This window comes from Magallana gigas, chromosome 2 (assembly GCF_963853765.1).
Source record: "Magallana gigas chromosome 2, xbMagGiga1.1, whole genome shotgun sequence".
NCBI lineage: Eukaryota > Metazoa > Mollusca > Bivalvia > Ostreida > Ostreidae > Magallana > Magallana gigas.
The window spans coordinates 27,201,407-27,314,833 of NC_088854.1; the positions used below are offsets into that span (position 1 = coordinate 27,201,407).

Consider the following 113,427-nt stretch of genomic DNA (forward strand, 5'->3'; position numbering starts at 1 on the left):
CATCCTTTTTAACCTTGATTTATCCCACGGAATACATTAAGGAGTGAGAATGAAAAACTTATCAGAAATTCAGTATTATTTGTCAAATAAGATTTATTTCAAAAGAAATTCATAATATCCCATGTTTCCTTAAATCTTCTATTTTTCTGTAGCACGGATTGATGAAAAAAATTAGATTTCATTTACAGAAAATGTTTTGTTTATTTTTCATAAAGAGATTAGACTAGCATTCATGGTCCTTGAAAATATAATAACAGGTGCTGAGGCATCACAGTGCGCGCTGATTACGTAATGGTATGGAAGCGTAACCCTTCTCATTCTGGTGAATATTTGATAGAAATGACGTAGGCCAGCAGAAAGATGAAATCAAAAACAAAACAAAAATCAAAAACAAAAAGAAAAACAAAAACAAAACCAAAATCAGGAAGAAAAAATATGATAACGATGAACAAATCAAAAATGTACTTATAAAATATAGGAAAACAATTTACTGTAAAATTGATATATACTCTTTAAAATTTGTTATATATTTTTCTTGCAATTGAATATGGTTTATTCTGTCTTTCAGACTACGTACTTCATGGGATCTTAATTGGTGAAGATACAAATTTAACATCATTTCATCTTATTTTTCCTGACGTGTGCGGTCATTATTATCTTTATGTAATACTATCAGTTTTAAACAAGTTGTGCTTATAGACCATGACATAAAGCATTATAGAGTTAAGTTTACATAGTAAAGCAGAAAAATATGGAAAGAATACAGTGTAGCAGCGAATAACAATAAACGAAGTATTATAATACATCTTCACTTGTCTTTATTTTTTTCTTGGTATCATGTTAATCATCATTTTGAAATTATAAAAAGTTATATACATAAACATGAAGATAAATATTTCACAACAAACTTTGAACATTACAATCTATACTACTATATTTAATAAAAATAAACTCGAATTTTTGGTCTTTAATGCTGATAAATGTTTCATATATATACTAAACGTCATTGGTACTTGAAGATTACCAATTTGTTTTTGTTTTTTCTCAGTTAAGCTTTGCTAATTAATAACCAACGAAAATTCCTAAAAAATCCCGGAAATCATCTGGATGTTTTGGATTTTACAATATTGCGCCTGCACAATACATTCACGCTAACGGGATCTTTAGTTTATGTTTCCACAATATTATATTTGCATGAATAAACTCAGAAAAGATAATACAAATACAGGTAAATTTTCATTGGAAATTTGCGTTATATTATGTTCATATATATTAATAATTTCTTATGAGAGAAAGTATAAAATAACAAATATACAAGTACTTACTTTTGTCTTCGTGATGACCAAAAATATTTGATTACATGCAAAAAAAAATCACATTATATTTCTTAGGAGAGTGAAGATGATAGAATATGTTTTATCGTAAAAATGAAAAATGTCCTACAGACCCAGTTTTACGATAGAATGCGTTCCGTGTATTGTCTCTGTACAAAAGAAAATACGTGTACGTTGGTGAAAAAGTGTTGAATTCTTCCATTATATGGATTAAAAATTTTAAATAAAGGTATTTACAGTCTCAAAAAGGTTTATTATGATGAATTTGACTGTTTTCAAGGCAACTTCATTAATATTCTCCAAAATCGTTCCGGAGCGATTCTGCAACTTTCTGCTACATTACGGGTATATGGAAGGCATTTTAACTGTGGTGAGGGCCTTTCTGATTCCCGTGACACGGTTAGATTATTCAGTTTAAGAAAAGTGTACAGTGAAATTAATAACATTATTGTATGCTTATAGCTTTGTTATGTAAATGTCAATAATACGGTGTGTCGATGTATCTATTTCGTAAATGTCCGATATGCAATGTCAACCCGTACACGCACGGGACAAAGTCAAGTGAACATCTAAATAAACTTTTCGTTAACAGAGATTTCAAAAGATAAGCGTTTGAAAATTATGTCTTGTGTTTAATTCTTGTTTCTCTTTTATAGATTTATGGGTTGGTAACAGTATAAAATTGTTTCGTATTATTAAAAAACGTACATACAACTGATTTCATTTTTAAACCTTGAGAATTTGGTTATGAAATTATGATTTTGTTATTGATACTACATAGATAGGTATTTTTCAATTCTTCAATTAAACATTCAAGTGCTTCAGCGCAATTTTTTTAAAAATAAAATCATTGTGACACCACATTATCACTAAAAATGCGTTTAAAATCTTGGTTAAATTATTTATTTATTAATTAGCTAAAAAAAAATAACAAGGTTACCTTTGCTAAATATATTTCGTTATATAAAGTATTACAAAATGTACAGTTTGATTGACAAGTCACTTAAATTCTGGTCATTACATTTTCACATCAATTACAAAAAAAAACTTTTTTGGATTTCGTCACAGGCAATAAACAGACGTTTTTTTTCTAGACTGTGCATAGTTTAATCTGGATTCGAAAATTGGTGCCTGCTGTATCATGCCTTAATTGACAGTTGTAATTGACTTCGATGGAACATGGCGTCACTTGAACAAGACTAAAAGCTTCATCTGTCAATTTCCTTTGTTTTTAAATGATTGATGATGTTTACGACGTGTTGTTTAAAGAAGTTCAAAATGTAATGTCATTAAGATTTAACTATCTTTATAGGAGACTATTTTGTAATTAAAAAATAAAGTTCCTGGAACACTTCGCAATTTAATGAGAAAATAAACAAAATAAATAGAGATGATTTATTCATATATTCAAAGAGATGAGAGATCATTTGGAATCAAAAATTGGTAATTAAAAAAAAATCTTCTAAGATGACAACAAAAAAAGAAATTTCCCCTCTAGCAGTTGGATGTACATATATATAAGGAAGCTAAATGTATTTTAATGAATTCTGACATCACAAATATTTATCAAAGAAGCACTTCATTACCATCACATATTTCACACTGTTTGAATCAAACGTCTTCATTAAAACCCCCATCACGTAAGAAGTTGGCGGCAGACGACATCAAACATTGCGCGGAATGAAGTTGCCTATATTTGAAGTCCCGTTTTATAAATAGTAACATTTAGTGACAAGTTCAGTAATACGTAGATATGTATATATGATGCTACCTGACCGATATATTCTAGATAAGTATAACCGAATCGCCTATTCCCCCCAGATGTCACCTCAATTTGCATATCCTTGATTGGATAGAAACAATTGAGTGACTAATAAACGATGTACCACGGTCGTGTACTTTTCTCCGGCTACATGTGTACTTGATTTACCACAACATTACACATAATAATTTTATTACAAATGAGAGCACATTTTATTAAGATTTTGACTTATTTTGGTGGTTTGTTATGCTAACACCGACCTCCAAAATATTAATGTGAAATAATAAATCACTCTGCATTAACAAAATATTGGCAGCAACATATTTTGTAAGTTACATGGTAAACAAAACATCACTAAGTTTCTACATTGTATTAAAAGATTATAATTTTTTTTATACATTTCTTTTCATACACATGTACATGTACATCGCTCAAAAAAAAAACTGTTACTGTTTGTGATGTGGTATCATTTTTTTTTTTGCAATTCTGCGTTGCCCTACATATATTATCTTTTTACTAATGAGATATTTAACCCTTGTTAATAGACTAGCATAAATTAACTTTACAGGTGAAACAAATGATACAGCCATGCACAACTCAGTTAATGCATGCACGGATCACTTCCGAGATTTATTTTTAAAAAATGCGTTATTTTTTTTTTCTTTAAACATTTTTTACTGTTCAACAGGTACCTTTTGTATAACGTCATAAAATATTGCAGCTAACAACAAACGTCTCAAGAAATAAAGAGAAAATTGTTATATTAAACTGCAGGCACTTGCATAAATACCATGTGTTACAGGACCCAAAAATCCCATAAAATTTTCATGTATAAGATTATTTGTTGATCTTTTGAAAAGTAAAAAAAAAAAAAGGCCATTTGCCAATCTATGATGAAATATAACATTAATATAAAATTATCGGTTCATAGCAATAAAAGAAAGTTCAATCCTTTCAAACATTTATGAAAATAATTTTTTATAACATGGAAAGAAAAAAAAAAGAAATTGACAATTGTTAGAAAGGCATTTCAAATATGTCAAAAATCATGGGGTCTGAAATAACGTCAATTGAAATTAATTACAAGTTACGAAAAAGTTAATTATTGAGCATATAGCAGGTGTACTTTTCTAACCTTGTGATTCACCTTTTTACCATAAAAATGTAAATATCCTCCTCTACTCAGCGGCAAAGCGTGTAATTGTGACCAATGCGTAACAAAAGCATGCCCGCTATAAATTGTTTACATCACCCATGTACACAATCGGTAAATCTAAACATCTACTCAACATCTTTTATCGATAACTTTACCTTAACTATCTTTTTTTTAATATCAAAATTGATTTTTTCAAACTTTAAAATGACTTTTTAATGGATGGACAGTTTTTACAACATTACCTGACAATTGACATATTGATAGTATTAAATAACTCAGATTGCTATCTCTTTTCTTTTTTTGTACAACCCTTATCAATTTTTAAATGGACGTTTTAACAGCCGCTATAAATTAATAAATGAATCACTATACTGTACTGACTAAACTCTTTTTAAAAAAATTGGCAAGTCAAAAATATTTACCCCGAGTACCTGAAGAGAGAGAGAGAGATGTAGAGACACGTCTCGGTAGCAATACCGCAGATGCCATTTTAGGAAAGGTGGCACATTCTACAATGGTTGATATCATTATCAGATCTCTTCACTTCGATGTAAATGACTCGGATTCCTCGCATTTTTATCAGTGCAAGTATTTCAAAAACAAATATTCAATGACACGTTTAAGCGAGCTGAAATGATTTCGTCCGTCTCAGCATTTCAGTGAAGGGCGCTGCTGGTGAGGCGATATTGTTGAGTAAAAGTACATGTAGGGTATACATTAACGATTTTTCGGTGCGTAGCATCGCATGCTTTTACTGGAAACACCCTTTGGGGGTACATTCTTGCTCTAAGTCAAAGCGGACAGGGTCGGGGATTTTTCAATTGATACTGTTTCTAATTTTATCAACAATACCAGACAACGAAGCATTTTCAATAAACCTTGATAAAAAATAACCACATTGTTGAATGTCATAACAATCTTATAATAACACAAAAAAAAACCAACAATATACATTCATCGACCACAGTAATTTGTACCTAGATGGGCACTTTGTGTTTATAATTTGCTTAAAACGTCTTTTGATAACAATCGCATCACACTGAATGCGAAAGAATTTACATATGATTTCACATCATATATATATATATATATATATATATATATATATATATATATATATATATATATATATATATATATATATATATATATATATATATATATATATATATATATAGATACATGTACTACATGTAACATCTTGATTTTATATATCAGAAAAAAGGCGTTAAATATAGACCCATATTTAATTATAAAACAATTGTTTTAAAGAAGAAATGGAACTTAAGTCACTATGATATGAATCAGGTACATTGTTTTGTAATGTTTACAAGTGGAACCTCTAAAAAAAAGTCCCACATAATTTCTATTCTTACGTACTAACATTTACGTAATATTACCTTGCCTTTACCTTATACTAACTTTTACGTAATTTTACCTTGCCTTTACCTTACCTTTATGATGTAAAACGTAATAGAGAAAAAAAGTGACTTTGATTTTTATATATTTGGTTTTTTTTTATATTTTGTTGAAAAGTACGGTCTTAAAGTATAAAAATTCATAAAGACTTAAATATATTCTCTCTCTCTCTCTCTCTCTCTCTCTCTCTCTCTCTCTCTCTCTCTCTCTCTGAAAATTAATCATGCTGGAGAACTTAAAAATTGATTCAAAACGATAAACATGTATATCACATTTCTAAGACTGTAAGTCTAGCTTCCACAATGGACCTTAAGTTTGTATCTCTGGGAGATAAAATCTATTTGTTTTCTAAACATACAAATGTATGACCACAACTACACTAAAAATCTGTTTTTGCAATATTCCAAAGAATAGGCTCGAGATTTGCAGTGCGGCGATGATAAAGCATATTCGGTATTGGGCCTTTTTGAGTCACCCTTCTTTAGGGCAGTTTCCATCATATAAAAAAATCACGAAGATGAGATGTTCTTGGTAATGAATCATGGTATATGTACTCACAGACCATAATGGAGAGTGATGAATAAGTTGTCTGCTTTCAATCAACTAACGTATAGCCTTCTTCTTTATCGACAGAGTGAATGTGTATGCCCCTGTGCCACAGTGATAGATACCATTAACGACACACACAGAACTTCAAATTTAATAGTCGACTGTTTTCAATTTTCTATCTTGCCCCAAAAGTTGTTTAACAATTAGTGCTTTGTTGGTTTGTGGGTGTTTGAGTGATCTGACCTTAATTGTTTCGTTATCTGTCAATATGTCTTCTTTTCCCTTTGAGCCTTTGATGAAAACCTGTGAACTTTGGCAGCAGTTTTTAAAGACATGTAAATCAGGACTTTTCCCCTTTATTTTCCTAATACCAGACACCGATCCTAATGTTCAATACTCTAACCCACAAAGATAGCTAAGTAAACGAAACGAAAATGGTCCGGATTATTGGTATCCACTTAATAACAAATAACTGGGACCGGCGTGAAATGTAAGCATTGCCGTACTCCTGTGTCAATAATAAACTTTGAGAAATATAATCTTTTCCCTCTCAAACAATGAAAGAACAAAGAAAATGTTCAATGGTTAAGCTTTCATTTATTTTTGTCATCATTTACAAAACATTGTAATAAACAACAAACATGGTAATATTCAAAAATGAAAAATACAACTCCAAAGCAGTGTTTCAAATCAAAGGGCATTTACATAAAATGAGTAAGCTTTCTCGTCTTTCGGGACAAGACAAAGAAAACGCAACACAGAAAGCAGAATGGAATTGCTCCTATAGGATTTCATTGTGGAAAAATAGATTAATGCACAGCACCATAGTAAGACTCGATCATGTATCCCAGCGCCAGCACCGAGACTTGAACAATCATAAATAAATACAAAAAACGAAATGCATCAAAGACAATGTACATATGTATTCTTGAGTAAAAATACAGGGATAGAAAGATTCAATGTGGATTAATTTTTATTTATGAAATCACATCGGTAGTTTGAGCAAACACGTAAGTCTCTAATGCTAAAGTCTATGAACAAATATTTACAGAAGTCTAAAAGGACTAAAAAGTCTAATAATAAGTACTCTAGTACCCTACCATAGGCACACACGTGGAATTTTGGGGCGATCGTTGGTAAGGGGAATATCTATAGTAATCTCGTCTCGATTTCATACAATTGTCTTCAAATGACCTTGAGTATCCATTGCTTTGGACACTACATGAGGTCTGGAAGGGCACCTGCTGTTTTTGGTGATCTTGAGAGTAAGTATTATCATTATATAGTCTCTGGTCAAACTGGCAGCTGGAATACATATTCTCGTTTATCTGACTAGAAGATGGATACTGTTTGTTTGAAGCAAAGCGACAACTGGATGGGAACTCTTCCTTGGTGCAGGGCACTGTGTAGTTTGGCGGTGGGGGAGTGGTGAAGTGGCGGGTCTGTCTGTATCTGGAGGGATGGCGGGAAGGGAAAGAACCAGGATACTGGTAAGGACACGTCACATTTGGCGTGAGGTTATTGATAAGTCCCATTAGAGAGGAATTGAAGTGGCTGGACGATGTAGAAGATTGCATAGAGTTGATGATGGCGTTGAAGTTAAACTTATACGTATGCCTCTTTCCAGACACTTTGTTGAGGATAAATTTGTCATAATAGAATCGAAGAGCACGACTCATGTTGTCATAATTCATGGAGGGCTTGTTTTTCCTCTGGCCCCACTTCCGAGCCACTGCATCAGGGTCCACCATTCGGAATTCTCCACTGGTTCCTTCCCAGCGAATGCAATCTTTATTTTCTTCCTCTGAGAGAAGTTCCAGAAGGAATTGCCACAATTTGATTTGACCACCGCCTAAAAAACAAAAAGATATGCTATTATATACTCGTATAAAAACATAATCGAGAAATGGAATTGTCTAGATATGTAAGAAAGATCGTGAATGATAACATTAAGTGTACTTACATGAAAGAAGTGATGCGATCCTTTTCAGGGTTTCTTCAAACTGTTTCGATTCCTGCGATTTTTCTTGTTTGTAGTTGGTTTCCTTTACTGGTACAGAAGGTGGTGGGGTTATGGGAGATAGGCGATCTGAAAAGAACGAGATCGTTATTAGTTTTTAAGTCTTTGATGAGAAAAAAAAACAGAAAAAAAAATGTAGAACTGAAACTTATTGAATGAGAAAAATTGTCAGGTCCCTACCTTCGGTAATGATACGATAATCCTTGTCTTCGTTAATACACTCAAGAATTTCACTCAGTCGTCTGCATGGTACAGCAGCAGCAGCGGCGGGTTTTATGGGTTCAGCGAGCAGGCTTTCCAAACTGTTATTGTTCTCGATCGTCTGAATGTGCTCTTCATACGAAGGAGGTAAAAACTGAGTCTGGGGTTGTTGCTGTTGTTGTGGTGGAGAAAGTTGAAGTTGTTTTTCTTTGGTATCCCAGTCCTGATAGAAATTTGGAACACAGTTCACGTCCAAAGTGGGAACGATGTTTTCTAAGTCAGGAACAGACTGATCGTGTCCAAAAACTTGAGTTATAATGTCTTCTTGGCCGAAGTCAGGAAAATCGGCGAAAAAACTGTCGGAGGTTTCACTGGTCAACATTTTTATTGTTTTGCGTAATGGTGTGCAGAGAATTCTGAAATGAATAAAAAGCCTACATTAACACAGGTAGGACAGAGGTACATAATAAACAAATCGCTTAGTAAGAGGTTTACATATAACCGTTCGCCCACCGACGTTTAAACGCTTTGTTGTCGCAAATAGGTGAATGAATTACCTATATGACGAATAAATGTACACTAGTCATGTATCGCGTTCAGGTGGAGTAAAGGTAAGCAGGTGTGTGTGCTAGCCGAAGATATATACAATCTAAATACAACATGCTTTTCCGCGCTCCATTTTAAGAATCCGCTATCTCTTAGGAATGTCATTCACGAAAACGAGGATCAATAAATGCCGGTATGCCGTTATCGAGCTATGACGTCCGAACTTAGAACGGGTATTCCCTCAATTTACTGCTATGTTATGAAAAGAGGTCCGAATTTCAAAGCACGCGGTTTCGTCACAACATGTAGCATCCAAAGAAAACTCCACTTCGGCATTTTGCTTTCCGCCAATTTTTTAAACGGAAACGACCTACCTTTAATATTAAAATTGATTTTTTTAAAAATATCTAAACTGAAATTAATGTGATCCGTAGAGTAGAAATTGTTTTAAATCCCTTGTAGTTGGCTAGTGTTATGTAACAACATTGGCCAAAAGCCTACCTTTGTTTCTTTTTTTTTCTGAGGCAAGTGTTACATCTAGAACATATTATGTGAATAAACCGTTAAAGCATTGCCACTCATATATATAGGCCCTGAGTCACACGTTATGCTTACACTACCTAATAGTATACAACGAATACACACACATTTTTTGTTGTTTTTCTTTCACACCTGACTGCATAAGCCAGTCATTTGGCGTTCCAGTGGTTGGCGCTCGCTTGGCGGGTTGGACTTAGTATTCATGTACCTCGTCACCTTATTTTGCCTATGCTCCATTTACTCCTCTCGTCCAGAGGCTAGTCCCTATAGTCTTCAGCGATCAAAGATAGCGCACCTGCTATTTTTACGCATTTTTGTCTATCTGAACGTGTTAGTTGACGCACTCAAAGTGATTTCATATTGTTTTTTCTAACATTGATTTTGGCGATTGCTACCACAGCCCATTTTCACTGTCACGATTAAGTACCTAGATGTGCATTATTTCTGAACCCATGGGCCAAACGTGGCGGGGGTGGGACCAATAAAAGCCATTATTCCCGCGGTTTGAGAGTGCGACAACTACCCCTCCCGCACTGGGTCGCCAGCGCTTCTTGCTCTGGGTTACTGGTACAGTATGATGAAAATCGTGATAATCTTTTAACCGAAGATGTACTATGTAGTCCGTATTGACAATATATGATAGCAAAAGTAAAACCTCTTAGCCTTGACTCACAATAATTGCATCATTCAGCCTTTACCATGTAATTTGGTACAAAAGTATAAAGGTTGCAAATAAAAAGAAGCTATATTTGAGTGAAAATGTGTTTTATTCTTTTATTACAGAAATAAATAGAGAAGTATGTAAGGTTACGAATAAGACTTTTAGAAGCATCAGTTGAATTTCAGGCTAGGGATCAAAATTGTTTTTAGAGCCCGTGCCAAAACTTTTGATACATATCTACCTGTATATATTCACATTCAGCTTAAATCAGCTGAAATAATTGACCGTTTTTGTAGAAAAATATAATTAGTCAAAATGATAAAGAATTATTAAATTGCACTTTAATTATAAAGGTGAATGTAAATATTAGTGCTGTAGGAGCATGGACTGGAATGTGCAATGGTGTCGCATCGGGAATAATATTATCAAGATTACTGAGATTAGCGTATTACAGATGTTTGTTAAGGGATACCCTATCAACATTTATAACTCTACTTCAGTGATAATAAATTGTGTGTCATTTTTTGTTTATATTTCGTGAGCCACAATAAGGGTGGTGTTGTTTTGGCCATTTCTTCTACAAATAAAGGCAGCCAAAGAATTCGGAATAGAAGGCCCGGATGAAAAAAAAATCACCGAATTCTTCCCATGTTTACTGCATACTAACGGAAAATGTGATCTTTCACTTCGAAGTTCCCTTTGGAGACAAGAACCCAATGACGTCAGAAACTCCCAATCTACCTGAATCTCGATTGACCTTTAGTCCAGCAGAAATATGCCTAGTTGCTCAAAATTTACATACGATGTACTTGCAAGAATGAAAGAACATCTAGCTGGGTCTTCAGAACTTTTACACGTTTTTCAATTAAAATATCAAAGATAGATCTCAATATATTTATACCTAATAAAGCATATATTTCCAATTTATCAATATTGAATGGTGTACCTGTTGTTTATTTTAAAGATCAAAATCTTTCGATTGAACGCCGATCGACATCGGTGCCAAGCAAAACAAGTTGAATCAAAGTAAATGGAATAATTCGTTAAAGTCCACAACGAAACTGTCAAGAGTAATTGTTCAAAGATTTCTTGTCTATGATACAACTGGCGATATGTCGGCCATGGCTTGGGTGGGGCTGGTCAGCTATTTACTATTGATCACGGCCCAGTTGGCAAATATTATGAAGTCGAAAACTGAGACGAATGTATTTAAAGGTACCTCAAGTACAGTTCTGCACCAAGTTCTCGGGTGTGGTTCTTTTTGTTAAGTTTAACCCAGTATTTGAATTCTGTAAAAAATTAGATTTTAATATAAAAAATTCAATAACTTGAAACATTATCACATTGTTTTTCTTACTCCGAGCAGATTATTATTTTCTTCTAGGCTCGATATGTAAATATAGAAACGGAAAATAAAGCTGATCTTTTTCTTCTGGAGGCCGTCATTTTTTTTGTATTGATCGACTTTTTTTCTCGATAGAGATTCGGTAATCAATATATGTAAATTCCCTTATCACTCCAATGCTTCTTGAGAGGCTTCTGCTCTCGGCGTAACATAGATGTAGGAAGTGTTATGACAGTTTATCATCTCTTTAACAATTGTCTTTTCATTATTTATACCTGCAAAATAAATAAAATTCCAACGCGCTAGTTAAAACGAGACGCCACAAACAAGGACATATAGAGCTCGAATTTCACTGCTCATTTGAATTCAAGATTTTGATTGATATTGGAATCAAATGACGTGTAGTGTTAATTTAGAAAACTTAATTGTCTTTCAACCGTATATTACCTGTATCGCAATCCAGCAATACGAACTTGTCAAAGTAAATTAAGATGATTCAATTGCAACGCTTTTTGACAGTTTAATGCATTTTATTTCGTTTTTTTAGTAAATCACAAATTGCGTTTTAACTCATATGAATACCAATGTCTATAGATATCCTTAATAGTTTAAAAATCATTGGCTGATCCTCAAAATTTTAAGAGAAGTTTCTTTCCTTTGTAATGCTATTTAATAAAAATAAGGAAAACTGATTTTAAGAAAATAGTCTCCAACTTGGCCTATATTTCCCCTATAACTACTGTTTGATAAACAGGTATATTTTTTTCGCTTGACAAGATTTCTTGGATGAGTCTATCCCCCTCCCTTCCAGTTTCAAAAATGAAGCTACGTGCCTGATAAAACAGAGAGAGAGAGAGAGAGAGAGAGAGAGAGAGAGAGAGAGAGAGAGAGAGAGAGAGAGAGAGAGAGAGAGAGAGAGGGAGAGAGAGAGAGAGAGGTGTATAAAGGAAGGAAAGAAAAGTACACCTGATACTTTATAGAATCTTTATACTGAAAGCCTTACAAATTCAAACAAACATCACATTATTGTTGTATGTTGAAAAGACTTCTGCTTTGGAAAATCCCCGTTTAATCTCCACCATATCATTCATAAAAGATAACGCCTTGAAGTAATGTTTATACTTGAAGGTTATTGAGTGGCGCGAATAGCTTAAAGTTTAAGCATGAGATTTAAAATTAAAATTCTCGTTTTGATAGTTGCCTAAACATTGCCTAATTTCTAGTTGGTTAACCATAATGGGCCTTTAAGTGCAGATTAACTCATTTTTTTAACACGTATATACAGATATCTAGGGCGAACTAACTTCTTACCAACATCCGGGTGTCGGTATCTTTATATAATAAGCAATATTCAAGTCATTTAACTAAACACTTAGTGTCTAAGTTTAGAAGCAAGAACTTGGCCTCTCAAATAAGATTAGCTGTAGTTGAAAAAAAATAGAAACATTGGAATCAACATGAAAACTAGTCAACAGGTAGCAACATTTGTGTTTTGAAAGTTAGTCCAAATAACGAAAAAAGCCAAATAACGATGACTAGGCGTAAGGCGTCTCTTTGAAAGTACACTCTCAAAAGAACTTATCTTTGGAATAATCTTCATTGAAAGTTAATTGTGACAGAAATAATGAACTGCGGTGACCCTTCAGACTTTTACATGGTCAAAGCAATTAAAACATCGTTTTTATCCATTCTTTAAGTGTGATCAAGATCGCAGGTACTATATTATACATGAAATCTGCATTGAAGACTTTTAGGAAATAGATAATTTAAAAGATTTCTATGCCTATTGCGTGCACGTATAATTTTTTTGTATGTCATTTTACCATTCTAAACAGGTGTGAAATATAAAAAAAAAAGAACAATTTTATTTCTTCTTGCGCCCGAATCTTGCACTAGCAACCATATGAATACGTAATAAACATTTTGCGAAATTGAAATGAATTTCTTCCTAAAATCTTTGAAAGAACATCGGCTGCAAGATGATGTAAACAATAAAATAACTTCACATCGATGCTACAAAAAGTTTCAAACGATTTTTAGAATTCAGCAAAGAGAAGTACATGTATGGGACTAATGATGTGCTAACGCATTTTGCAGGTAATGATTAAGTTGTACTTTTAAGATTTCATATTTTCAGAAAATAGACTCCTTCTGATCACGTTGATTATCTGCTGGCATAAAATGCATTGTCCTGGCTAAAATTTTGAAATTGTCGCTTTTAAAACGTTTAAAGTAAAGAGATTGTGCTTACACAAATATTTAATTAATCCAAAGTTTCAATAAATCTGAAGGCGAACATGTCCTAATGTTATATCCAGAAAATTGAAATTTTCAAAAAAGAGGAAATGGTTTTGATATTGCTGAAAATAGTTACAATTAATTTTATGTAAATCGAAAAAAAAAACACTTGAGTGTTTATCAATAAAAGTTTGATCATTGAATAGAAAATGGTAAGAAATGGAACAATTTTGAAGTGTTTTATTTTTCATTGAACACATAATTTTATTTTCAATTACAAAAATTGTTTATTTTGAATTAAAAAAAATATTTGAGATTTTAAAAAAACCCACACAAAGCGTTTTTATTCATTATCGTTAAGGTGCAGTGCCAGTTTTGCAAATATATTTTTAAAAATTTTGATCCTGATCGTGAAGTTAATTTAAGTTAAAAAAAAGTTTAAACGTTGATCTTATAAAAAAAATATTTCGATCAATTATATAAAGAGGAGAACGATAAAAAGTGATGATTAACTTAACACAATTTATCGCCAATGTATATGTCTTCGTATAATCAACAGCTGCTGATAATTTTTTGGTCGTTGGCATTCTCATTCATTAGCCAATTTATGATTTGAAGTAATTATCACTCTAGAAATTCCTATTATAATTACAATGTACTTCCGCAGCGACCAAATTTCAAAATGTAGCACAGTTTAAAGACATTCTGCTTGCATTTACATTAATAATCTTGAATTAAGTAGCAATGTGTAATGGTGAAATATAAGGATGTTATATGCGCGCCAAACAACTACATGCATCTATCAGAACGTCCAACGATCTTTCCAGCCATAAACTAAAAATCAGAATTTTTTTACCATTATGATACTGCTCTCATAATTCAATTAAAATGTTATTTTTATTCTTGGTTAAGGGTATGGTGATACATGATGCACATATATATAACACGTAACAATATTAATTAAAGTCGCTTATTTACCTGAATGTTTACTAACACTGATGAGTTGCACGAATTTTACACTTTGTCGTAAAAAGTACTAATTAATTTTGATAATTCTGCTTGCAACTTTACCTTTCATGATGAAAATGACTTTCACAAAGCGTTGAAATTTGCCAGAAGAAAGATTTCTGTTCTATGGAATATAAAGCAAACCAATTTTTGTACAGTATGATGTAACTTTGCTTCAATCAGAGTCTCTATATAGGTTATAATATAAATCAGAGCACTAAGTAAGCACCGATTCTTTCCTGTCTTAATGATACATGTTATAGTTTACAACTTAAAACAAAACACTGCCGACAGAAATTGCAGTTTATGTTGCTTAAATTCTAGCACACACTTTATTTCTTGTAGTTAAACAGTGTGTTGTCATAAACGTTATGAGTACTTCGTTGTGAAATACAAAGATATGAATATTTTTCGCTAGCTTTATTAGTTCTGACTATATATCCTTTATTATGTGGTATTTTTATTTTATTTCATAAAGAATATTCCAGACATTTCCCTGTACGTGACCTTGCTCAAGGACAGGGACAGGGCCCACATAACCAATATTTATATAGTGATTGTTTATAATATAGTATTTATATTTATATTGATTAGTCCTTGAGTTGTCCTTCGTGATAGGTCGCTAGTGTTCTTGAAAAAAAAAGAAACAACAAAGTATTGTGATAGCAAAGAAATTTATACATTACTCTGTACATGTATGTACAATAAATTAAACAATCATTTGGATTTCATTATAAAAAGACCATTATACCTCTACCATATTTAGCAAATGTATTATCGGTTATTAAAATATATCATTAAGAATAACAGTACCAGTAGTCAGCGCATCAGTGTCTCTCTCTCTTTTTTATCTATCGTTATCCACACACTCTTAGTCCTTATTCTGTTAATGATAGATATATCTGCTGCTCCTGAATCTTTTCTATAGACCAAATAAAATATGATGTTGGTATCAGGCAAATTAAAGGGAGTTGTGTTTTAGCTCATCTGTCATAAAGAAATATACATATATTCTTGAGAAGGCTATGGGGGTAGTTGCGATGTTACGACTTTATTGATATTCTTTTTTTTTTTAAAAAGGGGGGGGGGGCTCTGTATAAAAATATAAGAAAATACCTTAATTTGAAAAGTAAAATGTATGATTTTTTTTCTTTACGAAATAATAAGTTATAGCTTAAATCAGCAAATCAAATCTGAAAATTTTCGGTAGATCTGGCTCAACTGTCACCAACCTTCTTTAAGTCAATATTCAGCATCATTTCTAAGTTTTGACCTCAAATTCATGCACTTTGACTTGAGGATTTGAAAATGTTGGTGACGGCGGGGTCTCAGAGTTAATTTACTGAGCATCCAGCTTCCTTAAATAGAAAATACACCCAACAGAACAATTATGCTTCTCAGTGAATATACCGGTATGACGGAAAAAATTGATCATGGTGCTACATATAGGCCTACATGTATGTAATTGATTTGCCATTAGGAAAATTAAGGTATAATTGCCTGTATGTATCGAAGTAAAGATTTTAAATTGAATGATGTTGTTGTAAAAATACGTATATTCAAAAGCACACACTGGCACCGTGCTTGTGATTTCTATGGTTCAAACAAAATTTAAAAATAGAACATTACGTAAAGTGTCAGAATGCATTTCATCTTAAAAGAGAGATGGAAATTAAATAGAAAACAGTACATAATTAAAAGAATTAATTTATCAATTTATGCCAAAAGGTAGAGAAAACAAAAGTCGATTTATTTATAAAAAGAGAAATCCATCATCATCCTTCAAGAATACATATCTACTCTGCTTGTGCTTTCAAGGTAATTCCCCTATTACTTGGTTCAGTAAATGTGAAAATTCTTTAGTTTACATAAATCTTTGAATTTGATTTATCTGTCTCACCACGTTTACTTTACATGTACATGGGTTTAAAGTATCCCTAATATAATAATATACCCTTTGTTTTCTTTGGATTTTGGTGGGATTAAGATTAAGAAGAAACTATAATAGAAACTTTGATAAGCAAGAGGAATGTGATTAAAATACATCACACTAATGGCTTGTTATCTTCGTTGGTGACGTCACAACCAACACCTTGACCTCCACCTAAAAGCGCTGACCCGAATGTTAATTTCCTAACGTATTTTTTTTATTAAGTTTTAAATAGAACAGGGCATATCCTACTTTACACCATAAAAACTGCTTGATAAATTGATTCAGGGTCACGGCAGAAGCGCTTTCTTATTGTATAGGTTAAAATTTGATAAATATACAATTAGACAAAAAAGAATTGTTACAATTCTTGATATTTGATTGGGGGGAAGGTTACTATAAATAGGGAATAATATCGTTCTTTAAAATTAAAGTTGTCAGCAGCATCTTTTTTCCCGAGGCATTCGACGAAGTACTGGTAAAAAAATTCTGATAAATAATTAATCAAAACTTCTTAGTCTGTGCCTTTAAAATGAGTTAATGAAAACTAAGAAAAACTAAACACGTGCGTAAGTAGATCGGCGCCTTGCAGGTAAAAATTGTTTTTAACGGTTAATTACGTAAAAACTAATTCAATATTCTCATTCAATGAATTCGAAGGTCACCCCAGCATCTCTACATAGACATTTCTTCCTAGTTTACGATGCACTCAAACTTATATTTCAAGTAAAGGTAATGGTTATAACGTACATTCTAATTGAACTAATTAATTTCGATCAGTTTTTTGCTGTAATTTCTGCGTGAACGGTACTAGTAAGAGAGTGACACTAAGTAATAAAAGTAATGATCTTTCTCACTTCATTCGTTTTTTAAGTAGTTTTTGGCACCAGTGTTTCTGGAGCAGGAATTCTAAAGGACCATTATGTTAATTAGGAATTCAAAAACGATAATTTGTTAAAACGAACTATGTATGATGTTTTTTTTCTGAAGTTATATGCTGCACGCTTTAATCAAGATTCTTTTAGAAACTTAATCATTTCTATTGTTATACTCAAGTGCGACAAAAATACAATAGACGTACAGAACACCACCTATATTATTAAAAGATGTATATATGTCATTGTATTTTCTCGTTATATAAGAAATTGGTTCTTTAGCTCACACTCTAAAAAGCATTTCAATTGCCAGTTACATTTCTTTTCTTCATGAAAACTTGGAGAGTCTGTAAAAAAAAGTGCCTCAGTAGAATTTGTAAATTCAGACTGTTCGCCGAAAGTTACAATTTTTACAAAAAAAATTATATTCATGGTCACCTACTAGTAGTCAGCTGCTATTGAAGATTTATTTTTTTTCAGCTTATATAGTTAGTAGTTAATCTAAAATTTTTGTAAAGCAATTAAAAAATGAATCTTATCAAACATTTCAGTATTAATATTAATAATATTTGAAGGACATAACAATGAAAACAGCCAAGGAATGGAATATCTAATAATAAAAAAATCACTGAAATAGGGTTATAAAAGTGATATAAAACTAGTCTTACATTTCCGAATGAATAAAAAAAACTATAAAACGAACTTGTCATTTTTTCATTTTCAGAAAAGTGAAAGTCAGTAGTTTTCATACTGTGACCATTTGCCCTTCATCAATGGACTAACTTTTATGGCAATGCGTAGGAGTACATATTGTATGTTAATACAATTCAAGCATTCACACAATCACATTTTAGGAAAGCATGTCCTTGGAATATCAAGTTTTAACCACTCAAACAACCCAAAATCAGTAGGTAAAATATAATTGACGAATAAAACTACTACTCTTATATTCAAATAGGTTCCTACAACAAGGTTTCTGCAGCAACTCACAACTATACTCATTTTTACGAAATCAGATAGGTTAGAATAGGATTATTCCTCGTTTTTACTGAAACAGGAATAATTACGCCGCTCAAAATTTTTTATTTTTTAAATTTATTTTACTTTTTAGTATAAAAATTATCACAAGAGAAAAAAGATAAACAGAAAGGGAATGCTTTCTGGGGGGTTTTTAAGGTTGGAGTGGTGGGATGAAACATGTCTTTATTACTATCAACTAATAAAACTAACATATAAAATTCAATTTTTTGTTTTTAATAACCAATATATAAGAAAAAAAAAGGAATAAGAGGAAGGGAAAAGGAATTATGTTTTTGTGTAAGAGAGAGAGAGAGAGAGAGAGAGATGGAGAGAGAGAGAGAGAGAGAGAGAGATGGAGAGGAAAAAGAAAAAAACAGAAATTTAATTAAATTTTGTTAGTTTGCAAAATATAATGTATATTTAGATCGATTGTGTTGTCACAGACCGATTTATTGAAAGTTTTCTAAATTTAGAGTCATGCATTGTTATATATATTTTTTTTAATTAGCATATCTAAATCCTTGTCTGAAATTGTTCTATGATGGCTCCACACACCTGCCTTTTGTGTCACCAATTCTATCTAGATGTAAATTCATCCTCATGATGGACATTCTTTTTCATCTTTCTGCACTTTTGTTGTTATTTAAAGATTTTTTAAAAACTAATTACAGCAAATAGCTAAGGTGTTAAAGAACATATCAGAGGTTTATTAATTATTGTTTTTTATGCTCTTGTCTCCAAATTGACATATTTTTTTATAACCTATTTTTTTAACACAATTATTTTGTTCTGCATTTGGTAGGTCATTGTATGTTTTCTTTAAATACGCAAAAAGGGCTCACTTGATAATGTACTCTTAGTTTAATTACAAAACTATTGTTTTGTAACATGGTCTATAGAATTATTACGTGTTTACCGCTTTTTGGGGGTACCAGATTTAATTGGTAAAATACTACGTTCCAAAGATGCAAAATTGTAAGACAAAATAAACATATATTAGCATAAAATCAATTAGATTTATGATTGTGATAAATGATTTTTTAGTCGAACATGTAATCACCATAAACCATGCCAAACTCATTCGTCGATCACATGCTTACTGTTCCGCGTAAGGTAATATATATGAAATACTTCCGCTATAGAATCATGGCGAAAATGGCTGAATCAGATAATTTTAAAATTCTCTTATCCAGATGTTTGACATGGGTAGCAGTCCATCATAGGGATACAGAGCTTCAAAACAGTTTTCTGTTTTAGTAAGTTTTGTAAAAAAAAAAAAAAAAAAAAAAAAAAAAAAAAAAAAAATATACGCTGTGGATATGTTCTGACAGTAGCTATTCTTGGAATTTTGTGACGTCATGGTCACGGGGATGGTGCTGTCTTAAACTTCTGAAATCCGAGACCATTATTTGATCGTATATCATTGATTGATTATTAGCCAATAATACAATTGTAATTTGGTTATCAGAGACCGTGTCAAGTTAACGAATCTTTAAAAACACCTACATTTTTTTTTTACGTTTTGGCACATATAAAATTGTTGCTTTGATGTACCAGGAAGAGATAGTCTTTGATTTTAGAAAACAATTATCGTTACTTTCTATATGAAGTTAAAAAAAACCATAACTCACCACTGATTGCTTTTTAACACTTATTTGTGCAGCGCCAGATTGTAACCTGCCATGAATTATACTTTAATTTCTTCTTTTATCAACCTAAAGTTGCTATATAGTTGCCATCTTAATTTTTACCATTGATTCTCATTTGTTTTAAAATAACAAATCATATTTTGATGCTCTTCATATAATTTGTATTTATTTAGTTGTTTTATCGTTTAAAAATGACGAAGAGTTAGATTTATAAAAGTTTTTCAAATGTGAATTTAAGGCTTTTTACAGTTGCTCCTGGTTAAGATTCTCATTATGAAAAAATGAGCAAAATAGTTATGTTAGCATAAATTTAAAAAAAAATGTATTTTAAACAACTGAAATAATGAAATGGCTTAAGAATGACAAAAAAGGAATATATAACAATGGTTTTCATTCCTTACCACAATAACTAAAGAACAAAATTAAAATCTTCAAAGTTGTACTTTAATCATTTTTATCTAAATTTCAGTGCACTTGCAATGAACAATGGAACAAAACATTGAAAAGAAGTTTCCTGAAAATCTTAATTAATGGATTCATAGCTCAAAAGAGTATCAAAGTAATCATTTGAAGGGCATTTTTACATTGTTAATGTTAATGGATTTTGAAAGAAACTGAACGCAATTAGTAAAATTCAGTAAATAAAAATATAGAATTACATTTTTGGAAAAAATACAGGCCTAACTATTTATTAACTTTTAGAAGTATTTTAATCGGGTATATAAAAATGCAGTGAAAAGGATGAAACAGCAGGTAATATGCCTATTGCCATGTTGTAAATTTTGAATTTATCGGCTGGCAGTAAATTCAAAATTTACAACATGACAACTAAATTTTGTATTTACTGCCACCCGGTAAATTCAAAATATATAATACTTTTTACCCTTTACCCGGCCCTTTAGTATCAATATATTGGAGAGGTATGACTTGTAGTAAAGATTCTTTATATATCATTTTTAATGATTGTACTTTATGTTCAATAGAAGGTAGAAACAATTATACCAGACCAAAAATGCATCTGTATTTCTATATATTGTAATATTCATCGGCGGTCTTTTACAGAAAATAATACCGAATATTTTAGAAAAATTCAGCCTTGACAATTAATTGTTTACGATTTGTACTTTTCGATATGTTTCTTATAATTGATTGATAGTGTGTGGTTTGTTTATGATAGTTGTAAACTTGATATATTGCCTCATTTTCGGCAAATACTTGGAACTATTTACGATTGACTGAGTTGTCAATTTCCTTACAGATTTGTAATATATTTACTTTGGTTTGTCTCTGGCTGGCATTATCTCTGTAGATTCCTTTTTTTCCTCATCGTTGTAATTAATTCTGTATTGGTAAAGTACGAAAATCCTTTCATGTTGAAAAAGACTTATTACGCATACAATATTCATTAATGTTGAGCGAGGGCTTTTAATTAAAATTTTGTATGATTTTATCAAAGAAAAAAATGTAGTTTGTAATCAACTGAAAGAGCTTTTGACATGTTATTGGGAAAATATTTAAAGCACTTGATTGATTTTTTTTTCATAAGGAAGACAGCGTATTTGTTAGTTGCATTTGAATATTATTAAAAATGATTTAATTAATATTATCTAAATTGTTGATAGTTACATACATTTTTTTGCACTACATGCTTAATAGCTTCAATAATTCGGTGTAAGCAATACAAATATGTTAAGGTGGCTTTTTACATTTTAGCAATTAACAAAAAACAAAATTCAAAAAACAAAAAAATAAAATAAAATGGAAATACAAAATTTGAACTCATTATTAAACACTGATACAAATGATTATTACTTGCATAAAAAAATTGTGGATTTTTTTTTCTTGTGAAAATTGTTCAAAAACTGATATTATGATAGTCTGTACAGAAAACTTTCTCACTTGAGCCAAAGTTTCTTAAATCTTCTACACATACACATGCCATCATCGTTAATACATGGATTTTTACCTCTTGTCTTGGCTAATATTGTTCTTTATAAGAACTATTACACTTCTGGGCTACGTTTTACAAAAGAACTTATGACTTACGACTAAATTAATGAATACTAATTAATCCCCAACTAACCAAAGTTTTATTCTAATGGCTGTAAAATATAATAATGGAAATTAAAAAAGTTATAAATAAATGGTTTACATACATTTTTTTAAATTAATAACCATTTTATGAGACTGAAAATATTAACGAATCTCTCGTAAGTTCTTTTGTAATAAAATACAGTCCAGAAGTTCTCTTTAAAGTAAGTCGATCATTTCTGAGTTTGTTTTTATCCGGGTTTATTAGCACATATTTAATGTCATTCAAATGAATTTTCCATTGCAACTAAAATATTGCATGAATTCTAGTGTGTATTTTTCTTATAATTGTTTTCGGGGTGTGTGCGACCATCTTGTACAATATTGAGGATAAAAATGTAAACATTTCTTGAACTGGCTTGCTGTTCTAAGTAATTGAATAGGCATTATACTGTTCTCGTATGCATACTTTGCAAGCAAAATAACATGCAGGACTTCATATTTACTGCTTTTATATATTTTGGCATCGGTTTTGGTCAGTTTCGGCCAGAAACAAGCCAGTTCAAGAAATGTTCACATTCTTATCCTCAAATGTAAAAGATGGCCGCAGACCCCCCTTAAATATATATAAATGTCAATCCCACACACCATTCTTTTGAATATTGTTTGTAACTTACAAACGAAACTTTTGCCCTTAGTATAGAATACGGGTTACAAAAAAGCGCCTTTTGAAACGTTGAACAGTTTTCAATAAATAAACACAAATATTTTGGTTTACAACCATTTTTACAGAAATCTGCAAATGATATTTTTTAAATATTTGTCATCTGAAGTTTTGATATTTATGTATACGCGCTTATTTAGAAAGTTTTGCATTGACGTATAAAAGTTATGCGTAAGATCGCATAGAATTTAACGTTTTATTGCATGTTACTGATTTTGCGGAAATTTACCAAAGTTATGCATGTAAACACGGAAGTTGAGCATTCATTACGCAAAAGTTTCGCTCTTTTTTGCAAGATTGTCGCTTCGTATTCTTACGAAAAAGATGTCTTTTCGGCGAAAATGAGTTCAATGAGCTTTCGTTAAAAACCTGGAAATTCACCGTGGTTTCTAGCATATCATTGTCAGAGTCAGGTTTTGAATTAAAATCCTAGAGCCGATAAACTTCTAAAGATTTTCTTCTTCATATCACCAACTTCAATTCGGGTTTGTGGTTTTTAGGTCCTACCCGAAACACGGGTGAGTAACATATGAACACGTGTTCCGAGAATACAATCCTCTATCGCTGCGTGACCGGGTGCCGGAATTTCCTTTCGATCTAACCATGTCCACCATTTTAAAAAATAGTTGGTTGTTTTTTTTATGTACACGCGAAGAGACGTATTCATATCCTTATGGGAAATCTAAACATTGGTCTTTTTCATACTGAGTATATGTCACTTAGATTTAGGGAATGGCATTACTGTATTTAAATTGTAGATCAAAGTGTTGTAATTATCTATCGTCGAAGTCTCATTAATTGTTTCGTTATAAAGATAGTAAAATATCGATGCATTTTTAAATAAATTAAACATATGCAATGTTTAAAAAAAATGTTCCAGTCGTTAATAAATTTACACAATTTTAATTAATATCCAATACACAAAAAATGCTATTAAGAATCATCTTAAAATTAAAAAAAAAAAACCAATCTGAATATGCTTAAAAATGTCATAAACAATTGAACAAATATTTACTGGCTTAGATTCAAGGGGTCCATTTTTTAAACCAGGCCAATGATTTGCAAAACAAGGGAATGTACTCCATTTCGATAGCAGAGAAAGCAACAAAAGAAGCACAACTCAACACGACGAAAACAACCTTGCCAGGAAGTCTGACACTCTAAATGTATAACTTTACACCACGATATTGGTTTTGAATTCAATATCGTGATATTTCGTCTCACCCTCCGTATGATCAGGTCTGGTGCAACGGGCCAATGGCATTGCGTCCCTCCGATCCAAAAAAGGATATCGCATTTTTGGAATCTCGGTACGAGTAGGTGGTACAGTATCCTACTTTTAGTACTTTTAGTACCGGATATGGACCGGACACGTGTGTTTGTGGAGGAAAGATTACACGATTGCATAAGATAACAGATCGGACGATAAAACTTTGCTCACACCTTTGTTTTTCTTTTCTTTTATTGGGTCAACAGTAAAATACATCTATAAGTAAGACGCAAAACAAATGAACTTTCTTTCGTAAATATCAATGGGGGTCTATTGAAAAGAATAGTAATTTTATCTTATATGCCACACTCGGTGTAAATGGATAAAAATAAAATCAGGAAATATAATCTAATATTTAACATTACCCGGTATATGTATATGTATTTTTATGAATAATGTCTTTTTCATCAATGGAAAACTTAAAAATTGTCATTACAAGCATAAAGAAATAATTGTTTTGTTAGCAAAAAGTAGAGCATAGGTTTCAAGAGTTAAATTAGATGGATTTCAAAGTAAATAAAAACATTTAACTGTATGTATTAAGATAATCACATAGGCGGTTGTATGCATATAAATTAATATAATATAATTTGCAAAAGACTAATTGCGTTTTAGAACTGATGTTAGAACCATTTTAACAAAAGCTTGGACTTTGGGTAGTTGAGTCAAACGCCAGTGACGTAGGTATGTCCATTTCATTGCAGGCCACTCAGCCATGGCTCTCTGAAATCAACAGGATTTGTCTGGCTTTTGAGCGAAGACTACGCAATCGGTGTATATTTCGCTTGAAACCAGCGTCATTATTCACTTGTTTTGACGCAAGAAATAGATCGCTACATCCTACTGAAAGTCCGAGGTCTTGTTAAAATTGTTCTATTTGGCAATATCAATCGTTTTACCAACAAACATTTGTATGAACATACATGTAGATGATGTTAATTTCGAAGCTGTCACTTATTGCTTAAAATTCACTTACAACCATTTTAACAAGACCTTGGGCTTTCGGTTAGACGTAACTATCTATTTCTCGCATCAAAACAAGTGAATAATGACGCCGATTTCGCATGAAATAAGCACATATTGCATAGTCTTAGCTCAAAAGGCAGACAAATATTGTTGATTTCAAAGAACCATGGCCGAGTGGACAGCAACGAAATAGCCAGGCCTACGTCACATTGCTGTTTGACACAACTAACCACAGTCCAAGCTCTTGTTAAAATGGTTTTAAATGTTGCACACTCCTCTGCTTCCAAAAATACTACATCCTCTACAAACTTATGCATTTGTCGCTATCTTAAAAAATCATCATCTTTTTTATTCAATGAAAAGATGTTGATAATGATGTGGAGCTGAAAAGTTTGACGGTTGAAAAGATTAATGGACATTAAGTACCGACATGTCACCCCCCTGTGTCGGCGGTCGTAAAACATTGGAGGGTAAACAGACCTCCGAATAAGTTACCATGGGTTATTGATCTCCATTCTCCACCATCTTAGCGACACCAACACGCAAATAATCACTTTATGATTTGCTAGAAACGGCAACTAGGAGCTGTTCATTTGACAAATTCACAACACATGTCTCAAGCTGCAAAACATATTACACTTGCAATGAGTTTGGGATCTACTCCATCCTAAGGTCAATTTTTTCCGGGTTCTGCTTGCATGCACATTTATGCATGGCGCTTCTTCACGATTAGTAATATTTTCTTTCAGCAAATGTTACTTTTGATCGAAATACGTCTCCGTTTTTTTAATAACATTTTGTGGACACTTTTCTTCAGTAAAAAATAAGAAAAATACAAAAACACTGATTTTCAAATTAGTTCATTTTATTCTCATAATCAAATTAAATAATAAAGAAACATAAGTATTACGTTAATTGAATATTTGTGCTTGTGACATTTCATAGCAATGCAATTCCTCCTTATAAAGCACAAAATCGCATAGCATAGCTGTACAGAAATATTAGTAACACTGTACAAATTACAATAAGGGAAAATTGTCAAAATTAAACTTAATTAAGCAAATCTCTCTCTCTCTCTCTCTCTCTCTCTCTCTCTCTCTCTCTCTCTCTCTCTCTCTCTCTCTCTCTCTCTCTCTCTCTCCTTGTCAAATAATTTTCTCAACCAGCAAGTAAGCCTTAGCACTTTGTACAAAATGTAAATCAGAATCGACTGTTCATATTCCTGTATACATTGATATCGATTAATGGCCATGGAATAAGACATCATCAGACGTTTGTTATTCCTCTCTGATAAACTTCTATCTTTCTCTGCCTCACAAATCTTTAGAAGTCAGAGGTACTTGTAATCACCATACCTCTCCCTTCTCTGTTAATGCGGGTTAATCACATTTGGTGCGATTGCATTGTTTTACACGTTTGGTCTATTTGGAGTGAGCATCGCTGATAGGTAATGAAGTTACAGATGTATGACATCATCCTTGTTCGACCATGGATCCATACGTGCTGAGTTCAGAGGTCTGAGAGGGGTCCTGGACAAGCTTACATGAGACTGACCCCTCCTTCTTGTAACTGACCATCATGAAGTTTTGAGATGACACTGTGAGTCATTGTTCAAAGCAAAATTAGCGACAATAACACAGCATTGGGAATAACATTTAGAACAATTATTCTTTTCTAAAACACAAAACATCATTTGCTTTGCAGCTGCGTCAGTTCATTGACATTTTTTTTCAACGCTTCCATCATTTAAAAAAGAACATTTCATATTATTTTTTTGTTGGCACAATAAGATGGAATTAAAGAAAATTTACGAAAGTTACGTAAGTTTGCGAATGCAAGAAATGAAAATTTATCTCTTACCAGAATGCATGCTTTTCCGTCTTGCTCCCGGTAAAGAGGTTACTGGAGCCTTTATCTTCAGTTTGAAATCATAACAAGTTAAATGTCTGTAAACCTGTAAAGCATGAAAAGGATAGATAGATAGATAGATAGATAGATAGATAGATAGATAGATAGATAGATAGATAGATAGATAGATAGATAGATAGATAGATAGATAGATAGATAGATAGATAGACAGACGGACAGACATAAATCCATATTGTAAGTAAACATTTTTAATTAATTTCAACAGATAATGATTGCTAATTCTTTGATATAATATCTTTCAACGTCGTAAATCTTTTATTTCCACAGGGGGGAAACTACGCCCTTGCTTGCAATAGAAATCTATTAAGATACATGGATTCGTCAGATTGTCCAGATAAGTTCATAAAATGTCAATGTTCTTGTTTCTGAAGCTTTTCTCACATTGTTCCGAACTTCCAGACAACCCTTTGCAAGACTAATTTGTCCATAGAGAATGGAAACTATCATGATCGGTCATACTAAACTCACAAGTAAAATGCTAGGAAGAGCCTTAAAGGTAAAGCACTGACGGTTCCGACATCGATTTCACACGAAATAGGGAGAAACTAGTGCATTTTAGCGCTTTATTACAAATGTATAAAAATGTAGGAGAATGAAATATACATGAATTTTTTCTAGAAGTTTAGAGGTGGAAATGCCCTTGTCTACCATGTACCGTGGGTAACGGTTCGTACCACTGCATAAAACAAAGATAGCGATACTAAAAGACCAGAAATTAGATTGCCTTCTAGCATCTGTCTAGATTATTAATGTTAACGAACGAGATAGCAAAGTTCGTGTATACATACTATATAGAGTAAAGATCACAATTGCATGATCTTTTCAACTTCCCACAAAAAGGCCAGCCTCTGGAAAATTAACTACGGTGGACGTAAATTGTTTTCTTGATCACGATTCTTCAAAGACAAGACAGCCAAAAAGCTAATGATAAAAAAGTCAATTACGTTCGGCCATTGTGTTCTAGAAATATGCTATTAAGTATGAAATTGAACATAATTGTCTTGATCTAAAACCATTGCGGAAAAGAACATCCAAAGATTCGTTTCAATGTAGGCTTTGGTGATTAAGTAAAAAAAAAAGATAAATGAATTTTCACAGGCTTTGAATAAAACCTAAGTAACTATGTTTTAATTGTGATTTCTGTGTGTTGGTTTTTGTCATTATACAAATTACTCGAGGAAATTGTGAAAACATTTTATAACAGCTAAGGACACTGCTATAATATATACAAATGCCTGATTATACAGACACACGTCATCGTATATGGTCTTACTAAAGACCTTCAAAAGTATCATTCGAAGGAGAACCAACGGAAAATAGTCCTTAAAAATTATCTGAAATGAAATACTGAGTAAATCACTACTTTAAACGAAAATAACAAGAACACTGAGTTATAGATTTTTGGAAATAAAATTCTAAGTTGTTCTGTCCAAATTGGTACGTTCATTTTCCAAGATTGCGTCTGAAATACAAAAGAATTAATGATGCTAATTTTGTCCACAATGCCAAATTTTAAACATGACTTCATCCCCTATATTAGATCCATTAAATCGTATGTTTAATGGCTGTGCCACGCAAGTTTGTTTCTCGATTGATTATTTTCTCTGATAAAGGATATTTCGAAATAGTTTTGTTTTCTACAAGTATTTCAATTGGTTACCATGCATCTACTTTAAATTTCTTAGCATGTATTGCAAATTTAAATGTACATATTGAAAATAATATAGAATTAACCTTTCCGACAAACAGGTCTGAGGTCTTGGAAACTAATCTTTACTGATTCGTATTTTGCTAGGGATAAATGTATGCTAATACTCGCTAAATTATTTTGAAAAACGACAATCAATGATAACGACTAATTGCTCCATTAACGACAAACAATTTTGCTCCAGTCTGAATTCAAAAATCAAATAGTCAAACAAAATTAATAACAGTGGTATTTATCGTTCGACGCTTGTGATGAATTCATTTGATTAATTGTTGGGCAGTCGGAAATAATTTAAAATAGCACTCGTAAGCTTAAGTAACATTATCTCATTAACAAAGCAAGGGGATATGTCACGTTTGTTGTTGTTGTTTTTTTTTGTTTTTTTTGGTTTTCTGTTTTTGTTTTTTGTCTTTGTGAATGGACAATAGAAATGATATAAATAGTAAATATCAATCAATAAAATCATAGATTTAGAGGCACATTGGAACTGTGATAAATCTCAACTGGTATTAGGTACCATTAAGTGAACAAGTTGCATTACGAAAATGACACGGAAAGGGAGTGACTTTTAAGTTATATATAATTTGGAAATGCAAATTTGTGTATAAAGTTAATTTATTATATCTTGGTTACGATAAAATACAATGAAATATATATATATGAAGTAAAGAATATGTGTCGTTTTAAAAGAGATGTCCTGAACGCATTTCCACCATAATGGTTTTGCAGTGACTGAACTTCACAAATAAAATAAAATATCTAATTTATGGGGCCATTATTTACCATGCATCCTTTTCATGTAAAACTGTCTCTTTTGGTTATAGTGATACAATGTAGTTGTGTTGTTGGTGGTAGTTTGAGAGATGTTGGTTGTAGTGATTTTAGGGGTTGTGACAATGTTTAGTGGTTATGGTTGTGTTGGTAGTGACGTTGTTTGCTATTGGTTGTTGTGGTGGTTTTATGGTTGAAGTGTTGTTGCTGGTTGTTGGTAGCTGCGGTGTTGTTAGTAGTTTTAGTGTTGTTGGTTGTTGTAAGTTGGTTGTTGTGATATTGTTGGTAGTTGCGGTGTTGTTTGTGGTTGTGGTGTTGTTGGTTGTTGTGGTGCTGTTGGTTGTTGTGGTGTTGGATGTTGTGTTGTTGTTGGTAGTTGTGGTGTTGTTGGTTGTTGTAAGTTGGTTGATGTAATGTTGTTGGTAGTAGCGGTGTTGTTTGTAGTTGTGTTGTTGTTGGTTGTTGTGGTGCTGTTGGTTGTTGTGGTAGTTGTGTTGTTGGTTGTCGTGGTGTTGTTGGTTGTTGTGGTGTTGGATGTTGTGTTGTTGTTGGTAGTTGTGGTTTTGTTGGTTGTTGTAAGTTGGTTGTTGTGATGTTGTTGGTAGTTGCGGTGTTGTTTCTAATTGTGTTGTTGTTGGTTGTTGTGGTGCTGTTGGTTGTTGTGGTAGTTGTGTTGTTGGTTGTCGTGGTTTTAATTGTTGTGTTGTTAATGGCTGTAATGTTGGTGGTTGGTATGGTGTTGTTATTGGTTGTTGTTGGTAGTGGTGTTGTAAGTGGTGGTGGTGATGTTGTTGGTGTTGTAAGTGGGTGTGGTGTTGTTGGTTGTTGTGGTGTTATTGTTAGTTGCGATGTTGTAGGTAGTTGTGTTGTTGGTTGGGTTTGTGTCGGTTGTGTGTTGTTGTTGTGGTGTTTTAAGTGGAAGTTGTGTTGTTGGTAGCTGTGGTGTTGTTGTTAATGGTGTTTTTGGTAGTTGTATTTTTGTTGGTAGTTGTGGTGTTGTTAGTAGGTCCGGTGTTGTTCGTAGTTGTGGTGTTGTTGGTTGCTTTGGTGTGGTTGTCGGTGGTGGTGTTGTTAGTTGTTTTGGTTTTGTTCATAGTTGTAGTGTTGATGAAAGTTGTGGTATTGTTAGTGGTTGCAGTGTTGTTGGTAATTGTGGTGGTGGTGGTGGTGTTGATAGTTGTAGTGTTGTTGTTAGTTGCGGTGTTGTTGGTAGTTGTGGTGTTGTTGGTTGTTGTGTAGTTGTTGATAGCTGTGGTGTTGTTAGTAGGTCTGGTGTTGTTGGTAATCGTGGAGTTGTTGGTTGTTGTAGTGTTGTTGTTGATGGTGTTGTTGTAGTATTGTTGAAAGTTGTGGTATTGTTTGTGGTTGCAGTGTTGTTGGTAATTGTGGTGGTGTTTTTAGTAGTTGTGGTGTTATTGGTAATTGTTGTGTGGTTGTTAATGGTGGTGTTGTTAGTGGTTGTAATGATGTTTTGTAGTTGTGATTTTGTTGTTTGTTGTGTTGATGATTGTAGTGACATTAATAGTTGTGATGATGTTTACTGGTTGGAGTAATGTTGGTGATTGTGTTGGTGGCGGTTGTAGTGATGTTGGTGGTTGTGGTGTACGTGATTGAAATGATGTTAGTGGTTGTGTTGGTGTTGTTAGTTGTTGTGTTGTTGGTGATTGTGGTGGTGTAAGTGGTTGTAGTCTTAGGGGTGGTTTAGGTGGTGTTTTTAGTTGTGGTGGTGATTATGTGGTGGTGTTGCTGGTTGTGGTGGTTTGGGGGAATTAGCTTGTTGTAGTGATGTTGGTTGTAATCGTATAAGTGTTTGGGGAAGGGGTATCATTACTTGGTCTGTACTTACATAATACACAGGTGCCGCCAAGAGCCAACAGGGTCCAAGGCACAGCCACCACTTGGGGCGACAGTCAAAACAGTGATTGTACGGCGTGTGGTTGGTCAGGATTAGGCGGGAATTCCTGGTCTTTGTAGAGTGGAAATCGTCACAGCCGGAAAAAAGGTCGAGACTTTGTAGATACCATCCCTCTACCACATCCCCCAGTTCTATCTATTCAATAAAAATGCGTACTCTACATTCTTACATGTACATATGTAATACATAATGTGTACGAGGATGAAATATAAGTTGATTTTACTAATTTGGTCTAATCAAAGCAGAACAAGGAACTTCTGAACGTGATGTAACACCTATGCATTGCATAATAGCACTTTGCCCATTTCGTATACATGTGTCTGTTTTCTGTCATCATTAAAGCAAAACATATAAAATTAATCCCGACTTAAGATATTCATTTCGAAGTTTTACATGAATTAAGATGAATTAAGTTGTACATTTTACAAACTGTTCACAATTACATATACAACACAGACAAGACTATAAAAGTGACTTATGTCGGCAAACTATAATGTCATTGTCATGTACTTGTGACTTAATTAGCAACACAACGTTGAAAGGATGAGAGTATTGAATTTGAATGTGTATATTTGTCGGGACTATACACCCTAATAGAAAGTCAAGCCTGATAAAAAAAGATTTGGGTATTTTTGTAAAAAAAAAAAAGGTATAGAAAAATCATAATCATTTGCGACCTGATTTCTGTAATGAGTTCGAATAGAATTACGTGGTGAGAATGTATAAATAGCAGGGGCATGCGCTTTGCGTGCTCGCTAGCAATTTTAAGAGAACATAGATTTTTATGAGGACAGAAAAGAATTGCATTAAAATTTGGATTATAAAAGTAGAGAGATGTGTACAAATGTGTAATATGATAAACATGTAAATGTATGTTGTATATGTTGTATCTGACCAGTACGAAAAGAAGCGCTGACGAACAGCGTACCTACGTACATGTAATACTTGATGAGGTGATTTTTTTTTCATTTTAGCTCTTAGTTATGTATTTGGACGAACAAAGTGAGGGAGGAAAAAGTAGCTTTTCTATATTTTTTCTAAGTAAAGGACTCTCACAAGAGCTTTTGACAATCTATATCCGTTATTATAGAGCTTCTATATACCAGACGTTAGGACTTTATCGGGATTTTTTTATACTAAAACGCTAACAAACGATACATTATATGCCAGCCTTTCATATTGGCAAACGTTATGCAATGGTTTTTTGTACAAAGTTTTAAAAAAAGTTCGTTCAAAAAATCAATTCGAATTGAAAGCTTTTTAGAATTTATGCTGCAAGTTTCAAAGATGTGTTATTTTAGATAATTCTCTCCCTGAGGGGCAATATCATCGCATAATTATGTCAGCATTTGTAAAAATCTAGATCTATGTTAATTAATGTTACATCAAAGCAAAGCGGTTCCAAAAGAAAATTATCAAATCAATAAATGATGAAGGATTATGTTCATGAGATCTGCTGGGCGCGATGTATTTTACACTAATCCCATCTGCCTTTTGGAATAAGGTTCTTAATGAATTCATGAGCATTCTCGGTTTCATTACCTCTATACAAAATTTATTTCCTTTATTCAAATGAGTCTCGGCTTGTTTCAGTGCCCATTCCAGCTGAGAGGATACTTGCCGATGACTCGTGTTGACCACACAAGCAAAATCACCTACAAAGAAACAGAAAAGGGGAAAACCACAATTAAATCCAATCCTCTGATTGCAACTCACCAAAAAGACACTTCTAACTGGCTTATCCTTTGACATTGGATCGATTGTTTCAATCGTGCATTTATACCAAACGACAAGATAGCAAACAAAGCAGTGAATAATAATAATAATAATAATAAAAACAATAATCCCGCACCTTCCCAGATAGTAATTTTGTCGGCGCTGTATTTGCTGGAGACCTCGGTATGAACGAGATTAATCCTCATTAGGAGGGGTTTCCCGTACAGCAATACGGCCAGATCGTTCAGGTCCTTTATCGTATGGACGCGTAAAATGTGTCCATTTCTGTAAAGAGTGAATAGGAAACCTGATTCATAGATGATTCAAAATCAATTAATATTCTCTCTCTCTCTCTCTCTCTCTCTCTCTCTCTCTCTCTCTCTCTCTCTCACCGAGTCTTAATTCATAGAGGTATATACACCGTCCATCTATTAACTGTTGTTACATGTTATGAATTGGTTAACTAAGCGTACTTCTCTCTTAAAATCTAGGTCAAAGCTTTCCTGGTGGTAAAAAATATGGCTTAATATAATTATATACTATGTCTTGTTCAAGCGCCAAATCATACGCCATTAAATCTCCATGAAAATGTTGTTGTATCTGTGTTCTGTTTTACACAATCATTGACAAAGTCCCCCTAGAATGTTAACCTTAATCCCGTATACTTCACCCCATGTTTGTCACATCTGAAACAACAGATGATATCTGTATATCAATGGAAAGTAAAAATAACTTTCCCAGCGGCAAGTGTAATCAAATTTCTGCGATCTCGCATCCGTCAAATGTGTAATTATGTTTTATCTTGGGAAATGTGCTGACGAATTTAATGCATTACAATAAAGAAGAATCAACACATAAAAAATCCCCAAGACGACGGAACACAATGTGCCTGTCTTTCGCCGACAAGTTGGCATTGTCAAGAGAATGGCCGCTGGAAAAAAGAAATGAGTTTCTACAAATTTAGATGGATTTTAAGAGCAGTCGTTCTCTGAAGCCGTAATTTCGATGATGGCCGCGATACATGTGATATATAGAAGAAGGATCATGATGAACCAAAGTCTCTTGATCTGATTAATTTCGTGTTGGGGAAACATTTTTGGAGAAGGTCTTCCAGATAAAGAGATTGTTGGCTCAATTGCTTCTACGGATTGCTTTAGAGAGTGCTATTAACACTAATGTTACTAAAAAGCACATCTGCAGAAATTTAATAGTTATACATGTAGAAAACTTTATGTAAAACTTGACGATTATCTGTATTAGAACTTGTAGAATAAAATCAATTAAACTTATGCCGTAAAAAGATTAAAGCTAAAGCAAAAAAAAGTTAATGAAAGTCCACCGAAATGTCGCTTATGACATGTCGCTTATGACATACATGTATCCATCATTGAAAAATTCAGACACCTATATTTATGTGATATAAACGTCAATATTAGCCCTAGATTGTTTTAAAAAAAAGAAAGAATCAAATTACCTACCGATGATGAAAAAATCCAAAACTGAAATCTTCAAAGTACATACCAGTATACAATATAAGAAATTGAATCAAAACAACAGAAATGGCATTTTTACTTACTCGTGAGTACTCAGTATATGTTTAAGCTCCTCGGTCTCCGGGGACAGGAATAACACTTTGTCCAAGTCAATCCCTGTACTGGTCAGAATTTTCTGGGACTGGTCCGTAACTGTCCCACAATTCCTGTTCGTGACCATATATTCCGCCCAGGGAAACACAGTCACTCCTGCATTGGTCATATTACCCTCTGATTAAGAAAGCCAACCAAAACACGAGGTAACGACAAAGCACACAATGTTTGTATTTGTGTGAGAACTAAGTCTTATATACAAATGTGTTCAATGTATTGACGATTGGGGAGGATATACACATCAATGGCAATCCAATGTGTCGCCGACAAATAAAAAGCCAGAGTCTTTAAGCGTCGATTTTTCCATACTCGATGCAAACAGTTACAAAAGGTATTAATCCTCAATAAAATCAATCAATTAATCTGAAGTCTTATAACTGTTACTCAAGTTTAAGTCAGCTGGAAGAGCTCTCGCGTCAAGCATCAAGTTCCAATAGGTTTAACAACGAGTTTGGTCTCGTCTCAAATAAGCAATACACACTACAAAACGATCATTCAGAAAAACCGAGCCGCTGAGAGCCAATGATACTTTTCGAATCCCTTTTATACTAAAAATATGTGAATAAATGCTTTTTACAATTTGGCGTGGGTTTAAACTACAGATAATCACTCCATCACGATTTAGTAAAAGAACATTTCAGAATCCTTTTTTATTTGAGAGCAGTATTTTAAATTTTAAATTATTATTAAATGGATTGACAACGATTCTCTTTGTCTTCTTTGTTCTATAAAAGACTTTTTTTGGAAACTTTATCTTTTCCAAGATTAATAAAACAATTATTAAAATACGGTATTTGTTAATATAATATTCAGTTTACATGAAACTGTTACAAATATGTACATTGCAAATAACAGATTTACTCTTGTAAAGCTAAATCCGTACGAATTTCACTTCGAGTTTCTTATAAAGGTCTTTGCTATTTCTGGGACCAGTTAGTAAATTGTACATGTTCTTGCATCTAATACAAATGGAAGCAACAAAACGCACTTCACTTTCGTTTCAATGTTTAATATCTCTCGATCTATCACTGCGGCACGAATCGTCTTGTTTTTAAAGCTTCCTCTTCGTACTTGATTCTACTTAATCAGCGCTGATCTCGTGTTTTATGATGAAACACCCTGTATACATATCTTAGGTTGCTGATTACAAAGCAGCAAGACGCGTACTTAAGAGCAGTAAACATTGCAACCAAGTCCGTCGTGGAATCCGTCCAAGTCTAATTGGTTCTTGCTGAGCAAAAATGTTCCTTTTGCTTGCTCCTGTAATGGATTCCTGTTGGAGACTTCTGTCTTGAACTAGATACGTTCTCCGTTGTATCAAATCACGAAGTAAAAAGAATGCCGATATCTTTTCGGTTTCTTGTAAATGCTGATGTGATATATCGGGAAATCCCCCCCCCCCCCAAAAAAAATCATAATTCGGCCATTTAATTTGAGTAATGCACTTTTATGCCAAGGTCATCATGTAAATGATGCTTCAATAATTTATCTTTCTTCTTTTTTTTTTAGCAAGAAGAAGGCTAAGATCTTCACCAAAAAATCAAATGATCAATATACATGTAAATGTTTGTTAACTGAAACCGTCCTAGTTTAGGATGTGCATTAAACAAAAGAACTCCATGTTGCTTCTGCCGTTGCTTTATGATATTAACTTGCAATAAATTAATCTAGAACGCTCAAGATTTGATAGTTCAATTACACCATTGTGTGATTTTCTTCCTAGAATGAGAAAAATTTATAGGAGATGCATGAAATTCAAATTTACTTCGATTTTTCAGATGAGACTCACATCATTTACCACTCCTACACTCTTTAAAAGTGACATCATTATGATGATCTTTCCAACAAATTCTGCATTGAGAAATTTTCACAAACACAAAGGTTTGTACATGTAACAATTCCTATCATACTTTGACCTAAAAAAAACCAACTCGATGATAGAAAACATGATTTTATACATAATCTAAGTCTTAAGAATATGAACAAGTAAACAATGACTTTAAACCAAATGCTCTTAGATAAATGGTATTCGAACAATTGCAAATTATCGTTTTTAGAAATGCTCTTCGACGAAATCAGTTTTCTGCAAATACATGTATATTGCTTTGAATTAGTAATAAAATATGAAACTCTGGAGCTCAAAGAAAAAATGGATGCATCCACCCACAACAAGATAGTTATGAATTATCATTCAGGTGCATATTGCGATATTGCCCTCATCCGCCTTTGGTTTTCCCCTTGATCATCTGTATTTATGACTCGCTTTACCTCACGATTTCCTGTAATTACAAGTGTTTCTCTTCATTATGATTCTCAGTCGACAAGTTTATTTGTGGTATGAAGCTAAAAATTATATTTTTTGGCCCTTGAAAATGCAAGGTTATTTTTCCAGAGTACTGACTTTCTTCCCCACTCTCCGATGGGAAAGTGCAAGTCGTGTGTAAAAATAGAGAACGATCGTTCATGGGTTTCTAATTAAATTTTGCCGTCTCATTTGCTAGTCCGAGAGTTAATTAATGTAAAGTTTTTTTTCTTTTCATCAGCGGTTATTAATCATTAAATCAATTTGTTTTTAAAGGTATGTTATCCATTTCCATGCACGGTCGTCTGCAATTAAACGTCTTCATGACTTTGTATTACGTGTAATCTGAGTCTTCCTTTTTCTTTTTCGTTATGGAAGGGTCAGACATCATTCAAGTCCGAATTATCACAAATATCAACGCCGTTTAAGATGTTAAACATTAGGAAATACATTTATACAAAATGTTTAATCAGTTCATAAACCTTAATATTTAATTATAAATATACGGTACAGTCATTTTACCGGTAACGAATCAGTATGCGGTTTCGTCGTGCATGCGACTATTATTATCGGAATTCCAAATGTTTTTATTTTTCGTTTAAATCACGTTTCTTTGTCCTTCTGAATTCCAGTATCAAACTTCCGAAAATATAAAGGATGAATTACGGAGATAGTAATTTCAACACCCCCTCCATTTTCCTAGTTTCGAATACGTTTTCCAGTATCGAATCAAGCGCTCTCTATCACTTCTGACCGAATATTTTAGGGCGGATTAATTTAAAATATGCACTATATAGAGGTTCATGTCAACAGACTTATAAATGAAGAAGGATAATAATTGTGGAAATATGTTATTTGAACAAATAATATGATCGTTATTTTTATCGTACAGTTTTCCCGTCAAATTGAAACTGGACTTGAACAGTTTTCATTTTGCGTTACTTTATGTAATTGAATTTTCATGAAAACACTTTATAATAGTAAAACGACTGTATCATTCTAGGTCTAGTATATAGGTTTAATTCAGACTTTTAAATTCTGGTCAATTTTTTGTGTATATTTTTTTTTTAATTTACTTTCACTATTTTTCTATCTTATACAAAATTGTGTGACTTAAATAAGTAAAAATAATGTGTTTATGATATTGTTACAATAAACATAATAAAGTGCAAACTATATTCCATTTAATATTTAGTTTTTATGGCAAACTGTAAGGATGGTTTTGAGTTTTCCTTTAAACGTGTGTCTTGCTACAACGAGTAGCACACACGTGTTACAACGAATGAAACAGAACACACGTTGCATGGTTAGGAATTATTTTTTTAATTAAGCAAGTTACGAGCATCCAAGTACGATCGTTGGTATGTTGAAGTGCAACCTCTAATTACGTATTGATGGAAGCATTGGTTACGAATCGAAGTAACGTATCCTTGAAACTGCCAGTTGTGCTAAATCCACGAGAGTTGATGACCACGAATATCAACGATACTACAGTAACTTATTGTGTGCTAAATGCAAACCCAAATATTGTACGCGCAAGGCATTTCCAGTGCCCGGAAACGTAAAAGTTTATAATTGAGTTTGCCCAAAGTTGGATGAAGGGCAAAGGGTATGTGATCTTAGGCCTAACTTACGTTTAACCTTTTGGTAACGTACTTACATGTATGTCAAGTATCGCCTAAACCCGTAACGAGTTTTAACGTAATTAGTTACATGTACGTTTGCTTAACGACCTTGGAGCTCATTCGTCGCGTTTATAAACACTGTTTGGAAAAAAAAACCTTAGCTGTTTTCGCAACTGCGCAGAGAAAAGCAGGTTTACTAGAAAAGGCACAATACATTGAGTTCTAGTCTAGCTCTGGGAATTGGTAATAGGAATTTGAGTATAATATTGGAGATTAGGAGTTGTCTGGAAGAGATAATTGATTTAGATGATCCGCTGGCTTAGCTGTTCTGATTTTCTTGTACAATAATGTGCGGTGAATGTTTTCTCCGAATAATTTGATTTGTTTTGGGAAAAAAATATTGTCCTTTAACTGTCATAAAATAATGTAAACAAATTTCAATATCAACCAACTCGATCAATGTTCGAATTAATGAATGGTCTTTTTTCGGAAAGGGTCTTCTAAAAAAAACCCTAGAAACATATTGTCTGTGCAATTTCATCATTCAATCTACAGACAAAAAGGCAGATATATTCATCAATTATTATTAATATTCAATCGATATTTGAGATTTTCTTTCTATCCAAATCGGATTCAATGTGGTTTTTCATTGAAATATTGCTTTGGAATGTATTGTTATAATTTTTCTAGAAAAAAAATTACGAAAATGAAATCCTTTTGTGATAGACAATGCATGAATAAACATTGAATTTTTTAAAGGAAAAATCTATATAAGTCGTATTTGTGTGGTAACTCCATGGAAGTTGTTCAATATGCGTGAACTTGTTTCCTAGATTGCTTCACAATATGTTGGATTTGTAACAAGACATGTTTGCATACTAATTGGAAATATTTTTTAGGTTCTTTCTTTCGTTTTCAGCTAAAGATCAATAAAAGAACCCTTACTAGGAAAAAAATGGAATAGATATTCTTATTACTCATACATCTCTCTCTCTCTCTCTCTCATCAGTATTACATACACACAAAAAACAATATGTAACGCATGCAAAATGCTAAGCCAGTAGGCTTCAGAGGGTAAATGACCTTGAGAGCGGAACATACACAAGAAACGCTGTCAAGTATCTCAAATGTTCTCGACGGGATACAAAACATCAAATGCAAATATCACAAAAAAAAGAAAAGATGAATATTGTGGAGGATGCCTTTTACATCATTAATGGGATTTTTGTTTTTTTTGATGATTAGATCAGTTTGTTGTGTTGTTTTAATTCATTCGATACATTAACCATATCTCCACATCCCGCTTAGCATTCATTTAAAACTTTGCCCTACACTTATTTTCGAAAAGTAATCTTAACTTTTAATTAAAATGTTTATACTTTCAGAACTCACTGCGGGCCAAAATATGACAGAAACCGTCGACCTTGTAACCTTAAACAAAAGTACACCAGACATGTACTGATGCAACTTTGGAGTAATTTCTCATTCTTATCGAGTGTTGCAGTATTGAATGGACTAACTGACCAATTCACTCAATATTTTATATCAATGTATTGGAAAATTTTGTTTTATTCAAATCAGTAATTTACTGTGATGATTTTTCAGATTGATTACTCATAGTTATTATAGGCTGTTTATAATTGAAAAAAAAAATGAAAATCTTTACCAAACTTTGAATTATTCATTGGAGAACATAGAATCTGACATTTCTTAGATCTTTATAAATATCGATTGCTCAACTCCCATTATGTAATCAGCACAACGAATTCGGATGTCTGGCTTTTGAAGATTTCGTGTTAACTCAGAAATATACTGGTATATAGCCTGCATCTTCAATAAAACATGCAATCATTTACATAAATACATGTATATCACGAATTTAGTTTCTCTGATCTGGAGAATGTCTTCTTAGGGGTCGGGGAGAAGCATATAATATATGACGTAATGGGCGCCAACCGAATCAGAGCAAAGCATGGTGGTTTTACACGTAAACATGCACGCGCGCACACATAAAAACGATTTTATTTTTTTTATATAAAATTTTCTATCCAGTGTTTATCTGATGAATTTTTGAGAAGTGAGATGCGGGGAGGGGGAGGGGGGTGACCGAGATTTGAGGCGTTCTTTTTTTTTTTGGGGGGGGGGGCATTTCTTGCCATTTCAAACACTGAACTTTTTTCTTCCTTTCAAATCAGGTTAAAGTTTACTTTAAAAAATTAATTTAAAATTTGCAGTGCATTTTGTGATCATGCGATAGTTCACTGTGAATGTTGAACATTCAAGAACCAAACTACAGTTTGCTGGCTATTGTCGTAATAACCAATAAATATGTGAACACACCTCCGATATCATAGTAAATAAAAATAACGAAATGATTGAACAGCAGGTACATCATGTTCTCCTAAAAAACACATTGGTTTCAGATAAATGTATCAACAGAAAGGTTTTTTGTACACATAAGAAAACAAATTAAGGTTCGGAAATACAATGTACTAATAGCTGCTGTTTTTGGGGGATGGCATTTGATGAACTTGTTTGTCATCAAAGCATGCAAGAAAATAGTAGATATTGTAGATTATCTCACTAACAAAATGGCTATAAATGAAAATACTATGTTGTGCACATAACCAAAGAGTTTTGATTAATACAAGTTCTAGTCAAAATTCCCCTATTATCTGAAAGTTTTACCACTTAAAGTACATAAATTTCGAAAATTGCCTTCTTAAAACGTTGTTTATTACACATTTCTAGCGTCAGTTAATGATAATTGAAAACTCATTTTAAAAAAAGATTAAAATCTTTATAAAAATCTAAACTGCTTCATGATCCTGGACTCATGCAGGTATCTACCTAAAGTACTTGATATGATATTCACATTCAAAAATATTATCGGCCTGGGTTTTTTTTCCCTTCTAAATTGATCCGACCAAATTCCATAAAACAATTCTAATGCCATATCATCTTCCCTAAATTAAATCTAAGAATTCAATCATCATGGTTTATAGAAAACACGTTATATTTAATTTGTGCGCAGTGTATATATTTCAAAGACTTAAAATCCTGACAAGTTTATAAAACCATGCTATTCTTAGAACAGGGGAGAATTCAAAGTAATTATGATGTATTACATAAAATATAAAATTTGAGTGCATGCATCAAGAAAATATCTCAGTTGGATTCTCAACCACTGTTCTCATCACAAGAAATATCTCTCTCTCTCTCTCTCTCTCTCTCTCTCTCTCTCTCTCAACACAAAAAATGTCAATATTTAAGTGATGTTTAATCATAAATCAACATTTAAAGCATAAATTCATGTCAAGCTTTGAGTCAATGAATCAAAACAGTACACACCCAACAATGAAATCAACATCAATGAAGAAACCCACGTAATTATGACTATATATGTAGAAGGAGATAAAGCAATACCTGTAACTATAATTCAAACATCTTACAAAACATGAAAACCCTGACCCATATAGGAGAAAAAATCAGAACAAATATTTCAAAATTTCTGTCGTAATTAAAATGATTTTACACAGGAAAAACTTTTCCAAGTTTTACAAAATATGCAATTCTAACTTAAATGAACAAAAAAGTTCACTGAAATTTAAACAGACATGTATACTTTTACATATTTTAAAGGGAAAAAAATGATATGTATAAAAGAAAGGGAAGTGGCAGTTGTTTAAACTTTTAATTTTATTTTTTCCTTGAAAATAAAAACAAATTTGAAAAGTTAACATTTCTCAAATCTCAATCATACCCATTTATTTTAAAAACTGTTAAGTAACTTTCATTTTTGAAATTAATTTCCTTTCATATATCCAGCACATACAATGTTGTTGATTTCACAGAACTCCTGAAATTTTATACCAAATTAAAATGGTGTCTTATTTTAGTAGAAATAAAAGTAAACTTACAGAGGTTCACTATCAGGGGAGCTGAATAGGGAGAATACGGTAATACCACAGCTTATGATGTTTCTTTTAAGATGCTATGTATCTTTTAATCCATATATTGCAAAGTTATATCAGAGCTATTGTAAGCTATCATATCAATATTGACTCCAAAATGATGTCTTTTATATATATTGGGTGTACTTTCTCATTTCAAATGTTGAATTTTAAAGCTAGCTAAATTGTATTATCTTTTTAAGTTACTGTAGCTTTAGCACTTCTTACATCACATATTGGACATATCGGTACTTTAGTCAAAAGGACTGTAAGTGACAGTCAGTTCGTATATCCTGGTAATTAGAAAGCTTTCTAAATCCTACATTTCTCTAAGATAGCAATAAGAAGTACATGTATATGCTTTGATGCACCAAAAAACATTAAAATCTTTTAAAGAAAGACACGTTGTACATTTAACATCTGCCCATATTCATACCATATTTGATTAATTTTTCATCGGCAATTAATGTTCAATTAAAAGAAGCAAATACCAGTTCCTAAGGTGAATTAAGACATTTCCAAGAAAAAATTCAATATTGATACTGTTATTATATGCACAGCCAATTTCTTAACTAATCTCTTTGATTTCACATAGGACATTGTCTTAATGGGAAAAATTGATGATAACTAAAAGTTGAGGGGTAGGGGTTGGGAGGGAGGTGTAAGCAAATTATTTAATTGAGAATTTAATGGAAAAGATAAGATATATATTAAAGATATGATCAAAACAAGTATAGTTTGTACAAAACAAAGAAAAAAAAAAGCTATACATGAACAACAAAAAATAAAAATGCAACTGATTACAATGTTAGATTACGTGTACTCTAGCTGTCACAAAAAGCAGATCCACTTAATAGTCTTTTTTTTTTGGTTGATAGCCAAAAAAAAGGATAATATATAAATGTAAAAAAAAAAATCAATAAGCATTTTGAATAGCACTATAAAAAGAAACCAAAAGCAATTAAAAAATGAGATTCGAAATATTAGGATCATTACAATGTACCTTCAATATGAAATCTACATGTATCTACTCAGATCTAAAATTTTATGTATTTTTCCACAACATTTGTTACCTGTAAGTAAGGATACATCAGGTGAATCTTAACAAAAGAGGGATTATTAACAGATTGAAAACAGACATAACTGTTATGAAGAAAACTTTTATTTTTGGGTGTATTGTTATATTTTGTTAATATTATACCCAACAGATAACAAAAAAAAAAAAAATAACCAAAAAAAATTTCACACAAATTGAAGTTCAAAAATACAATCAACAAGTAAAAAGCACATGAATTTCTATTACCTCAACCTTACTTCACTGCCATGTACAAATATTTGTACAACAAACACATCCTGAACACTCAACCACACAATCTCCAGAAACAGCCACAATCCTTTAATTAATGGTACATTAAATTATCAATATGAGCAAACTCCAGTCTAAATCATGGAATGTTCACGAGAGCTACATGTATATGCATGAAGACAGAACTTACTGATATGCTTAGTAGATTAAATATAGCGTATTGCTGGGTCAGGCTGACACTGTATGTTGCAATTAGAAGTGCACATATACATGTTCTTTATAGAAACTACAACACAAACCAATGCCTACTTGTCAGATAATCTCACCAAGAATACAACAACACAATGAGTCTTATGAGTACCATCAATGCAACTTTCAAATTTTTTTTTTGTGTCTTTTCAGAAAAAAATCTTTAAATCTAATAGCAAAATGATATGAAATGAAAACTTAAAAAAATATATAATATAGAAATTAGGATCCTATCCCCCCCCCCCCAAAATAAAAATACCGATAAAAAAAGATGAATGGCTCATACAAATATAAAGAGTTGTTGGTTTACAATCATGAATTTAACTGCTTATATATCAAATTGTGCATAAAATGCATTTTTAATAAACATTTTGTTAAATGTCAAATGAAAAACAATGTAAATTTACAAAATAAGTTCAAACTTCAAAATTAAATGAAAAACAATGTAAATTACAAAATAAGTTCAAACTTGTATCACATGGAGCCCACATGATACAAACTGTCCAATCACAGAAAGAGTCACAGGGTGACAACAAAGACAGAATATCACATGACCTACGACCTCCAACATAGCTCCACCCACTGAGGTCACACATGGCACTTTGTTGATGTTCCATCTCTGTTCATTATGCTATCACAAGAGGCTCATCATCAGAAAACCCCCTTATCATGGGCGAATCCTCCTCTTCACCTAAAATAAAAGCAAAAGTTGCAAGTATCACCCTATATACATGCTCCATTCTGATGATTCTATACTACTTGTAGGGATAATACATATTCATTTAATATAATATAAAAATGAATATAATATACAAATTCATGTAAATGCACTATCAAATTCAAATGCAAAGAGCCTAAGCATATATCCATCCTTTCTACCCCCCCTACCCTTTCCCCTCTAAATCAAGAATGGATAGGAGATCAAGCTGCCATAAATTTGATAAAGCTGCCATAAATTTATACCTATATCATTTGCGGTGAAGGTTGTGGTCCCCGATCTAGAATCATAGTGGCTGTTAGCAAACGCCATGAAGCTTCTCTGGAGTCGCCGGTGTCTTATGATGAAAAAGGCAAGGACAACAACAAGCGCGATGACAACCGTTGTAATGGACACGATGATAGCGATCAGATTAGTTTTAGTCAGTGTCACTGTGGTGCTCTGAGCTGCCGCAAACACCTCTGTCAAAAGATAAAATACAGCATCAGTACTTGAAACATTTTAAATTAGAGAAGTAAGACTGAAAGAAACCAATTAAAGGCAGAAACAAATGTTAATATGGTTCTTGGCTACTGCTGCATGAGGTCAAATGCTGCTTCATTATTCAATCTTATTTTGCAGTGTAGAGAAACCCTAACTCAATTTATCAATTTTGCGTATTAAGAATATGAAGTTTGAGCTTTTCCCCTTCGCAAATCTTGCAATAAAAATTAAAATAAAAATTTTTGGCCTGAAAATCTAAAATTTCATTTTTGGGGGACTAAAAGAACCAGAAACATGCTAGTCAAATACAAGATGGATATCAAAATCCATATCTATTTCCTTTCATTACCACAAGAAATTAAAATCTGAACATCTCCTATAGATATTTAAACCATTTCTTTGTTCCCCTTTGAAATAAGTCCACTCTTTGAATAAATACAGTATAACAAGCAATCAATACACAGTACCTGAGGACAGAGTGTGGTACTCCTGGCTCCAGGCCCCCCGGTACCCATCATTGGTGACCACCCTGACCCTGAAGTGATAGTCAGAGTCCACCTCGATCTTGAAGTCTGCAGAAGTACCACCCAGAATACCATAGGTCATGAAATTAGTCTGGGAGTGACTGCCCCCTACATGGCTTTTCATGTATTGTAGTTCATATCCCTATAAATAACAATGATTATAACTTAAACATCATTGTAAAATATATACATTATCAGTAATTATGCCACTTTTTTCATATTGGCCAAACACATGACTTCAAGAAATTTGATTCTACTTTCAATATTAAGATTAAGATGAGTATCACATTGCATTGTATTGAATTCTTTTAGTCTCAGATTTTCTTTATTGTTAGTCCATTTTCCTTGAAACTTTTCAACTAACTACAACTTATCTTCAATACAATTCTAACAGGCTACAACAAATCGAGGTTTCTCCATTTCCAAATACTGTACAAATGTACCTTAAGGTTCTTTGAATCAGGAGCATCCATGATGTTGGGAGTCCAGGACAAGGTGATTTTGTTTTCATCAGACTGTGGGGCTCCAATCAGGTTCAGAGGGGCCCCATAGGGCTCTATAACAAATGACCAAAAATTACAAATTTGGCCACTATAAGCAAAACATATCACTGAAAATGATACATACACAATGTAGGATTTGGTTTATTTTTTTATACTAAGGAATTAGGTATTTCCATGATTTAGTATCAGCTATATTTATTTTCACCACAGAAATACATGTATGTTTAAAATAAAAGGAAATTGCATACCTGTAGTTCAACGTAAAAATAGAAAGTTGATCTCAAATATCATGTTTGACACTCTATTATTCTCTCAATTTTTCCCCCATAGTAATGGAATAAATATAGTTTGACATGTAAAATATGGAATTAAACAGCTTATTGAGTGTTGAGTTAATCTTATGTTACAAAATATAATATGATATTCATTTCAAATGAAAATAGTTGGTTCTGAATTTCACAAAGCATATAAAATGTTCACGTGAAATTCATGTAAATTCTCTTTAAAGGGATGGCACTTTGAATGACTCATATGAAGTGACTTCAGTGTACTAAAAAACAAGAGGCCCAGGGGCCACATCGCTCACCTGAGCAACAATTGCCTTAATTCTGATCAAATTAGCATTACAGTATCAAAATATCTTGACAACTGAGTACAGTAGATCTTGCTAAAAAAAAAATTGAAAATCTGCCAATTTTTATCAACCTCTTATTTTTTAGTAAATACCAAGCCCCTTTTGTTGTTGTACCTGTAAGAAGATTTTTCTCTATTCCTATATACCCCCCCCCCCCATTTCATGGCCCCATTTTTCTCTAGGGAATCATGGTTTCACCAGACTTAAATCTGCATAACCTTTGCTTTCACACTAAGTACTGAGTTTTGAACCGAACACTTTCCCAGAATAGTTTTAAAGATTTTCTCTTTATATTCCTATGTAAATATTCAAACCGCCATCACGGTCCCGCCCTACCACTAGGGACTGTGATTTTGCAAACTTGAATTTACACTACCCGAGGATGCCTCTACACAAGTTTAAACCCTTTCTGGCCAAAAAATCTTTAAAAAGAAGATTTTTAAAGATTTTCTCTATATATTCCTAAGTAAAAATTCATCCCCCATTGTGGCCTCACCCTACCACTGGACTATTATTTAAACAAACTTGAATCTATATGATCTGGGGATGCTTCCACTCAAATTTGGGCTTTCCTGGCCTAATAGTTTTGAGAAGAAGACTTTTATAGTTTTTCTCTATCTATAAAAATTCATCCCCCATTGTGACCCCGCCCTACCCCCAGGGACCATGATTTGAACAAACTTGAATCTACACTTCCTAAGGATGGTTGCATGCCAATTTGAGATTTCTTGGCCAAATATTTTTGAGAAGATTTTTAAAAGATATTCCTATATAAAACTTGATCCCCCAATTGTGGCCCCACCCTACCCCCCGGGGACCATTATTTGAACAAACTTGAATCTATACTATCTGAGGATGCTTCCATTTTAATTTGAGCTTTCCTGGCCTAATAGTTTTTGAGAAGAAGATTTTTAAAGATTTTCTCAATATATTCCTATGTTAAACTTGATCCCCCAATTGTGGCCCCACCCTACCCATGGGAACTATGATTTGAACAAACTTGAATCTACACTACCTGAGGATGCTTCCATTTTAATTTGAGCTTTCCTGGCCTAATAGTTTTTGATAAGAAGATTTTTAAAGATTTTCTCTATATATTCCTATGTAAAACATGATCTCCCAATTGTGGCCGGACGACGGACAAAAAGTGATCAGAATAGCTCACTTGAGCTTTCAGCTCAGGTGAGCTAAAAATTGGAATTAAGGTGGCTCACTACACCATAAAATATTATCTCACATCAGCAGAAAATTACTTGATCATTATAGATATCATAATGGATAAGAAGTATTTAAGTCTAATAGGCAAAAAATATGCAATTTTGGATGAAAAATTACATTTTCAAAAGCTTAATTCAGTTAACACGAACAAAAGCTCCAGGCGGGTTCGAACTCATGATCTGCGGTTCAGAAGCCCAATACTTGAACCACTGACCTACGACGATATACAACCCAACTGAACGGTATAAACAGTTTAACAAAACATTTAAATCGCCATCTTGTGACATAGTGTTAGTATAAGTGTAGGTGTAGTGAGGTACCTTAATAAGGAGAGACTTACCTGCATAGATCTTCATGGGATCAGAGGGGCGGGGGTTCCTGGCCCCCTTGACATCTCTCTGAATCACCACTGTGTATACACCCCCTCTCTTGAGGGGACCCAAGATCTGGGAGAGCTTCAGGTCTCTGGTACCATTATATTTCTCTGACCTGTAGCTTTTATTGGTCAGATCCTCAGTTACTATGACAACATATCCCTTGAGAAAGAAAATATTAAATATAATGTATGAATTTATAGAATGTTTTCTTAAGGCAATATCACTAAAAATAAAATTAAAATGAATGAAAAACAAAAAATCTTGCAAAAATATGTTTACCAGTTGTAAGTTGTTAGTCTTATAATATTTTTAAAAAATTGTTATAAAATTATCCTTCAATACAATAATTTTTTCATTAATTTTACTATCAGGCAGAATTTACAATGGGGGAAAATGTGAATCAACCTTTCAAAATACTTGTACATGTATATACGTCTAACATGTCTAAAATAACATCTGGAATTATGTACAAGGTACTAAATATCAAATGAATATCAACATTTTGAAATTTAACCATCTTTCAAAAATAACACACCACAGGCAGGAATTCCTCAGAGCAAGCAGCATCCCAAGTCAAATTCCCTGTTGTCTTACTATCCTTGAAAAACTCAAACTTCAGATTCTCAGGTTGAGCTTCAATATCTGAAAGAAGGGCAATGAAATGAGTACAAGGGTATGATGTGGGCAACATAAGGGTCCATGCAGTGATAATGTGTTGTAGCATGGGCCATCTATCTTTACAAACAGGAGTTTTACCTTCCCCAGTGTGGAAGGTCTCAATATTAGACAGAGGACAAATTCCAGGTGCCGTAACAGCAATCTTTGCGACATAAGACTCGCACGCTCGTAATCCTGCCAACATAACACTTTTCACGTTTCGTCCTGACACGGTAATGTTCTTGGCCTTCGTTCTTGGATCAAAGCCAACCTCTAGGTCGCTCGGGTCATAAGCATAGTACACAGTGTAATTCTACAATGGAGCAGAAGGTAATTCTTCAATATCACTAATTTGTAAAATGGAAAAAAAATAAAAACCTATACCATTTCAAATAATATCATTTTTTTGCTATTTATCCGATCATATCAATATCATTTCAAGTACATGTATAAAGTGAACAAGGATATCTTTTTCCTAATGCTCAATACCTTTATAATAAATAGTGGCAATTAGAAATCAAAGTAAAATCTGTTCCTTGAAAAATAATTGAGCGTTAGCTGCTAAAATCATTGGTAAAATAGCCAGACGGGGGGTGGGGTGGGGGGTGTTTGGGGAGGGGGGTTCTAGACTGATCCCTATCTTATGATGAACCAAAATTATATAACTCACAATTTGTGGTTCCTTGTGTCCAGGAACCACCCAGTCACTGGTCTTGATGCCTGTGGTATTCATTGAGAGCAGAAACTTGGTGTTGTCCTGCATTACTGCATCACTGGGCTTCACCACTGGAGTGGTCCCTACAATCAAAGTACTGACATGTAAGGAATTAATTGGTGAATAGTGATCATATAAGGCTCACCAAATCCAATCATTGAATCACTGAACTGAAATTTCAGAAGCAATCATGGCTTACAAATTTTTTTTAACATTGAATGATAAAAAATTAATCTGGATAATTGTACAAAGTAAACTTTACCATTTGTATGAAGGAAAATGGATCTAGATGGGCCATCCCCATGGTTATTATAAGCAGCTATTTGAACTTCATACTGAAGGCCTGGGCACAGATTAGAGACTGGAATAGAAAAGTACAAAAAGTGCACATGATTCTGAAAAAAAAAAATTAAATGTCAAGCATTGCTTTGCCTCAATAATGACTTATTGCAAAAGGCATTTTTTGTCTGGAATCATGGAAAAATGAAATTCTTGTGTAACTGAATTCTAATCAATGTATGTATAAGTCTAAGTATATATTGCACAAAATTTTCTTGTTCCAATATTCATACAACCTTAGACTAGATTTTTTTTGCATGTTTTCTTTAATTTTTGTCTAAAAATAGTCGTGTTGCACATACATTTTGTTTTTAACATTACATGTACAAAATGTCCAAGGCATATACATGTAATCATACATGTATAATGAATATTGATTGGCAAATATGTACATATATCAACATCATTGTCTGTCACAGGTGAAACTCTTTTGAAAACTACTGTGGAATATCAGTAAAATTTGTGGGGGCCATTTTTTGTAGATTGTGGGTATTTTGCTTATTTGTGAGGATGTACAATGTAATTTCATGGATGTGTCGGCTTTCAGTTTCAGTAAGAAAGATAAATCTTTCTAAATTGGTTTTTGTCGTGGATATTAATTCGGATGGGGGGGGGGGGGTACCCACAAATTTCACTAAAAATGGGCCACAATGAATTCTAATGATTTAACAGTAATTGGTATATCCATACATTGTTTTACTATTTAAAAAAAAAATTAATCATTAGGTTTGCACAGGCTCTTAAAGCAATAGTAAATTTAATTTGATACTAATTTTACAAATCTCATCAATGTACTGAAGAAATGTGTGCCTAAAAGTCTGATATTAAAAATTACTTTAAAAATCAATTCATTATTACTTAGTGCTGAGGGTTTCTGTACAGTTATTTTCACAGGAACATGCATGGCATCTAGATATGTGATCCTATAGCCCTGTGCATCAGAGATGCCCATCCAGTGCAGTTTGATGGTGAAGGAGTCCACCATATCCGGTTCAGTGAAGTTAACCTTTGTTATGATTCCGCCATCATCAAATACCAAAGGTTGCTCAGGAACTTTTTTTGATTCTTTTCCTTCTCCTGCTTGATTCACAGCTGTCACCTGTCAATCAAACAAATTATGCTTTGGATGAAATTTAATCAAAACACATTATATCAACACTTAAAAAAATATTTACAATTCTTCTTTTTTTTTGCTACCCCGTACATACACATTCTTATGAAAGGATACTTTGGGTTATATTGTCATTTTGTGCTTTGATGCTTGAAATAAAAAATTCTATGAATCAGTTGTTGGTACTTTTTAGTGTAATCAAGTAGGCATCCTTGTAATGAAGCAGTCAAACACAACACACAAAATTACTGTGAATTATATACAGCTAAATCAAAATATCAAAATCAACTTCAACAAACCATGAAGTTTGTTTTATATTGATTAATACAGACAACAAAGAATACTTATACATGTATATGTATATCAATAAATTAAAATCATTTTTCCATGAGAAACAACCTTTAACCATATCTGGTACCAGTATATATGGAAGTGTTCAAGTGCTAGCTGCTTTCTGAGGAAGGTTATTAGACAATGTGCAACATAAGTTTTGTGGTACGATGGTAATTCTAGTATTTTTGGTGTGGGAATTTGCGAAGGGTAGTAAAGTATATGTACATCTAAGGCCAGGCTGCCTGCATGGTACAATTTTTGAGCTGCTCTGTTTTTGGAAAAAAAATGTGGTTGATCTCTGTTAAATATTATTATTCAGTTTTATTAAATACAGAAAGATTTTGATATAAGCCCATAAAATCTAGAGAATCGTGTTCAGGAAATATAGATCTATGTATGTCATTTCCAGCAAGTAATCTTCTCAATTATTTAAAGCCTTATATATAACATCAAAAATTATTGACTTATATTTGAGTTCCTTTACCATGCAACTAAAGCTGACAAATTATCATTGAAAGACACTGAAAGCTTAAGCTTCCTTTTTTTTATTTTCAACAAAATGAGAAAGTATTAGCCTTGGGTATGATATATAAGTGCATGTTGAATTTGGAATGAAAAGCTGCATTATGGTTAATCATGGTCAGGTTTGGTAATTAATTCAGGAAAATGTTAAACTTACATAAGTATAAGAAAACACTGGTACATGTAAATATTCAAAATAGACATTACATATGTACTACTTATTTGTTATCATACAGTAGACTTATGATTAAATAAAAGTCATTTCTCAATATTCAAATTAATACATAATGTACATGTACATTGTACATGTACATCGTATTGTATTGCATTTAATCCTTTTGCATTTATTTTGTAGATCAATAAACAAATTGCAGATCAAAATCAAAATGTCAAATCCACAGGCATTGCTTAATAATCATTTCCCAACTATAGTAACCTTGAATAAAGAAATTCGTGATTTCTACGAAAGATCTTACCCTCAACTGGTACCAGGTACATTACATGTAGCGGGTACTTGCTCAGAACTGGTTTTTTGTCAAGTACTTACCCAGAACTGGTACTTTTTCATGTACTCCAGATTCTCCCGACCGAACCTGAAGGAATTGGTAACGCCAGGAACTGAGATCATTGAGGTAACATTGTTTGATGCAGCTTTCCAGAAAATCTAGAAAAAAAAATATCACAATTTTTAAAATTGATCAAAAAATCTAAATAGTAAATACACTATACATATTGTACATGTATGATATGAAATAATCATATACACAATATACATAACAGTACCGTAAAATCTAAATACACTATTATACTTATACATGTATATGTATATGAATGTACAACAAAACTACATGTTTACCTTGTATCTGCTGATATCCTGTGGGCGGGAGCCCGGGGGGATTACCCAGGAGAAGATGACAGTCAGGTGGTCAGTGGAATAGCTCACGGTCGGAGACCCAGGGGCAAAAGGCACTGGCAAAATAAACAAAGCCAAACCATACAGAAAAACAAACTGACGTGGGTCAAGTTTTGAATAGCTTTCATCTAAAGCTAGATGGTTTCATTCTAAAATTAAATCACATAATATACATTCATTTTTTTTTTTACCTTACTTTAATTAATTGCTATCATTTTAAAATAGTAAGAAAAAGCTAATGGAGAACTGTCAGATTGAAGTTACATGTATTTTCAATGTCGAGCAGTTGCTCAAAGCCCACTGAATTATCTTCCCTTAGTTTCCAACAAGTAGTTGTTACATGTACGGAATCTTAAAAAGCAGTTGCATTGTTAAAAAAAAATTTAGACTTGTGAAAATATTTATTTAAATTGGTTCCCTCTGCAAGTAATAGTTGTAAAATATGTTAAAAAGAACCAAAAAAACTTGCATAAGATTTTCTTAACAAGCAGCTGCAGATGTTAAATTTTTTAATGAACATGCATCTATAGACAATTAAATCTGACTTTTACGGGAAAAAATATATAAAATCAAAATGAATTTATCTATTCTAAGCACCTTCTTGTAGGGTTGTCACTTCAATGGGTTCCACGGCAAAGTTGATCGGTTTGTTGGGGCGGATCACGTAGACAGTTATCTCATAGGTGGTCACTGGTCGCACATTCTTCAAGACGTATTGTGTCTGGGTCAAATTCTGTGTTGTATTCACCCAAGTTCTTTCATTGTCTTTTTCTCTGTTATCCAAATACAGTGTAAAAACAGACTTACATGTACAGTCATAAATCCTTAATCACCTATTTTAAAAACACCCACATCACAATGTTCAGCCAGTTAACCACAAAAAGCTATATGTACAGGGGTTTACATTTGAAATAGTCAGATACTGATGAAGCTGTACTTACAGATAAGATACAATGTACTTCAGCTTTTCATTTCTGTACTCAGTTGGGGGCAACCATGAGATGTGTATATTTCCTTCTGAATCAGGCCTGGCTTCCAGCTTTGTCACATTGACTGAAGTATAGAACCATACATGTACATGTATACACTTGAGCTACAGTTAAAGGACCTTTACTTTTATTTTACAATAACCTGTTACAGGTCTATTAAATAATTGAAAGTCTCAAACCATAATTACAAATCATGTGACAATATATGTAGTTTAAGAGGGCTCAATGATTGTGGCCATTTTCAGACTGTATTGGTCTCCTTTAAAAGGAGAGTTCTAATTATAAAACTATAGGAACATGCTAAAATTTAAAAAGTATTAAAATATATGGATTTTTTTCTTTATCAAATAACAGTTTATAGCTAAACAAATTATATCTTAAAATTTTAGGTAGATCTGACTCCGTGATCACCAATTTACCTCAAGTCAAAACTCAGCCTTAAATCTGAGGTTTGACCTCAAGTTTATGCACTTTTCTTTACAGGATTTGAGTTGAGGGATTTGAAAATTTTGGTGACAGTGGAGCCTGATGGCTAATATGTTGACCACCCAGCCTCCTTATGGTAGCTCACAACATCAAGGCTTATAATTTTGATGACAAAACCTCATGAGCTTGAGATTTAAATGCTTTGTGAAATTGTTTATACATGCATTGATCAATTTGCTTGAATATCATTATAGCTCAGTGGTTAAAGTATCAGGCTTGTCAACTGCAGATCCCACATTCAAATCTGCAGGAGGCTTTTGTTCATATTTACTGACTTACATTTCAGAAAATCATATTTATCTCCCCAAAATTATTCTTTGCTTATCTGACTAACATACTTCTAATGCATCATGCTATATTTCAAGATAAATAATGCCATTTCTACATTATAACGTCACTGTGGTGATAACCTTTTACATCTTTATTTCCAATATGATTTTAACTATCTTTCACCTTATTTTTAAAGCTCTTTCTAAAACTTTGATTTTTGGGGCAAAAAATGCATAAAACCGCACGTAGTCCTTTGCAAATAATTTTACTCTAGAATTGCCATCCATAATTCCATTATCAAAGACGAAAAATGAGCTGTGTCTAAACTGTTATTGTAATACATGTAAATGGGACTTAATTTTGATTTTAATTTATTTTGAAATATATGTTCATGCATTTACAATAAACAACTGAAGAATGTTGTATTTACGAGAAAAAAAAACCCCATTCTTGATATACATGTAATATGTATGTGGAGAACAATGCATTAGATCACACATGCATCACTGTATGTGTGTATGTATATGTTTAATAAGTGTAAAGAGTATGCAAATAAAATTTTTATCATACCTCTCTTGTTACAAACAGAGAAAATAAGATTGTCATATAGATAACAGGGGTTTGTCCCATCACACTTATGTAACCATAGTCCACATGTTTCCTGCCCTTGCACATCACATGTGTAATAATTTTTCCGGAATTTTGCAAAATTTTCTTCTCGCAGTTGGGGACAGGTTTTTTTAGGGGCTGTAAAACAGAAAAAAATGCATTGCAGAGAGATAAAAATCTACTGTTATTTAAACATAAGGTCTGTAAATATACATTTACATATATTTTCTGTTTTTCATTTTGGTTTATCCAAAATATTTCTGATTTAAATGTTTTACGATTTCTAAATTAATGATTATATCAATGATATTAAACTTTTTTATGATTGAATACTTGCAGAGACAATACCCCAGAGGTGAGCAAGAAATAAAATCCCAAACAAAAGTCCATTTACATGAAATATTGAACAATTTTTGTGGTTAAAAGTGTGTTTAAAACAAGGGAGGTCACCTGCTGTAGTGGTTACTGGGGTCTTGGGTGTGGATATAGCACAACCCAACTCATCACTGGCATCCAGACAGTCGAATTTACCGTCACAGACCTTGGAGCGAGGCACACAGCCATCCATGTACAGACACCGGAAATCATTGCTGGCACAGTGCTCTACATCTGTAAACAAGACATTAACTGTCAGACAATCATGATCAATGAACTGACAAGGGGCATAACTCCGTCAAATATTGCTCGATCCTACCCAAAACTGAACGAACATTATTATGGCAAATCTAGATCTATATACCAAGTTTCATTTCAGTGTAAGCAATGAAAATAAATGAAAACTGCAAGTGGATCAACTGACTGACAGACAGACAACAGCAAAGCAATTTGTCCTTCCTTCTTCGAATGAGGGGCATAAAAAACCCTCTGCTAATTAAAACTGAGGAGGGAAAGGAATGTTATATCGCATACCTTTACAAACACTGCTATCCTCGTCCTCCCCGTTCTCACAGTCTGAGGTGTTGTCACAGACCCAGGTCTGTGGGATACACTGGGGGTACACGGTGTGACCTCGATAACAATAAAACTGGTTCTCACTGCAGCCATGAGGAAGTTTCGTGGTAGCAGGAGTGGTAGAGGTGTCACCGGGACCTACAGAATGGAAACAAACCCAGACCAGTTAGATCACAAGCAGGCCCTGCGATACAAATGAAACATTAACTCATTAAGCTCACAGACATGGAAAGCTTAACAGTTTCAGCATGTTAATAATAAATTGAGAACTTTTTTTGGCTCCTTTTATATTTTTAAGAAACATTTAACTGCCAGTTATGAAAATATAAAAAGAATATTGAAAATTTTTAAAAAATATTTTCCATAGTTCAGATAAACACACTATTAGTACATGATCATTACAAAAATTTGGAAATTTCTGTAATTTAAAAATAAAACCGAGCCATTCTTAATTGATCTAGAAACCATATGTTTAAAGTTTATAGCAATGTAATATCAATTTTACCAAATATTTGTTACATAATAAAGAGTGTTAAGTTTGTTTTTACAGAAAATTTCATCGGATGAGTCCCAACAGTCCACGATTCCGTCACACCTCTGGCTGTAACCATAGCAACTGCGCATGTCTGAGCAGCGAAGTTCACAGTAGGGGGATGTGGATGGGCCCAAGGTGGTGGCTGAAAGTTGAAGTCATGTGAAATCAGATCAATATTATTCTGTAGTATTATGCACTAATTTTCCACATAAAATACAATGGAGTTACGTCAATGCAGCATAAGAGTACAATAAAACCCGTTATAGTACAATCACGAATATAATGAAATCTCGGATATAGCAAAGTTTTTTTGAGTCCTCGGTAAAATTCTTAACAAATCTTTGCTAAATATTTACAGTTGCAATGAATTTGGATATAAAGAATTTACAGACATAGCGAACTGATTCTGAGTCCCCTAGAGGTGAATAATGACAAAATTCAACACTTTCATTATGAATTTCATAACAGTTGAAAAAGTTAGCACTTCCATTTACCATAAAAGTTTGAATGAATTCATTTTTCACATAAATTCTTCAATTCACTATCCAATTATTAAAGGTATAAAAAAAATGTATTTTCATTATAAGCCTCAATTAGCAAATTTTGTAGTCTGGAGAAAGGAAACGTGTACATAGTGAATTTGCAATAGTTATTATTACGAATTCGTAATATACGGATATAACGAATTATGGATATAATGAAGTAAATCCATTGGTCCCTAGGGCTTCGCTATAAATGGTTTTACTGTACAAGTAGCTGAAATTAGAAGTCATTACACACAATCAATTTAACATCAGAGTCCTGATTCTACATATAATGTTGTCTGTGTAATTTTAAATATAATACTGTAAATTCCTAATTAAACGCAAGGAATTAATATCAGCGTGATGAAAAATCGGTGTTCGCGATTTTATATTCTTGCACTTTTATGCCAAACGATAGAATGGAGAAATTAAGTACTCGCGTAAAATAAGGAATCTACAGTAATATCATACACATCACAAACTTGATCCCTGAAAAGGATATAAATGTATTACATGTAAGTTACACCTGATTCATATATCATATACATGTGCAGTTAAATTCACTTGGTTTCGGTTTTGATAGGAATCTTAATTTTAAAGGTATAGCTTAAGTATACATTAATTGCTGAACATGGTTTGAACATTCCAGGAAAAGGTCTGAATACAGGGTATATTGTACTCCATCCATTGCTACAGGTTCATTTCTGATACACTATGTAAGATACAGGGGTATTGCTTATAACAATAGATGATATTCACTTTTGGATCCAATAACACGTACCGTACAGCAATTGCTAATACATTGTAGCAATAAAATATGGGTGCAAAACTTTCCAGTAAAATAGGGATGTGTCATCCATAGAAGCTATAATTATAGGTGGCATTTTCAAAAGATCTGCCTGTGTACCATATATAGTTTAAATTGAAGCATTGTGTAATATTTTCCTCCACCAGTGCATATATTCTCCTATGTTACTATTTTCATGCACATTTACATCTATCGTGTGTTCCTTTGATGCAGATTACTGAATAAAGGTGAATCCATAACAACCAAGGGAGATTTCATTTTTACTACAGGTGCCACTACACAACAGATATATACTGTATTATAAACCCTCGCTATTCTCTGTGTAAAGTCCCAGTCCCTTTACAAAATCAAAGCACTAGAGGTACATGGGATAACAAACTTAATACATGTATAACCAAATCTCACTATTATATGGAATAGCAGTAGTGCTGTCTGAAACATAAATAAACATTGGAAAATATTTTTTTAAAAATCCAATTTACTGGTATTGCACCTCGCTCTCTTGGGATAGATAGTTTGCAAAATCTGGATCATATAACATCTTGTATTTCTTTTTTTTTTTTAATCTATTCTTATGGGCTTTTAAAACATTCCTGATTTACATAGAATTTAAAACAGACAAGAAAGTACATGTCTAAGAAAGTTTATTATTTGAATTGTGTTTAAGGATAAATTAAAAATAAGCATGCATGTGCAAAATTTTTCACTGAATTCAATATTTTATAACACATTTTTCACAGCCTTAAAAATCCTTCAAACTATCAAAAGAAAAAACTAGATGTCTTTACTTAATGTGCTAAGAAAGATAGGGATATTTTCATGCTATATGCACTCAATTACGATTGATAAATACACCGAAAAAAAAGAAGACTTTTCAAACTCATAAATCACAATATACATGACATATTTACGAAGTACATGACTACATGTACATGTTTACTAAACTCCTTTTTTCCTACTCATATTTTGGAATTTGATTAATATTTTATCATATTTTTCAGAAAAAAAAACCACTGGCCATAGCAAAAAGTTGACATAATGCAAAATGATTTCACGAAAAGCCCTCATGCACTTACTGGTTGTAGTACAGTTCTTTTCGTCGCTGCCATCATTGCAGTCCTCCTCGCCGTCACATCGCCAGCTGTTGTAGATACACTGGTTACGGTCAGCACACGCCCACTTATATGACGGACAGCTGGTGGTGTTACAGCGGACCTCATCTGACCCATCCACGCAGTCGTTGTGACCATCGCACACGGTGGTCATGGGGACGCACTTGGGCTGGTGCTTAGCGCAGTGGAATTCCTCTGGACTACAGGTTTCTATAGCAAAAAAAATAAAAATATACAAGTATTAGACTGCTCTTAATTCTGTAGAATTGCTACGCAGCATAGTGGGTTTTCATCACTGTTTGTTCTCAAGCATTTTTGTAAATATTAAAAAATTTACAAATCTGAGAGTACAAATTTGTGGCCAAAAGAATTACTTAAAACAATGTTAAAATGTTACATGACTGTGCATCACATTTTTGACTTTGAATAATTAATGAAAATTTAATTTTGCTGATATACTTGAGGTACCTCACTACATAAAGACGTACTTTTTAAGACACTACCTAACAATATCATCAAAGCTCAATGGTTAAAGTTACAGGTTTGTGAACCATGAGTTTGAATCCACCTGGTGCTTTTACTGAATTTAATTTTTTGAAAATAATAATTTTTTATCCTATTTAATCATAATTAATAACAGTACAACCCTTGTGTTTAACAGACAATATAATTATAACTATGATTAGTAAACCTTGATTATATGAATTTTTGCCGTCTTACCATTGTAATGACAATTCTTTTCATCACTGTTGTCATGGCAATCATCGTCATAATCGCAGGTCCAGTTCCTGGGTATACATCGTTTGTTATCGCAGGAGAACTGTGCACTGGTACACTTGGCATAATCTGTCACAATGCATAACAGTACATTTATAATCACCCCTGAAGCTAAATGTAGACTTAAGGTAAGGTTTGCGGCTTGCATTTTTTAGAGGTTGTACCAAAGTTACATACCATTTTGTTTACTATACTAAAGTCTTTTTTCTCATGAAATTCAAATGAATTTTGCCGGTCCCGTTTTATAACTACAAAAGGTCAAAGTTTATGATTTCCAATTTTCATTTTGATGAAATGTAAACAATATCGTGAAAATATGTACATTTTATATGTGACTACTATGGGGGTTATTTATGCTTAAAATGTTCGAAAATAATATCACTATTAATATCATGATTCACTTTTATTAATTTCTGATGAACTATCTAAAAATAGAATAAAATGCAACAAAAGTCTTAATTTTGGACTAAGATTATGTAAACGAAAACATCTTTTTTAAAACCTTTCCAAGTCCACCGATTTCAAGAAAAACGTATCTTAGAATATGTGTAATCTGATGTTTCTAAAACACTATTCAAAACCATATGATGTGGATTTCGTTTTCGTAGAAATTGATAAAATGCTTGTGTTCTCTTATTTTTTTATTGAAACTAAAAAAAAAACCGCGAAATAAAAAAACCTGAAATCAATTATGACGTCATATAAATTTTTACGTCATAACTGAAATAAAGGGTAGTTGGTGTTACGTCACAATGAAAATGTTTGAGTTATCTCCCTGTAACCGCAAACCTTACCTTAAGCATACCCAATAAATGTATGGTAATGATTCTGGGAAAGAAGAGTTAAAGAATGTATAAACTGGTATAAACTGGTAGTTATTATAAATTTATAATGGATCTTAAAGTAGACTTAAACCTTATTTTAACGGAATAAGGCTATTGGTTTCCAATTGAATTCATTTAAGGAAAAATATTGGATTTGACAGAAACTTGACATTATATCTATTCTCAACGGGGTAAAAAAAAGGTATTGTTTCAAAAGAATCAGTGAACATTTAAAAACAGTACCACCCTATATCTGTGAGGAAGAAGATGATTGGCTAATGTATAATTACCACAGTTTTCTTCATCACTCCCATCGTCACAGTCGTTGTCATGGTCACAGCGCCAGCGATCAGGGATACAGGCTCCGGATTTACACTGGAAGTGGCCCGTAGAACATTCCAAGTAAGCTGAAACAATCATTGTTATTTATAAGACCTACAATAAGCACCAACATTAAAACAACTATGTGCCAATAATGCATGTGGTGCCAAACACACAGTGCATGTGGTTATTTGATTAAAACATCTCCCCCTTAAATAGGAATACTTTAATGCCATAGTATTCCACCTATAGCTACTGTAGTAGATGTACTCTTTTATTTTGATATTATCCCTTGTACATGTACATGCACAATAAATTGTAGATTCCTTATTTTTACGCAAGTACTTAATTCCCCATCTCAACCATTTTACAACAAATCACGAGAATATAACACTGCGAACAATACTCTTTATCATAGTTTCATTTAGTTTTCATCTGTTGAAAAAATAAAAGCGAGATTTTACGTGAATATTTATTCCTTGTGTTTAATTAGGATTCTACAGTATTACATGTGTATTATGATGAATGAAATCCCCAACTACTGATTTAGAAATATTTAATATTACATTTCTAGTATGTGTTAAACAATCTGCTCACAAAATATTGATTCAGAAAAAGTTACCTACCAAATACAGTGATGGAGATCCTGGTACATGTAAGTTAATATCTGTATTTTGATTTATACTTTCAAAAGTTTTTCTTAAAAAGTCATAATATTAATATTCTTTTCTTTTACCACAAGGTAAGTATACATACGACAGTCAAATTCATCAGATCCATCTCTACAATCATCGTCTCTGTCACAAAGCCAGGTAGCTGGGATACAGCGCCCATTGGAGCAGGTGAAGTGGGAGTGGGAACAGTTGGAGTCTACAATAATACCATTGAATCCCATGTTACAAAATTAATAATTTTATAAAAAAAAAATACTTAGAGTTTGCCATTTAAAAAATATGCCAGATGAGAAATTGGGAAAACCTCCAAAAGGAATACTGTGGAATTAATTTTTTAATGAATTTCATGTATGTGTACCTCTCATCCTCAAATTTGCATCCTCAAAGAATCATAAAAGGACTATGTGCAGTATGGTCAAATATCTGCCCCCGATTTCAACCAATTTTTAAATAGTATCGTATAAAAATAAAATCTTCACAAATCATTGTATGGAGGATGCCTATAACTTTAATCTTGATTTTAGTCAGCATTGCTCATTCACTTTTTATCTATGACGTCACCAAAATGACCTATTTCCCGCAAATTTGCAAAAAAATGAAAATATTCTCAATTTTGCTCTATATTTTGCATTCGGAAGTATAGAGCGCAGGTCTGCTCAAGTGCGATTTTAACATATTTTTTTCTTCAGATAGTTATACACATTATACTAAAAAATGGTACTTGAGCAAGCCTGCGCTCGATGTTTCCCAGTCGAAAAACCATCGGAAAACACCCATATTTTGCTAAAAAACATCAATTTATCAAAATAATGCAATCTTCATGACGTCATTTCTACTTTATGACGTCACTGTGGGGATAACCTTTTACACCTTTTTTTCTAATATGATTTTAACTATCTTTCACCTTATTTTTAAAGCTCTATCTAAAACTTTGATTTTGGGGGCAAAAAATGCATAAAACCGCACTTAGTCCTTTGATCCCTATTTGTTATTCATAGAAATTAAACAATGAAAATACATTCCAATGAACTTGTGAAAAACTGCCTTTCCACAAAAAATTGTGCCCTGTGAGTTTAAATAATTCCACAGTGTACATGTAACAAAAATCTGCAAGACTACTTACCAACACTGGAGTTTGTAGGCACACAGACGCCATTAATTTTCATGTCTTTTTCTCCACACTTGCAGTGTTCAGAAGACCCCGATTCCCCGGGAATCTTGAAGGAATTTCCGTTACAGGCACAGGTGCGATTCTGCTTGGAGAGTTTGGCTCCCGTGCCATCAAACTGGGGGCGGGGCAGGCATAGCTGAGTGCAGGCTCCATTACCGTTAGTGCAAAGAGAATGTGCTGAAAATGAACAATACAAATAAATACAGGACAGAAAATAGAAACAGAGCTGAAACAGAAAATTACAGTTCAATACAGAACACCTCAGATCAGGCAAAAAATGAGCTGAAAAAATCAAATGGATACCCGGTAAGTTCTTAGAACCACAAATGTTGAGTCAATTTCTATACAATATTATGACATAGCAAGTAGGATTGTCTTGACAGCATTTAACTTGCTATGGCCTGTGAAAATGTACATATTATAATCACAGTGTAAGTTAATTTTTATCATACCAAAACTCCAAAATTGAAAGCATAAACTTATCAATGATGATGAAAAACTTTGTAACTTACAGCTCTGAGAGGTTTTGGAGTAGATTTTCAGATCGGACACATGGTAGGTGTTGTTAACAATGTACTCCAGTCCAAGCCCAATGTCTTTGTCAGTCGTCATTATTGTGGTCTTGGTCCAGTCAGCCCAATACACATTGTTCTAGGAATTAAAAAAGGCCACAGAAATTTATGATTAAAAAATCTTGATAGGCAAAAATATTATTCACACACAATATATTACACATGTACAGTATCTTGGTCATTAATTTTTGCTCTCTTGGAATGTTTTGTTATAAACTGTTGTTAATTTCACACAGATATAAATGACAAAACACCAACCTTAAACACCCCTATGCTGTATGGGTGAGGAATGTAGTAGCTTCCACTCTTCAGAACCTGTACATGCTGCCCATCAGAGTTAGCGGAGTATATTCCGTGTTTGTAGGCGTCGGTCCAGTAGATCTTGTCCGAGCGGAAGTCGATGGTGATCCCGTTAGGCCAGTGAACTCGGTATCCAGAGACGATCGTCTCATTGTGTGTGCCGTCCATCCAGGCTCGTACAATTCTGGGGTGACTGGCTGACCAATCAGTCCAGTACATGTACCTACAACAGACACCAACATTCAATTGACTGCGGTCAATCTGAAGGGTTCATTTTTAAAAATACAATATATACCATAGTTCATCAAACATTATGTACATGAGTTCCTTGATATCGAATGCAATTACAAATGCTTAACAATGGTTACTTGGAACTTTACTTGTCAATCATGTATGAACTTCATAAACAAGAGTTCAAAATATTCTTATACTGTATTAAATAAACTTTAATGTTGTTTTTATGTTTTTACTATTCTTGAAAATTTAAGTGTTTCAAAAATTCTGCTCTCTACAATTCTTATAATGTTATCAAACATAGATGTTTCTGATGTATATACATGGATAAATTAAAAATGTTTGATAATAATAAACTATTATTTTCTGAAATCTAATAAACATGTACAGTGTACAGTCTAATCAACATATTCAAATTTTACATGGATCCAAAGAACACAGATGGAGAAAATATGTTGAGACTTTCACTCACCCAAATCTGGGATCAAGAACAAGAGCCCTGGGTCGGTCCAGGTAGGTGGAGTTAAACAGTTCCTTTCGGTACCGCCCATCCTCCCGAGCCACTTCTATCTTTCGTGCCCCGGCATCAACCCAGTACAGATTTTTGCTCGACCAATCAAAAGCCAGAGATTCAATACTCCTAAGTCCAGTAGATATCAGGGGCATGGCTGTTGTTGGTGATGTTGAATTTTCCCCAAAACATACTTTCTGCACAAATAAGACATACGAAATTTAGTATTGGTACACAAAATACTAGTATGGTTTTGTTAGGAATTTTTTTTACGATTCAAGCAATTCATCAATGATTGAAAAACTTCAAATATTCTAATACATGTAAAATTCATTTTAATATACATGTACAATTGTTAATAGATGTTTTGTGATGTGCGTTATTATTATATTCTTGTGATTTAAAACAAAACAGCAATTGGAATAGTTACTCGCATTAAAAAGAAATCAACAGTATGAAAGCAACATCAACCTGTATTTCGCTCGCCATGCCAACAAACATGCAGTTACTGCTGAGGTCAAATTCTGCTGCTACGATATTGTTGACGGTGTTCGTATAGATGATTTCATCCCTGTTACTGCCCATCATAACCCTGTGTACATGAGTCCCAGCCACATAAATCAGGAACTCTGGCAGCTCTGTCAACAACACAAAGTTTAACAACTATAGTACATGTACATTATATAACATTCCTAAGCACTGATGTGGACACTGCAGCTGTAGGATATTGGTACATAACTGCAGCATCCAACATGTAACAAAGATGATAAAAAGAAGTTGCCCAAATAAGGCCAAAAAAATAACTTTTACTTTCTTCTGCCATAATTTTCAAAAGACAGGAATTAGCTTCTGCAAGATTTTAAAATGGAAATGACTACTTCTTTTTTAAATTACCAGTGTATTACAAAATTGAGTTATTCCCCTTTCAATATCACAATAAAATTAGTAAAAGTAGCAGTATTTGACAAAATGTAGCAATGCCTGAGAAACTATAAGCTTTTTATTCTTTAATCTGCAAGTTAAAAGATTGTGAAATTCTGTTAAACAGAAGTTTACTGATAGCTCTTATAACATTAAATATATTTCCATTTAAAAACCAAATTCAGGTATTTCTGTAAAAGGAGCATTAAAAATTGTTTATGTGTACCTGCTACAGGACAGGAATACATGAGGGGGTCGTAGCGGTAATCTTCTCCATACTGACAAGTGTCTCCTGGGATTTTCTGATAGCCCCGGGAGTAGGGGTAGAACGTGCCTGGGGGGCAGGGACTTGGGGGTTTGTGTATGTTAATGCCTGAATCAGGGTCCTCAATACACTTCTGGTTAAAGCTGAACAAACTCTCCTCCAGGTGGAAACCAAATGCACTGCAAAGGAAAAATACTGGATTAAAAAAAGGGGCATTTGGATGAATATGGTAACCATTAATACAACTTCTTTTAACTGTTCACTTTGCACAATATATTTCAGAATGTAAAAGAAATAAAACAAACAACAAATACAAAGAGTTAGAGTTAAAGACAAAATTCTAATGAGGGGAAAAATCTAAAAATTGAAGAGTGCTAAGGTATTCATACATGTATTACAAGTTTTTTTTAATAACTACCAGTATTTCAACATTTTAAAAGGACACTTTCCAAATTTTATCTTATAGTTTTTTTAATTAATAAATAACCATTCATAGCATCTTGCAGATGCTTACATACCCATGTAGCAACTATAAAGTGTATATTGTTAAAAAAGAAGACCCCTACCATTCATAATCCTCTCTTGTACATGAGCAGTTTTTCTCTACTATAGTTCTGTCGTAGTTTCTGCCGTTGAAGCAGGCAGCGTGAGCTATACGTCTCTCAATCACCAACTTCTTGCCCAGGATACAGCCGGCAAATGGAGGATTATCAGGGAAAGACCACATCTTGTAGTCATCTTTCTTACAGGTGTATCCTGTCAAATGCAAGAAATATGTTATTGAATCAAATCTGTTCAACAGAACACCATAACCCTGAATCATTATAAGTCAATCATTTCTGGGTTTGACATTGGCAAAATAAATCAAGTCTATACTCTATAGTCTAAATAAGGATAAATGTGCCTTATTTTTCTTCTATACATTTCTCTATCTTTGTCAAAGTTAAAAAGGAAATATTTAACTTGAAATACAAAAATTGAGTTGTTCCCCTTTTCAGTTTGCCCATTAAAATTGATCACTGAATATAAGCACTGGTTGCCTTCAAATTCTCCTGGCCTTATTCACCACCTTAACACTCAAAATCAAAGCTAAATATTAAACATGAAAAACATGTTTCAAACTCATTATACATGTATATAACTATACAGCAGTTTTTAAAGTATTGATCTGTATTGTAATTTTGAATTCTTTCAATTGAGAACTATTTTGTATGAAAATAATCAATTTTCACTGATTTCATCTACAGTCAAAACAGAATTAATCTGTTGTGTCACTAGGATGTTTCACATTCATGTAGCATCAGTATGTCGACACTTACTGAAAACCTTATCCATGTTGACTTGAATGATGAGCCACTTATGGTATCCTAAGTGAGAGCCAAAAATGGAGAAGATAGCAGTTGCCTCCCCTGGCTCGGTCAGTACACCATAGACCCGGATCGTCTCATTGTGGAAGGTGTAGGAGTTCCAGGTCTCTCCTTCATCCCAGGAGTACCTGTAGACAACAAGAACAGTTGACAACAACAAGAATCGATAAACAATCACATGTTGAGGTAGGGAGGACCTACATGACAGGTATTTGTAAACAGACCTAGACATGAGACTGTCCAGAAGCATCCAATATAAAGATTTGAAATGCAATTGGGATCAATAGACAAGAAAGAATTCCAAAATCAGAAAGGGTTGGGAAAAGGTATTTACCTGTATATTTGTACATGTAAGAAACACAGTGTGACATACAGAAAATGCGGATGTAGTTTGTAATGCGAACTAAGTCAATATTCCCTGGTTTAAAATATACCCAAATCACAATCGGCAATCTGTGACCTAAAATATACATCCTCTCCCAAATACATGTGTTGACAACAAAACAGAGGAGACTGCAAAATATATTTCTCAACAACATGAGCTGCTCTACTTATGATGGAGGAACAGTAGGTCAGATTTTGATGATAATACTTACAGCAGGTCTTTGGTATTCTGGAACTGTGGTACTGCAACTAATAGTCCACCGTGGTCACCCATGGCATAAAAGTAGCTTCCCTCCAGTGCCTTCAAACAAAAGTTTTGTTTCTTTCAAGTATTTTATCCAGTATTACAAGAAAAGCTTTAATTACAGTAATTCATCTGATGAATTTGACAATTTCATGTGAATGCCTTGATTACTGTGGCAGTAATTTAGAGTCAAATTCCATTTTCATGACCTATATTGTTTTACTCTGTCTGATAATCAGAATGGAATGATTTGTTTCACAACTTTTGGGAATGTTAATTCGTATTTGATGGGTAACCCCCTCCCCCCCCCCCCCCCCAACCAACTGAAATACATGAAAATTGAGCCACCATGCGACAAATAAATTATAATGATTCTACAGTATTGGCTCATTTCCCATACACTCAAAATCTGTGAACTTACCGGTCTCCACTGGTAGCCGGCACTAGAAGAGACGTACACATCAGGCCTGTCCTTTAGGTTTTGTCCTATGATCCCTGTAGCCATGATGATACCAGGTGCAGACTCTCTCGATAGGATCGGGACATTTCTGGCTCCCGGATAAAGTCGACTGAACTCTTGAGTCAGGTGGAGAGAGGAGCAGTTCTCCCTCTGAAAGTCACCAGTAGCACACATTGTATATAAAACTTCAGAGAAAATTTCTGTCATATTTCTACACACAAATCCAATTTCAACGGCATAAATGAAAAATGATTTCAGGAGTTTTTAGTTGATTAATGAAGCTAATTCATTTAAAAGCCATACAAAAATCAGTTTATATTTTATACTTATATTATCTGCATCTCTTATCAGAAGTAGTTTTATGAACAAAAACCAATCAATAATGCATTTTAATAATTAAGTCTATTAATACACGCAGATTCATAAAAAATAGACCCATGGAAGACAGTATTTCAAGGGTCCAACTTACTGAATGTGAGGTACAGTTCTTTGTCTTGTTACCGTTGATGTCGTAGGCTGGGGGGTTGATCAGAGACCATTCCCCGCCCTTGTCGAATGTAATCATACTTCTCTGCTCATCTCTTTGGAAGCTGTTGTTCTTGGTCAGCTGACTGGCAATGTACACACCTTTCAGACCTTTTATCTTTGTTAGGTCTACGAATGCATCCTTGGCAAAATGTCTGGAAAAAAATATTACTACAATTTTTAAAACTTTTAAAAATTCTCTATCAACTTGGATCATTTTACACATGTACGAATGGCATCCTCCTTGCATGAATAATGTTTTTAGCTATACAAAAAGTAGCTTTTTGCCATAAAGATGTGATAAAGATTTAGTAATTGTCATAAATGGACAATAATTTATGCAGTACATGTCTCATGTATACTGCGGTTTCATCAATATTCATGATTCAGATATTTCAGTGTCGAGCTAGCATGTGAACCAATTCAAAAGTTATCTGAATTATGAGAATTGAGAACAATAATTCTAGGTAAAACTGCTGTCTGTGATATTTTCCCCCTTAAAACTGTCAAAACTGTGAAACCCATCAATGCATCTATGGATGCTCGCAAACATTAATGAAAGCAGAGTACCGGTACTCTTTGAATCTGTCAATAAGTTCAAGAGCACTTTTGCCCCTTTTTTTCATAACGGAGGAATCCCTACCTGAGCCAGCTTGTGCTATGAGCTCCCTCTGGATTGAAATACACGATGTTGTCCAGTGTCTTGGAGTACTTGGACCCGGTCACATCAGAGATGTACAGGTTGGAATCCCCCGTGGTCAGGTTGTGAGTGACCACTAGGAAGACCTGCTCTTCTGAGGCGTCCGCAACGTAATAATCCTGACGGACAGAAAAAGAGACATGGAAAGAGTTAGCCTGATAATGTAGTAATTTTATCTACCGGTACCTTCATTAGTGAATTGCAAAGCTATATGTCGATCGAATTGTATATAAAATATGCAGGTATATATTATTTGGAAACAAAAATATTACAGGTAAAGTATTGAAATGGTTTTAATTTTTCCTTAATTTTTAAGGGTTATCCTTTACACTAAATTTTTATTTCTCAAGACTTGCAATTCTTGAATATCTTAAATAATGGTGTTTTCCAATCTTTAAACTTTAAAAAAAACCAGGAAAATGAAATAAATGAACTGTACCTCTCTATGTATATTTTCGGAAAACTGAGTATTAACAAAAGGTTGTCTTTTGTATGAAACCCACAGTTGTTTTGTAGGGCCATGACCTCCAAACAAAAAGCTCTACAAAGAAAACCGTAATCAGTCAATCATTAAGTTAATTATTGAATTAATTTACACAAATATTCAAAGATGACAGAAAGTAAACGAACAGGAAAAATGTATTGATATCAATGACTATTGTAAATATATTATTGCTTTAGTTTTTTAATGTGCATTAATTGACTCACACAAAAAGAATCAAATAACATTAATTTATGTGGAAACTAAGACTTTAATAATAAATTCCTATTAATGGACAAATACAGGACAATTTAAAATCTTACTGCTAAAGATTTACTGTCTAACAACTACCATTTTGTACAAAATAATATCAAAATTAATTTATAAATTTCAATTGATTTATATCTTAATTATATCTGTACATTACAAAAACAAATTTTGTGGCAAAATTTTAAAGACTTAAACCTACCGCTGTTTTAGTGGCAAACATGTACGGCCCCTCCATTTTCAAGTTCTTTCCTCCATACAGTAAAATTTTGGGGCTGGTTCGGAACAAGTTGTTACTGCTGAGAATCGATCCTCCGTTCGTCCAGCTTTCCTGTCTCTCCACGTAGATCACAGTCTCATTGTCGTAGGGAGCCTCACCCCTAGGAAATAACCAATCAATTTCAATGTGAAATATAGAAGTGTACTTGATACTATAGATACCTTTCCTAACTGGATTGTAAATTGAAAAATTTGTGTGAAAATAAATTATTCATACTGCTATGTTAAATAGTAGTGCAAACTTTTAAACTGTAAAGAAATTCGTAATAAAAGTGCTAAATTTCGTTGTTATTCCCTTCTACGGGACACAAAATCAGTTTGCTATATCAGTAAATTTATTATATCCGAATTCGATATAACCTTATAATTTTGCGAAGATTTGTTAAGAATGTTTATGGGGACTAAAAAAAACTTCGTTTCATCCGAGATTTTGCAGTATCCGTGTTCGTACTAAACGATTTTTACTGTAATGATACTTACCATTCCACATTGACCACTCCCTGCTGGACCATCCTCCAGTTGTAACCAAAGTCTTCAGACAAATAAAGCTTTAAAAAAAAGTAAAAAACAAGACTGATTTACACAAAAGGAATTGGATACAAATAACAGAATACATTTCATTTGACAATAAGTGATTGAGCTTTACTATGACAGTTCTGATTAATTCTGTTTGCTTAATGTATCAAACTCTAATTAAAATGAAACGCATGCAAAACGATGACAGTTTGACAAAAAAAATACAAGAATAACTTTAATAAAAGTACATATGATTCTATATTGACTATTCAATTGACAGTCATACCTTTTTCTCTGTATCATTTTTGTTCATCCCCAGCACCAGGTTTGGATTGCTAGCGTGCAGCTTCAGGTCTGTGGGTGTAAACGGAACACTATGGGAGGAAAATGTCCGCCCATAGTCCAGGGTGGTGAAAATGTAATTATGTATTATATCTGTAAATATATACTGAAAGAAAATGAGAAAGAGTTTCAGACTGATGAGTATACATATACATGTAGCTTTACCAGTACATGTATATAGAGTACTGTACAATACTTGTTTGTAGATACATTTTTCACTTAGAGTATCAGTACTTATCAGATACATATTTTACTTGTCAGACCCATTATAGAGAATTCAAATTTAATGTTAATGAACATTACATTAAAATTTTGCTAAAGAGAATATAATGCCTCCCTGTTACTACTGAAGTATGGTCACTAAGTTAAAATCATGTATTTTGCTACAGTTTTTTTTAATAAATACATGTGTATGTTTCTATGCATGCATGACTATATGTGTTACAGAGGAAACTTGGTGCTTTCAATTAGCCTTTGGTTGTTTTACATTCATCTGCAGTAAATGGGGACAGATGGGGCAAAAAACACAATAAGTAAAATGGGGCAACCATTTGTTGCAAGTGGTTATAGGTGGAAATTGCACAAGGTGAAAATAATAAAGTACAGTATATAAAAAAACAATAAAATACAAGATAATTCTGATGCAAAGCATTAAATTGGTTGTAAACTTTACAGAACTATTTCAAAAGTATTAACGTTTTAATAAATGAAATCCGTGTGAATTTCCGCAGAATCTTTCTCTCTCATTCACTCTCTATCTTCCTCCTGAATACTTGATCAAATTAGAAAGTAACAAAAACACTTTAGAATATAGACTGGAAATTTTGAGGGAGAAAAATGTATTATTTACCACTATTAATCATTGTGTAAGTTTATAATTTGCCATATTTGATAATAGCATTTTTATTGTGACTTAAATTTTTTGTTTACATACACAGAATCACACCTGTAAATAGCTGCAAGTCACGTAATGAGCAAAGGGAGGTAAACCCCTATAATCGAAGAATAATTTAGAATTTTTAAATATGTGCTGTCAATAAAACAATTGTACATGTACATTGAATCAACTTACCCAAATACATGTAGGTTCTTGTAAACTCATGACTATATGGATGTTTATTGTATAACTCAATATGTCATCATTTGTTTGCATAATTCTATTATCTGTCATCTGAAAACTCATGCACATTAACAACGAACGGCTTTTATATTTCGTACACAATTCTCTCTTGGGGATCAATAATTGTAGCCATAAAAATGACTAGAATCTATAATATATATTTCATAAAAATTAAAAATGATATTGATTTGATATACACAATTTTGAGATATTTTGTTTATGGCTCTTACAAATGTTATAAACAAAAAGAAATGCTCTATCGAAACGTTATAAATAACGTCTCATTTCCCCATGTGCACTTTCTAACACAACCACAAATTGATCGATCAACTGCTCCTGCAGCCTACAATAATCTAGCTTTGTTGTGAAAAAAACATTAGTTTAAATGAAACACGTACTGCTTGCTTTTTAAATTTGAAATTCAGTAAGATAACATCAAATTTTAAACGTAAAAGTAATTTCCATATCCTGTTTTGAGTGTATTTGTATATTATACAAGATTTTTACTGTTTAAGTGCACCTTCAAGAAGGATGCAAACTTTTTTATTATCTTGTTGATGTAGCTAGTTGAAGTACCTGGTAGTTTCAAGAGAATCTTTATATTAATTTTCAAATATATACACACCCTGGAAAATGCAGTAGAAATTGGCAAAGGACAGAAATAGGCGGAAATATTTGCTTAATTTACATGAATTTGAATATTATAAACTGGTTGAAGGTACTTCAAGTACCTTTTTTAACAACTAACCCAATATATATTCTGTGTTTTTGACAAAGACAAATAAGGAACCATAGAGTAAAATGACATAAAAACTGCTACAGTATGTAGTTCTAGTGCATTTATCATGAATACATGTACGTGTAAAAAAAAAATTGTTATGTCAGACAATCATTAATCTTCCTTACACATGTTACAGTTACATGAAAAGTTTGCATATAAATAACTATAAATAGCCCATATATCAATATTCTTAATCTCACCATGATCAAAAAGTCATATAACAGGCTTATTTATTTGTACTGTTGTTGTATTGATTGAATTGCATCATTATCATAAAAAATTAAAGGGCATACATTTGGGATGTATTTAAATTGTACAGACATACCGTACTGTATAGTCAAAATTATTTCAATGCCCATATCTATATATAAACCATGTGATTTGTATTCTCAGGTTTTCTGAATGCAATTCTCAGAATAACCATGATAATCGATTCAAAGTTATAAAACAGATCAGTACAACAAATTCTCACAAACACTTTCCCCCACCTCTTTTTAACACTCTCTTTCAGCACCCTTTCTTATGTTTTCTCTCTCTCTCTCTCTCTCTCTCTCTCTCTCTCTCTCTCCACCATTACTTACATGTGAGTTGTAGACTCTACTGTTATAGTAATGGTGTATGATGGGCACCATGGAGTGGGGCATGGTCAGCTTATACTGCATGTTTTCAAAGCTGGTCCCGTAGTCATACGATATAAACAGGTTACTGGTGGAGGAGCTAGAGGGGTGGCTACTGCGTGACAGGGCAATGATGACCTGTGACCCTGCCCCCGCCCAGTGGACGATCATCTGGGTGTGGCTGTCATTCAACTGAACCTGGAAAAAAAAAATCCTCCACTATACTGTAAACAAACTTTTACTTGCCAGCGAGAAATTTTCGCGACGTTCACAGTTTTTTTGTTGTGAATGATTCCTTACAGTCCTAAGGTGTCTCTGGTATTTTATTTTTCAGATGATCTATATCTTGATTTAAAAGAATTAGTTGCTGATTTAAAAAATTGGTTGCCGACAACCAGTTTATTTCTGGTAAATCACAAAATAAAGTTGTTGGGAATTACTGTTGGTTTATAGTAAATCATGCTCAAATATTTTATTTATATTTCAGTACATAAAATTTTACTTAAGTGTGTGATAGTTTGCTTCATGAGTCAGAGCAACAGTCATACACAACATCATGGGATAACTTATCAAAATGAATTTTAAAAATATATAAAATTAGTAAAATGTTCTACACTTTAATAAGTATATGTACATTAACTGCCATCTATAATGGCCTATAGGAATTATTCTCACCATATACCAGTTTTCCTCCCTGCTATCATCACAGTCAATTTAACATGCAAAAATATAAGTGAGTCAAGAACAGGTACTTAATTGTAAAGAATTGGTCTTAAAATAGGCCAAGAAAGTCCTCTTATTTACTTGATTCACTATAATGTTGAAAACTACAGGCAACTTATATAATTTTTTTTTCACAACAGTACATTATTGATGTCTAGTAGTATAGTTCAATAGAAGTAAGTGTCAGCTGCTACTGATCTGCAGGTCAAGAGTTTGAAACCCACAATTTTCAACTTTTAAATTATCAAAAAATTTTAAGACGCATTGTAAAATATTGTTCATTTTGAAAAATTAGAATACAGAGATTATATCAATTTAAAATATAAGCATATACACTTTCAACAATTTCAAAACAGGGAATATATTTAAAATATAAGAATGATGGGATTGATGTACTTTTATAGTCATGCGTAATCACTCACTGATATTCAAATATGTGTTCCATCTTGTTATTTTGCTTGCGTTGAGGAAAAATAGACTGGTATTTTAATGCATGGGCTTTCAACTGCAACGGTTGCGAAATCAATTAATATGCAGACACACCAAGATAGCATTACCCAAGCATGCTCTTGAAACTCATTGTCTACCAGGAAGTGTATAGTATGACACATGCATCTCATATATCACAACACAATGCAAAATGTAACAAAACTAATTTAACAACACTTATGCCAATGTGTGAAGGTGTGACTTTCATACCAATGTAAAATTTCTTTTCTCAAATCAAGTACTTTGGGGTTCTTATAAAACATGCTTGATTCCTGTCTATTAATTTTACCCATGGTTTCTCCAATGGCCCCATATGATTCTAAACAGTTGTTTACATGTTTACCAGACCATACAATTCTGAAAATATGTTATAAAACAAGCTTACAGACACAGAGGATGGAGAATTTGTCTTTGATGACGATGTGTCCCTCTTATTTCGCCCTTTTCCTCTCGCAGAAAGAATCTTTGACGGGTCAAAGTTTTGCGCATTACCATTTTCACTTTTGAAATTTTCAGAGTCTATCACAAATGTCCTGCTATCATACTTCAATTTTATTTGTTCCGATGCAAAGCTCGATGACCTTTTCCTTAAAAATTCACTGTCAGTCTCTACAGAATATTCGAAGAAAGCAAACAACGTAAAAACAAAAATACATCTCGACACCGAGTGTCTCATCTTCTCAGTCGCCATCTTTGTTTACTACCAAAGTTACCTCCCTTTGCACATTTTAAATCTTATTTTTTAGCCAAACACATTAAAATATAATGTTTCCTGCTTCTTTGTATCTTGAGAAAAGGGAAGTTTAATCGAATTAAACAGAAAATGTATAAAGATATATAAATGTCCCGGCAGATAGTTTTATTTTTGGCAACGTCGTTACTCAAGCACTCGTGACTGTTGCATAATGTTAAATGTGGCGGATCCAAGCACAGACACAGTGCATTTGGGAAAATTTCTTCTTAAAATGCCTATATTTCTATGACACGTAACGAATTCTTGTTGAAAAAAATCTGAGAGGCCAAGAGGCCACTTTGAAAGTGCAATGTATATTTTTTTTCACAGATAGGCCTATTCTCTATCACAATTAATTTTACACCCCCACCATGCACAAGGAATCCTGTTTTAATTAATTACGGAAGAAAATAATTTAATTACCATTTGTAAAAGTTTCTGAAATTTGTTATATATTTGGTTTTTTAATTTCCATCATAATTTTGATTAGAATTTTAATTAACGTCAGATCATTCGCGTACTCGCCTTTATTTTGATTTTAAAAATCTGAAGAAAAAAAAAATAAAACTGACTCAAGAGGGTCACTGTGTGCACTTCATACATGAACAATGTTTAATTAATTAAATATCATGACCAACTGGTGTCTGGAGTATGAACAATAACAGCATATGCACAGGCACATGCATGACATTATACATTTTTATTTTTGTAATAAAAATAAATACAGACACGTAGCATCAGGGGAGGTCAGGGGGGCCTGCTCCCCCCCCCCCCCCCCCCCCCACTTTTTCTCGCAGCAGCAAATTTTTTAAAATTTACATATAAAAAATGGAATTATCATGGAGTTGCCCCCCCCCCCACTTTTTTGGGAGTATGTAAAAAATTGATATGAAAAAAGGAAATGAGGAGTGAAATTGAAGTTATATAGTACGCCAGCACCCCCCCCCCAGAGCCTTATTAAATTATTGCCCCTCATCGGTGGACAGGTGGAACTCAACCCTGGCCCTGTAAAATATCCTTGCGGTATATACGCACCAAGGCAGTTAAAACCGGTCAGCATGGTGTTGTTTGCGACAAGTGCGACATATGGTATCACACTTCATGCTTGTTCATGACCACCCCTGAGTATTTCCATCTTGCAAATACATCTACAGTGTCGATCTGCAGTGCCTGTAACACCCCTAACAGCTGCAAGATCTACAACTTCATCTCAGTAGAAGGCAACTCATACAGTAGCCTCTCAACTACCAACCCAGAGGCGCCATGCAGCCCGTGCTCCTCTGTAGGAAGCCCGTGCGCCACATCGTCTCCAATTAAGGATCCAGCGCCTCCAAAGGCACAAAAGCGGAAGACTTTGATATCGATATCTCTTAATTTCCAGAGCATCAAGAACAAAGTCCTGGAGACCGAGGTACTTGTCGAGAACTCAGAACCAGACATCATAGTTGGTACAGAGACTTGGCTGAACAACAACATCTTCTCAGCTGAGTTGTTACCGTCAACATACAACATATTCCGACGGGATAGAGCGGACTCTTATGGTGGGTTACTCATAGCAGTCAAGAACGACTTGGTGTGCACGCCAATATTCACCGGCAAAGACCATGAGCTCCTATGTGTTAGACTCCAGCTAACCAGACAGAAGTCCATTATCATTGGAGCATACTACCGACCGCCAAACATCACCTGCGAAGACAACGCACGCATGGCTGTAGCAGAGATGAGCAAGGTCCGATCAGATAATCCAAAATCTGACTTTTGGTTGAATGGCGACTTCAACCTCCCAGATATAGACTGGCCCACCCTGTCAATCAACTCTCATCTCTACCCAATTAAGCAAAATGTCAGCAAAGTACACCAACACACCTGGTGACTGTGGAGTACAACAGCTTGCGAACACACCTACACGGGGAGACAAGATACTGGACCTGTTCTTCACAAACAACCCTTCTCTTGTACAACGTTGCAAAGTAATCCCAGGAGTAGGCGATCACAAGGCAGTGCATATAGACTAATTAATACAACCACTTAGAAGCAAACCAGTCCGTAGGGAAATATACTCATGGAACAAGGCAGACATGACATTGTTGCGCCAAGAAGTGTCCAACTTTGTACAAGATTTCATCGCAAGGCCTTTTACATCGTCAACACCCACTGGGGGCTCTTCAGAGACACTGTACTAGACATCATCAACAAGCATGTCCCCCACAAGAGTACCAGATCCAGAACAACAAACCCTTGGATTGACACAACCAGCAGGCGACTGACGCGCAGAAAACACCGTGCATTCCAGAAAGCCATGGCAACAAAGAACAAGCGAGACCAACGTAGATACTTGTCTCTTAAGTGAGAATGCCAACGAACCATCCGTCGTGCCTACCAACAATACACCGATTACATCATATCTCCTAGTGCCTCAGAGAACACTAAGAAGTTCTGGTCATTTATAAAGAATAAGAAGCAAGAAGCCTCTGGCGTGGCACCATTACGGAACTCAGATGGACTTATAACTAGCGACCCACAACCCAAGGCTAACATCCTAAACGAACAGTTTAAATCCGTATTTTGCAGAAGACATTAGCCACACCCCAGACAAGGGTCCCAGTCAATTTCCAAATGGACAATATAGTCATCAGTCAACGTGGTGTCCACATGCTTTTGAGCAACCTCAATGCACACAAGGCAACAGGACCAGATGCCATATCGGCACGCTTTCTGAAGGAACTAGCAGAAGAGATCACACCAGCTTTGACCTTCTTCTTTCAGATGTCATTAGAAGGTGGCGAAGTACCAGATGACTGGAGGATAGCCCACATCCCAATTTTCAAGAAAGGCGACAAGAGTACGGCATCCAACTATCGCCCCGTATCTCTTACGTCGATCTGTTCCAAAATGTTGGAACATATCCTCCATTCCAAAATCATGGACCACTTTGAAAGGAACCCCATCCTCACACCAGCCCAGCACGGATTCCGTAGTAAGCGATCATGTGAAACCCAGTTTAAAGCCACAATACAAGACCTGGTCAGTAACATGTCGAACGGGAACCAGATTGACGTCATACTGCTTGACTTTGCCAAAGCCTTCGACAAGGTACCACATCGGCGCCTGCTTCACAAGCTGAACTTCTATGGAATCCGAGGCTGCACTCTACAATAGATTGAGAGCTTCCTTACTGACAGAAAACAGAGAGTGCTGGTTGAAGGATTGTCCTCTAACACCGTAGACGTCAACTCAGGAGTTCCCCAAGGCACATTTATGGGACCCCTATTATTCCTGGCCTATATCAACGATCTCCCTGAAGTTGTCCAGTCCAACGTAAAGCTTTTTGCGGATGACTGCCTCGTCTACAGAACGATTTGTTCAACCAGCGATACAGCCCAACTCCAGCAGGACTTATCAGCACTCGAGAAGTGGGAGAGGGATTGGCAGATGGCTTTCCACCCCCAGAAATGTACAACCATCCACATTTCAAGGAAACGCCATCCCATCAAGGCTTCATACCATCTACATGGCTGGCCACACCCTGGAAGAGGTCCCAAGTGGTAAATACCTCGGAGTCACCATCAGCGAGGACCTATCTTGGCGTGAACACATCAACGCAACTTCGGCCAAAGCCACACGATCAGTTGGATTTCTAAGGAGGAACCTCAGAAATTGCCCGAAGAGCAATTTGATGCCAGGCATTTACAACTCTTGTGTGTCCAGTACTGGAATATGCATCGGTTGTGTGGGATCCCTACCAACAACAACTGATCAGTCGGCTAGAGAACGTTCAGCGCCAAGCAGCCAGATTTGCCACCGGGGACTACAAGTCCAGGGACCCAGGCAGTATGTCTAGCATGTTACATCAGCTAGGATGGGAACCACTGGAGCACCGGAGAGCCAGGAACCGCACCATCATGCTCTACAAAATACTTCACCACACTGTAGAGGTCCCGGTTCTCCACCTACTGCATACGAACATTAGCAGAACACGTGGTTCCACCGCCAACAATATCCGGCAGATCAGGACTAGGATAGATGTCTACAAGTATTCCAGCAACGATTGTGGCATGAACAACATCCCAGCCACAATCAGAAATTCTCCATCTAGATCTGTGGACACCTTTAGACACGCCATCAGCACCATTAGCGTGTCTACTATCCTGCACCATTAGACAGCTCACTTTTAACTTTTACCTTTTATCTGTGTAAACAAGTTGTTTTAATCTGCTCACTATGGAATCTCGAGCTCTGGAGTCATGACACTCAAAGCTGAGTTTACTTCATAATAGGAAGAAGAAGAAGAGACGTGGTCCGATCGAAACAGCTGACGTTTCCTGGCCTTTTTAAGGATTTTGGTATTTTACTGTTTTCCTGGCAAGTAAAATATCAAAATCGTTAAAAAGGCCAGGAAAACGTAAAATATTTCGGACTATAAGAAGGCGAGGTGATTCAAATGACTGCTGCTATCACTTTTGAAGCCTTTGGTTCAGTTGAACTATATTGATCACATTGATCACAGGCCGATAATTAAGTATCATATGCTGGGGATTAACATGCGATGGACCGGTGTCCATCCAGCTAGGGTATCGAGTCAAATTATTCTCTTATCTGATCAGCACCACATAAACATGAGTAATATGTAAGCCTTATGCGCCTTTGTGTTTTGCAAACTTACTCAGGTGAGCTACAATGTATAAATCATTTAAAAATGTATATTGAAACTGATAGGGCAAACTTGCACGATTTCTCTTCGATGCCAGGATTTTCATCTCGTGAATTACATCAATTATCTATATACTAGCATACATAGTGGTAAAAACCGAGAAGACTTAATTTAATGACAATGGGTATAGATATATATTTAAAAAACAATAATAAACTTATTTTATTAACAAATAATCTCCCAAATTTTTCTCTACAGGAAACGGAGTTGTCTCTCTTTTTCAGTATGATTTATTGCCCATTGTAATTCGACTATGTGAAGCACAGAAAACACATCCCTGCAAATGTGTTCGGAATGTTTTCTTATCGTTAATTGCTAAGTATTTAATAAATCCAGAGGTGCTCGAATTAAAGTTCACGAGACTTCCCCAAGATTTGTTCAGTTCCTGTGAAATTTCGAGCGGAAGTATAAGTGTTCGGATAACATTCTCAAAATACGTTAAAAAAAGTACTGGTCGTTTTTCATATCATATCCTACTTTGATTTATGTTAAAACATGAAAAAAGATTAAGATATATGTCTTATTTCATCATCCAGCGGTTAATTAAACTTAACGATGATATTCAGAACAGAGTTGTCGTTCGTGTTCAACCGCTCTACACGTGGTTGAAAATATAAACATTGGGTTGCTTAATAAAATCATAGCCATGTTTGATGCTTTTGGTTAGATTATCGTGCTTTTTAAAAAATGAATGGATGTCTGTTTTGAATTAAAACTTAGTATATTGAGCCAATTTCAAGGAACATTCTGCATAAAATAGTATATATGGTCTGTTTCACTATTGATGCTATTACTAGGTCAGGCGCGGATCGAAAATGAATCCATAGGGCGGGGTCGCTACTATAAGCATGTTAATTGTTGCAAAAGCTGAAAAAACCTATAAATTTTCTATTGTCACATTTATTTCTAGAACTCATTTTATCCACCAATTAATGGATATAAAGTTTAAAGGGACTTGGACACGATTTGAGATCAAAAATTTTATTTTTATATTTTATGTATCAAATGATTTACTGGAGCATTTTAAATTATTGACCAAAATACTGAATGTTAAAGTCAAGTTACAAGCGAGATACAGAGGTAAGAATTGTTTCTTATGTAAACAAAGCTCAAGTCTTATAGTTGTTTACAAAAAATGTAATGTAGAGAATAACCACTTCTTAGAAAAAATGGCATGTAAAAAACAATTTAAACTAACCCAATATCTTCATCAGTAATAATATCAACAAAAGAAAGATACATTTGATTGAAACTTGTATTCTATTGAACACCAATACAACACATACATGTATGTAAAAAAATGACAACATTCGAGCTTTGTTTACAAAACAAAGAACTATGAACTCTGTATCTTGCTTATAACTTGATATTTGACTCTCAAATTTGGACATAGCATTAAAAACTTCTATAACTATCAGTATAGACATTGAAAATGGAAAAATAAAAATTGAAAATTTTAAGTCAAATTGTGTCCAAGTCCCTCTAAAATCAATAAACGTCTATATTTTATATTTGACCACAAGTACCTAGATTCTAGGAAATAGACTATAAACACGAGGCACAATTTTACTGCGAAACTGAAAGGGTCAAATAAAATAACCACGTGGTCTAAATTTAAATGACAATAACATTCGCAAGGGTGAAACAGTGAACACTTTGTTCGAACTTTAACTGGAACTGCAAATGCTTGAAGTACATATTATATACATGTATCTGACCTTTTCCTGGCCCTTGTAACGATTTTGATATTATAATGTTTTCCTTATAAGAAAACTTATCAATATTGTTAAAAAAAAGTCAGCAAAACGTCAGATATTTCGGACTTTAAGAGACGGAGAAGGCGAGGTAATTCAAGTGGCGGCTGCAATCACTTTTGAAGCCTTCAGTTCAGGTGAGCAATGATTTTTTTACGTGATTTATTTAGCAATGTACATTAATGGGGAAAGTCCTCCTTTGACTGCACAAGTGAAGTAATGATGATAATCAACAGTTTTAACATAATATAACTGTAAAAGTTTTCGAAGTTGTTGAAAGTAGGTATTGACATGTATATAAGTAAAAGCTTCTGTACAACCAGAAAACAGTTTACTTCTACAACAACAAAAATATTATAATAAACAACAATTTTATTTTTATTAGAATGATTCGTTCTGCAGTACTTTAATGAAAAGCGGTTTTTTTTCATACGACTCGAAATTTTTCTCTAAATATGCAATTATATATATCGCGTATAGTTTTAAGCTATGACGAATAAAAAAAAATCATAAAGATGACAAAAAGTTTCTTGACCTTGTTATTAATTTCTTGTATGCTTTTCTTAACCTGTTATTTCGTGACTTGAAAAAAAAGAAAGAATTAATTCCTTAAAAAATGATCAGTACTTCGTAATTCTAGATTCATCGGCCGTGTTATCAAGTTATCAAGTCTAGAGCTGAAACGAATGTTCGAATATTCGCGAATGAATAGTAAATTTCTAATATTCGAATAGATATTTGGTATTCGAATATTCGGTCACATGTTTAATACCCGTATGCATTGCTGTAAACGATGCAGCATCGTGTTATTTCGTCACGATGGAAAAGAGAAGCTGGGTGTGGGAGCATTTCACGTTGAACGAAACCAAAGACAAAGCCATTTGTAAATTATGTCCTGTCGGCACAACTAGCCTTATTTATAAAGGCACGACATCAAACCTTATTAATCACCTTAAAGGCAAGCACCCGTCGGCCTCATGGTTTGTAAAATTTATCATTTCTCCGAACTGCCATACTTGTTTACATTGGAAGTAAAAGCAGAGTTTACATCGCTCGGGTAGAAAAAATCCGGATTTTTCGATTCATATTTATTAGAACAATTTATACGATGAATGAACTATAGCATGATATACTGAAAAATATGTTTGAGCTAGTGTGAATAACGCAGTGATAATTCTATTTTTACTTGAGTTTATTAACAAGAGTTGTCGACAAAAAATGCCATTCGTTGTTTCAACCTGGCGATTTTAGCTAGTAAAACATTTTGGCGATTTTATCTATTAAATTTATTTAATAAAATTGTTAAAATAAATCGTTTGTAGGTATTGTATGTATGCTCAATTAATTTGATTCCATATTTTCTTTTAGTGATAATGACCGCGGTAAAAAGAGGCCATTGAAATCTCAATCAACGCTGCAATTTAGCAAGAAAAAACCGAAGTCGCGAGAAAGTTGGTTATTAACTACTAAGTATCTGGTCGAGATGTGTGCTAGAGATCTACGCCCCCTTAGCATTGTAAACGGAGTAGGGTTTAGAAATTTTGTCCACTCACTTGACCCAACATACGTAGTGCCTTCACACACCACCATGAAAAATTACACTAATTATTACTACGGCTCATTAAAGCAAACAGTAGCGACTGAATTACAGTCACAATCATCATTAGCTTTCACCACTGACACGTGGACATCTTGTGCAACAGAGGGGTACCTAACCCTGACAGCTCATTTTATTGATAGCATGTGGCAACTTCGTTACTATGTCTTGGCTACGATAGAGGTAAAAGATCATCACACCGGGGAAAACCTTGCGAATGAAATCAAATGTATTGTAGAGGACTTTGGGATCTCCAATACACCAGTGTCAGGCATAACAACTGATAATGCCGCCAATATGGTAACTATGACAACACACCTCGACTGGCCACATATTCGTTGCTTTGCGCATACTCTGCAGCTAAGTGTGAAAGCTGGACTTAAGATCAAGGAAATTTCTAGTGCAGCAGCAGCGGCCAGAAAACTTGTCGGCCATTTTAAAAGAAGTTCTCTGGCCTCTAATGAGCTCAAATCTCGCCAGAGGCAGTTAGATTTACCAGAACACACACTACTTCAAGATGTCCCAACCAGGTGGAATGCTACATATATAATGTTCGAAAGGCTCATAGAGCAGCGCCTTGCTATTTTTGCAGTCCTGCACAACAACACCATTACAAGTCCTTCCGATGCGAGAATCCTAGAATTACCTGATCAGGTCTGGAAAGTCATTGAGGACTTAGTGCCAGTCTTAAAACCACTTCAGGTTGCTACAACTACAATAAGTGGAACCAGTTTCCCAACTCTCAGCATGGTTTACCCTATTGTTATTGGTCTTCTTAAAAATCATTTGAATGTGCAGGGAGAAGACAGCACTGTTCTCGTTAAGTTTAAGGAAGCAGTTACCAAAGATCTGTCGTCTCGGTTTCCCAAGAGCGATCATGATTTAGCGACACACCATGCCGTTCTTACGTGCGCACTTGACCCACGTTACAAGTCCCTGAAATTCATGACAGATGAGCAGAGGAATCTCGTCAAATCAAGCATAGACAAATTTGACACCCAAACAGAACAAGTACCAGTGGAACCGCCGGTTGCGGTAAAATCGGAAAATACAGACAATGCAGAGAGTAACAAGGCTGAGGTCAATGCAATGAGTTTTCTGTTAGGCGATCTAGTCGATTTAACGGGCGAAGAAGTAGATGCGGAAAAATCTCTTGTACAAGAGTATGAAATGTTCGTCAGAGAGACGGCGGTAAAGGGAAATGCCGATCCTTTAGACTGGTGGAAAAATAAGGCAGATAGCTACAAAAAACTGGCGCCCATTGCAAAGTTTTTTCTTTGTATACCCGGCACGTCCGTTCCCTCAGAGCGCGTCTTCTCGGATACTGGGAATATTGTTACGAAAAAGCGAGCAAGTCTGGACCCCGACACAGTTAATCAATTGGTAGAGCTGAAACGAATACCCAAAATCAATATTCGAATATTCGTGACTGCTATTCTATTCGTATTCGAATATTCGTAGACGTCATGTGCAATGTATTATGCATGTTTTTACCTTATATGACCGTATTAATTTATGTGTAGGTTACGTAAACACCTCAGTTCGATGTTGGTACATGTAGTCATTTAATAAACTTTCTCCGTTGTATTTGGTGTGCATTCTTTTATGCAAATGATATCTCATTCAACTACAATCGAAAAATAACTTTGATATACTGCAGTTGTAAGGTCCCAACTCCTGTCGATACGTACACAAAGCTTTCCGCCATGTTTGATTATAGTATTTTAAAAAACCAATAACGACATCAATTCCGGAAACGTTCCGTTTATTTCAAATTGAAGAAAAAAATATCGACGTATCTAAATAGATTAAGAAACCGTCGATATACATCATAATACATGACTTTGAACTTACCTAGTAATTCATGTAGATGTATGCTGCAAACTAGCAATTAAAATAATAATACAGAATTTCTGTATTCTGTAATAAATCATTTAACAATGTCAGGTAAATGAAAAAAAATACGTTAACTTGCACAGAGAAAGGATCTAACTTTTGTTTTAACAAATGATCTTTAATCATCTTCATCATTATCTGGCTCAAGTAATGGAAGGGGTGGCAAACTTTCTTTCTTACTCGGACTTGGTGGCTCACTGGCTCGCTCTTGTTTGACTTCAAGTGCGCTCGTGGAAGAAGAATTTTTGTCATCAGGAAGAACTGATTCCTCTGCGCTGTCGACTTTGGTTTTAGTAGAGCTTAATACAGATCTTAAGAATACCAATTGATTAACTGTGTCGGGGTCCAGACTTGCTCGCTTTTTCGTAACAATATTCCCAGTATCCGAGAAGACGCGCTCTGAGGGAACGGACGTGCCGGGTATACAAAGAAAAAACTTTGCAATGGGCGCCAGTTTTTTGTAGCTATCTGCCTTATTTTTCCACCAGTCTAAAGGATCGGCATTTCCCTTTACCGCCGTCTCTCTGACGAACATTTCATACTCTTGTACAAGAGATTTTTCCGCATCTACTTCTTCGCCCGTTAAATCGACTAGATCGCCTAACAGAAAACTCATTGCATTGACCTCAGCCTTGTTACTCTCTGCATTGTCTGTATTTTCCGATTTTACCGCAACCGGCGGTTCCACTGGTACTTGTTCTGTTTGGGTGTCAAATTTGTCTATGCTTGATTTGACGAGATTCCTCTGCTCATCTGTCATGAATTTCAGGGACTTGTAACGTGGGTCAAGTGCGCACGTAAGAACGGCATGGTGTGTCGCTAAATCATGATCGCTCTTGGGAAACCGAGACGACAGATCTTTGGTAACTGCTTCCTTAAACTTAACGAGAACAGTGCTGTCTTCTCCCTGCACATTCAAATGATTTTTAAGAAGACCAATAACAATAGGGTAAACCATGCTGAGAGTTGGGAAACTGGTTCCACTTATTGTAGTTGTAGCAACCTGAAGTGGTTTTAAGACTGGCACTAAGTCCTCAATGACTTTCCAGACCTGATCAGGTAATTCTAGGATTCTCGCATCGGAAGGACTTGTAATGGTGTTGTTGTGCAGGACTGCAAAAATAGCAAGGCGCTGCTCTATGAGCCTTTCGAACATTATATATGTAGCATTCCACCTGGTTGGGACATCTTGAAGTAGTGTGTGTTCTGGTAAATCTAACTGCCTCTGGCGAGATTTGAGCTCATTAGAGGCCAGAGAACTTCTTTTAAAATGGCCGACAAGTTTTCTGGCCGCTGCTGCTGCACTAGAAATTTCCTTGATCTTAAGTCCAGCTTTCACACTTAGCTGCAGAGTATGCGCAAAGCAACGAATATGTGGCCAGTCGAGGTGTGTTGTCATAGTTACCATATTGGCGGCATTATCAGTTGTTATGCCTGACACTGGTGTATTGGAGATCCCAAAGTCCTCTACAATACATTTGATTTCATTCGCAAGGTTTTCCCCGGTGTGATGATCTTTTACCTCTATCGTAGCCAAGACATAGTAACGAAGTTGCCACATGCTATCAATAAAATGAGCTGTCAGGGTTAGGTACCCCTCTGTTGCACAAGATGTCCACGTGTCAGTGGTGAAAGCTAATGATGATTGTGACTGTAATTCAGTCGCTACTGTTTGCTTTAATGAGCCGTAGTAATAATTAGTGTAATTTTTCATGGTGGTGTGTGAAGGCACTACGTATGTTGGGTCAAGTGAGTGGACAAAATTTCTAAACCCTACTCCGTTTACAATGCTAAGGGGGCGTAGATCTCTAGCACACATCTCGACCAGATACTTAGTAGTTAATAACCAACTTTCTCGCGACTTCGGTTTTTTCTTGCTAAATTGCAGCGTTGATTGAGATTTCAATGGCCTCTTTTTACCGCGGTCATTATCACTAAAAGAAAATATGGAATCAAATTAATTGAGCATACATACAATACCTACAAACGATTTATTTTAACAATTTTATTAAATAAATTTAATAGATAAAATCGCCAAAATGTTTTACTAGCTAAAATCGCCAGGTTGAAACAACGAATGGCATTTTTTGTCGACAACTCTTGTTAATAAACTCAAGTAAAAATAGAATTATCACTGCGTTATTCACACTAGCTCAAACATATTTTTCAGTATATCATGCTATAGTTCATTCATCGTATAAATTGTTCTAATAAATATGAATCGAAAAATCCGGATTTTTTCTACCCGAGCGATGTAAACTCTGCTTTTACTTCCAATGTAAACAAGTATGGCAGTTCGGAGAAATGATAAATTTTACAAACCATGAGGCCGACGGGTGCTTGCCTTTAAGGTGATTAATAAGGTTTGATGTCGTGCCTTTATAAATAAGGCTAGTTGTGCCGACAGGACATAATTTACAAATGGCTTTGTCTTTGGTTTCGTTCAACGTGAAATGCTCCCACACCCAGCTTCTCTTTTCCATCGTGACGAAATAACACGATGCTGCATCGTTTACAGCAATGCATACGGGTATTAAACATGTGACCGAATATTCGAATACCAAATATCTATTCGAATATTAGAAATTTACTATTCATTCGCGAATATTCGAACATTCGTTTCAGCTCTATCAATTGGTATTCTTAAGATCTGTATTAAGCTCTACTAAAACCAAAGTCGACAGCGCAGAGGAATCAGTTCTTCCTGATGACAAAAATTCTTCTTCCACGAGCGCACTTGAAGTCAAACAAGAGCGAGCCAGTGAGCCACCAAGTCCGAGTAAGAAAGAAAGTTTGCCACCCCTTCCATTACTTGAGCCAGATAATGATGAAGATGATTAAAGATCATTTGTTAAAACAAAAGTTAGATCCTTTCTCTGTGCAAGTTAACGTATTTTTTTTCATTTACCTGACATTGTTAAATGATTTATTACAGAATACAGAAATTCTGTATTATTATTTTAATTGCTAGTTTGCAGCATACATCTACATGAATTACTAGGTAAGTTCAAAGTCATGTATTATGATGTATATCGACGGTTTCTTAATCTATTTAGATACGTCGATATTTTTTTCTTCAATTTGAAATAAACGGAACGTTTCCGGAATTGATGTCGTTATTGGTTTTTTAAAATACTATAATCAAACATGGCGGAAAGCTTTGTGTACGTATCGACAGGAGTTGGGACCTTACAACTGCAGTATATCAAAGTTATTTTTCGATTGTAGTTGAATGAGATATCATTTGCATAAAAGAATGCACACCAAATACAACGGAGAAAGTTTATTAAATGACTACATGTACCAACATCGAACTGAGGTGTTTACGTAACCTACACATAAATTAATACGGTCATATAAGGTAAAAACATGCATAATACATTGCACATGACGTCTACGAATATTCGAATACGAATAGAATAGCAGTCACGAATATTCGAATATTGATTTTGGGTATTCGTTTCAGCTCTAATCAAGTCCGATCAAGGATTTGGACAGTTACTTTGGAACAGACGTACTAACATGTGTACCAATCCAGAAATCATACAGTATCGGATATAACATGACTTGCATTACGCTATATCCTGCACGCGTCCCAAATGTGAGTTTTCTTATAGCAGGGCATACTACTTGTGATCGAGAACAAAAAGTGGAATTTGCTTCTATAAGTCGGACCTAGCTGTTTGTGTAATCAAAAATTTACTCTGCTATAAAATTCAACCTGCCTCTAAAGGTTTAAGTTAAAAATGTTGAATGAAAATGCAGATTGTTATTGTCTGACTTAGTATTATAACACCCTAAATCCCCAGTCATATGGCGGTGACCTCTATAAAGTATAAAACTCCTAGAAAATATTTTTAAATCACTGTTAGCGATGTCATAATTAACACGTCAATTATTTAAAACGCAAACGTTATTAATCAATGTCTTTGTGTTTTTGCTACTTTTCGATTGAGGCGTTCTAAAGTAAGAAATATAAATATCTTTATTTGTTTCTATTTCAGACCATTCCCAAGGTTGTTGGCAATTTGTTCCACGGAAGCTGGTACAATAAATGCAACGGTTAAAGTGTTATTACATTTGCATGACCCCACTTTCAATGATTTGGGGTATGAAAATTCACAATTATTTGAATGATATATCTTGTAAACATCGGTAAAGAGAGTTTGAAACAATTCAGCACTGCACATTTCACTTTGTAAACCTTGCAAAATACGCAAGTCTATTTAACCTTGAGACAAACTAATCCTTATAAACGGCACAGCATTGGTTATAATTTGGTATTATTTTTTATTCTCTCATTAAACGTATCCAACCGAGTGCAATCATATCACCTCATAATATTTAAAGAATGATTCCTTATTACTTAAGTAGACCCCGACTTAATTAAATCGGAGTTTGTCAGGTACTGCCCAAAGTCCAAGCTATTGTTAAAACGGCTCTAAACATTTCCCAACTTCAGATTTTGGGATGGAGTGTTGGAGATGTGGTTGTCTCAGTTAATTGATGTTCTTAGGTGCCATGGAGATTCTTTGAATTCCCAGCTTTTTATAAGCTTCTTATAAAGGTGTCATTCCTTTGTGTCGAACCAGTATTGTCTTTATAAACTGAGGAATCTTTTCTTTCAATGGCATTTTGTTTATGCTACATGTAAATTTGATTTGATACCAGCCACAGTATACAAGCAGATACAAAATGGTTTCCATGTTGTCGATTCAATGGAACCTTTTATCCCACTTGCTTCTTTGATAGGTTGACTCTATTTTATTCATTTTCAGTAAAGGTTAAGTGACAGTAAAGGTGGATGATATTAGACTACTGCAAAGATCCACTACAGAAAAATTGAACACGGTATTTATTTAATTAATTTAAAAAAACATCAGATGCCCTAGAAAAGTCGATCGCAATATTCTTCAGAAAAATAGTTTTCTATAAATCTCAATCTATTAACTTGGACTCCTTTGCATCTTTACTGTCATACAATTCCGGGTATTGTCTTAGAAGACAATAAATTATTTTCAAAGAGTCGCAATATGTCTACACTTAAAATGTCTTCATATTATTATATGTACAGTGCCTTTTTATTAATTACAGTAAACACGGTTATAGCGAACACGTTTATTATGACTGACGCCTACAGCGAAGTGATTTTCATTCCCCGTGACTTTATTACCCGTTTAAAACTTCACGGATATAAGGAATTACAAATATATTGAAGTTAAATCGCCTATCCCTGGAACTTCGTTATAAGCGTGTTTTACTGTAATTTTGTAATCAAAATCTCCCTTTTCCCCTTCTGTTTATTCATCTTTTTGACCTCAGCAAAATATGAAATTTAAAATGCATTCTAAGATGCATTTTCAAAGATGCTTCTATTTATTCCTTCTTTTCTCAATTATTTTTACAAGTTCTAGCTACTGCGTTTTTAAAAAATAAAAAATTGTAAGTCTGTATACGCATTATCAATGTCATGATAAACTTTATTAAAGCCCTCTTTTGGCCCTTAACTAATTCGCAGGGTAATGATCTGAACAAGTTATCCAATAGGGAAGTATACCTTAAGTTTCGATATTGCTTATTATCTCGTTCTTCGTGAGGAAGATTTGTAACGGGTCACATTTTTACGATATTTTCACCTTTTAAACGTAAAGCCTTTCTTAAGGATGCTTAATGGAAAAATTCATTGGAGTTTTTTCCCATGGTCACTCATAGGTTGTGTACTGGGCGTTTTCTTGCAGTACTGTAGCTCTGTGTTACCGGTGTTAGAATCATTTTAACAAGACCTCGGACTTTCAGTAGGGTGTAGCTATTTCTTGCGTCAAAACAAGTTAAAATGACGCGGTTTTAAGCGAAATATGATCCGATTGCGTAAAAGCTCAGAAGCCAGACAAATCTTGTTGATTTCAAAGAGCCATGGCTGAGTGGTTAGCAATGAAATAGACAGGCCTACTAGGTCCCATTGTTGTTTGACACAACTACCCAAAGTCCAAGCTTTTGTTAAAATGATTCTAATGTGGTAGCTACCATGGTCTGTCATCATTACAAATCCACACAGCTATACGAAATCCTCTTTTGGACTTCCTCCTTTAAGTCAAGACGCAAAATCATCAAAAGGTTAAACTTACATCCTATAGGTTGGTGAAAGCACCATAACTACAATGTTCCTCTATAAAAAGCTTATCGCTATCAATCTAAGCCAAAACCGAGCACGTACCTCACTGTGCAGTCAATGTTGATTCATATACTTTAACATGTTTGTATATTTCTGAATAAAATATTTCTTAAACTAAACGTACCTCACATAACGACGACTTTTGCAATATCGTCCTTTTTTTAAAGGAATAATTTTTACGTACAATTATTTTGACTTCTATTTTGTGTGAGATAGGTTGTTTTATAGGTGATTCTAATTATTTTCTTTTACACTGTGGATGTTTTAGTCGTCTGGCGAATTCGTTGAAAAAAAGTTTAAACATTGTACTATGGAATTGAATAAATCTACATGTACATATATCTATACATGTGAAAATGGTTAAATTTGTATTCATTGGTGTAGAGTGGCATTGACCCAAGCGAATCCAATGTCAACATTACTCCACCAGAGATCTGCTGATCTGCCTCGATTGAGGGGTTCTAAAGTAAGAAATATAAATATCTTTATTTGTTTCTATTTCAGACCATTCCCAAGGCTGTTGGCAATTTGTTCCACGGAAGCAGGTACAATAAATGCAACGGTTAAAGTGTTATTACATTTGCATGACCCCACTTTCAATGATTTGGGGTATGAAAATTCACAATTATTTGAATGATATATCTTGTAAACATCGGTAAAGAGAGTTTGAAACAATTCAGCACTGCACATTTCACTTTGTAAACCTTGCAAAATACGCAAGTCTATTTAACCTTGAGACACACTAATCCTTATAAACGGCACAGCATTGGTTATAATTTGGTATTATTTTTTATTCTCTCATTAAACGTATCCAACCGAGTGCAATCATTTTAAAAAGGGTGCATTCACATTATATCAGCAAGATACTGTTTCGAGAGTTTAACGATGTGTTGTCTACTTAATCCCTGGACCCAAAGAAACAATTTTGATTTCTATTTTCTATTAAATTCTACTAATGTGCTATATACGTGATGCGGTATTTAGTGGTAAATTGATATAAAATATAAAAGATAAGCTTGGGCACACGTACGTCTAGGTATTTGTAAAAAAAAAATCAAAATGTTCAAACTTAATTACCCTGGAGCTTCAGTGTTCTCCTTGTCTGACCTATACAATCCGTGTAAAATAAAACAGTTGCAATTGTCTTAACGTTTTAAATTCAAAATCTGTAGTTAAAACAAATATACAATATATATTTTTAGCTGCTATAAACTATGCTCTTTTCGGTTCTCCAGCTGTAGCAAACATAGTGGATTTAATTTTTTATTGCGTCGTCTGTATTTCTGCTTTTCTATTGTTGCCTGATATCACCAAGACAGTCAGACAGACTGGCATGGCGATCCCCTGTAACATATAACACCCACGTGCACGTACCCCATTTCTTTCTTCGTGTTTCATTCTACAGAGCCCAGAGGACCCCCTCGCTCTCTTCGTCTTTTGATTCTTTATAAAATAGACAGCAGTCCAATGTCAATCCGGTGATTTATGTCGGAAGTGTCTGGAGAAAAAAAATGGTCTTTGTCAAGAGTCCATCGTAACCTCACATGTACTAGTATATACATTGTATTGTTACAGCTTCCATCTAGAATAATTTTGTTTGATTTAATGTCCAACAGCTGACGAAAGCAACTTCATCCCTCTTTTTACGACGTTAAATCAAAACAAGCTGTCAAATAACGAATTCCTTCGGGCTTAATTAGATTTGACCACAACCTGACCAAAAATATCACCTCATAATATTTGAAGAATGATTCCTTATTACTTAAGTAGACCCCGACTTAATTAAATCGGAGTTTGTCAGGTACTGCCCAAAGTCCAAGCTATTGTTAAAACTGCTCTAAACATTTCCCAACCTTAGATTTTGGGATGGAGTGTTGGAGATGTGGTTGTCTCAGTTAATTGATGTTCTTAGGTGCCATGGGGATTCTTTGAATTCCCAGCGTTTTATAAGCTTCTAATAAAGTGTCATTCCTTTGTGTCGAACCAGTATTGTCTTTATAGACTCAAGAATCCATTTCTTTCAATGGCATTTTGTTTATAATGCCACATTTGATTTGATATACCAGCCACAGCATACAAGCAGAAGACAAACTGGTTTCCATGTTGTCGGTTCAATGGAGCCTTTTATCCCCCGTGCTTCTTTGATGGGTTGACTCTATTTTATTCATTTTCAGTAAAGGTTTAGTGACAGTAAAGGTGGATGAACTTAAACTACCGCATATATCCACTACAGGAAAATTTAACATGGTATTTATTCAATTAATTAAAAAAAAAGAAGAATCAGATGCCCTAGAAAAGTCGATTGCAATATTCCTCAGAAAAATAATTTTCTGTATGAATCTCAATCTATTAACTTGGACCCCTTTGCATCCTTACTGTCATACAATTCCGGGTATTGTCTTAGAAGACAATAAATTATTTTCAAAGAGTCGCAATATGTCTACACTTAAATTGTCATCATATTATTATATGTACAGTGCCTTTTCATTAATTACAGTAAAACACGGTTATAGCGAACACGCTTATTATGAACTGACGCCTACAGCGAAGGGATTTTCATTCCCTGTGACGTTATTACCCGTTTAAAACTTCACGGATGTAACGAATTACAAATATATCGAAGTTAAATCGCCTATCCCTGGCACTTCGTTATAAGCGTGTTTTACCGTAATTTTACTAATCAAAATCTCCAAACTTTTGTTAAAATGGTTTTAATGTGGTAGCTACCATAGTCCCTCATTATAATTACATTACAAATCCACCCAACTATAAGGAGTCCTCTTTGGGACTTTTTCTTTTAAGTCTTCATAGTCAAGACGCAAATTTATCAAAGGTTAAACATACATCCTATTGATTGGCGAAAGCACCATAAATACAGTGTTCCTCTAAAAACGCTCATCTTTATCAATCTAAGCCAAAGACGAGTACGTACCTTACTTTCCAATCCATGTTGATTTATATACTTATACGTATATATGTATATATATTTCTGAATAAAATATTTCTTAAACTAAAAGTACCTCACATCACGACCACTTTTGCAATATTGTCCGTTTTTTTTTAAAGAATAATTTTTAAGTACAATTTTTCTGACTTCTATTTTGTCTGAAAAAGGTTGTTTTTTAGGTGATTCGAATTATTTTCTTTTACACTGTGGATGTTTTAGTCGTCTGGTGAATTCGTTGAAGAACAGTTTAAACATTGTACTATGGAATTGAATAAATTTACATATATCTATACATGTGAAAATGGTTTAATTTGTATTCACTGGTGTAGAGTGGCATTGATCCAAGCGAATCCAATGTCAACATTACTCCACCAGAGATCTGTAAATCTCATATGTAACAGTAAAACATAATTATATTTGTTTTTAAATTCATTGACTAAATCAGAAACAAGGCAAATTATATCGTAGGCCACGCTGCCGCCATCTATTCGACTTGGCGCAACTGTCACATCGCCAATATATTTGAATCGGTCTATAAAATGTAAAGACCAAAAAAATCTCTACTCTTTGCCACCTTTAGTTTCAACAGCAAATAGGCCCAGAAGTTGCACGGATCTACATGTAAGAGTTGAGAGGCGTGTCAATTTGGTTTTAGTGCAGATTTGTCATCCAATGAAATTGCATAATATAAATGTCATTGTATTACGTATTTATTAATATCACCAATTTTGATTTAACAAAGTACACAATTTATGACAATTAAAGTAGCTTTTAAAAATCGAAAAGAATCTTGCAGTCGATGAAAACAGAATGATTAGACCTTGGAATTTGCATAATCAACAGTTCGTTTGTTTGTTCATCGACAGTTATTCGTTATTTATGGGGTTTGATATGAAAATTTTTGTAAATTCTGTATAATTCAGAAGATTAGATAAACAAAATGATAAATGATAATAAAAAATAAAGAGTTGAATTCTCTAGATAACTACATGCATATGCACTGAGGAATTAGGGTCTCTGCGTTCTATGTCCAACGAAACGGTTGTCTTTTTCTTGAATGCTTTTAAACTAAATTAACCAAGACAATGTATAATCAAGCACCACATTTCAATACATGGCTGCTTTAGGACATTTGAAAAGAGAATTAATCAATGAAATCATATAGACAACAGGAAGCGAATAAAATTTAGAACCTTTAGGATATCGACTGTCCGGATGGTCATCTTGACAGCGTAAATTAGTAAATCGAAGAGTCCCTTGCTAGATAAAACTTTTGTTTTATTATTTGCAACAAAAAAGGTTTTTCCCAGAATTCAGAAATGAATTGATTTCTCGACGAAAGTGCAATCTGAAAAACAAACATTCTGCTGAAGTCCACTTTTTGTCAAAATCAAATATTGATTCCAAATGTGTTTATTCAACCATCTTCGAAATCAGACACAACGATTGTTCAAGCTGTGACGGTAAACGATGTTTTTACTATAATAATTGACTGACTATTACTGGACATGCTTTGAAAACAATCAGATATTAGTCTAGGGGACGTTGGGAAAGACAATTGACCCAGACAATTGAGTCTGGAGGCTGCGAGTTCACCAAGTGCTAGGCTTACCTTCCTGCTTGTTATGATAAAGTCCTTGTTTCTTTGCCATTAATTTTTGTTGGCTTAATAGAGCTAACAATGTGGAATTTTGTGTAACAACGTTAATGCGAAAGATGCGTTATTCAATTTGTCTGTAAAGCGCGTTAAAAATTCGCAAGGCCGTGTTTTCTCAAATCGTTAACTCTATAAATTGCTGACATATGCATATGCATTCCTCTCATGTAAAGAGTGGATACCCATAAATCACATTATAATTATCAGAAGATGAGCTGTTATGTTGCAACAAATTATACTGATGGAAGCACTAAAATGTTGTCGCCTTTTAAAACAAAAATAATGACTAATGTTAAATTTTGGTACGAACTTTTGAAATTAACTCAGTAATGCTTGAACGATTACGTTTGAACAATACAAAAGACAAACATTTAATTATTGTGCATACTATGAGATTTAACTAAGTACAAACTATAGAAAACCGTTCACCATCTGGTATTGGACAGTTCAGTTATATACATCTGTTTGGTGGCATATCTCTGCCTCCTGTGTGCAAGTTATTTTTCTATCAAATATTTTTTGAGATTTTTTTTTTATAAATCTTGATTGCATTTTTCTTGCATGTCAACAGAGTTATGTTGCATGTTGACATAATTATCTTGCATGTCAACATTTTATCTTGCATGTCGACATAATTGATAGAAAAATAACTTGCACACAAGGGGCAGAAATATGCCACCATACATCTGTATCAGTTATCAGAAGTTTATACTATTATGCCTCTGTAAATTGAATAATGAGTATTGTTATGTTTTCCATAAATGTTGTTCTGGCCTCGAGATCATGAAGCATTTTTAGAATTAAGTCCAAATTTCAATCCTCCATTAAATCAAAAAAACATCGTAAGATAACGCTTAACATTTGTAATTGTCAACGTGATATAGAGACACATCATAAGAGCATTTCATTTTACGATGTTTTCTATCACAAGACAACAAGTTAGTTTGCAAAGTTTGACTTAAGTCTAAGACTGCTTCATGGTCCTCATAACCACGGCTTTTCAGTGTATACATTCACCCTGGTTCTTTTTTCCAGGAACAAAATCGTCCCCATTGTCACATACATGTACATGATGCTGTCCCCTAAGGTGCTGTATTTATCTTTCGGAATCTGTTGTAATAAACTGCCTTGAGAGAGTTTGGAAATGGATTGTTCAGCATGCTTTATGATTGTGTAAATATTGGTTCAAGAGCAAAAGGACGTGCCATTATAAACGATGAAAAATTGTGCATTAAACAATGTAAGCAGTTCTCTTAACCCCTCTAGTGCAATTCAAGATCGATTAATTGGAAGAGACAATGTTGATGGGATTTCCGATTTTCTTTACTGTTTCCCTGAGAAACATATACTTATCTTTACTGCCATTCTGTTAGAATTGTTTTCTGACATTTTGCAATGTTACAAGAGCGTTCATCAATCAAAAATGTCCTTATGAATCGTCAAAAAATCTTCTTCCTTTATGGTAGCAGTTGAACTACATGACTTGGTCTTGATTTTGAGAATGAAGGTTATTGGACCAGCATGCAGCTTCTATCAAATTATGTAATAATATTCTTAGAAGAGTATCGTTATAATCAGACAAAATTGCGTCTACAAAAAACCTTAGGTGTATTTAGTTTCTATATTGGGCTCTCTTGTGACGTCACAGCCTGGTTTTCATCGTAATCAGGATAAATGGGGGTAAAAAACCAGCCCATGTCAAGTTGGGAGACAATGTGCAAAGTATCCAGAATCAATTAAAAAACCAAGTCTGAGAATGGGTTGAATTAAAAGGGACACTTTAGCAAATGACTACTCGTTTAAAATCCATAAACGTTACGTAATGAAACAAGAAATCAGACGATCTCACAGATAAATATGGGGAATGTAGCTGTGCAATTTGTCGTTTTGCCTTGAATCTTTCATAAACATTTGGACAAGGTTTGTTTTTCTACTCACATTAATTTAAACAATGTTTGACAATCAGTTCGATTTTTTCCTTAATTGAAGTGTCGGATTTTGAAATGTTGCGATACGGGGAAATTTTTGTTGCAACCTGCAGCCTACAGTGAACATAATTATACACTAAGTCTAGAAACCAACGGATATCCAGCAGGTATCAGTATTATTATCTTAGTAATACTTCCAAAGCAACAACGATAAAGCGCCCACAGAGAAACTCGACCCTTTCGATGCAAAGTGATTCAAAGATTTGATAAGAGTGCGTTTATAGTATTTTGGCGATTGAATGAAGAAAATTGCATGTACTTTAATACAAAGTATGTGGGAAAGCGCCTTTTATCTGAAAGCAAAGGAACACTTTCTACTCATTGAAATAGACATTTTAAGTCTTAAAGGCCTATCATTGACTTCTTTCTATATCTAAGTAAAAGAAATCCAGAAAAGTTACTCGTAGACAGTTCTGCTTCCTCGCGATTTTAAACGTCTGATGTTGATTTAAACCCCAACGCAATCAAACTATAAAGAAACCACATGATAAACATTCTTCTTTGACAGAATATGAACAACTGAAGAATCACTTCAAGCTGTTGTCTGTAAATTCTTTCACCGCGGATTGTACTTATCCGGAATTTTGTTTATTGGCAAACTAATAATAAAATTAGGTCTTTTACCCATGACCTGGATATGAAATACAAAAAACACGAAAAACTTCTATTAAGAATTGACCTGTATCCCCCCCCCCCAAAAAAAAAACAAAACCAAAAAAACCCACACAAAACGAGAACTCTAAATATAGACGAAAAATAAAAAAAATTCCATTTGTTTTGCTTCTCCCAAATAAAACTTTTCGTAGTGCTAGCCTCCTACGCGGCGATCCATCATTGAATCCAACAACAATAGTTGGAATCAGAAAGGCATCAAAATTCGTTCGGTGCCTCATAGATCAACCCTACTCCGACTTATGAAAAGAATTACACTAACTCAACGAGGTTAAATCAATATGAAAAGAATAGTAGTACCCAAGTCAGTTGAGTATAATGAGGTTTTCTAGGCTCCCACTATTCCCAATTTAGAAGAGATATATGTCAGAACTATATGGACATTTCAAAGAAATATAACAATGCTAGGAATACTTGTAATTTGTTTCTGTTCTAGTCATTTAGTAGTTTACGAATTGTACGGTGTGATAAAAATTATGGACTAGTGCATCGAGGAAGAAACATAGTGAAAGGGGCGAATCATAAAATGATTAGTAACAGCAAATATATTGTAGGGTTAGCAATATTGCATTGCTGATAAATCTTTTTACAGAATTCGTATTAGAAACGGGTAGAATAGTTTTCTCTTTTGTTTGCCGTAATGCTAAGTTAAATTCACATGTGCACTTAAAAACGAAATATGTACGATTTAACCGCACATGTATTTGTAGTAAGCATAAACTTTTCTTTTCAATGGACTTTGAGAAATCTGAGATAATATCAAACATATATATACCGTTTGCTACAATTTATGCATTAAAATTCACTTTCTTTTTTGTGTACATGTAGAATTATATTTCTTTCGTTTCTCAGAATCTGTAAATCTTTCATATATTAACAAACAATGACAAACCAGGTCACATACAATTCTAATGACCATATTTGAAGAAGAAAAATATCCACATCGTGAAATTTTGCTTTCAGACATTCTTAATCGATCCTCCTTTTGAAAAAAAACCCCATGAATTTCGTCACTTAGTCAACGGTTATCTTGCCTTTCTTACAGAATTTCTCAGAAGTTTCATGCGTTCGATAAGACACGAACCGAAGAATTTCCTTCTCATTTATTTTGGGTGTAGAATACATGACAATCCCTTGATGCGTTCTAAACAATTCCTACTCAGTTCCAGCAAATTCACATTTGTGTCAGCCTGTCCAACCTTGATTCAGTGAGTAGTTTTCTCTTCCTTTCAAACAATTCACCTGCACTTACCGAGTGAACCCCTATAGCGAGCGTCTGGAATGTGATCTTGTGCCAATTAAGTGATAATCATTCAAAATGAATTACATGAAATCGCCATGAGCTCCATTGCCTCTTATTATTGGCTTTCGTTCAGAGTCTGGGGTTCAATTTTTACTCAGGACAACTTGGTGCGTTTCATATCATATCATAGCTATTTTCAATCCTGTTTTCTCCTATCCCGTTGCTTATATACTGAAAATGATATTCTTTTTCTTATTTTATTGCAACTTGCTTAATACCAAATTCAGAATTTATTGTGCTATCTTGTTGTTACATGTTAAATGGATGTTGATAAAAGTTAAATGGTGACATTTGTATGTAATAGCTTTAAGAGAAGATTGCCCTAAAAAGATAGGAAAACTGTCTTAATTAGTCGACAGTACGTTAACAAGAATTCTGAAATTCTACTGAAATCTGCCCCAGAAGCAAAATGTAATGGAACAACTGTAAAATATGTTACCGTGAAATACTTTCAATAGATTAGAAAAAATGACGAATCCCTATTCCCTACAATTATGAGATTTTCGATTTTTGGATAGCATCAAAGAACTGAAAGTAATAACCCAGACGCAACATCGACGGCAGAACATTATCATGCATGTTTATGGTTACATTTCCTGATTTTTCATTTAAAAACTCCTATTTGAACGATATATTGAATACACATGGGGGCGAAAACAAGCGTTATCTTTTATAAATAGCCATAAGGCTCATAAAGAAAAGCGAGTTTCATCGGACATTTTCCTGGTAATTCAAATTTTTTTTTAAAAAAGCAAAGGAAACCCAATTTGGTTGTTTCAGCGAATGATATGTGCTGGATATGATGCATAAATCAGTTTATAATACATAAAGCAGTGATTTCGGATTGGTCATTTAGTGGAATCGATAACCTTCACCTGACAAGGGGAGCGTTGACACTGGAACGTCTCGCTGTCTCAGACTCCGCAACGAACGCGCACCTGCTGGCATCCCGGCGATCCCGTATTCCTATATATAACGGTCGAATCGACTCTTGTCGAGGCACAAGCAACTCGGTGAATGAAATGTGTTGTGTCTGATTGTCTTCTCAGTATCTTATAGACAGACAGACAGACAGGTTCTAATACCATTCTTGACCAATTGTTTTTTTACGCCATCTTATTGAATAAATTTATTTGAATATGGCTGGATTACAACAATTTGTCGGGTCATGGCAAGAAACGGAAAAAGAAGGTTTTGAGGAAATGGCCACTGCCTTAGGTAAGTCAAATTTAAGCTTTTTTAAATCATTTTCCCCATTAAATTTGTCTCATTTTTACAAAAAATAAATAAAATTAAAAACTTTTAGCTTACTTTTTGCCCAGCAAGTCAAGTCAGCAAGTTTTGAGACTCTTTACTAAGAGAGTAACAATAGTGAAAAAGAATTTGTTGTTTGTCTGTTGTTCATTCCTCGTAAAAGGTTTGTAGAACACACTCTGGAAGCGATTGAGGATGACAGTAACCGTGAATTGTTATATATTATCTGTTGCATAGGCGAGATAGCAGGAATAGCGAGGTAATCTTTGATTCACGTCTTCCTTCATAGAACACAGAAATTACAATATTAATCCGATGTTATGTAAAGCATCAACGATAGACCGATGAAGCCAGAATTAACTTGTAAAGCGCACACCGCAGTAATGTTTAAGAAGAGAGAGAAAACGCACGCCTTGCAGTAAATATTTCAGGGAGGGGTAGAGAAAGATGATGTAATAAATTGACGACTTATGAAAATTATGATTGCACAAAAAATTTACTTGGTTTATAATGAAAGTTATGTAAGCACATTGTGAAAATGAAAAATGAAAAAAAATGAATGTAAAGGAGTGTTTGAAATTTGAATCATTGAAGTATTTTCATAATTGAGATGTGTAAGCCGAAGGTTTCCGTAATCCCATTTTCAAAACACAATAATAATTAGTTTCAGGGATTTCCTTTCTAAATGGAATGAAGGGTTTATCATATCTTATTTATTATACAGCTAGTTAGCTTAAAATTAAATGAATTCAGATTTAATTGTATCGGGCCACAGTTATCACTCTGATATCAAAAGTCTTATGTAAATCGTAATTTATGAAATTGCTTTTTGACAGATTATGGCGTACTCAACTTTTTGTTTGCTAGGGTGTGCTTTAAGATCCAACAACGAAGCGTTGATTAAATATGTCTCTTAAATATTATAATGAAGTCGTTTACAATCAGCCTGTCTGAGCATCTATTTTGCGTGGACTTTTTGGGAATGTAAAATTTAAAATCACGCCGATGTTTCCGAAAATGTCTTCAATAAAAACTCTTTATAAATGATTCAATACTAAATTGCAGGTACTTCACTTTTAATATTAATTTATATTACTAGTACATAATATAAAAATCAAACGAGGGTATTTCCACTATAGTAATGCAATGTAATTCTTTGAACGATACATTCGTATATCCAAATCTCTTAATAGTGGACTTTGCGACTCGTGTAATAAATATGAATTAAAATAAAATTCATCAAATTTGATAACTTATCGCTGCAGTGTTTTGATTTTGATTTACAACACAAAACCCTACCTGAAATAATGCCAGAATCTATGCAAAATGTTATATATCGGGCCGTAAAGCAATATCGCGTTCGTTTCCACGAGATATTTTTGGACAATGCAATGTTTTATAAAAAAAAAAGTGAGAAGATTGAATGCCGTAAACATGTCGGGCAGATACCACGGGACCTGTGTCACTCCATTCCAGCAGATAACCATCGCTTTTTTGTCTATTAGGTTACCAAATTACGACATTAACCGAATTCCGGCATTCCATCCCTTGCGGGATCGATCATCATTGTGGATATTCGGGGCTCAATGTAGAAAGCCGTAGTCCTGTATCGTAAGGATTGAAGGCCATTTATCTTAAATTAAAATCCATATTTAGCAAACCTCTGCTCCCCAAAAATAAAATCCTTAAAGCGTCTATTTTTGTCCCCCCCCCCCCATCCTTCTAAATCTCTCTCCAAACGATTTATAACCCACCTCCTCCCTCCCCCCCCCCCCCCCTCCCCAATAATAATAAAATATTGTAACACAAAGGTATGAAGTTTGAAACAGTCTCTACTTCGAGACATGGATAAGTTTGAGACAGCATCGCTTCCCTTAGGACATTCCGGAAATATTGCTTGTACTTTGTCGGAAAAGTCTGTCGACTCATTTAACGCTAATCACCATTTCAGTGTCATTGTCCTGAGATCGATATCGAGACATTTTGCCGAGGAAGACCGATTGTCTGGATTTTTATTTTTTTTTATCTTACCCCAGAGGGCATCATCGTCACAAATGCAGACAATATGGCATATTTTTAAAAACTCATCAACTGTTGTTTACTAGTTTTATTGTAAAACGGCTATATAACTTATTTTGAGGAAGTTTTTACTTTTGGTCGAGATTAAATTTAATCTTCTAAGAATGCATCTGTAACGCAGGAAGAGAATTGCATTTGGCGGATTAGTATATAAAAGAAAACCGTTCCCAGAGGAATGGTGGATACCGAACAAAGCTATAGTAGGATTAAGACAATAGCTGATTAAATACATTAGACAAGACTGTTTATAAAGTACAAACAAATTAATCACAAGATAACAAAAGTTTGTTACTATGTAATTGAATGAAATTCTATAAAATCATATTTCTAATGAAATAACAGTGTCATTAAATAATACGCCAACTTTGAAAAATAAAATAATAATCGTTAATGTCGTCACTAACGGCACAAAAAAGAAAAAAAAATGCATGCAAATATTGTGAATTAAAACTCTTAACTTTTGTGATAGCGAAAATCTGCTGCGATGGAATACGCCACTGCAGAATAATGTGAATCATAACTATGATCGATAGAGTCTGAAATAAACTTGGGCAGTTTGCCTTTCTCCTCTTTCGTATAGATTTTTCGGGGAAATGCGATAACAAAATCTAAATATGGAGACCTATTCTTTATCTTGAATAAAGAAAAGGGACGTTTAATGGCCACAAATAAATCATTTGCACGGCCATACTGCTCGAAATCCTGTTTTTTTTAGTTAAATGAATTGCATGCGGTTCAGACTTCGGCTGATGATGAATTTTTTGATGGGAAGATCCCGGAAGTAATTTTGATATAAAAGTGTTTCTTTTTTTTAATCCAGACCAGCAAATACTGCTACCGATAATTTAGGAATGTCTAAAGAACTATGATTCACATTGTGTTAATAACGACCAATAGCATTTTATCAAGTTCCGTTTATAATTATCTACAAACACACATGACTGAACAATATTAAAATAACTATTAAACAATTATTTAATTTTATTGCATTACCTTTGCACAATCAAAAAGTTTGCCAAAAATATAACATGAAATATCCTATTACATATATCTGGTTTGTTTCTATATTCATGACTTAAGAGTTGTCCAGAGACTCATTTAAGATATTCCGCAGTGTATCATTTCGACCAGAGTCCCTTAAAAATCGCCTCTACAAACCTTTACTACACAAATCAATCGTTAATTAGGGGAAGAAATGAATACTTCAGAAATCTCCTCAAAAGTACTTTGATTTATTTAGAAAAACTGAAAAAATATAGTGTAATTGAAATTCCACATCGTTTTCATGTTCATAAGATAAAGTATGTATTTACTCATTAACTCTTGTAGCGATGCAGTGACTCAGTAGACAGTACCGAATGCATCTATCGGTCTTAACCCCGAAATGTGGGCATGTACCTAATTAACATGCAATATTACACGTGACATGCTCTAAGCTTTATGCCAAAATTCGGTTCTCAGTTATGTTCAGAAGTCTGTTTACAAATTATTTGCTTCATTTTATAATTCTCTCTCATTCATTTATCTTTTACGAAGAGTGCAAACCTCCTCTCCAAGGTAAGTGAAAGAGTTTAGAGCTCTCCAAGAAAAAACAATATGCACTTCAATCCTTCTTTGTTTTTGTGCACATAACTATTAGATGCACAAGTCTGCAGACTCGTGAATTTCTCACCGTTAAGTATAGGACCACACATTTACTGTGAATCATACTTGACAGAATTGTAAAACAAGTACCTTGGGATGACATCAATGCTTTGAGAAGAATGACCCGACTCGTCTCTTTTGAAGAAAGTAGAAGTAGTATAGAAAGATAGCTTTTGAATTAAAAGAATGGTTGAAAGTTGTCTGTCAAAGTAATGCGAGGCGCAATGCGTGCGCAGATAGTAAAATTTGCCGGATGCCTCACACGGACACAATACTGTGATCGTGATCGACCGAAGCCGATCACAATAGATATATATACCGGAAGTACTGGGTAATCATTCATGTTCGTGTTGCTCATTTTCGTGAAATTCGTGGGTACCATCATCTACGTACGAATTAACGTCCTCAATTACAAAGCTAATTCATTCTCACCCTTTGATTCATTCACAGGTCTCGCTGCTGACAAGAAACAAATGTATCATGACGCAAGGACCGCCATATCGTACGCCGTATCCGGGGACACTGTGACCATCAATGTGGGTCTGGTAGGGGCCCCCGGCGGCCGGGAATTTACCTTCAAGTTAGGAGAGCACTACGACTCGGCTGACCTAGATGGATCTCCAATGAAGGTAACTGTTTTCGCATTGGTTCTTATTCAACAATATGTCCACATTTTCTTGTTCTCTGTTTCATTCTGACGGCCTCAAGGATTTTGAAATTTTTGAAGTTGGCTTTGTTTGAAATCTACACCAAAGTACACGAAGTCCATCATTTTTTTAAAAAGTTAATTTTTGGTGATTTTCAATTCGTCACCGGAATTGGTACATTCCTCTTATCATAATGATAGTACATGACTGCAAGAGTTATCGTGATAAAGAAAGCTTGATTATGTTTGTTGTGTTTTTTTTTATCTTTCAATAATGTAGGTAAACTGTTAAAGAAAGCCATTATGAATCAGCTGAACTTAAAATATACATGTACTATGGCAGTGATGGAGCTGTATCAAGTTTGATAAACGAAGCCTAAATGCGTGATGTGCACATTTCGATAACAGTGTAACATATCTGACTTCTTTCTTTTTCTTTCAGAGTCTGGTCAATTTAGAAGGTGACAAACTGGTAGAGAAACACACAAATCAAAACTTACACGGCGCAGAAATGAACATAACACGGTGGATAGAAGGGGACAAAATGATGGTTGTACGTATCTGAATGAAATTAATATATATATATTCATGATGAGAACAATGACTATGTTTGTTATCATTTTTATTTTACTCTATATTATGTCTACATTAAAATGAATTTGGATATAGATATATAAAAATTATGATCATTAAAGAAACTTAAAAGATATTAGTTACTTACTTATTTTTTTCATTTTACAGCAAACTACATGTAACGGATTGTCCATGATGTCCAAATACAGTAAAGCCGATTGACCAATCATCAAATTGCTTACATTATTGCCATCAACCAATCGCAGGTCGTGTTACGACAGTTTTCAGAGCTATTCCTTTTTAGTAGCTGTTGTGTTGTGTTATGCAACGTTGGGTGTTCATCGCTTCATTTTCATCGAAAAATGAGGGAAAGGGTCGAGACATTCTTTGTTCAGTGTATGCTTCAAGCACCTTTTGTTTACTGAATGTCATTTATTTTCAATAAATGGTATGTGATACCACTAAAGTTTCTTGTTTGTTTCTCCCATTAAAAATACATTAACAATAATAGTATACGTCTATGTTATTCTATTTAGTTCTTATGATGGTCGTAAAATAATGGCTAATATTTCATTTGTCTAATTTTATCGTCTTTTTGTGAGTTATGCACATTTAATTAAAAGGATTACATCCAGGTAAGAATAAAATTTTTATCAAAATTCACAAATTTTAAAAAAGGTTTTAGACAAATAGAATGTAAACTACATGTATGATAAGATTGTTTGATTTCAAGAAAATTTCATATGTTAAAGCAGAAAAAACATTATGCAGATGGATCTTACGAATGAACATTGTGGTTATTCTAAGAAGGCATCTAAGAACATGGGGGAAATGGACCACATCGCTCACCTGAATAACAGTCGAAATGTATTCAGCATTCAAGACATCTCAGGCACCACATGCAGTAAACCTTTTCATCCCAAAATGATACATGTACTTTTTAGATTTCGAATTCACTATTTAACCTTTTTGTTTAACTTTTCACTGCTCAAAAAGCACTTTCATTAGAAGAAAATTAACAATTTGAACAAATTTAAATTTAACTGTATATTGATTTATGCAACTAGCTTTCCTGTATAAAACAATTTAACACTGTCTTTCTTTTGAGGTAGATTTCCAAAGGTTTTCCTCTTTGTCCCTGATCCTTATAATTAATCAAAGAGTTACAGTTTATGTACTTTCTTGAATTCTTTAATTGTAATATTATCATGTGATGTTTTTTGGTTATTTATCAAATAATATTTTAAGGTTTTCCCCTCAAATATTTTGATACACTCAACCAATAGGTTCAATGTTACAGTTTAAACTAATAATGTTACAAACGTTTACAAATACAGTCGCTAAGAGAAGGACTTTTGATCTGCACTGTATAAAGATGTTTCACTAGTAATGTTACAAACATTGGCGAAAAACAGTCGCTAACAAGAGGCCTTTTAATATTCACTGTATAAAGATGTTTCACTAATGATGTTACAGAATAGGCAAAAACAGTCTTTAAGAAGATGATTTTTATTTTGATATATTCACTGTATAAAGATGGTTCACTAAATTGTTCCAAACATTCGCAAAAAAAAACCCCAAAAAAAAACCCCTCCAAAAAACAGTGGCTATGAGGACTTTGCAGGACCTGAACCAAATGGACAGTTTGATTGACTTTGAAATGTCTCAAAATTTTAAGAAAACTTTGATTTTATTTTCCCAGTGTTTTTTTTTCAATTTGTGAAACACCTCGTAGTATTTATCATATTAGCTCAATATTTTTTTTCTTGAACAGAGTATATACAAATTTGATTTTTTTAATAGGGATGCATTGGGCCGATAAATTTTTTGTTAAATTGGTTAAAATTTTAATTGTTAATTAAAAAAGGAAAACTTACCCTATACGCTTACATTACTTGACAATGCTAAACAATGGACAGCAGGGTACGCATAAAATTAACAAAATAATAATTATATAGGGTCATATTTCCCTAATAAATTGGTACATCAAAATTCAATGCAGCGATTCAAGAGAGAGTTGTGCAAACAAAATAAAACATGGGTAATCAAACATTACAGAGCTCACTGAGACGAGGCATCACCTTTATGAGATTACCTTTATCATATTATATGAAAATCACAGTTACTAATCTTTATTAACATATTGTATATTTTTGTGTGGTTTGACACGATATTATATAAATAGTGCCTGTTTGGGAGGGTAACAGTTGAAATTGACACCCCGAGAAAACCATTGTCAACCGACGCGAAGCGGAGGTTGACAATAGTTTTCGAGGGGTGTCAATTTCAACTGTTATCCTCCCAAACAGGCACTATTTATTTTGTTATACTGAATGTCTTAATTTTAAGAAAATTTTACTGCTTTTATATAGGAATAACGTGAATTCTACAGCGAACCGTACGCGCATAATTTTCGCGCATGTAACATTTTTAATGTTACCCGTTGCTAAGTGCGTTGCTAACGGTAAGGGTAATAGAAAATATTATTAACTGCGTCTTAACCAATCAGATTTCAGTATTTAACGTGAAAGTATAACAACATATAATAACACATGTTACAATATATCTTCATATTTACATTTTGCAGTGCCCTTGCCTGTGATAACACTACAAATTGATTATGTAATGCATAGTTCAATGTGATGACAGGACAAGTAGAAACAGTAGATATGGCCTTCAAATGACATATGCCCCATAACTTAACCTCATCCAGCATCCGAATCCTATGGCTCAGATTCAGTATTCAAGCCTGTTAAATGTATTAGTAACGAGACGTACCATCCATTCAAGCATGGTGAAGTTAGGACCAGAAAGATATAGTCATCGAAAGGCACCTGCTCCAAACACTTAAGCCAGCTCTAAAAACATAAACAGCATCTATCATCCGAAACCTTTGACTCGGATTCAGTATTCACGCCTGTCAAGTGCTTAAGTTTCATAAGACGCACCATCCATGTACGTTTGGTGAAGACAGGACCAGTAGTCACTTAGATATGGCTATCAAAGTTAAAACTTTAAACCACTCTAAAAACCTGAACCTCCTTAAGCATCTGATATTCATGGCCCAGATTCAGCATCATCCAAGTGTTTTAAGTCCATACGTAGGTCCAGATGCACCATCCATGCAAGTTTGGGGAAGGAACTTCACGGACAAGTAATAACTTAGATACAACACCTGCTCCAAAAACTTCAACCAGGTCTGGACGCCTTGGCCGACGACGGGGGTATGGCATAAGGTATAGCATAAAGTCTTCCGATGTTGTCGCGATGAGCTTAAAAGGACGGATTGACTAACGGGTGAGTAAAAACATTATACCCTCTCCCTCAAATTCTTGCATGTGGTTTAACTGCATGTATTTATGCTTGAATTAGGTGACATTTTTCTTGCACTTTTCGAGCTTCCTTTAAACAGGCATCACACATTAAGCCATTTTCAGAGAGATAGTTCAGCATCCTGTTATATCCCTCATTGTCTGAATACAGCAAGTTCTGTAAAGCCCCTTTAATAAGCCCTATTTGGTGACTATAATATTCTCCCGTTTCACACCAGTTGGCAAAATGCTCGCAGTTGTCAGCGGCGATATCAAAGTGTGTGTCATCTCTTCCCACTTCTGCACGAGCTCGTCTAATAATTTTCGAACGTGTGAAAGGTTTGTTTTTATATTGGATAATGTACACATGATCCTTTTTCATATTAAATTTCACGTTTTCCTCACGCAAATAAGCTATGTTTCCATACTGGCCAATGGTGATCATGCACAACAATATTCCTTTGACAACTGTCTTCGCATGCGCACTGCGATGAATTACTCTAAGAAGTCCCCGTGTGTTGTCCTCTGAACTAGGATGTACCTCGATTACAATAGCATGATGTTCGTATCCAGCAACGCGGTGGATTGCAATATGATCCCCCGGGGTCAGATCATCAAACTTTTGGACCCTCTGTTTATTGAAACATTGGAAACAAACCCGTTTGCATTCGTTAGGATTAATAATGCTCCAACTACCGCCAAGGCTGGAATAGATCGAGCATCGCATGGAATGGAGAGCTAGCTGTTCGTCGGTACAGGAGAAGAACATTGTTTGTTCAGGTTGCACGACTCTGGATCTCTTTCCCGATACTGACAGTACCAGCTGATTTGATTTTATATCTAATGATTCTTCATTTGGTTTCCAGAATTTTTTGGAAAATTTTTTGGAAAATTTCTTCTCCAATTTGCTATCATTTGTAGCATATATAAGTCCATAATTGATATCTTTTACATCGTCAGCCATGTTTGGGGAAGTTATGAATGTAAAAACTTCCTGAATGCTGGTCAAAATCAAGTTAATTCTGAAATAAAAGTACAAACATACTTTAGTTATCATTTTAATGTAACACTGTATGTTATTTTGTCAATCATTTCCTTATAACTTACAATAATGACTTTCGTGAAATAAAAAAAATATCTAGCGTATTTCGTCGTGCAATTTTTAAAGAAAATCCCTATTAAAGGTGTCCAACATCGACTTTATTACAGTTTCTTTTTAAGTTTGGTAGAGAGAATAGGCTGTCAGTATCTAGCATGCGATGAAAATCTCCAAATTCTCTAACAAATCTTCATTCAAAGTTGTAGACCGTTTAAGGTGGTATGGTACACCTCTATATTGTGACGTACCTCTGATCAAAATAAACAATTAAATCAAAAATAACTTTGTTTTCTTTAACGAAATGGTTACCTAACAGCGTAACGCAATGACTCAGAGCGTTTACTACGAATCTCTAAGTCATGAGTTAGAATCCCAATAGGGCTTTTATTATTTTTTACCTTACCAAAAACGTTTTGAAACATATTTTGGCCATAAAATTTGAAAATTCTAAACCCGCAAGAGTATTTTGGTTTCAATGTTCAAAATTCATGTTAACTATCAATCAATCTTACCTTATTCAAAGAGTATGTCCTTTCCACTGGTTACTGAAGAAGGACTGAAGAAGGACAGAGAAGGTTTTGTCCCATACACCGCAGTTTGATTTCCTGGTTTTTTAATAATAATATTACAAAAGCATTTGAAGTAGACAAAAGAAAAGCATTATGTTTCCAATTTTCCTTGTTCCACTAATATTTAACTTCCTGGTTTGCTTATTCAACTTTACGTAAGTGAAAGAACGTTATAAAAACTAATTATGTCATAAGACTGACTGAATCGGTACAATTTTAATATAAATATAATAAATCCGCAACGAAAAAAAGTTTTTTGAAAACATGAGAAGACTTTAACTGCTGATCAATGAAAGAAAAACAAAACAGCTACGTAAAAAAATGAAAATGAAATATTTACAGCCTTTAAATTCCACAACAAGGGTCCTCAGCACTTGGAGAATCTTTAAAAAAAACTTTAGAAGTTATTGACACAATAGATGTAATGATACCTGCATCAGATAGAATTGTTTTCAGACAGATTCAGTTATTATCTTTGGGTGGGGGTTACAAATACATATATGCTGGTGACAACTATTTGCTCAGTAGATTTTTTTTTCATTTCAATACTAGTAATCGGGTCTGTCGACAGTCACTTTGGTGTCTTTGAATATTTGCACTAATCTTTTAAAATCTCACATCAAACACGCTACTTACATCCTTAAATTCCGATAAAATTCCTTAAATACTCTCCAACTGAACTTTTATTCTGCAGCCACATTGACTTCTGACAGGGCCAGCCATTTTGACGTCTTCGAGAAAGACTGATTCTGATTGGACCATCAGGAATATTAAAAATATTCTGACCGGTCTGGTCAGAATATTAACCAATGAAATTGAGTTTAATATTTTCTATCACAATGGCCGGTCTGGTCAGAAGTTGATGTGGCTGCAGAATAAAAGTTCAGTTTGGAGAGTATTTAACCCTCTGACTGCGGCAGGGACATATATGTCCTTTTACCGCTGGCTGCGAGAGGGACATATATGTCCTTCACGACGTCACGAACGTAAAGTCACTTCTCCCTTTCAATTTCAATGGATTTTATATCATTTTTACTCGATTTTTACTATATAGATTGATATTAATTTTTACAAACATCAACCTTTTGTTATAGTTAATAAAAATTATTGAATTTTTTAGCAAACATTTTGAAAATACGCATAAGATACAGTTACTCGCGACGACTTGATGTCGTAAGTAATGAGTGTTAAAGCAATACGAGTTGCAAGTTTCATGTTGATATTTTTTTTTTACGAGAATCTTATTTACTACTAAAATGACA

The 113,427-nt window shown here is 34.0% G+C and overlaps 7 protein-coding genes across 9 annotated transcripts; 2 read left to right on the top strand and 5 right to left on the bottom strand.

The window, feature by feature from the left end:
• Positions 1–6,797: 6,797 nt before the first annotated feature.
• Positions 6,798–9,626, bottom strand: LOC105320558 (uncharacterized). 2 transcript variants are annotated; one of them, XM_011418535.4, is made up of 4 exons: positions 9,489–9,626; positions 8,421–8,857; positions 8,184–8,309; positions 6,798–8,072 (listed from the first exon to the last, which is right to left on the bottom strand). In XM_011418535.4, exons 2-4 carry the CDS (start codon positions 8,821–8,823, stop codon positions 7,309–7,311), a joined length of 1,293 nt encoding a protein of 430 aa, XP_011416837.3. In that variant the 5' UTR covers positions 8,824–8,857; positions 9,489–9,626; the 3' UTR covers positions 6,798–7,308. The 2 variants fall into 2 exon arrangements, with proteins under 2 accessions (XP_011416837.3, XP_019919757.3); XM_020064198.3 differs by lacking the exon at positions 9,489–9,626 and adding an exon at positions 8,999–9,283.
• Positions 9,627–26,115: 16,489 nt separating this feature from the next.
• Positions 26,116–35,555, bottom strand: LOC105317593 (uncharacterized). Its single transcript, XM_011414282.4, has 6 exons — positions 34,860–35,555; positions 33,420–33,568; positions 33,110–33,222; positions 31,499–31,702; positions 27,105–27,198; positions 26,116–26,841 (listed from the first exon to the last, which is right to left on the bottom strand). Exons 1-6 carry the CDS (start codon positions 35,036–35,038, stop codon positions 26,717–26,719), a joined length of 864 nt encoding a protein of 287 aa, XP_011412584.1. The 5' UTR covers positions 35,039–35,555; the 3' UTR covers positions 26,116–26,716.
• Positions 35,556–42,119: 6,564 nt separating this feature from the next.
• LOC105317592 (sortilin-related receptor) lies at positions 42,120–76,428 on the bottom strand. Of its 2 annotated transcripts, XM_066075914.1 has the most exons (41): positions 75,946–76,428; positions 74,313–74,546; positions 71,775–71,936; positions 71,453–71,520; positions 70,896–71,073; positions 70,385–70,486; positions 69,889–70,064; positions 69,190–69,400; positions 68,682–68,870; positions 68,229–68,317; positions 67,585–67,760; positions 66,832–67,021; positions 66,227–66,444; positions 65,551–65,717; positions 65,041–65,276; positions 64,293–64,557; positions 63,975–64,113; positions 63,415–63,639; positions 62,374–62,487; positions 61,587–61,703; positions 60,416–60,541; positions 59,660–59,905; positions 58,989–59,015; positions 57,265–57,393; positions 56,675–56,854; positions 56,216–56,374; positions 55,727–55,903; positions 54,353–54,464; positions 54,009–54,184; positions 53,355–53,467; positions 53,046–53,162; positions 51,391–51,631; positions 50,456–50,554; positions 50,149–50,276; positions 49,578–49,791; positions 49,357–49,463; positions 48,785–48,980; positions 46,533–46,645; positions 46,033–46,231; positions 45,328–45,543; positions 42,120–45,055 (listed from the first exon to the last, which is right to left on the bottom strand). In XM_066075914.1, the coding sequence occupies exons 1-41, from the start codon at positions 76,249–76,251 to the stop codon at positions 44,991–44,993; spliced, it is 6,702 nt and encodes a 2,233-aa protein (XP_065931986.1). In that variant the 5' UTR covers positions 76,252–76,428; the 3' UTR covers positions 42,120–44,990. The 2 variants fall into 2 exon arrangements, with proteins under 2 accessions (XP_065931986.1, XP_065931987.1); XM_066075915.1 differs by lacking the exon at positions 58,989–59,015.
• Positions 76,429–84,499: 8,071 nt separating this feature from the next.
• Positions 84,500–85,816, top strand: LOC136271431 (E3 SUMO-protein ligase ZBED1-like). The gene has a single exon (XM_066071459.1). The coding sequence runs from the start codon at positions 84,500–84,502 to the stop codon at positions 85,814–85,816; it is 1,317 nt and encodes a 438-aa protein (XP_065927531.1).
• A 553-nt stretch (positions 85,817–86,369) lies between these two features.
• Positions 86,370–87,812, bottom strand: LOC105332080 (E3 SUMO-protein ligase ZBED1). The gene has a single exon (XM_011434519.3). It carries the CDS (start codon positions 87,810–87,812, stop codon positions 86,370–86,372), a length of 1,443 nt encoding a protein of 480 aa, XP_011432821.3.
• A 14,051-nt stretch (positions 87,813–101,863) lies between these two features.
• On the top strand, positions 101,864–107,652 carry LOC105317591 (fatty acid-binding protein, adipocyte). The gene is made up of 4 exons (XM_011414277.3): positions 101,864–102,208; positions 106,418–106,596; positions 107,056–107,166; positions 107,355–107,652. The coding sequence occupies exons 1-4, from the start codon at positions 102,130–102,132 to the stop codon at positions 107,406–107,408; spliced, it is 423 nt and encodes a 140-aa protein (XP_011412579.1). The 5' UTR covers positions 101,864–102,129; the 3' UTR covers positions 107,409–107,652.
• A 1,310-nt stretch (positions 107,653–108,962) lies between these two features.
• LOC105317590 (uncharacterized) lies at positions 108,963–112,258 on the bottom strand. Its single transcript, XM_011414276.4, has 2 exons — positions 112,109–112,258; positions 108,963–111,519 (listed from the first exon to the last, which is right to left on the bottom strand). The coding sequence occupies exon 2, from the start codon at positions 111,459–111,461 to the stop codon at positions 110,544–110,546; it is 918 nt and encodes a 305-aa protein (XP_011412578.3). The 5' UTR covers positions 111,462–111,519; positions 112,109–112,258; the 3' UTR covers positions 108,963–110,543.
• Between the last annotated feature and the right edge of the window lie 1,169 nt (positions 112,259–113,427).

Excerpts from the sequence above, each read along its gene's own strand:
- LOC105320558 (XM_011418535.4), bottom strand. The coding sequence starts at position 8,823 with ATGTTGACCAGTGAAACCTCCGACAGTTTTTTCGCCGATTTTCCTGAC. Across the intron at positions 8,310-8,420 it reads TTATCGTATCATTACCGAAG|ATCGCCTATCTCCCATAACC; the intron begins GTAGGGACCTGA and ends CGTTCTTTTCAG. Across the intron at positions 8,073-8,183 it reads GATCGCATCACTTCTTTCAT|GCGGTGGTCAAATCAAATTG; the intron begins GTAAGTACACTT and ends TTTGTTTTTTAG.
- LOC105317593 (XM_011414282.4), bottom strand. The coding sequence starts at position 35,038 with ATGACCAATGCAGGAGTGACTGTGTTTCCCTGGGCGGAATATATGGTC. Across the intron at positions 33,223-33,419 it reads CAAAATTACTATCTGGGAAG|GTGATTTTGCTTGTGTGGTC; the intron begins GTGCGGGATTAT and ends GTTTCTTTGTAG. Across the intron at positions 31,703-33,109 it reads GAAATAAATTTTGTATAGAG|ATAGAACTGGGGGATGTGGT; the intron begins GTAATGAAACCG and ends TTTATTGAATAG.
- LOC105317592 (XM_066075914.1), bottom strand. The coding sequence starts at position 76,251 with ATGGCGACTGAGAAGATGAGACACTCGGTGTCGAGATGTATTTTTGTT. Across the intron at positions 65,277-65,550 it reads GCATGGCGAGCGAAATACAG|AAAGTATGTTTTGGGGAAAA; the intron begins GTTGATGTTGCT and ends TTATTTGTGCAG. Across the intron at positions 59,906-60,415 it reads AAAGAATTGTCATTACAATG|AAACCTGTAGTCCAGAGGAA; the intron begins GTAAGACGGCAA and ends TTTTTGCTATAG.
- LOC136271431 (XM_066071459.1), top strand. The coding sequence starts at position 84,500 with ATGTGGCAACTTCGTTACTATGTCTTGGCTACGATAGAGGTAAAAGAT.
- LOC105332080 (XM_011434519.3), bottom strand. The coding sequence starts at position 87,812 with ATGTGGCAACTTCGTTACTATGTCTTGGCTACGATAGAGGTAAAAGAT.
- LOC105317591 (XM_011414277.3), top strand. The coding sequence starts at position 102,130 with ATGGCTGGATTACAACAATTTGTCGGGTCATGGCAAGAAACGGAAAAA. Across the intron at positions 102,209-106,417 it reads GGAAATGGCCACTGCCTTAG|GTCTCGCTGCTGACAAGAAA; the intron begins GTAAGTCAAATT and ends ATTCATTCACAG. Across the intron at positions 107,167-107,354 it reads AAGGGGACAAAATGATGGTT|CAAACTACATGTAACGGATT; the intron begins GTACGTATCTGA and ends TTCATTTTACAG.
- LOC105317590 (XM_011414276.4), bottom strand. The coding sequence starts at position 111,461 with ATGGCTGACGATGTAAAAGATATCAATTATGGACTTATATATGCTACA.